Genomic DNA, 124,787 nt, shown 5'->3' with positions numbered 1-124,787 from the left:
AATGTATATTCACTTTTACTACCAACCAATCTTTACCATTCAGTGATAACAAACACTTTATTTTACATTTTAATATTTTATGATGTATTTAAAAGAGTAGTTATTGTTGCAAACTCCATTAGAAATTTGAATTAATATCAGTTTTGGAAAAAGGGAAGCGGCGATGTGAAAAAAAAGGGGGGGGGGTTTAAATTTTTCTCATTTCAGATTTCATAAATAAAAAGAAAATTTCTTCAAACATTTTTTTGAGAGGATTAATATTCAACAGCATAGTGAATTGCTCAAAGGCAAAAAAAAAACTTTTTTAAGTTCATTAGACCACATTCATTCTGTGTCAGAAACCTATGCTGTGTCAACTATTTAATTTTAGATTTAAAAAGTTTGAAGAAGAAATCTTTAATTGATTTGTAAAATCTTGACATTTGTTTTGTTTAAAAAAAAAGCATGTAATGTCAAAAATTTGATCACAATCCAAATTCAGAGCTGTATCACGCTTGAATGTTTTGTCCATACTTGCCCCAACTGTTCAGGGTTCGACCTCTGCGGTCGTATAAAGCTGTGCCCCTGCGGAGCACCTGGTTTCAGTATGCGATAAGTTTGGAATCATAAAGTTATATAAGTGTTACTGTGTATCCATATGAACTTGATCTTAAAAAATATTTATATATATAAAATGTAGTTATTTTGATTTTATTGGTTATGGTTTTACATATTTGCCAATATAAAAAGATGTGGTATGGTTGCCAATGAGACAACTTACTGCAATAGACAAAATGACACAGAAATCAAAAACTATAGGTCAATGTACAGCCTTAAACAATGAGCAAAGCCCTTACAGCATAGTCAGCTATGTAAGATCCTGAAATGACAAATGTAAAACACTTCAAATGTGGAAACTAATGACCTAATTTATGTAGAAAATATTCAACAAAAGTTCATCAATAAATTAGTACAGTGTATAATCAATCATAGAATCTAAAATTTAAAGTATTGCTACATCATTTGTACATTGTATCATGTAACCTTTACATGCATTCTCTCTGTCCTAGTAGTTCAATGAGTATACTACAGGTTAGAATTGACAGTTAAATGGTTAATGCCAAACAAATACTCTGTTTGAATTTTCTATTTTCACCAAATAAGATGAGTTATCTCCCATGTTTGTGATGAGTTGTCCTTTTTGGTAGGTACATGTATTTACAGTGGAAATCATGTATTTTGTAGTTTTATGACAAATGTTTGTTTAAATTCCATGTTTTGGGACACTATTATATATACTGTAGTACTATCAGTTGACAATTTCTGGAAAACTTTCAACACATGTATACCATTTATGAGTTGTGCTCCTTTATAACTTACTTGCATTTACAACAGTACACAGATGATGACAAAAGAAACAGAAAATTCACAATGATAAAGCTAAAATCAACTTTTGCTATTAATTTAAATCTCAACCAACGATCAGTGGTGGATCCAGAAATTTTCATAACTGGGGGCCCACTGACTGCCTTAGAGGGAGCCCACTCCGGACATGCTTCAGTGATTCCCTATATTATCAACCAAATTTTACCCAGAAAGGGGGTGGGGTGTTAGGCCTCCCTCTAAATACGCCTCTGACCATCATGGCCATTTTCTAGAATGAGTCAGAAATGAAGCCGACTCCAGTTTAATGGGATACATTGGCTAAACAAAGTTACAAAACTTGGTATAAGTAAGATGATGATCTATTTATAGGTGAACATTAAGTTGAAGGATTATACAAGCTTCATTTCGTTCTTTTTAGGAAACTTTTATATAAAGTCTGTCTCATTAGGGTAGAGGAACATGACTGCAAGAGGAGGGCACAATAGTTCCTATTGAAAGCAGATTTTCTGTTTAAAAAGCATGTACTCTAGAAGTCACAAAAGAATTGGCGAAAAATTATTTTTGCATTTTCATAACTTCAGTTTCTGAGAACATTTTGTTGAATCTTAGGTCTGTTTTTGTAGCCTGCGACTTTTGACACAGAAAGATCGACATAGGCGTAGTGATCCAGCGGTTGCGGCAGCATTAGCTTATGTCTTAAAAGCTTTATATTTTAGAAGATGGAAGACCTGGATGATTCATACTTTGTATATAGATGCTTTATGTTACAAAATTTCCATCTGTCACATGTCCATTGTCCTTGACCTCATTTTCATGGTTCATTGACTACTTGAAGAAAAAGATTTTTTGTAACGTAAATTTCTCTCTTATGCGTAATAGGAAAACTATATTTGGTATGTGTGTATACCTTGCAAAGTCCATATGCTAATCAGACAGTTTCACTTGACTTCGACCTCATTTCATGGATCAGAGAACAAGGTTAAGTTTTGGTGTTCAACCTTAAAAAATATGTATAGATTTTTATACGACCGCAAAAATTGAAAATTTTTTGGTCGTATATTGGTATCACGTTGGCGTCGTCGTCTGCATCGTCGTCGTCGTCGTCGTCCGAATACTTTTAGTTTTCGCACTCTAACTTTAGTAAAAGTGAATAGAAATCTATGAAATTTATAACAAGGTTTATGACCACAAAAGGAAGGTTGGGATTGATTTTGGGAGTTTTGGTCCCAACATTTTAGGAATTAGGGGCCAAAAAGGGCCCAACTAAGCATTTTCTTGGTTTTCGCACTATAACTTTAGTTTAAGTAAATAGAAATCTATGAAATTTTGACACAAGGTTTATGACCACAAAAGGAAGGTTGGGATTGATTTTGGGAGTTTTGGTTCCAACAGTTTAGGAAAAAGGGGCCAAAAAAGGGCCTAAATCAGCATTATTCTTGGTTTTCGCACAATAACTTTAGTATAAGTAAATAGAAATCAATGAAATTTAAACACAAGGTTTATGACCACAAAAGGAAGGTTGGGATTGATGTTGGGAGTTGAGGTCCCAACAGTTTAGGAATTAGGGGGCAAAAAGGGGCCCAAATAAGCATTATTCTTGGATTTCGCACCATAACTTTAGTATAAGTAAATAGAAATTTATGAAATTTAAACACAAGGTTTATGACCATAAAAGAAAGGTTGGGTGTGATTTTGGGAGTTTTGGTCCCAACAGTTTAGGAATAAGGGGCCCAAAGTGTCCAAAATTAAACTTTGTTTGATTTCATCAAAAATTGAATAATTGGGGTTCTTTGATATGCCAAATCTAACTGTATATGTAGATTCTTAATTTTTGGTCCCGTTTTCAAATTGGTCTACATTAAGGTCCAAAGGGTCCAAAATTAAACTTAGTTTGATTTTAACAAAAATTGAATCCTTGGGGTTCTTTGATATGCTGAATCTAAAAATGTATTTAGATTTTTGATTATTGGCCCAGTTTTCAAGTTGGTCCAAATCGGGGTCCAAAATTAAACTTTGTTTGATTTCATCAAAAATTGAATAATTGGGGTTCTTTGATATGCCAAATCTAACTGTGTACGTAGATTCTTAATTTTTGGTCCCGTTTTCAAATTGGTCTACATTAAAGTCCAAAGGGTCCAAAATTAAACTAAGTTTGATTTTAACAAAAAATGAATTATTGGGCTTTTTTGATATGCTGAATCTAAACATGTACTTAGATTTTTGATTATGGGCCCAGTTTTCAAGTTGGTTCAAATCAGGATCCAAAATTATTATATTAAGTATTGTGCAATAGCAAGAAATTTTCAATTGCACAGTATTCAGCAATTGCAAAAAATCTTCAATTGCACAGGATTGTGCAATAGCAAATATTTTCAATTGCGCAGTATTGCGCAATAGCAAGAAATATCTAATTGCACAATATTGTGCAATAGCAAGAAATTTTCAATTGGAGTTATCTTTCTTTGTCCAGAATAGTAGTTGAATCAACTTAAATCATTGTTTTATACAATATACAATGTATATTCACTTTTACTACCAACTGATAAATTAAAACAATCTTTACCATTCAGTGATAACAAGCACTTTATTTACATTTTAATATTTTATGATGTATTTAAATGAGTAGTTATTGTTGCAAACTTCATTAGAAATTTGAATTGAGATCAGTTTTGGAAAAAGGGAAAAGGGGATGTGAAAAAAAAATTGGGGGGGGGGGGTTAAAATTTTCTCATTTCAGATTTCATAAATAAAAAGAAAATTTCTTCAAACATTTTTTTGAGAGGATTAATATTCAACAGCATAGTGAATTGTTCAAAGGCAAAAAAAATATTTTAAGTTCATTAGACCACATTCAATCTGTGTCAGAAACCTATGCTGTGTCAACTATTTAATCATAATCAAAATTTAGAGCTGAATCCAGCTTGAATGTTGTGTCCATACTTGCCCCAACCGTTCAGGGTTCAACTTTTGCGGTCATTTAAAGCTGCGCCCTGCGGAGCATCTGGTTAATTTTGGGCCCTGTTGGTCCAAAAGTAAAGTTTGTTTTATTTCAACAAGGAGGTCATTATAACCTCCTGGATTTCAACAACAATAATTTTATACCGTGACTTGGTTCAGTTTGATATGCTGAATCGAATCTAACTGAATTTAGAGAATGAATTTTGGACCATTTTTCATCAATTTGGTCCACATTCAGGTCCAAAAGATGGAAATTAAGTTTTTTTTTAATCATAAAAATTTAAATTATTAGAGATCTTTGATATGCTGAATTTTACTATATATTAAAAGTTTTAATATTATAACATAAAAGCTGGTAAAAGACGAATTTCCAAGTTTTTCACCATTCGTTCTGTGTCAGAAACCTAGCTATTTTGTTTCAAATATTCAAGCACAATCCAAATTCAGATCTTTATCAAGCTCGAATGTAGTGTCCAAATATGACGGTGCAGGGTTTGATCTCTGCGGTCATATCAAGCTGTGCCCTACGGAGCATTTTATCTTTATAGGAATCACGAGCACACAACATAATAATATCTTCCGTAGTAATAGCCGGTACTTTATATAGAGTGTGAAGATCTTATATGATATTATTTACTTCCAACAGACAGACATTGTATAGCATAAAAATTGTGATATTTCTTTAAAAAACGTTGAAATAAAAAAAATAAAAACACATAATATTTATAAAAACTGCGATTTCAAAAAGACACACTGCAGAGATAAACTGAAAAAAAACCATTGAAAATTGAAAGACTGATAAGAATGGTGTGCAGTCTTCACGATAAACTGTTAAATCTACAGGTCCAGAGCTCAATTTTTTAATTTATTTAGTTAGATTCTGTTGGCCTGTAGATATGATTTTTACAGGCCCGAGAGCATTTTTACAAGCCTGGGCTGCCTGGGCTGCCACTCAGCGTGAAGACTGGGTGTGTATACTTACTTACTTGCTTAATAGTCCTTGCTATGCCTTATCAGTGGCGGATCCAGGGGGGGGGGGGGTTCCGGGGGTGCGCACCCCCCTTTATTTTTGCCGATCAATGCATTTGTATCGGGACATATGTTTTGCACCCTCCCTTTGCCCTGGGTGCCCTTGGTTAGCACCCCCCTTTCGAAAATTCCTGCATCCGCCCCTGCTTATGGCATACAGGAAAATTATTTGAGAAAAGTTTCTGTGTAATATACAATAAATCTTAATGGTTCTAAGAAAATCTACACTTTGGGTGCGTTCAAGCATCATTGGTCGATACAGTAAAAATATTATTGCAAAAAATCGAGTTAACGCTCTTTTAATGTTAATACACCATCAACTTGCCACTATACATCATGTACTGCACGTGTACCAAGCCTAGATTAAGCCGGCGAGGAAGGATATTTTCATGATGTAGCCGTGTTGGTCGAGTGGTCCAGGGCGGTGGCCGAGTGTTGTTCCAATGTCACGGAAGTAAAGGTTCCAGTCCCGCTGAGAGAAGAACAAAGCAAATTTGAAGATCTTAGTACATTGATGATCTAAATTAGAGACGAATTATAGAATATATGATGCTGTTAGCCTCCTGCAGAGGCGGATTTAAGGGGTTGTGGTTGATTATATATAGTATTATCAGGATTATGGCTTCTAGGTCTCCCCCTTTAAACTAGTAAAAATATGATGAATTTGAATTTGGGGCACTGTGGCAAATATTACATGGATATCAGGACGCGAACATGTTGATTTACTGACATAAATATGAGCCTTGATTTTAACTAGGCCACATCTTAGCCGAATTTTTTAACGTGAAAATTTGCAAGATACTATTCCCCCGAAAGACATTTCACCGTACTTGGACACACTGATGATTTGCTGACTCCAACCTATATTGCTCCTAATGGCCGCCTGTTGAGCTGATCGAGAAGAAGCAAAATGTTATTTTTCAAGTCTGGCTTCACCCCTGGCCATGGTTAATGGAATCGAGCAAGTTATTTTCGATATATTATTGTATTTCTAATTTCATACAACAAGGAAAATAATGGAAAAAGTATTGGCCAATCGAAAACAAAAATATTGTATTGGAATAAACATATGATAATGTCCATGCAACATTGAACTATCGCTATAACAAAATGCATGCGGAATATTTTTTATATAGAGTCTATGTACATTTAAATGGAACGAAATGATAAAAACAACAATACGACATTGAACAGCCTAATTATCATCAATATATGATAATATAGTCAGGCTTCAAATTACATTAGCAAGATCTAGGTATAGGGGGAGGGTTGATATCTTAAAAAAAACATCACACCCGCCATACTTTTGCGCCTGTCCCAAGTCAGGAGCCTAGTCGTTGTAAGTCTTGTATGATTTTTAATTTTATAGTTCATTTATACATTTCAGAGTTAAGTATGGCGTCCATTATTACTGAACTAGTATACACATTTTTGTTAAGGGGCCAGCTGAAGCACGCCCACTCTGGGTGCGGGATTATCACGCTGTATTGGAGATCCATTGGTGACCTTCGGTTATTTGTCTCTTTGACACATTCCCCATTTCCATTCTTTATTCTATTAAAAAAACGTTTATTTTTTTTTTTATTTTAGTGCGGTTACTTTAAGACTCAATAAACATTCTAAAATTGACAGACAGAGCCATTTTGATGTTGTTGTGGTTTTTTTTTTTTTTTGTGGGAGGGGGTTCTGATTTAATTCAATGCCATACCCCAACAGATATTTTAAATAACAGTAATATACAATGTATCTATATCATAGTGCTTTTTGTCGAGCCTGCAACTTTTGTTGCACGGGCGGAAAGCTCGACATATGGATAGTGATCCGGCGTCGGCGGCGGCGGCGTTAGCTAACTTCTTAGAAGCTTCATATTTTAGAAGATGGAAGACCTGGATGCTTCATACTTTGTATATAGATGCCTCATGTTACGAACTTTCCGTCAGTCACATTTCAAATGCCCTTGACCTCATTTTCATGGTTCAGTGACTACTTGAAGATAAAGATTTTTTGTCATGTTAAATTCTCTCTTATTATAAGTAATAGGATAACTATATTTGGTATGTGTGTACCTTGCAAGGTCCTCATGCATGCCCGTCAGACAGTTTTCACTTAATCTCGACCTCATGACCAGTGAACAAGGTTAAGTTTTGGTGGTCAAGTCCATATCTCAAATACTATAAGCAATAGGTCTTGTATATTGGTGTATGGAAGGACCGTAAGGTGTACATGTCCAACTGGCAGGAGTCATCTGACCTTGACCTCATTTTCATGGTTCAGTGGTTATAGTTCAGTTTTTGTGTTTTGGTCTGGGTTTTTTTAATACTATATGCAATAGGTCTACTATAATTGATGTATGGAATGATTGTAAGGTGTACATATCTAGCTGGCAGGTGTCATCTGACCTTGACCTCATTTTCATGGTTCATTGGTCAAAGTTAAAGTTTTGGTCCATTTTTTTCTAATACTATAATATGCAATAGATCAACTATATTTGGTGTATGGAAATATTTTATGATCTATATGTAAGTCGCGCAGGTTTTATTTGACCTTGACCTCATTTTCACCGTGCATTGCTAAGTGTTAAGTATTTGTGTTTTGGTCTGTTTTTCTTAATCTATAAGCAATAGGTCAACTATATTTGTTGTATGGAATAGTTGTTAGCTGTACCTGTCTGCCTGGCATGGTTCATCTGACCTTGACCTCATTTTCATGGTTCATTGATCAATGTTTAGTCTTCTTGGTTAATGTTGAGTTTATGTGACAGTTGTAATAAATTAAAGCTTTATATTTAGGACTATCAACATAATATCAATGATTAGTAAAGAAGGCGAGACAATTCAGCGTGTGCACTCTTGTTGAGTAAATATGTTATTTTGCATAAATTTAAATGCCATCCGTTAAAAGCCCTAAAGCAATATGGATGGATAACACAATTCCATTGTAAAAATATTGATTTCTAACAAATATGTTTTAAACATCGTATGGTTATCTTCTTTTTTATATGGTTGTTATTTGCAGTGGCGTAGCCAGGGTTTTTATGATGTGGATGCGAAACTGTCGCCGAGCGGAGGGAGGCGAACAAATTTTGGGACCATTTTATGCAGAAAATGATATTTTTTTTACATTTTCCCTGTATGCGTGTGTACGCCCCTACAATCCGACACTGGGTAGATTTTTGTTTAATTTCAAAATACCCACCAATAAATATGTTTCTCGAAGGATCCGAATTGACTCCCGTTTGTTGGAATTTGAGCCTCCAAATGAGGTTTTTGATTACTTTTCTTAACGCGTTGCAGGGGACATGGAAATATCGGACGTACAATTCTTGCCATATTTTTGTGATATTTATATCATCAGCAATATTTTTGACTCTTGCGATAATAAGTCCTGATCGATTATTTTTAACCAATTAATACCTTTGAAATATAAATTATAACGGAAATCCCACTCATTTGGCCTGAAGCTTTTATTTCTCTCAAGAAAAAAAGTTCTTTTTTTGTTATTTCACTTGTATCTTTGATAGATAAAATATGAACAATGCGGAAAATTAATATTTGTACCTAGATGGAAAAGGGAATGTATAAGTCCAGGAATTATCAAACTCCGTTATCAAATACTAGTCGTGTTTCATGTCCCAGGAAACGATATCAGGATATGATTGATTATTTGTTATGTCATCGCTCTGCTTGGCTCAATTTCAGACCAAACATGTCGGCAGATCTGCGTATCATCATCTTCTGCGCTTGCCGTAGCCGACGATGCGCTACGATGTAGACTTTTTACGAAAAAGTCGAGAGCACTTTTCAGTGATTTATCCATAAACTACATGAGCCTAAAGGAAAGACCACGCTTCGGAAAAAGTTGAACGCTATTCTCATATCCTCACTATTGTTACGTTTAGATACTATAGTACATCTGTGTGTTTCTGCTACGAACACATGCAATTATACATTTATCTATTTTTTTATTTATTTTTTTGGGTCAAAATGATGTGGATGCTTGAGCATCTGAGCATACATGCAAGCTACGCCACTGATTTGATATACATTTATTAATATTATATACTGTGATATATTCGAATTTAATTGACTAAAATGGGGCTCTCTCTTTCCTTCTACCATACTTCGTACATATTGCACCGTTGATGTATCCAGAGTTCCCAAACCATAAAGTCGGAAAGATAACACAGGACTACCGAAAGCTGAATTTTTAGTACCGTCTATATATATATAGGTGGTCTAAAGAGCTGGACACAGTGCAGGCGGTGATGTCATGATATCCCAATAACACAAGTTCGAATAACGGCGATGGACGAATAAGAATAAAACTTAAACACGCTAATTGATACATTAAAAGTTCTATTAGATTTTAAATAGATATACGCAATATTTCGCTAGACAAACTAGCTTCATCAGGCGTTTGCGTCTATCAAGGTGAAAACGGATGCATGCCAAAAATATGTTTGTATCTTAAACTACACACAGTTGATATACATGTTTTACATATTTATTGATGTTTTTTTTTTTAAATTGTATGAATTTCAAGACTATTGTTTTTGGTTTGTTTTTAAATCTGTTCTTTTCTTAAGACGCCATGCGGTTTTTGTGGGCAATAAATTAAATATTTGTCAGACAGGTCAGGATGAAAGCTGACAACAAACGGAATGTTGTTTGTTTCAAACTCATGGTTCAGCGACTGTTGGAAAACAAATTTTAGTTTTTTTCCATATGTAAATTTTCCAATTATTAGGAGTATACTATATATAACTTTATTTGGTACAAGGTTTCCGTGTAAGATCTTTACGTCCGTCAAACAAGGTTCATATGACCTCGACCTTCTGGAATTCCATGGATTCACCATGGTTAAGTTTTCGTTGTCAAGTCTGTTTCTAGGATAATTTAAGCAAAAGGCCAGCTTTATTTGGTGGATGGAATAATTGTAAGGTGTACCTGTCCAACTGGCAAGTTTCACCTTTTTGATTTCATTTTCCTATGCATGATGTATAAAAAAGAAGATGTGGTATGATTGCCAATGAGACAACTATCCACAAAAGACCAAAATGACACAGACATTAACAACTATAGGTCACCGTACGGCCTTCAACAATGAGCAAAGCCCATACCGCATAGTCAGCTATAACAGGCCCCGATAAGACAATGTAAAACAATTCAAACGAGAAAACTAACGGCCTTATTTATGTAAAAAAATGAACGAAAAACAAATATGTAACACATAAACAAACGACAACCACTGAATTACAGGCTCCTGACTTGGGACAGGCACATACATAAATAATGTGGCGGGGTTAAACATGTTAACGGGATCCCAACCCTCCCCCTAACCTTGGACAGTGGTATAACAGTACAACATAAGAACGAACTATAAAAATAAGTTGAAAAAGGCTTAACTCATCAGATAGACAAAAATACAAGTGGACGTGGCCCGGTACTTATACATCCCGACACAAAAAGACGCAATGAACAGATCTGAGAGTACTCGCAGTTATCTGACAGCTAGTTCAAAGCCACTAACAACTAATAAAAAAGTCATGCTTCTAAGACTAAACTATCAATCCGTACTCATCCAACATCCCGAATGGATCATTTAGTGTAAAGACGTCATAAACAGCCAGAGAAATACATGACCTTGTGCAATGCCAAGTTACAGGTATCGCGGACAGATTGTAGATCCATGGATATGTATATGCATATAACATACTAGTAATATTTAGTTAGCTTTTTATTTACTGATAACAAAATCAATATTTATACCAATAAAAACAATATTGGTTCATTGGAAAAACTTTATTTTTTGTTTTTAGTTCAAAGTTATATACTATGAGTAATCGGGCACCTGTATTTGGTATATAAAGAATTACTGCATGTCTGCTGCATGTAAGGTGTCCATGTCTGTCTGGCAGGTTTCATACGACCTTGGTCTCATTTTCATGTTTCGTTGGTCAATGTATAGTTTTTGTAGTATGTTCTGTTTCTCTCATGCAAGTTCTGCTAAGAAATAGGAACACATGATATTTGGTGTATGGAATAATTGTAAGATGTAAATGCCTGTCAGGTATGATTCATTTAATTTCAGGGTTCATTAATATAAAAAAAATTATTTCAGTGACTAGTTTGTAATACTTGTGATTATATATAATTAAATTGAGAATGAAAATGGGGAATGTGTCGGAGAGACAACAACCCAACAATAGAGCAGACAACAGCAGAAGGTCACCAACATGTCTTCAATGCAGCGAGAAATTATAGCACCCGGAGGCCGGCGTCCTTCAGCTGGCCCCTAAACAAATATATCTATATACTAGTTCAGTGATAAATTAATAAACCGGCCGTACTAAACTCCAAATTGTACACAAGAAACTAAAATTAAATCAAAATAATACAAGAGTAACAAAGGCCTTTATTTACAGTCTTTCAATATAAATTAAATGAAGATAAACAAAACAGGCAAGACATATCAGCGTGTGCACTCCCGCGTCTTAAGATAAGATATTATTTAAGATATTTTCCAATTAAAGGGCCAATGATGGTGACAATTAAAGTAATTTATTACAATGATTTAAATAAATAATTGACACACTAATTTTGATAATATAGATATGACGTCTCTTATGTAGAATACAAGAACATTTATTTATAGTATTTGAGAACAATAGTTACCGTTAACCTTGCATAATCCATCCGCATTTCATGAATTTATTGCAACCGTATTTTCGTCATTTCATTTCCGTCATCGACTTCTTGATTACACAGTGATGCAAAACTTTCCTGCGATGGCTACTCGAGGACTGTCTTTGGTTGTCAGGCGAGTTTTTCTGCACCACAAGAAACTAGTAAAATCATCATCATTGCACAGAATTGTACAGGTATATCCTCAATTTTTACATTTTGCCACGCGCATTACAAAAGCTCCATTCAGGTGCCATTTTAGCCTTGTTTCTTGATCCGGTCTATTTCCTCTCTGCACTAAACTATGTGGAAGGAAAAGTTATGATAAAAGTTTCTTTTATCTATCGTTGACTCGATCATTGTTGTGTATGCATCAGTAAATGTTGCATTTAAGCACCCTGTTAGTAGTTGTTGAATTGTCATAACTTGCAAAACAGCAAATAGGCATAGTTGAAGTTCTTGTCTTGTTCATGTTATTTTTATGAGGTTGAAATCTGTATCTCTTGAAATACCATGTGAATACATATAATTGCAACTGTGTGTCCAACTCCCTAGCAACTATTAGTGTAAGAATCATTCTCTCAACGTGAGGGAACATGAATTAACTTTTTTTTAATTTCAAAAGAATAATGTTGTTTCTTTATTATTTAAAACAGAACTACTACACCTTAAAATACCACAGTTGTACACCATTACTTGAAGTCACTAAAGTTTCTGTAAAATTTTGACATCATATAAATAGAAAATATCAGACACCACAACCATGACAATGGGAAATAGCGTTAAGGTGTGTTATATGCAATATATATATTACGTACACCTTATGATATCCCTATTTGTCCGCCATTACTGGACATCTCAAAGGTTCCTGTAAAATTTGAAGCTGGGTTGTTATCTTGTTTTCTTGTATTTAAAGTACCTTCATTCAATATTATTTTAGTGAAATGGACCAAAAACAAATGTTCTTAGGTTACGTGTACAAATTAAACAGGTTGGCAAATTGCTAAAATTTAATCCCAGCTCACATTGTGTACATAAATTAGTTAAAAAAATCCACCAAATTATCTTCCTTTTATATTTTCTGGACATACTGCAAAATATTTTAAGGGACTACATGTACGAGGGGGGGGGGGGGGTAGGACCTTTATCGGGACTCCGGGATCCAGTGTTTTTAAGCTCTGGATTTCGGGATTGACCCTTTCCAGATCCGGAAATTCTTTTTTTCAGATTTCGGGATGTCAGGATTTACTTTATTTAAATTTGGGACCTCAGGATTTCGTGTTTTTAAGCCCGGGATTTTGGGATCAGGACCCATCCTATCCCCCCCCTCATGTACAAATTAAACAGGTTGGCAATTTTTTTAAATTTAATCCCAGCTCACATTGTGTACATATATATACATGACTTGGTTGAAAATAAACACCAAATTATCTCCCTTTACATTTTTAAGAAGAAAAGCACATCATCATACATGTCATAATTAAATTTCTTCATTTATATTTGAAAGGGCAGTATGAAATTTTCCAGGCATAAGAAAGAACGATAAATCTATAGCTGAATTTTTCTGGGTATTTTTTAAACCTTTTGATTTATTATGATTTATTCTGGTAGTTCTCACAGTAAAACTAAAACATGTAAAAGTAAGAAAAAAAAATTGCTTTAAAAACATTTCGCAGTACGTCATAAAGTAATTCATTTCCAAATAATAAGAAACAGAAATTTCATTGAAAATTGCACAAGTAATTTTGTTTAACTGATTGAGCACATGAGGCCAAATTAATCTATAAACATGTAAGTTAAAATTTGCTGAATAAAGCTGAAACCTGATAAAAAAAAAAAAATGACAAAATTTGGTCAAAACTTTATCAAAATAAATTTGATGAATTTTCTACAAATCTCTTTTACATAATTAAAACAATTTAGAAATTTGTATTAAAAGTCATGTGTTTAATCTGCTTATTTTAAGAAAAAAAAATGTGTTGCCTAATATTGTGCAGCTTAATCAAGAATTTCAAGATATCCTTTTGAAAGGCAATAACTGTGATAATGAAGAATGTACCATGGCAAAATAAAAAAAAATTCTCAACAAAAAACTACAATTTCATTTCCAATATATTGCTATATCCAAGTATTCATTTCCAATTTCCAAAAACCTTTTTCCTGTCAGATTTTATGTGTATTACAAAATTGAGAAAAGGAAATGGGGAATGTGTCAAAGCGACAACAATCCGACCATAAAGCAGACAACATCCGAAGGCCACCAATGGGTCTTCAATGTAGCGAGAAACTCCCGCACCCGTATGCATGTTTATATATCATGTTTATATAAAAAAAAATCTTTATCATGTTAAATGTAATTACAACAAAGAAAACTTAAAACAGTAGGACATTGAATGTTTGTACATATACAGTAATCTACCTTGAAACTTCTTTGCAATAATCCATTGACCCAGCATTGTTTCGTAGACTTTCATAAATATTTTTAATATTTTGAGTATTACATGTACTATGTTACAAGAGAAAACATTGGTGAAGAATTTGACAATTTTCCATATTTGTAATTAGAGATTTGGAACTTCAGTAACTCAAGTTTATCGTGTTTACATGTACCTTAACGGATCTACTTAAAAAATATTTGATTTATGAGGACAAGGTCTCTTTTGAGTATGCTGATTTAAGATTTATTGATGTTTTAGTGTAACACAGGTTTATGTGTACTGTAAGCATGATTTTGAATCCTGCAACAAAAATTGGAGTGTTTCACTGGGGTCTTAAGGGTTTCTTTACCATCTCTTAATTGAGCTCCAGTACTGGCTCAAGGGTTTTTTAAGATTTCTTCTAAAACGATTTATCAACATATATCAGTTGTTGTTATTTATTCCCTTAATTTAAACTTAATATAAAAATATGTGACGTAATTTATGAAATTTATGGAGACCTTGTTTAACAATCTCATTTTGTTGTTGACGATTTGAAATGATGTACTCCAGGAAATGCTAAAATTATAATAATATGTACATAAAAAATGTACATGTTAATATGTTTGTATACATGTTCATGTACATGTGCATAAAAGCAGGACCTACATGTTATGTAAGTCCAAATTTTTTAGCTACATAAATGTACATGTACAACATCTTACAACCCTATCATTTGAGGTAAAAAAAACCTGAAGTTGTGCTTAACAACATGAACAAGGCTAGAATAGTATGAACAAGGAGAGATTATTTTTAACTACAAGATCAGTCTATAAATATAACAAGTATACATGTACAATTAAAAAAAATAAGAAAACAATGAATTGAGAGTTGGGGAGGCAGTCATACGTGTATCACTCATTTTGCAAAATAATTATGTCTGCCTCTCTCAAAATTATTTCATGAAAGACATTATACATTCATGACAAGGTTACTTGTTTTTTTGTCATGTAAAAAAATGACAAATTATTGTCAAGCATTGTTTATACAATAATGAATGCAAAAGTAACATGATATATATATTGTTTAAGCTATGTAGTTAATTGCTTGTAATTGATTAAAATAGTCCATTTAGACCATTAATTGGAATCATTTAAATATTGATTCTAAATTTGTATTAAATATGTTTTGATAATTAATTGAACTGGAAATATTAAATTTGAGTATTAAATTTATTATTGAACATGTTGAACACCATTTGAAATACAAACATGTATGATGTAGGTCCTTACAACAAATTTCCCTCTAGGCTTGATGTCCATGAAATACATGCAAATATAGATATTGCACAAGGGTACTAAATTACTACTAATATAAGATGTTAATATATATGAAGATATTGTTTAAATCGTGATTAACACGATTAAATAACAACATGTTTGTTGTGCAAATTTTTAGACTTATATAATTTTGCAAATCATTTTTATACGACCGCAAAATTTGAAAAATTTTTCGTCGTATATTGCTATCACGTTGGCGTCGTCGTCGTCGTCGTCGTCGTCCGGCGTCCGAATACTTTTAGTTTTCGCACTCTAACTTTAGTAAAAGTGAATGGAAATCTATGAAATTTTAACACAAGGTTTATGACCACAAAAGGAAGGTTGGTATTGATTTTGGGAGTTTTGGTCCCAACATTTTAGGAATTAGGGGCCAAAAAGGGCCCAAATAAGCATTTTCTTGGTTTTCGCACTATAACTTTAGTTTAAGTGAATAGAAATCTATGAAATTTTGACACAAGGTTTATGACCACAAAAGGAAGGTTGGGATTGATTTTGGGGGTTTTGGTTCCAACAGTTTAGGAATTAAGGGCCAAAAAAGGGCCCAAATAAGCATTATTCTTGGTTTTCGCACAATAACTTTAGTATAAGTAAATAGAAATCAATGAAATTTTAGCACAAGGTTTATGACCACAAAAGGAAGGTTGGGATTGATTTTTGGAGTTGAGGTCACAACAGTTTATGAATTAGGGGCCAAAAAGGGGCCCTATTAAGCATTATTTTTGGTTTTTGCACCATAACTTTAGTATAAGTAAATAGAAATCTATGAAATTTAAACACAAGGTTTATGACCATAAAAGGAAGGTTGGGTTTGATTTTGGGAGTTTTGGTCCTAACAGTTTAGGAATAAGGGGCCCAAAGGGTCCAAAATTGAACTTTGTGTGATTTCATCAAAAATTGAATAATTGGGGTTCTTTGATATGCCGAATCTAACTATGTATGTAGATTCTTAATTTTTGGTCCCGTTTTCAAATTGGTCTACATTAAGGTCCAAAGGGTCCAAAATTAAACTTAGTTTGATTTTAACAAAAATTGAATCCTTGGGGTCCTTTGATATGCTGAATTTAAAAATGTACTTAGATTTTTAATTATTGGCCTAGTTTTCAAGTTGGTCCAAATGGGGGTCCAAAATTAAACTTTGTTTGATTTCTTCAAAAATTGAATAAATGGGTTCTTTGATATGCCAAATCTAACTGTGTATGTAGATTCTTAATTTTTGGTCCAGTTTTCAAATTGGTCTACATTAAGGTCCAAAGGGTCCAAATTAAACTAAGTTTGATTTTAACAAAAATTAAATTCTTGGGCTTATTTGATATGCTTTATCTAAATATGTACTTTGATTTTTGATTATGGGCCCAGTTTTCAAGTTGGTCCAAATCAGGATTCCATATCAAGTATTGTGCAATAGCAAGAAATTTTCAATTGCACAGTATTGCACAATAGCAAGAAATATCTAATTGCACAATATTGTGCAATAGCAATTAATTTTCAATTGGAGTTATCTTTCTTTGTATAGAATAGTAGTTGATAATATATGTTGGAAATTTGCCAGACATGACTATGATGTCATTTTCTATTTTTATTTGCCAATAACTTTATGTAAATAACTTCATTGGAAATTTGCCAATATAAAATGTTGCTGATGAAGTTTTTTTTATTGTTTTATACAATAAACAATGTATATTCACTTTTACTACCAACCAATCTTTACCATTCAGTGATAACAAGCACTTTATTTTACATTTTAATATTTTATGATGTATTTAAAAGAGTAGTTATTGTTGCAAACTCCATTAGAAATTTGAATTGATATCAGTTTTGGAAAAAGGGAAACGGGGATGTGAAAAAAGGGGGGGGGGGTTAAATTTTTCTCATTTCAGATTTCATAAATAAAAAGAAAATTTCTTCAAACATTTTTTTGAGAGGATTAATATTCAACAGCATAGTGAATTGCTCAAAGGCAAAAAAAAACTTTTAAGTTCATTAGACCACATTCATTCTGTGTCAGAAACCTATGCTGTGTCAACTATTTAATTTTAGATTTAAATAAAAAGAAATCTTTAATTGATTTGTAAAATCTTGACATTTGTTTTGTGTAAAAAAACCCATGTAATGTCAAAAATTTGATCACAATCCAAATTCAGAGCTGTATCACGCTTGAATGTTTTGTCCATACTTGTCCCAACTGTTCAGGGTTCGACCTCTGCGGTCGTATAAAGCTGCGCCCTGCGGAGCACCTGGTTTGCACCTATTTCATAGTCCATTGCATTACACCTTGTTTCCCTGACACTATCATCTTAGTAGAATCGGACTCATCCCACAGAGGAAATTGTACTTGAGTCAAAATAAATGGTCCTATCAGATCTGTTGAGCACTATGTGTAAAATGGAGTACACAATTATTTTTATACGACCGCAAAAATTTTAATTTTTCGTCGTATATTGCTATCACGTTGTCGTCGTCGTCCGAATACTTTTAGTTTTCGCACTCTAACTTTAGTAAAAGTGAATAGAAATCGATGAAATTTTGACACAAGGTTTATGACCACAAAAGGAAGGTTGGGATTGATTTTGGGAGTTTTGGTCCCAACATTTTAGGAATTAGGGGCCAAAAAGGGCCCAAATAAGCATTTTCTTGGTTTTCGCACTATAACTTTAGTTTAAGTGAATAGAAATCTATGAAATTTTGACACAAGTTTTATGACCACAAAAGGAAGGTTGGGATTGATTTTGGGAGTTTTGGTTCCAACAGTTTAGGAATTAGGGGCCAAAAAAGGGCCCAAATAAGCATTATTCTTGGTTTTCGCACCATAACTTTAGTATAAGTAAATAGAAATCAGTGAAATTTAAACACAAGGTTTATGACCACAAAAGGAAGGTTGGGATTGATTTTGGGAGTTGAGGTCCCAACAGTTTAGGAATTAGGGGCCAAAAAGGGGCCCAAATAAGCATTATTCTTGGTTTTTGCACCATAACTTAAGTATAAGTAAATAGAAATCTATGAAATTTAAACACAAGGTTTATGACCATAAAAGGAAGGTTGGGTTTGATTTTGGGAGTTTTGGTCCCAACAGTTTAGGAATAAGGGGCCCAAAGGGTCCAAAATTGAACTTTGTTTGATTTCATCAAAAATTGAATAATTGGGGTTCTTTGATATGCTAAATCTAACTGTGTATGTAGATTCTTAATTTTTGGTCCTGTTTTCAAATTGGTCTACATTAAGGTCCAAAGGGTCCAAAATTAAACTTAGTTTGATTTTAACAAAAATTGAATTCTTGGGGTTCTTTAATATGTTGAATCTAAAAATGTACTTAGATTTTTGATTATTGGCCCAGTTTTCAAGTTGGTCCAAATCGGGGTCCAAAATTAAACTGTGTTTGATTTCATCAAAAATTGAATAATTGGGGTTCTTTGATATATGCCAAATCTAACTGTGTATGTAGATTCTTAATTTTTGGTCCCGTTTTCAAATTGGTTTACATTTTAAAGTCCAAAGGGTCCAAAATTAAACTAAATTTGATTTTAGCAAAAATTGAATTCTTGGGCTTTTTTGATATGCTGAATCTAAACATGTACTTAGATTTTTGTTTATGGGCCCAGTTTTCAAGTTGGTTCAAATCAGGATCTTAAATTATTATATGAAGTATTGTGCAATAGCAAGAAATTTTCAATTGCACAGTATTCAGCAATAGCAAGAAATCTTCAATTGCACAGTATTGTGCAATAGCAAGAAATTTTCAATTGCTCAGTATTGCGCAATAGCAAGAAATCTTCAATTGCACAGTATTGTGCAATAGCAAATATTTTCAATTGCACAGTATTGCGCAATAGCCAGAAATATCTAATTGCACAATACTGTGCAATAGCAAGAAATTTTCAATTGATTGGAGTTATCTTTCTTTGTCCAGAATAGTAGTTGAGTCAACTTAAATCATTGTTTTATACAATATACAATGTATATTCACTTTTACTACCAACTGATAAATTAAAACAATCTTTACCATTCAGTGATAACAAGCACCTTTTGTTACATTTTAATATTTTATGATGTATTTAAATGAGTAGTTATTGTTGCAAACTCAATTAGAAATTTGAATTGAGATCAGTTTTGGAAAAAGGGAAAGGGGGATGTGAAAAAAAAATGGGGGGGGGGGGGGGTTAAATTTTTCTCATTTCAGATTTCATAAATAAAAAAAAAATTTCTTCAAACATTTTTTTGAGAGGATTAATATTCAACAGCATAGTGAATTGCTCAAAGGCAAAAAAAAAAATTTTAAGTTCATTAGACCACATTCATTCTGTGTCAGAAACCTATGCTGTGTCAACTATTTAATCACAATCCAAATTTAGAGCTGTATCCAGCTTGAATGTTGTGTCCATACTTGCCCCAACCGTTCAGGGTTCAACTTCTGCGGTCGTATAAAGCTGCGCCCTGCGGAGCATCTGGTTTTTTATTATTGCAAAGAGCTGCAAATCATAAAGGTCTAAATTTTTTGATAAAATTAGCAAATTTGATGCAAACATGAAATTCAATTGTTGACTTTTCTTCAAAATGGAATAAAATGTCATCAATGTTTCTTATGGCAACATCTTTTTTTACCTAAGAAGAAAAGTAAATGCTTACACCATGTTCACTTCTTCAACATTTACAGTGGCGGATCCAGAACTTTACCTAAGGGGGGGCCCGCTGACTGACCTAAGGGGGGGCCCGCTCAAGTCATGCTTCAGTGATTCCCTATATAATCAACCAAATTTTTCCCATGAAAGGGGGGGGCCCGGGCCCCCCAGGGCCCCCCTGGATCCGCCTATGATTTAGAGAGAAAAAAAGATTGATATGTCAAGGGAGATAACTGAAACAAAATATTTTCTCTAAGGTAATGTTGGTAAATTTATTAATTTTGTTACATACATGCACATGAAACAAGAATTGAAATATGGTGAAAAGAGGGGGGCAAGACCCCTTTCGGGACGTCGGGATAGGGTGTTTTTAAGCTCTGGATTTCTGAATTGATCCTTTAGGGATCCAGAAATTATTTTTTTCGAATTTCAGCATGTCAGGTTTTTAATTTCTTTAAATTCGTGACCTCTGAGATTTTGGGATCAGGACCCCTCCAACCCCCCGCTGAAAAACTTACTGTCAAATGACTGTATAACATACTTTTTTTTAGTGGTGTATACTTTTTTCAAGTATTTTGCAATGGGTCCCCCCCCATATATCTTCACTCAAATAACATACATGTATGTATATAAAACCATTGAATTAATTTCACCAACATGTAAAACTGGTTACTGCACACGTATGTTCACCTTTTTTACCTTGCATAACCTCTTGATTGAACTGTTAAACTGTGAAACAACTACAGAAAACTAATTAAGAATATAAGGACAAAAAGGTAATGAATAATGCCACAAGCCAAAATGCTTTATTGTGTAACTAACGACTTAATCGACTTAATCGACTTAATCACGTAATTACATCAATCTAACAGACCACTGATCTGATAATTAAATAATCTTTGTTTATTTTGTTTCATATTGTTTAACAATAAAGACCTACTTAATAAACATTTAAATATTTTTATAAGTCTGTTTTTTTTACGCTTTGGTAAATTTCGGAAATACTCTTGATACTAAATACACTAAAATTCAGAATCTTTATATAAAACAAGAACTTAAGAAAAAATATATTTCTTCTTATGCCGGCTGTAGCACAGGGGGTTTAAGTTTTGGTCTTAACCTTCTGTAAATTTGTCTATCTGTATATCCTAAAATTGGTTTCCTTTCTCTTACTTAAGGTTGCCTTAACCAAATGCTATGAATCATATAAATAATGCTTCTAGCCAAAATACATCTAGATAAATTGTGAATTTTGATGGCATAACTTTTACCTTATGCCCATTTCCAGTCTCTAACTTTAGCTTGCCTCAACAAAATGTTATAAAACTTACACTTAAGGCTTATTAACACAAACACATGATCAAGTTTGAATTTGGGTGGTGTCACTTAAAACTACAGTTACTCACTTTAATGTTCTAGAGTTAACGTCCCTAAACTAATGGAAAAATTGCAGAATTTTTTGTTTCAGTTCTATCTTGTACTCAAGTTTGCCTCAACACAATTTAATGAAACTTGTACACAATGCTTATTATCACAAAACTCAGATCAGGTACAAATTTAGGTAGCACCACTTTTAGTTTTACTGTTCTTGAGTTATGTCCCTTTATAATGTTATATGCAAGCGGTGGTATAATTTGTGTCCACAGGACATATTCCCCATTTACTATTTTTTGAAAGCATATTTTGCACAACTTGTAGCTTAAAACTAAATTATCATTTTATCTTTAACTTTTTATTGTATTTCGAAAAAATAGCATGATCATTGATGTCCAAACTACAAAATTGTAGTTGCTTCACTGTGACTGATCATGAAATATCTGTGTGAACGAATACAGGATATCTGAGATAATCTGTTTTCCTGGGTAGGATCTCATTTTACACTGGTACCTGTCATAGGATTATGCCAGAAATTAATTTAGGCATGTTTAGGGATCAACAACACCAGAAGTTCTGCATGAAACATCAACTGATGGCTAATGTTACTTGATAATTTTACATTACGAAGGATGAGAGGTGTCAAATTTAAAGTGAAAATCTTTAAAACTTCGATCCAGGCACTTGATTGATTTTATCTGTCATAAGACAAAGATTGGTTTTGGAACATTAAAAAAAAACGATATAAAAGATGAATTCTGATCTTTTTAATAAAAAGGTTTTTATATCAACTAAATTTCTAAACAGTTACAGACTTTGCATGCAGATTTTTTTTCAACCCTAAATAAGTTAACAGTTGCAGTTGAGTTATTTCTTAAATTTATTATCAAGAGCAGAGTGTAAATAAAACTTTAGCTGAATACTTTTTTGCAATGATGGAATATAACTGGTGATCAACCAAAAAACAAAATGGAGCGTATGGAATATTATATATATGCCATACATTTTATAATTGTTATTTGGATGGAGAGTTGTCTCATTGACACTCACACCACATCTTCCTATATCTATGTATTTCAAAACTTTTGATCTGGTCTCAGGATGACTATTTTGTCTAGACAGGACTTGTATCTTAAAAGACATGGTACATACATACATATAGATTTCTAATATCTTGAGTTTAAATTTTACAGCATGCCATTTATTTTTTATTTACCTTACTATTTAACGGTGACCTTTGTGTAGGAGTATATATAAATAAGGACATACTTCAATATACATTCTAAATAACTGTATGTCAATAGAACACGTCACAACAAAACTTCAAATTGTGATGTAATTTTGAAAAAATAAATCATTGATCTTTAACTGCATGAACAATAATTTAAATTAGGACAGAAATTTTACTAAGTAAATTGTACTTCGGTATTTACATTGTAACACATTACTTATTTCTGTCATGTTGGCTATAATAAACTTCATAAACTTTATTAGTGATAATCTGCAGAAGGAAGAAAACTAAAAATGGATTCCTTGAAATGAAAATAAGAAGTTTATAAATGGTTGATAATGTTAACTTTTATAGTTCACTTTTCTTTTGGTGGAAAGAATAAATTTACATACATTTACTTTATATACAAGTACATGTTATATGAAGCTAAAGGACTTTTTTGAAAAAAAATATATTAACATGTTGAACATGATAAGACATGTAAGATAAGGACTAAATAAGCTGTTGACACAGAGATATGTCTCATCTGCAAGATATTTTGATATTAAAATGCAAATGTAAACATTAAAATGTTAATACTTTTACATGTATATATGCAGGTCCAAATAATCTCTGAAAATGAGTACTTCCACTATCAATACCACTCCTTACAAATGCAAATGACATACATATATATATATGATTAGCAGTTTACCTTTAACTGACATAAACACACTTTAACATGTAAACTAAAAATAATCTTCATGGAATTGAGAAGCGCCAATGCCCAATAGAAATAAAGTGAGAATGCCAATACCACTGCAAACCGAATTTCATTGACCTACCACTAGTGGTTCCCCATAAAATGACCTTATCATGACCTTATATTATCACAAACTCAAACATTTTTAAGTTGCTGCTAAGCAGCAACTGATAAGCAGCATGCCTGATTCTGGATTCCAAGACTCAGTTCAGACAAAAGTTACAGAGTAATAAGTCAACTGTACTTGCATGTTTACTGTAAGTTCATAAATTCATTCTAAAATTGAAATTTATATTCAGGCCCGTAGCCAGGAATTTGAAAGGGGGGATTCGTTGGACTCATGAACTCGACTTTAACAGTCACAATTTGAACAAAACGTTGACTTTAACAGTGCTTATTTGATTTCAAGGGGGGGTTTGTCCGAACCCCCCGAACCCCCCTGGCTATGGGTATGATATTATATAATAGTTTTTGGGGAAAGACGGCTTCAAGCCGTCAATTCCCTAATGGGGTTGGCCAGAGTATCATTCCCTCACGTCAATCATTTTGTTTTGATAGTTTGGAAACCCCCTCAAAATGTCATACTGAAATTGATGACAAGGAGAACAGATTGACTTTAAATACATTGTTTACACATTTCCCTTCTGTTTCTCGTGAAATTATCGTAAATTGATTTTTCCCTTACACTATATACGTTTCTTTTACAGTCCGGAAAAATCAGTATTACGAAGTATTCTAAATATATCTAACCTAGTGACGTCATTGTTGGAATGCCACACTACACAGGGATATCCTTTATTCATTATAAAAATCATTCACAGTATTTGTTGAATGTAAACCTAATGATGTTTGCTGTAGTGTAGATGATTCACACACCAACATGCAATGCTTTAATCTGAGGCTATAATCAGATAATTTGTAGGTCAACTTTCGCGGTAAACAATGTCAATGGGGATACATGAGATGGGGGAGAGAAACGGCAGTTTTCATTGTTTCTGTAAAGTTCTGTTTTTAGAATCTTCCTCCAATTCAGGAGCACCTCAATTGATGAGTAATTATACACTAAAATCAAAGTAAATGTTTCTGAACACTTAAAATGTGACATTTAGTATATGATAAGTAGTCTTCTATATAAAAAAAATTTTGTGTACCAACATAATTATTGAAATGTTTTAAAAAAATTAAAAAAATAAAAAAATGTTGCTTTTTGTAGTTTATACCTATTGAGATTGGAGAGAGCAACTGCAGTTTTCATTTTTTCTGTAAAGTTATGTTTTTAGAATCTTTCTCCAATTAAGGAGCATCTCAATTGATGAGTAATTACCCACTAAAATGAAAGTTAATTTATCTGAACACTAAAAATGTCACATTAAGTAAATATATGACAAGAAGTCATCAATAAAAAAATAATTTTGCGTACCAAACATAATTATTGTAGTGGTCATTTTTTTTTCTCATTTTTTTTTAAATATTGCTTTTTGTAGTTTAAAGCTATTTATTCATGAATTTTACAGATATATCAAAATGTGGGATCTGGAAACAAACTTCACACAGCTTATATCAATCATATTTGATTTTATAAGTACATGTATCCCTGTGATGAGAGTTGTAACTGGGAACTTTATCAATGGAAAATTAAAACTGAATAGATTTTTCAGTCCTCACTTTCTTGAGAATACTGTCACAAAAAATTGAGAATGGTCTTAGCCTGCCCTTCAGTTGTACATAATCAAAATTCTAAAATATATTGTAGTAGTTCAATTCAATTGAATTTTAGACAATTAACTCCCAACTTTAATCAAATGTTTTGATTTAGAAGGTGCAGATCTCATTGGTCCAAATTGTCTCTATGATGAATTCTTGACTAAGGAAATGAAATACAATAAACAACAATTAGTTTCATAATTGTCAGCCTTTCTATATGTTCTAGCTGTTCTTTTGCTCATTCTTTGTATGTAGACTATCAAAAGATACCCCCCTAAAAATTGAAACAATGGCCGTCTTTTCCCTCAGAGCTCTTCAGCTCTTTGATTTAGTTATAAAATCATAATTATCAATCTTGCATATTTATTTGTTGTTCAATAAAAGCAATATTATAAAATGAAGCAACCAGTTCTTAATTTACAACTTTGTAGAAATGTAGTCTGCACTGCCCTAAAACATGAATATATCACTCTTGAGATCATGCATTCATCATGACCCAAATGATTACCAGTATGTGTGTTTTAGATATTATGGTCAATGCTTAGGCCAGATAAAAACATATGTGTGGTTCCAGTAACCCATTAGCTACCTACCTTACTTTTTAGTCTTAATAAAAGCCTACCCTAAAGATTTTTTTTTCATTTTTTATTAAGCACCGTTATTACAGGTCTGAATGTTGCTCGCATAGACTCAATGTAAATAAACAAAAATCCCTCTCTACCTTCCCTAACTTTTTTTATTAGAAACTGGAACCACACATACTATTTTATTTGGCTTTAATATTAGGGTTCAACAATTAAGGGAAGGCAGGGCATCTATCATCAATTTGATCTTTTTTTATTGGTAAAGCATAATAAATGCAAGATATCAAATTACATTTAATGAGCTCTTTGTGCTAATATATTCATATATTGATATGAATAGATGTTAGAGGTCTTATTGCACTGTGACCATGTGTAAATATTAGTATAGATAAATGTATGTTAGACCATGTGGTATGTTTACAAACAAATCAATATCATGTCTGTTTCTGTCATTAAATTATCAATGGAATGCCAACAGCTAAACTTATATCAAATAATGAGTATTGTACATCATTTTATAGGGCACCAAATAAAAATACTTGAGGTATCTTTATTAGATATATACAGATATATATATCAATGTATATTCATTTTTTGCTTGCCATAAAGTTGCAGATCTAGAATTCTTTTATGATTATTTGTTTGAATACTGTGGATTTATTTATCATGTTTATATTACTACCTACCTACATTTGTACCTAGTCCTTAATTATTATGCCCAGAGGCACATAGGGCAAGGATCTTTCCACCTATTTCTGTTCTGTGCTTTCTTTTCTATTACACCCCAGCTGATTCCATGTTCTTTCATTTCAGCTTCAACTGTTCCAAGTTGTTTTGGGGCATCCTTTCTTCCTTTTCCCCTCAAGTGTCCATCTTAGGGCTACTCTGGTCAAGTCCTCTGCTGGTCTTCTAAGAACATGGCCAATCCATCTCCATCTTTTCTGCTTCAATAAAGTCTCCATGTTGTTGGATACTGTTGTTTCATGGAGGTCTTAATGTTGGTGATCTTACATGGCCAGAATATCCTTAAGGGAAGACATCAAAAGATCAATGTAAGATAAAAAACTTAATTCAAATAGTTTGGGGGTGGGGGGGGGGGGGGGGGGAGGGGTTGAACTGCTGCAAGATTTGGTTATCCGACATTGATTTTTACATATATCCTTATGGGTCAATCAATTTTTCCCAAACTAAGTTAATAGGGGGGTAGGGGGGTCAGTGAAAAAACTATTTGAATTAAGTTTTTTATCCTTCATAGAACTTTTGATGTCATCCCTAAGATCTTTCTAAGGCAACCGTTGTGAAAACTGTTTATTTTACTGGATGTAGTTATATTGTAACTTGGTGGATACTTGATTTCAGGGTTTGACAAAGTCTGCAAACATGTCAAGCCTGCAGGAAATTAGCACTCCATTGCAAACTTTTTATAAGTGGTTCATGGGCCTATACACCCAGGATGTACTGCACATGAAAATACAAACAATAATATTGCTATCAAAATATTAGAATAAAAAAATCATTTATTTTAGTTTTGCAACAGTTTTCCTGTTGCAAATTTCAATGTAGTAAGACTGTCGCAAAAATTTCTTAATTTACAGTTATTTTTTACCTACACATTTTTTGTTTTAAAAATCCAATAAATGTTTTGTATTGGATTAACAGAGGCGGATTTAGGAGGCTCCCTTTCATGGGGAAAAAATATGGTTGATTATATAATAGGGAATGACTGACAATCAAAGCATGACTGACACTGGCCCCCTCTTAGACAGTCAATGGCCCTCTTATGAAAATTTCTGGATCTGCGTCTGCAAAATGATGCACAATTTGTTAAAACCACAGAAAAACTTTTTTCCTACATCCAAAGAAATAAATAAAACCACAGTATGTTAACATAATTTAGTACTTTGCATTTCTTGTTTATTTAATTTTCAAAATCTTAGTACTTATCTTTAAATAAGTAATTTGTATATATATATGTGTGAAAGTTATTATTTTAAACCGTAATTCTTGGAACTGAAAATAATAAATATTTCTTTGTAAAGTTTCATAAGGAAGACAATATATAATTGGCCAAGCAAGTAAAAAGAGTGGATTTAATATATAATTGTACAATTAAATTTTGTCTAAATTTTTAGAATTGCTTGCAAGCTTTAGGCTTAAATACAAAAAGTGATATTGTATAGTCATAAATTTTGTTTGCATCAATAATTGCCATTTTTGAAGAATTGGGAGAAATACAAGATTATTGTTTATGATTTCAGGAATTTCTGAATACAAATATTATGCTACATGAATCACAAAATTTCAAATGTGAGTTTCTATTTTTGCAAAATCCCCCTGTTGCCTTTTTTGTCAAAATCGCTATAAAAAAACATTTCAATTGATTAATTTATCAAAATGCCACTTAAAATGATAACACCTTAAGGGCGTCAAGAAGTTCATTCAGACAGTTACACTACTGATAATCTTTATATAAATATTTTAAAATTGTAACCATTTGTATACCTGTTTTGAAATTTGTAATCGACCGTAAATTTAATATAATTTAACTCTCAAGAGTAATGAGTTTTGACAAAGTTGATGTTAAATTAATACTCTGGCTTTAAATATAGTGTTTTTATGCCCCCATTGTAGCGGAGGAGGCATTAAGTTTTACCCTTGACGTCTTGTCTGTGTGTATGTACGTCCTAAATTGGTTTCCATTCTCTAAACATTAGTTTGCCTCACCCTAATAGTGTGAAACTTATACACAATGCTTACTACCACAAAACATAGATCAAGTTAGAATTTGGGTAGCATCACTTTTACCATTCTAGAGTTATGCCCCTCTACAAATGGAAAATCTCTGTTCTCTAACTTTAGTTTGCCTCAAGCAAATGTAATGAAACTTGTACACAATTCCTCTTACTTCAAAACACGGATAAAGTATACAAACTTGGGAAGTTTCAATTTTACAGTTTTTCAGTTACATCTCTTTATAATCTTATATGCATTGAAAGCAGGGGCATCATCTGTGTCTCATGGACACATTCCCCATTTATTTTGTAAGTGATTAAACAGATTCTACGATATATAAATACCACGACAAATTGTAGTCTACAGTTGACATGACTATACATCTGGTCAATACCAACCTAGATGGTATTTAGCAAGTCCTTTATCTACAATTGTTATGACTGTACAAAAAGGAGATGTGGTATGTTTGTCAAAGAGTCAGCTAGATCCACCATAGACCATGGCATAGGATCATGAGGATTTAGTGAAACAATTACAGGTTATCAATCAGCTGATCCCATCAATGGTAGGAAAAGAAATATAAAAGAAATACAATATTATGTATAATTCAAGAATACAGAAATGGAAGACCCAGCATCTTAAGTAAGGGATGAAAGCTAGATCTCAACATGAACCTGTTATTTCCTGAACAAAAGACTTTGATTAGTCTAGAACTATGGCAGACGTGCCATGACAGACACTATACATGCTATATTTTTCACTCACTGTCTTGATATAGGTGAGATATAAGTAATCTGACAAGCTTATCTCTCTCTTTAATATTAATCAGTAAATAGGTATTTTCTGCACCGATAAGAAAGCTTATTGTTTCACCTTTAATCAGGAAAGACTGTAGTTGAATTATTAATTACCTTGATGTCTGCTATAATTGTCATGTTAATTGTTACTTCATAAAGCTTTGATTGAGTATGATTAGTTACAAGGTTATAAATTAATGATGATCTTTTCATGCTTATGAAGTGTTATATATAACAGATGTGCTATTAACTTCATTATTTAACTGGCTGGATTTAATGAGAGAAATTGGTATTAGCTGATAGTAGCTGGAGCAATAGCCATCTGCAAAATAGGCACAGCCATAAAGGAAACACATATTTAAAACTCATTCTTACTTTGAATGGTTTTACACTAGTCATTTTTGGGGCCCTTAACAGGTGGCTGTTCTGTGTGTGACTCAGCAAAGGCTCTGTGTTGAGGCGTACTTTGACCTATAATGGTTTACTTTTACAGTTTGTGACTTTGATGGCGAGTTGTCTCATTGGCACTCATACCACATCTTCTTATATCTATACTAACAATAACTAGCACATAATAGATTTGGAGAAAAAAAAAACATGTAAAATCTAGATTTTATAATTGCGGTTAAATTATTTCTGAAATCAGATACATCAATCATGTCAATACAATTTCAAAATTTTCTTCGTCAATATCAAATTTGAAGAAGTAAAATGAAAATGCTTCAAACAAACTAGATATTACTGATGATTTATTTTCAAGACTTTTCAGTGTAGAAAAATAAGTTAATTTAAGTAAATCTTTGCAAACATATGAAACTTTGTTGTTCAAATCTCCACTTGTTATGTTGTGTGAATTTTTAGAGCGTAATATACAACAATATCCCTTCCGGAGCACCTCAGACATCACCCCTAGTTTTTGGTGTGGTTAGTGTTACTCAGTCATTTGTTTTCTATGTTGTGTTATATGTATTCTGTGTTTTGTCTTTTTGTCTTTAAGTGTTTTGCCATGCATGATGTTGTCAGTTTATTTCAACTAATGAGTTTGAATGCCCCTTAGGTATCCTTTACAGGGGCGGATCTGGGGACAGCCATTTGAAAAAGGGGGTGTTCCAACTATATGCTCCCATTCAAATGCATTGATCGACAAAAAAAAAGGGGGGGTTCCAACCTCCAGAACCCCCCCCCTGGATCCGCCAATGCTTGACCTGTCTTGAAGTAGACAAAACATAACAACATGTGAACCAACTGACCACTAAACCCTCTATTTTGTGACATTAGAAAAGATATAATAATTCTGTCCTCTATTTCAGTTTGAACCTGCATGTCCATGTAGCTATTACTGTACGACAGCATTGTTTAAAGATGGTAAGTATATATATTAACTATTATGGAAAATAAGAAGATGTGGTATGATTGCCAATGCGACATCTTAGCACAAGTCACAAGAGAGAGAAAGAAATGACACAGAAATGAACAACTACTAAGGTCATGGCCTTCAAGTTCATAATGAATCATAATGAGCAACACATATACAAAATTAAAAAAAATATGTATTAATTCTGTGATTCTGTTATGGTCCCCTTTAATATCTTTCGTCAAACTCAGATATATGTGATTTATACACTATTTGGTTAATTACAGGGTTCTTGCTTTAGAATTAGTCTGGCATCTATTTCATGTTGATATGAATTTTTTCCAAATGGACTTGAATTGTAATGACCAATAATGAGGAGTCATGTGATGAAAAACATATCTTGTTGATCTATAAGTATTTATATATACAAATGTATTTATGTATCACGTATTGTACATTCTAATGCAGCAATGTTTGTAACATTCATTTTGATTGGATAACGTCACTTATTTACATGGCATCAATTCACAATTGATGCTATGGGACTTACGCGCAAGTGCAGACGGCATATGACAGATTTTAAATACATGTTATGACGTTGTTTTCTGTCAGTTTCATTAGAATGGAGATAATAATATTGTATTTTAAGCTCAGACAGCATCAATTGGGGATTTGATGTTCGCAAATACCCGTTTACTGTCTCTGCTAACGCGTTGCCAGTAAACTTAATTTGCGACCATCAAATCCCCAATTGATTCCGTCGGAGCTTAAAATACAATACAGTTATCTCCTAATTTTACATGATACATGATTTATTATAAATTCAGAACTTTTGCATGCATTTATTATTGTTATTTTTATGAATTGACAAAAATGTAAGATTCATTGTTGCCATTTCAGCAAGTGGTGCATTCAAACTTTAGATAAAAGTATTTATTTTTGTGAAACAATCCATTCACAATTTTTGTACAATAAATGTACCATTTAATACACGAAGCTGCATTTTATAAATTTTCATTCAATTTAAGGTCAGAAAGAAGGTAAGCGTTTGAAACTTGTGCAGAACATTTGTGTTAATACTGAAGCTTTCACTCTCTAATTCCTAACAGAATTTATCCCTTTTCTAAATAATGCACCATTATTTCTAAACATATGTTGAATAGGGAAAAAAAATGTCTTTGCACTTAATGTTATTTGAAGAATTACATGTATAATGGTAGCAACATCAGATTCTATAATCCTTTTGAAATTTTGCATATCAATGCAAAGTCATTTTCTTTGAAAGATAAAAAACATGTTATTACAATATTTAATGGCCAAAATAAAATACATATGCTCTCTATTACATGTTTACATTCCTCACTGATGACACTTTGTAGTTACTTATAAATTATCGATGGTCTTACAAATAAGAGCATGTTTCTCAGCTACAATTGTGTCTTAAGCCAAGTTAAGGCAAGAGCATCCTTAAGTTTGACAGACAATTGATAATCAATTAATTACGATACACTCTCGTTGACTGAGAAAAAGTCATTTCACTCAAGTACATGAAGTAGAGTGATATAAAAAATGATCACACAAAAAAAACCAAAGCAAATTGGGAGAAAATAGCAATGATAAGTATCTTAACTAAAATAAAATAACTCATTTTGTGGTACCTCAATTTTAGGCCAAAAGAAGCCCTCAGCTTCTGCTTTCTCACCTACAAATCATACTTATTCCATTAAATTGAGTGCAAAACCCTTTCTGTCAACTTAACACAATGCTTATAACCACCAAACACAGATCAAATTCTAATTTGGGTGACATGCGTCACAACACAGTTCTCAGTTTATGCTTTATAAATGGGAAAAAATAGCAGATTTAATTGTTTTTGCTGCAACTAAATGTTGTGAAACTTTTACAAATGCTTATTACCACCAAACACAGATCCAGTTAGAATTAGGGTTTTGTCATTTTCATAGCTCTTGAGTTATGTCCCATTTTTTATGGAATTATTGCTGAATTTGTGGAATATACCGTTAAGCAAGGGACTTCTGTAAAGAGACCACCATGGCAGTTAACATTATTTGAAGCAGCCTAACAAACGTGTGTTTTCAATGTTATTAGCTAATGTACTGTTAGAATGATTTCACTTTATCATAACTTTCTAAAGCATTAATTACGGTTGCCTTATCTAATAGAGATGCTGCAGATTTGTTTGAAGCATCAAATAAACAAATTGTGGAGTGAACATTAACTTTTAACGAAGAATTATGAGCTAACTTTACAAACTAATCTTCATGGCTTTCTTTCTTAACTATTTTTGCTGAATTACGGCTTTATATGGGATTAAAAGAGTGGGAGGGAAGCTCAGAAAGCCATTACAAGAGATATGTTTTAATAATGATGTAATAGAAATATTTCTGGTATTACATAACCTGATATTGTCTGGTATTGAATCCATACAAACAGCATTATTACCATGTTATTGAACTTTATCGATTTCAACTTAACTTTGATAAATGATCAGGGATAAAAAACGAAAAGGAAATATGATAAGTTTGTTAAGTACTTTGTACGATAAGGATTTCAGTTCTGATGGCTTGTAATTGGATTCAAGTGGAATCAGGTATTGATGGCAGATCATTTGTATTTATATTCTCAACTTCTTTCCATTCAGAGTGATCTAGAATTTGGCTTAAATTAAACTATGTTATGGAAAAAGATAAGCTGGGTTCTAGCTGGCCCATTTTGGACAGATATGGTCAGTTAATTTTAGATGGAAATGTCTGTTCTATTATTCCAATCTTTAATACTGTTGCAGTTTGTTTTACATATATAGGAACTTGTCTTGAAAACTATTGCTGATTAATCTCTTAAGGTAGATAGGGTGTCTTCCTCCATTTTGGATTTTGAAATACCAGAAAACAAGGTCTAGATTTTTGATAAAATGTGCAAATTTTGAGATTAGTAGGTAATTCATGTGTAACATTTTTCATTATAATATAGAAAATGCCATGTTTTATCATATTTAGGGTTGTATTTTACCAAAAAACAAATACTTTTGTTTGATTCATTTTTTTCAAACTTTGCCAAATAAGGGGAGACAACTCAAATGCAAGGGCAGATAATTCAGATAGTGTTGCATTTACAATAGAATGTGTTAGGAATTTACCCATTTTATTATGTAGCAAGAAAACGAGTCCTGTGACCCCATTTTTTCTTCTTCTTATCTGAAAGAATATTATTGGAGCTATCTTCTCATATTTTATCTCAAAATTCTATGGTGTAGTTTTCGTTTATGATCGAAAATTGGGTTTTCCATGCATAATCTATACAAAATCTGACAATTTTGCACAACCTGTAGTGTGAAAATAAGTCCGGTGACCCATTCTTTTTATTAATGTTCTTAAACAAGCAGGATATAAACTACATTTTGGCAAATTATTAAGAAATTCTATGGATTATTATTTAGACACCCCATCTACCTTAAATGTTCTTTTGTTTCATTGAGTAGTAAAGTTGATACCTGAATAATGTAAAATTTGTCCTGTACATTTCACATACCAAGAAATTTGCTAATAATCAGGTTATTTTTTTTTTAATGTGGAAAAACGTTATGTAGAAATGATAGAGAAATGAATTGTGGTCTTGCCAGATATTGTCTGTCCATTTCCTTTTGGTAATGTTGCAGGTTATATGTATATATTAAGGTTGATGCCTTTGAGTAAAAAAAAAACACAAATATTTTGCATATCTTTGTAGTCTTTGCGCCGTGTTTGGAAATTTTAAAATTGTTCCAGCGTTCGCTCAAATCGTATAAATTTCAAGATTTTGATAGAGTCTTAATTTGAATTGACATACATGTAATTCATTTGTCATCGTGCAATTACCAAGGAAGGATATCTGTTATCCGAAATATCTAACATCTTGTTCGTTTTATTGTGTTTTTGGTGATGTTGTTCCCTTTTAGACTTGTTATATATTATATTTTGTAGTGTACTGAATCATGTTTATATGATCCATCGCCCCGTAAGATTTATCGTTGACTATTTATTCAGTCATTTAATTTAAATTTTATGGTATACACTCATTAATATTCAAATTCCAGTCCAATCTAACAAGTCTTTGACCTTGTAAATGAAACAAAGACCTGGAGAGAAATTGTCTTTATTAAATTAGCTTCACGCACTATTAATTATACTGAAACCATTTCTATATGTTTTATTTGAAAATAATAACCTGCAAGTTATTGATTATTGTAGATGAATTATTAATTACTCAGTCAATTATATAAAATAATTGTTTGTTTTAGCCTTGAGGTATAATGACTCTGCTCAATCATAATGGTTTCCATTGAGATGATTCAATTTTCCAACAATTTTTTTTCAAGAAAAGTGAGATGTTTATATATAAAAACCAGTAGTTTTTATTGGCTGATCAATCAGTGGTTTTGAAATATTCCCAGTTACTTAGTACGGATCGAATTTTCAATTGAATTTTTTATAAATTTTGTTTGCAAGTCCGGCAGTATATATATGCAAAATTGTCCAATATTTAAGCTTGAATAGTCTTGTATTACTAATTTCCAATTAGAAGTATAAAAAGATAAAATAAGAATGGATATGGGAAATATGTCAATGAGACAACAACCCAACCAAAGAGCAGATAACAGCTGGACTGCAACCAATTAGGTCTTCAATGCTGCCAGAAAATCTGGCACTTAAAGGTGGGCCTCAGCTAGCCCTTAAATAAAAATGTGGACTAGTACAGTGATAAAAGACGTCATGCTATACTCAAAAACATATAAATGAACTAAAATTAAAAAAATTACAAGTTTAACAAAGGCCAGAGGCTCCTGACTTGGGACAGGCACAAACAATATGGCGTATATAAGCATGCAACAGCTATCATTGAATCAAAAAGGTCAATGACAATGAAAACAGGTGGGCCCAGCAGTCATAAATCAGTAAATAATATATTCCCAAATAACTCACAAATGTGTTCAGTCATGAAGGGGTTGCATTTTGGAAGTTTTCACTTTAAAAACTTTAAGACTCCTTCAGGTGTTGTCTGCTCTATGGTCTGGTTGTTCTTGCTTTGACTCATTCCCCATTTCCATTCTCAATTTTATAATATCAATAAAGCGCAAACATTTCTGACCACACCACATTCTTGTTTGTCTTTAGTCAGGATTTGTAATTCAGTGTTTACACTATCTTTCATATTTTTTTCCATGAATTTTAATGTCATAAGTAATTGTTTTTCTGGTTTCACATTTTTCATGTAATATTTTTTAGATAAGTTGTAGTGTGATTAAAATGATTAAACATGAAAAAAGGAGATCTGCATATAGGACATTTATCAAAAGACTTCTCTAATATAAGTTTCAGGATTCTGATAGTCGCAGTGTGTTTACAGGATTTAGGGGGAGGGTGAGGGGTACAGGTACAGGGGAATCACTAAAGCATGACTGGAGCTGGCCCCCTCTTAGGCAGTCAGTGGGCCCCACACTTATGAAAATTTCTGGTTTAGATATACCATCATGTACCAAAGACATAGAACTTTACTAAGAGGCATTTTAGTTCACATTTATCATAATTGCAATAATGAGCTGGCAATATAAACATTGGCAGGGATACAGCTCAATATTGTTTACATAAAATGCCAATTTGTGAATGAACCCTGCAATGCATGATGATTAAAGGATAGATTTCATCATGTTGCATAACTTGATAAACATAAAGGAAAGATTCTCTGTATTTGTCATCATAAAGTGCATGCAGCAAGATTGATTCTTTGATGAAAAACAAACAGGTTCTTGATTACTTCACATAAATTTAACATAACAACCTACACTGATTAAGTTTTCCCTAAGAATGATGACTTTGACATTTTAAGTTTCTGCAGTTTTCGACAATTACATTTTCAAAAGGAAAAATTATAAATAGATGCTACATTCTGTAGATGAAAAATAAATGAATAGATTTAAAAAGATGTGGTATGAGTGCCAATGAGACAATTCAAATGTTACTCTCTCATCCAAGTCACAATTTGTAAAAGAAAAACCATTATTAGTCAAAGTACAGTCTTCAACACAGAGCCTCAGCTTACACAGAAACAGCAAGCTTATAAAGGGCCCCAGAAATGACATGTCAAATCATTCAAACAGGAAAACCAACAGTCTAAACTACATAAAAAAACAAGAAACTAGAAATACTTATGAACTACATCAACAAAGGGCAACTACTGAACATCAGATTCCTGACTTAGGACAGGTGCAAACAAATGCAGCGGGTTTCAACGTTTTAATAGGAACCAACCTTCACCCTTATCTAAAACAATAGTGTAACATCACAACATAGAAAGACACACTATATAATATCAACTGAAGGAATGAATTTGATCTTTGATACAATATAAATACAAAATCAATGAAATAAGGGGTGAATAAATAAGTTCATTTTTAAAAGGGAAAGTTATTAATCGATACTACATTCTGTAGATAAAAAATAAATGAATAGTAAGGCACACTTAAAGCAAATAATAAACTGAAATCTGACATTTACATCAGACTGATCAATTTAAAAAAAAGGTCACAAATTAACAAACCACAGGTAGACCTGTCTTATAGCTCTAGATGTCATCTGCACATGTTTGTTACATGGTTATATACTACTGTGGATCCATTTATTTTCGTGGGTACCAATTTTCGTGGTTTGACAAAAAATTGTATATTTGTGGATATTTAACTTCGTGGTTTTGGCAAAGTCAGCATACATTCCTTTCGAAAATTTGTAATTTTTGAACATTTAAATTCGTGGTTCTCCTGTACTCACGAAATCCACGAAAATTGGTATCCAACGAATATTAATGAAACCACAGTATGTCTTGTTTAATTTTGTCACAAATCATGTTACAGTTACTTGATTTAAACACATAGGCGGATCCAGGGGTCCCTTGGTGGGGGGCTGGGGGCCGGGCCCCCACTTTTGTGGGAAAAATTTGGTTGATTATATAGGGAATCACTGAAGCATGACTGGAGGGGGCCCCCTTAGGTCAGTCAGCAGGCCCCCTTTATGAAAAGTTCTGGATCTGCCACTGAAACATGCAGTCCATATAGTTTTGATCACAATGGTAGACAATGTACCAGTTTAAACTCTTTTTTTGGGATATCTAGATACTATACTTTTCCTGTATCACACAACATTATCGGCAGAAATGTACAATAGGATTTGTCAATATTGCTTCCCATTATTTCCTATTACAGTAGTAAATGTGGATATAAATAGACATTGTGTTGTCATTGTTTGATGTATGTTGTTATACTCATTAAGAAATAATTGGGAAAGTTCAATAGACCTTTAAAAGTCAGTGTAAGGTAGGGATAATGTGAGCTGGATAGTAGAAGAGTAAGAAAGATTAGTGCAAGTGGGATATTGGAGTCAAAAGAGCAGTTCGAATAGTGGAGTAAAAAAAAAGAAGTGCTAGTGGGATAGTGGAGTGAAAAGGGGCATTGAATGTCATTTGGAAAAGGGTATTTGAGGAAAGAATTTAATGATATATTTGGTATTGGGTAGGCATCCTTGATAGTCGACTCATTGAGTTTCCTGTAATCTATACAGTTGCATTTAATAACTCAATAGAATACACCTGTATTCTGTAGTCCTCTGCTCTTCAAATCAGCACATATGACTAAGCTCAGTTACTTATGGTGCAAAATTGAATCATGTCCTAGTAACAAGACTGCTTTGAATATTTTGTTAACCTTATTTTTGAGCTCCTCAGTTTCAGAACCAGCCATCTTATATGTAGTTAAAGGTCACCATACAGACTTCAATAAGACTAGTGTAATATTACAGTACAAAATATCAAGTTCTAAACCTACACCATAGATAGTTGTGATTGAACTGAGGGTAGAAGCAAATTGAATATCTGCAGTACAAAGTTTTCTAAATTACTCTAAAATATTTTTTACAGACGCTACAGTTGTATATAGAGATGGATTGCCGGTGTTTTCAGTGCCTTTACCGTCCAGACGACAAAGTTGTGAATTTACCATGAAACCAGTGACACATACAGTTGGTAAATTCCTGTCATTTCTGAAAGAAGAGGATGGTGGGATTGATAGAGCAGCTATATTTACAGAGGGTAAGGGGATGATCTGTAGTTTTGGTTGAGCCTGCGACTTTTGTCACAGAAAGCTCGACATAGGGATAGTGATCTGGCGGCAGAGGCTATGGCGGCGGCGTTAGCTAACTTCTTAAAAGCTTTATATTTTAGAAGGTGGAAGGCCTGGATGCTTCATACTTTGTATATGGATGCCTCATGTTACGAAGTTTCCGTCAGTCACATGTCCAATGTCCTTGACCTAATTTTCATGGTTTGAAAAAAAAGTTAAGATTTTTTGTAATGTTAAATTCTCTCTTATAAATAGTAGGATAACTATATTTGGTATGTGTGTACCTTGCAAGGTCCTTGTGCCCGTCAGACAGTTTTCACTTGACCTTGACCTCATTTTATGGATAAGTGAACAAGGTTAAGTTTTGGTGGGCAAGTCCATATCTCGGATACTATAAGCAATAGGTATAGTATATTCGGTGTATGGAAGTACTGTAAGGTGTACATGTCAAACTGGCAGGTGTCATCTGACCTTGATCTCATTTTCATGGTTGAGTGGTTATAGTTAAGTTTTTGTGTTTTGGTCTGTTTTTCTTATACTGTATGCACCACTATATTTGGTGTATGGAATGATTGTAAGGTGTACATGTCTAGCTGGCTGGTGTCATCTTACCTTGACCTCATTTTCATTGTTCAGTGGTCAAAGTTAAGTTTTTGAGTTTTGGTCTTTTTTTCTAATACTATATGCAATAGGTCAACTATATTTGGTGTATGGAAATATTGTATGATCTATATGTCAGTCGTGCAGTTTTTATTTGACCATGACCTCATTTTCACGGTTCATTGCTCAGTGTTTAGTTTTTGTGTTTTTGGTCTGTTTTTCTTAAACTATAAGCAATAGGTCAACTATATTTGTTGTATGGAAAGATTGTTAGCTGTACATGCTTTCCTGGCTTGGTTCAACTGACCTTGACCTCATTTTCTTGGTTCATTGGTCAATATTTAGTTTTCTTAGATAATGTTAAGTTTATGTGACAGTTGTAATAAAGCTTTATGTTTATGACTATCAACATAATATCAATGATTAGTAAAGAAGGCGAGACATTTCAGCGTGTGCACTCTTGTATAAAATTGTGCAGGAATTGGTGAATATTTTATATAAGAGTTTCTTACCATGATATATTTTTTTTCTAAATAAAAAATGTAATTAACTGATAATAAAAATAGAGTTACTGCCCCTTAATAGTGCAATGTTAGTAATAGATTAAATTTCAGATGAAAACAAGACGGGATATATTACAAATTTACGATGTTGATAATATTCATCAATCAATATTGATGAATATTTACTGGACAGTGATTAAGAAGAAATGAGAAAATATATAGGTACAGAAATGGAGTTATTGCCCCTTAATTGTACACTGTTTAGTAGATTTATTGTCGGATGGAAACGGAACAGGATGTATTACAATTTTGATATAATGATTAACATTTTTAGATAAATATTTTCAAGCTATTGATTGAGAAGAAATGAGACAATATATGATTTGAGAAAAGTTACTGCCCCTTAAATGATTTATTGAGTTTCAGATGAAAACATCTCAGGATATATTACAATATAGATATAATGCAATCTAGATTGATGAATATTTGCTTGACCCAGAATGAGAAGAAATGAGAAATAGAGTTACTGCCCCTTAATTGTGCACTGTTTAGTAGAATTATTGTCAGTCGGAAACACAACAGGACATATTACAATGTTGGTATAATGATCAATGAAGATTGATGAATATTTTCTTGCATGTTATAGAGAAGAAAGACAATATATAGTTGCAGCAATGGAGTTACTGCCCCTTAATTGTACAGTGTTTAGTAGATTTATTGTCAGATGGAAACAAAACAGGATGTATTACAATAGGGATATATTGACGATTATAGATAGATTTTAAAGCTGGTTATTAAGAGGGAAATGAGATGTCATTATGGGAATGTATTACATTTGATAGTTTCATCCATCAGGCCTGTCTTGTCACATGGCTTACATAAATAGTTTATTCCGTAACTATAGTATTAATGAATTCTTTGCTGGAAATGCTAGTCAAATGCAACATAAATCCCATGAGATTGGGGAAAAAACAATACATGTTTTTATAACAACCATGTTTCTAAATTAAAATTGTAGGGTTGGGAAGGTGTAATATTAAGAGACTTTGGATCAATATTGAACCCTTATTGAAAGTCTCTTGTGAATAATAAAAAGAATAACATATCAAATTGTAATTGGAGGGCAAATTTGACATGTAATTCCGATCAGAAATACCTATTTTATACTTTCAAACTTTAGTGCAATCTAATATGCAATTGAAAGTATGTTAAATTTTTCAGAGAAACATAGAAAGCAATGGGGCCATCAATAAGTGATTTTATTCCTAAAGGAAAAGTATGTGAAAAGGACAACAATCAAAGGGAGACAATTTTGATAAAGTTTTTGAAAAGAGATTAACTTATACTGAACAATAAAAGATTCATCAATTCATCAATGTGCTGGTTTTTGAAGCTCTAAAAGCAAAGAATATGGTTTAAAAGATTCATCAGTATACTACACTAACAAATCTAAGGATACCTGAAAACATTCTATAATCCTTACAAATTGAAATGAAAGTCATTTTGATAAATCTAATTTGAAATTACTTGAATTTAATTACATTGAAAGTGTACAATTTCTTACAGGGAAATTGAAGTTTGATCGAGAATAGTATAGAAACCTTATTTAGTAAAATAAAAATCCAATTACATGGCAGATATTTGGTTGAAAGGAGAAATTTCAGTAGTAATTTACAAAATGTAGTTTGTTAGGAGAAAATTTAAGCAGTCAGGTTTGAAATTCTGTTTGTTTAAACCATTTCTGTATAACATGCAACTCTTTACACTGAATTTATGAAAAAGTATATATGGTTTAAAAAGCTATTTTTTCCCTCTAGATAGAGTGAAACTAAATTAAATAACCTTGATATGAAATAATGGAGAGGTTGATTATTGAAGAGACAACTATCCACATAAAAATCATAATACTCTGATAATGAAAGTTAAACTATGGTTTAAAATTCAGCAAAAACTCCCTCCAAACAGATTCTTAGTTGTTTTGAAGTTAAAGGGATTGATTAATTGATTGATTAATTTTTTGTTGTTCTGGAAACCCATTTTCAGCACTATTGTGTTTTTTTGTTGCGATAAGTTTATATTGATGGAGGAAGCCAAATGCACAGAAAGAGCCATGACCTTCGGCTGGAAAGCTGACAATCCTAGGCCATTAGGATTGAAGTTGTGGGCACCTGTCATTTGGGGGTGAAGCTATAGGGAGTTGTGTGCTTAATATGATCAAGGATGAAGGTCCTATTTTGACTTCCAGCTAAAGAGCCACTTAGTTTATCAATGAGATCAAATGTTTCATGCAAATATAGATTTAGCAAATCTTATACTATAAAGTTAAATTTGAAATTTTACTGGAGAAGAAATGAGCCAATTTTGTTGAATTACATTTTAAATTGAACCAATGTTACAGTCTTTTAGCTAGTAGTTTATCATACATAATCTTCATCATCGTTCCTAATACTAAAAAACCCGTAAATCAAATTGATCCAGGCTTTATCATCTTTTCTTCATCTTAACAATTCTACTGATTTCTTCTGAGATGGTGATAGATGGCTTTAACAATAGAAGATAAAAACTTCTTTGTAAACCTATAACTGGGAGTGTGACAAGCTTACAAAAACAGTAATCAAATTCTGGTCTCTTACCTAAAGTAGCCAATCTTGATTGCGCTATGGAACCTTTCTCATTAGGGCAGAAGTGTTTATAAGGGGAGAACAGCAGCAATGATCTATTTCTATTCAGGAGAAATCGTAACATAAAGTTAATTTGATTTCCAGGGTAGATGTTGGTATTTATTTATGTATGAAGAAACTAAGGGTTTATATGTAGTCAGTTTCTTTGCACACTTATTATAATGCCACCTTTTAGACTAAAGATATCTTTGGCAATTATCACAATGTGGTTGCAATATATGGGAAATATTTTATACAAAAACTATAAACATATATGTAATAAAGATCTGGTATGGAAATAAATGACATAAAGCAAGGGATGGCAAAAATGAGGGGCATATATAATAATAATTAGGGGAAGTATAGATTTACATCTTTGGGAGCAGAAATGTAATCCCTCATTTATAAAAGTTACAATAGATGTATGTTTCATTATAATACGTTATTCTGATTGGCTACATTGCAGTCTCGCATTATTCCTTAATCAACATCATTACACAATAAAATTTATCATTCATGATGACACGAGGTCCCACAATAAAGTGCACAGGTAAATTTTAAAAAAATCGTGTTTTCATTATCCTAGCTAAAAAATGTAACTTCATAGGGTAATGTTAAAGCGTTGACCATGCACACATTTTCAGAATGAAGCGCTCACCCACTTCATACAAAATGTACTTCTGTCAACGCTTTTACACCCCAATGACAATGAATGAAGTTACAAAAAGAAGCATTCAATTCTTAAATGATAAATGTCATCTTTTGGACCTACAATATCTTTGACAATATTGACAGTCATACATGATATAGATGTTTGGAGAATTTGTATGAAAACAGCATAATAAAATGGAGAATGTGTGACACAGTGTCAAAGAGACAACAACCTGACCAAAGCAGAAAACAGCCATACATGTAAATGGAGTATTGAAATTTATTTTGTTTAAACCCATCTTGAACCTCATATAACGTAAGTTCAAGATGGTTGTGCCCTTCATTTTTGTTTGATTGTGGGGTTTTGATCCTGCACTCAGGCTTCCTCCACCAATAAAAACTGGCCGCCATGAAACAGCCTAAATGTGGTGCTTAAAAGTGACGTTAATTAAACACCAAAAAAGCAAAATCAAATCAGTTTTGGTCGTGCCAAATGACATCTCATGAAAGATAAAAAGGTGAACAAGTTTTTGTCTTTAAAATTTTTGATCAACAAATGCAACCAAATTAACAAAATGAAACAAAAATTGACATTAACAATAAATAATCTTAAATCTTGATGTATGAACATTTTGACATTGTTTTACATATTCTTACAACAAACCAATGAAATTGTCCTTTTTCAAACTTGTAAATTTTGTTAACAAGCGTTGTGATATGAGAATAAATGTTTCGTTGTATTGACCTCTGTAATATTTGTAATACTGCATTCTTCATTAGTCCTGTCATGTGTAAATTCCTGTGAAAAATCAGCTGTATAATTCACAATCTACTTAATTTCCATTTCTGCTGATTAAGCACATTTTGCAGCTTTTACAATCCCTGTTCAATGTGTTATATGTGTTATATAGAGCCTTCATGTAGAAAATCATGGAGAGTTTTTTTCAGTGAGATATTAAGATCAAATTAACGTAATTGAAGATGTTTTTGTCTAATTGAGAAATCAACGTGAGAGATACTTTCAACTACTCATTAGTTTTATTTATGAATCTTGGAGAAGTGCTGCTCTAATATAAAATGTCAGCAGGGGGTTAAGATAAATTGTTTAAAAAGAAATTTATAGAAAATCAAATATGAAACATAAAATTGTCATCACTATCTCTAATTGCTTAAGGTAGAACACTACTCAATTCTATATACTTCCAAAAAAGAGCCTCTTATAAAAAAAAAAAGTTGAACAAAGGCATTGATAATCTAAAGAGCTCACATCTAGAAGTCCAAATAGTATAAACATATAGTCTCTTTTATAGCAATGCCAATAAAAGTGAAAACCTATATATTATAATGACTTTTTGGTAAAAGTAAAATTATGTTGGAGAAAATACAAGGGAACCAAAACCAAAATTGGAAGTACAAATAAACAACGCAATCACAAAAAGAAATAGGAGAGACAACATTAACCATAGAATACTTAAAAGATTAAATTAGATATGAATCCCACTAAAACAGAAGCGAAATCAGTCCTGTGAAAGGGTTCAGCAGTATCGGCCCCACTTAAGTGATACTGTAATACACTGAACTTTAATAATTAGCTGGGTCCTCCACCGTGTAATATTATTTGACAATTTTGCAATCTTCACTATGAATCACTAGCCAAACATGTCTTAAAATGCTTAAGCCAATGAAATTTTCTGTTGTCTTAGGCCTCACAAGTCATACATATTTAAAGAAACTTTTTTAAAGATTGATTTTTTTTTTAGGTGGGGGGGGGGGGTAGGAAGTTAAATGAAAATGAAATAAAAACCTGTTCAATTTAATCCTTTACAACAGCTGCACTTGTACAAACAGAAACAAAAACAAACAAAAAAACATCAATTACAACCTGGGATCTTTAATAAGTTTTTTACAGACATAGAAATAAAAAAATTCCATGAAACCTTTAAGAAAAGTTGTGCTTCAATCGTTCATTCCTCATTGTCATGAATATGACTAGCTTAGTGAATCATTAACATAATTAATGCAGCATGTTTAATTATCTCATTACCTCAGGTTTTCTCATTAAGACTTTACCTATAATTAACCCATAGTTTGATGAGCTGTACAGTACATCACTAATTAGATATAGTAATTATTACATAAACTATAAGTTTTTTGTACCACAAGAATCTATATGTATTATTTCAAAGTTGTCAAGCAGTACATGCAGCAGTGGCGGATCCAGCCATTTTAAAAAGGGGGGGTTCCCAACACAGAGTAAAGAGGGGGGGGGGGTTTCCAACTACATGTATATGCTCCCATTCAAATGCATTGCTCGGCCAAAAAAAGGGGGTTCCAACCCCCGGAACCCCCCTGGATCCGCCACTGATGCAGTCATGTTAGCATCCCTATTTTTGGTCTGTTTAGGATAACCTAGTTCCATCATTGGCAATTGTAAAAGGGGTTCAAATTAGTGTGGGTGGGGTAGATTTTTAATTTACAAAATTCAAGATCCTATCACTCTTTACCCTGCGATGCTTTATACACAACCATTGATTTCTTATGGAAAACATTTAAACTCAAATTTCAAATTGTCCTGGCCCTTATATTTTGGCCACGAGCATCACTGAAGAGACATGTATTGTTGAAATGCGCATCTGGTGCAAGAAATTGGTACCGTTAATTTTATTAATTGTTTTAAAGAAAATTTGAACTACTGTTGTACCAAATCTGTTTATTCTTATATTATGGATTTTTTTTAACCATTCCTCATGTTATATATGATAAAAGGATTCATCCCTAATGAAAATTACTGTTAATTCAGAAGTTATTGCTTACATTTATTAGTTTGTCTTTTGAGGAATGGACATCAATACATGTTAACTATTGTGATTTCAGGAAAATCTGCATACAGATAAAAAATATCGGACATCAGAATGAGAGTTCTTATTATTTCTATACTAACCCAGTAACATTACTGATTTATAATAAAATATGAATTTTTTATTTGACATTCTTTTGTATATATTAATTAGTAGCCTGAGCTACAATTTATAAAAAATGCAAAGCACATAGAGTATTAAAGTTAAAAGAGTTAGACTGAAGACGTTAGATTTATCACTAGTCTTTGAATAGTTTGCAGCTTTGTGGTTTGCATTTAATTATTAAATTAGGGGTTAGAACCCCCCTTTTATTTGGCCGATCAATGCATTTGAGTGGGAGCATATAGCTGGAACCCCCCCTTTACTCTGGGTTGGGAACCCCCCTTTTTAAAATGGCTGGATCCGCCCCTGAATTTATTGACCTTTGATTATTTTCATAGTTGTGATTTAATTGTACGTGCTTTTGGCGTATGCCATATTTAAACTACTAAATGTTGTGTTTAATTTTCTTATTGATTCTTTAATGATTTTTTGTACAACATTTTCACATGTTTAAGTAGAAAACATATTAAAGGGTCTTAATGAAACAAATTTATAACCAAGGTCTCTGATGTTCCTTCATTAGTTTCGAGGTAATTGAAATTCCCATATCAACATATATATAAATGTATAACTCATATACCATGAGAATTTAAGGATGCTTTGTACTAACTAGAAAACAGAATTCCATTATTGTATGATATAAAATTAAGGAGATATGGTGTGATTACTAATTAGAGATGTATTCTCCAGAGTTCAAATGACACGGATATAAGCAGGCCAGCTGAAGGACATCTACGGGTGCGGGAATTCTCGCTACATTGAAGACCCATTGGTTGCCTTCGGCTGTTGTTTGCTCTATGGTCGGGTGGTTGTCGCTTTGACATATTCACCATTTCCTTTCTCAATTTTATTCTAAGGTCACTGAGAATGGCTAGTACAAATGCACTGTATAAATCATCAATAAAAGGCATATCATGAAAAATGTAAAAGGATGCAAACACACAATCTTAGTCTAATTTATAGTAAATCAATTTACTAAAAAAAATTGTAAAATGCAGAAATGACCAAACATGTACCCTCTAATGAAAATAACTGATGTGGAAAAAAAGCAAGTTTACAGCTTATTACATGAAGAATTCAGATTATACATACTCAGTGTTTCTCTCCCACCATAATTCAATGCAAACATAAAGAAAGAGATGAAGTTCTGTGTCATTATGTCCTGTCAAAGAAATGTAAATGTTTAGTTGATAATTTTGTTATAATTTATTTAATTTAAAATTTTGAGAGAATGCTTGAATCATTTGCCCCTTTTGATATTTAAAGTCAGAAATTTTGCGATGTTTTCATTATTGGTGAAAAATTGGGACATTGGTATGTAAAGGTGTTAAAAAAGTAAAAAAATACCAGTATTTTATTTGGATGCTACATTTCCTAAAATTATTATCATGAATCTCAAATTTTTGTCAATTTTTCAACCATGTCAATAATAAATGCACTTTTAAATTTCTGAATTTTACAGATTATAATTCAACTTCAATAGAAAAAGCATGCATCTCTAAGCTTTTGAGTGTATCCTTAGTGAGTCTAATAGTTATATAGTAGTATGAAAGAACTTTATCAGACAAATTTCTCATTTGTTCCACATATAAATCCTCGTTTTTCATCAATAGCTGAAAGTTATCCATGAAATATTTAATGAAGTGTAAATTTCGTTTTCATTTTCACCCTATGTTTGTCGTTTAACTGCAGTCTTGATGAGAAATCTATATACTTTAATAGAATTTTGTCAATCTATATTATAGTGAGTTATTTAAGTTACTAGAGCTGTTAAATTGATGATTTTGAATTTGTTTTGGTGAAATGAAGCCTTTTATGACTTCATATAGGAGATTCATGATCGTCTGGCGATAAAATCATTATTTTTTACGCCACGTTAAGGAAATGATATTTGACAAGAGAATTATTTTTTGTCAGATAACTTGTTATACTTATTGTTTTTGTCTGATTCATATTTCTTTGTCTGTAATGTTTAATTCATATTCTAACACAATTGATTATTAGGCAGGACTACAAGTAATTTTAGACTGTGCAGTATGTAGCAATCCTAACAAATAAAATCACTATAAACATTTTTTTTCCCATTTTCATTTTTGAAAGACAAAAGATAGCTTAAATTTACTATCATAATGACTCTCATTTGACCTTGACCTCATTTTCATGGTTCATTGGTCAATGTTAATTAAGTTTTCAGAGTCTGATTTGATTCTTTGATATTATAAGCAAAACTTGTCAACTCTATTTAATTTGGTCCATGGGAATGATTGTAAGGTGTGTTTTGCTGTCTGGCAGGATTCATCTGACGTTGACCTTATTTTCATGGTGCATTGGTCAATGTTACATTTTCATGGTTCATTGGTCAATGTTACATTTTCATGGTTCATTGGTCAATGTTACATTTTCATGGTTCATTGGTCATTGTTACATTTTCACGGTTCATTGGTCAATGTTACATTTTCACGGTTCATTGGTCAATGTTACATTTTCACGGTTCATTGGTCAGTGTTACATTTTCACGGTTCATTGGTCAGTGTTACATTTTCACGGTTCATTGGTCAGTGTTACATTTTCACGGTTCATTGGTCAATGTTACATTTTCACGGCTCATTGGTCAATGTTACATTTTCACGGCTCATTGGTCAATGTTACATTTTCACGGTTCATTGGTCAATGTTACATTTTCATGGTTTGATTATGTATGTTTGTTTGATACTGTAAGCAAAAGGTCAACTCTAGTTGGTACATGGAATGGTTGTAAGTTGTAAATGTCTGGCTGGAAGGATTATCTGACCTTGACCTTATTTTGGTTGTCCCCTGAACAGTATTCATTTATTCAAAACTTCTTATATATGCTTACTTATAATTCCAGCTCAGAAAGGTAGTTTCGTCATCTGAAAGTATTTTCGTCGCATTTTATAAAACTTTTCAATGAAATCTTTTGATAATTTTATTAGAATTGAGAATGAAAACAGGGAAATTGTTTTGAGGTAACTGGTCTGTTTCTCTGATAGGATATTTTGGGTATGCACAGAATGATAATAACGTGAACATGTCCACTGACAGTGACCTAATTTTTCATGGTTCATTGAAAAAGTTATTTTGTTTATTTTAACTTCTTAGTTAGGTTTTGATTGGCCAGCCTATTCCAATTATTATGTGTATTAGTAAATCTTTTCTTGATAAAAAAAAATGCAATATTGACAATGATAGTCTTTCTTTTATTGTAATATGAATAAACTCTTCAGTATAAACAAGCTGCAAATTATCTCGGAACAGAACATTGCTTGTCAATATAAAAGCTTTTTAGAAGGTCTATGAGTATATATATCAACTTAGAAGTAACTTTATTATTATGGCACAAATCTCGGCAAGAAAACAATTGATGAAATGCATTATGGGAATTATTACTTTGGTGACAACTTGCAAAATCAAAGAATATGATTAAGGATGCATTAGTGCTGACTCGGCAAACGATATAAAAATCATCAAATGGGTTGTTTTCCATCTACGTAATCATGCATCCTGAGTAGATTGAATATTGCTTCATTAGGGAATTCTGTTTTTATTGATAACTTGTGTTGTGGAAAAAAGGTAGCTTGTATACAAAATTGATATGAATATAAATAGAGAGAGGCATTTTTAGAACTCTTTTTTAAAATGAGGTACTCTGAGGTCAATTGTCATTAAAAAATGGCATAATGAAATTGAGAATGGAAATTTGGAATGTGTCAATAGACAACAACCCGACCAAAGAGTTAGGAAATAGCCAAAGGCCACCAATGGGTTTTCAACACAGTAAAAACATCCCACACCTAAAGGCTTCAGCTGGCCTAGCTCTAAACAAAAATGTGTACTATAGTTCAGTGATAATGGATGTCATAATAAAGTCCAAAATATATAAATGAACTAAAATTCTCAACCCTCTAGCCAAAGAAGAAAAAATAAACACACGGCAATATAAAACTCAGTTTAAAGGGGCACTAGCTTAGGCTTTTAACAGTCAGTATGGTTCATTTTTTTCAAATTAAGCTAAGAAACATTGATGATGAACATTTTTTTCAAATTAAGCTAAGAAACATTGATGATGAATTATTCACTTGCAAGTGGATAATTTCGACCTCAATCAATTCATATTCATCTGAACTTCAATTTAACCCCTCACCTAGAGATGGATAATACATGAATAGTGCGTGTTTGGTTATTAAGGAAAAGAATGTGTTTATAAACATTGGAAGTGAATCAAAGGTAAATCATATGAACGACTAATTCGATCCACAAAAAAAATCATTATTATACAGGTGAAAATGATGATTTACATATATTTTTAATCTATAGTATGAAATCAAATATACCTAGAAAAAAAGAGTTGCACTCTAAGTTAACTTTCTATTTATATCTTTATTTATGTTTATATCACTTATATGACCATTCAAGGTTTTCAGAGGTCGCTGGATGGCATCAAGACTGAAATACACACGAAATGAAGCTACATATTATCAAGCCATAATGCCCTGTAAATTGTTTATTTTAGACTTTTTATAATTTGGATAAATGTTTTGCATAGTTATAAATCAAATATAGGAATTTGAGTCAATTTTTTTAACCTGAATTTGACAGCTCATTTAGTGCCCCGTTAAAAAAAGTCAAGAGTCTGATTTTCAGACACAGTAACAAAAGAAATTAAGCAAAATAAAAATGATACATAAAAAAGAAAAAGAACTACTAGCAATTACTGACATGCCTGCAGCTCTAGATCTCAATTTAACTGATTGAAAGGTTATGTCTTCATCATATGAAAATCAAGGACAATGCCTCCCAATAGGGAATTAGTATTATACCATCATAAAATATGTGAGAAGAATAATTAACCTGTATCATCAGAACAACTGGTTTTAGAATAAATGTGGTTATTTACGATGCAAAGACCCTATATAGCATATATAAGCCATTTGGCATATGTACTGTACTTAAAAATGTCTGAGTCGATCTTTTCCCCCCATTTTTAACAAATTAAATATCTCAAGAAGGAGATTGGCCTTAAATAACCTATGAATATTTTGTAGCTCATGCTTTCAAACACAATTGATTTTCAGATGTATTGCTGAAAAATTTGATTACAGTGCAATACACATGCTAATTAAAGCCAAATTTAACCTTTCCATATCCAGATACAAACTGGATGAAGCAAAGTTTAATTAATTTTGTACTCTGGTTGTATTTTAAGTTTTCTTCTTGATGATGTAATTTCAAGAAATCTTATTATAATTTGTGAATTGCCATGTCAAAACTATGAGGCTTGTTTCGATGTAAATGCCTAAAATGGACTACATATTTAATAAAAGCCAAACTTAACATTGGTAAAATTTTCAATCCCAAATTTAAATTGTTAGAAGCAGATTTGAATTAGTTTGGTATTGTTGTTGCAGTAAGTTTTCTTCTGGATGATGTAATTTTCAGAAATCTTATTATAACCTTGTCAATTTCCATGTCACAACTATGAGGCTTGTTTCTATCATGTCAATTTCATTTGTTGGTTCCTTGCTTCCATTGGGATTGTAAACAAAGTAATGGTTGGTCATTGGGTTAGATATTTAATCAAACATCCTTAAATAGTTCTGTCTGACATAACATGATGATAAGAATTGAATATATATATAAAAATTACTTTGAGTTTTACTTTTTCGGGGTGAAAATGTTTAATTTGGATAAATGTTTTGCATGGTTATAAATCAAATATAAGTTCTATCAATATGGAATAATTCAATTTATTTAATAAAAGCCTAGCACCTCTGTAAAATTGTTCAATCACATTTAAATACAAACTAGTAGAAGCAGATTTAAATTAGTTTGGTACATTTGTTGCAGTTAGTTTTCTTCGGATGATGTAATTTTCGTAAACTTTGATATTATCACGTCAATTTCCATGTCACATCTCTAAGGGCTTGTTTGATGTCAGTTTCATTTGTTAGTTTCAAATGCTTATATACCATTGGGATCAAACAAAGTAATGGTTAGGTTAGAAAATAAATCAAACAAGATAAATAGTTCTGTCTGACATATTAGTGATGATAAGAACTTAAACATTGTGGGTTTTCTTGCCTTTGGGTTGTACTTTTGTCTAATGTTTAATTAAGTGATGAAACAATTGATTTCAGATAATCTCTGAACTACTGTGTTAAGCTGTGTTAAGATAACATTTAATTATGCAAAAGTGGACAAATGTTGAAGTATTTTCTCTTGAGGATATATTTTTATGTAGGGGCTTTAAACTTATTATTTTAAGGTTGATTTGATTTCAATTTGGCTAGATTGATGGAAATTATATTTTGGGTAATGATCAATTTCATTATTGTAGGGAGGGAACCCTGAAGAAGGAAATTAGTTCCCCCTAAAAGGTTGGATGATTGGGGAGGTACTCATTTCCCAAATGTTTCTCTTTTAAATTATTTTCCCTTCTTCCCATTTATTTTCTTTACCCCCTCCCCCTTATATCCTTAATCCACACTTTTTATGCCCTATATGCCACATTTAAAATTCATGTCATCCCCTAACTAAAAAATAATACTGACAGCAAACAATGAAAAATTTTAATTTCCTCAAATAAACCACATCTACTTGTATATTTGTCCATCTGATGAGTTAATTAAGCCCTTTTCAACTGATTTTTATAGTTCTTTCTTATGTTGTACTGTTATACCACTGTCCCAGGTTAGGGGGAGGGTTGGGATCCTGCTAACATGTTTAACCCAGCCACATTATTTATGTATGTGCCTGTCCCAAGTCAGGAGCCTGTCATTCAGTGGTTGTCGTTTGTTTATGTGTTACATATTTGTTTTTCGTTCATTTTTTTTACATAAATTATTAAAGGCCGTTAGTTTTCTCATTTGAATTGTTTTACATTGTCTTATTGGGGCCTTTTATAGCTGACTATGTGGTATGGGCTTTGCTCATTGTTGAAGGCCATACGGTGACCTATAGTTGTTAATGTCTGTGTCATTTTGGTCTTTTGTGGATAGTTGTCTCATTGGCAATCATACCACATCTTCTTTTTGTCAAGCCTGCAACTTTTGTTGCAGAAAGCTCGACATAGGGATAGTGATCCGGCGGCGTTCAAATTTTTTGCAATGTTGAATTCTCTCTTATTATAAGTAATAGGATAACTATATTTGATATGTTCGTACCTTGCAAGGTCCTCATGTCTGTCAGACAGTTTTCACTTGACCTCGACCTCACTTCATGGATCAGTGAACAAGGTTAAGTTTTGGTGGTCAAGTCCATATCTCAGATACTATAAGCAATAGGGCTAGTATATTCGGTGTATGGAAGGACTGTAAGATGTACATGTCCAACTGGCAGATGTTATCTGACCTTGACCTCATTTTCATGGTTCAGTGGTTATAGTTAAATTTTTGTGTTTTGGTCTGTTTTTCTCATACTATATGCAATATGTCTACTATATTTGTTGTATGGAATGATTGTAAGGTGTACATGTCTAGGGGGCAGATGTCATGTGACCTTGACCTAATTTTCATGGTTCAGTGGTCAAAGTTAAGTTTTTGAGTTTTGGTCTTTTTATCTAATACTATATGACATAGGTCAACTTCATGATCTTCATGTCAGTCGCATAGGTTTTATTTGAACGTGACCTCATTTTCACGGTTCATTGCACAGTGTTAAGTTTTTGCGTTTTGGTCTATTTTTCTTAAACTATAAGTAATATGTCAACTATATACATGTAATATGTTGTATAGAAGCATTGTCAGCTGTACATGTCTGTCCGGCATGGTTCATCTGACCTTGACCTCATTTTCAAGGTTCATTGGTCTTTGTTTAGTTATCTTGGTTAATGTTAATTATGTGACAGTTGTAATAAAGCTAAGCTTTATACTTAGGACTATCAACATAATATCAATGATAAGTTTAGAAGGCGAGACATTTCAGTGTGTGCACTCTTGTTTATATTAATCATGGATTTATGTTTTACAGCTTGCTGAATTTTAAAAATAGAAGAGTTTGTTTAGCCTAAGGGTATATGGGCAGGAATTCGCTAATGCTACTTTAGTGTGACATTGTAAGAAAAAAATAAAAATCATTATAAGCTTCTAAATTTTTTACAAATTATTGCTACAAATGGTGTCCTTCTATTTGTAACCAAAAACATCATTTTTAAACTTGCGTCAGTTTGGAACCAAAGCAAATAATGAATTTGGAGCATGTAACATGGACACTTTTTCCAAATTGAGATTAATGATTCCTTAACTTATTCAACATTCAACATCATATATATTGATCACAAAACATTGTCTATCATCAAAACTCTAAAATGTATAATTTCATTTCTTTCAGAAATTTTGTGAAAACAAGTTTCCTCTACTTTTCTGTCAATGTTACATGCAATGTTTAAGAGATAAATACAGTAAGAATCATTTTCTTTCTGAACACGTAAAGGCTCTTTTTCATTGTGTTACCCTCACATTAAAAAATTGTATTAATATTTTTGCAATTATCTCATTTCTGTCATAAAATAGTGACTTAAATGTTGCATGTAACGTGGACACAAAAAATTAGAAAAATGAACCATGCCAGAATTGACCTTAAAAGATATAAAAAGCCTCCAAACAACCATCTGAATGTAAATTATACAATTATACTGCCACATTTCTCATATATGATATTATTTAAATAGTGGTTAATACCAAAACCATTCACCTAAATTTCAGACAGCAGACATATTTTTTTAACTATACCAGTAGTTATGCTTGTTCATGGTGGTACACTATGGAAGGCTAAATTAAAAGATATGCAAATGTCAAAATAACCAGAAAAATAAAATTAAGACCAAAGATCGATCAATTGATGAAGGAGTCATCCAAAATTTCCACAACATGAAACATTTTTATATCAGTAAGTAAGCAACCCGTTTGTTTATGCACAGGGATGAGATTGATAAAGAGACAACCATACAACCATCAGCATCCACAAAGTTTCTCACTCAATAACTAATACTGACAAAGTAAGGGTACAAAATGATTACATGTATCCCTCATTCATGTGACACAGTTACACTTAAAATAATAGTATGAAAAACCAAGACAAAATATGGAACAAATCTACGAGAGGTTGATACAGCCGCATTTATTGAGAATCTTATTTTCAATTGTTTACATAACTTCTATAAAGAACAATTTGGGTTTCATCTTTGAGGTTGTTATCTGATAGACATATTACCCTATATCTTGTTTTATTTCTGCTGGTTAATCTTACATTTATGATAACTTTTTAAGGTTTAAACAATAAATTTTATTTCAAACATTCAAAACAAGTTTCTTGTTTCTTGTTTTCTGTCTCCAACATCTTCAACTATCTATCTGAAAAAAGAAAAAAACAAAACAACAATTAATCTACCCTCAATCAGAACCAAAATCCATACATCATGTACATAGATTATACAATTTACAATAATATAGAAACTCTCAAATATCTTGTTTCGATTTTTCAATGCCATTTCATCTTGAAAACTTGTTATATTACCTAAACTACAGGAAGCCACAATTAAAAGGGCCCCATAATGACCAGTGTAAAACAATTCAGAAGAGAAAACCAACACCCATTAGACCATAGTCCTGTTTTCAACTTTATTTGGCCTTCTTTTACTTTTTTGTTTCATTAGCGTCACTGAATAGTCTTTTGTAAACGAAAAGCGTTTCTGGCCTACAAAATTTCAATTCTGGTATCCATGATGAGTTTATTATTATTATTTTGAAATCAGGAGCCTGAACCTCTTATAATGCAAAAGATATTCTGGAATGTCAATTATTGGCATAACCATTAAAAAAAAATGTTACAAATTGAATTCCTCATGATTTCTATAATGAGCATCAGTAAATACACATGACACATGTGTTTACTGGTGAATGAAAAGGGATAAATAAACAAGATTTTGAAATAACTATCTTCTACACTGCTGTAGAATGGTCAAATTGGAGATCACTAGTATGTCTGCATACACAGTCACCATCATCTGGTTTTCAGACACAGAACTACTATCTGACTGGCTGAAAGCACCGTCACCACCCGACTCACTAATAGGGACCTTATCAGACTGGCTAACACAGACATCATAATCTGCCAGGCTGATAGGGTTATCACCATCTGACAGGCTGAAAGGGATATCACCATCTGACTGCCTGACAGGGACATCACCATCTGACTGGCTGACAGGGACATCACCATCTGACTGGCTGACAGGAACATCACCATATGACTAAATGACAGGAACATCACCAACCGACAGACTAATATGAACATCACCATCTGCCAGGCTGACTAGGACATCACCATCTGTTGGCTGACAGGGACATTACCCTCTGACTGGCTTACAAGAACATCACAGACTGACTGTCTGACAGGAACATCACCAACTAACTGATTGACTGATATGTACATCCCCATCTTCCAGGCTGACAGGGACATCACCATCTGTCTGACTGCCAGGGACATCACCATCTGTCTGACTGCCAGGGACATCACCATCTGACTGGTTGACAGGGACAGTATCTTTTTGCAGCATCTTCCTGAGAGTTTTCTTCATCACATTTATTGCTGATCATCTTTTTCTTTCTTAGGTTTATATTGCCTGTAGATTTTTTTAATTAAAAATTGCATGTAAATTTTCAAGACTGACACCAATTTTGTTGTCAATGAAGAAAATACACTTCTAAAAAGAACATCTATATTTAGAAATAAAGATGAAGTTTGATGGTGGTAAAACAAGTTAAATTATCAATAATCTCTTTATAGAGCAAAGGAGTAAGTAAATGTTATCAGTTCTGTTCATGCGTGTAACATTGACAGAAAAGTAAAAGGTTGTATGTCAATGTTACATACATGAAGACCAGAAAATGAAAGTGGTGTGCTTAATAGTCAATTTTGGAGAAATAATATAATTGCTGCCCAGTAATATCTAATTAATCATTTAGGTTATAAAATGTTATATAAATGTCTGACTTTAAGGAAGTAATACCTTTGCATGTAACATAAAAAAATCTTGACACAAAATATTGTTGTCAATGTTACTAACTAGTGTTAAAAGACAAATTAAACAGGAAAACATGAAAACGCTTTAATTTTGTAAAATAAAAATAAGATAATAGCTCCATATGGCAGTAAGTTTTGTTTACGCATTTAACACTGGCCTGAACATGTAAAAGTCTAAATAATAGACTCTGTCAATGTTACATACACAATTTCTTAATGAAAAAAAAGTTTAATTTGTGTTTACTTTATACATTATTTTTTAAAATAGGTATCATAATAATAACTTTGAATATTAAAAATTAGATTAACTGTTGATTTCAACACAGTAAAATCTTCTCATGTAACACAAAAAAGACCTGATACAAAAATCGTAGTCCATGTTACTGATAAAGATATCATAGGAGCATCAAAGAAATTGTGTGATGACAATATTTCAGATGTTAGTCATTTATAAACTCATATAAACTCATTTTAAAGCTCATAACACAGGTTTGGAAATCAATGCTTTTAAAACATTATAATTCTGGGTTATGTATGTAACATTGACATGAACACCAACAAATGTTGAGGAAAAATTGCTAGTCAATCAGGAAAAAAATAAACACAAATATTTAAAACTCATTTATTTCTTTAATATCATTTTAATGAAGCAAATTTAAATTTCAACAAGATTTTATTGATTAAATAATTGTATGCACATTTATTAGGTTGTAGCATGTAACCTGGACGCAGAAGATGTGTCAATGTTACATGCCTTTAAACGATAAGAATTACAAGTATATATTGTAAAGTCTAGAAATCAAGAAAGATCAACAACTTCTCTGTTAAGAATTCAGCATAAATTTACATTTGATTTAATATTATGCACTGGCCAATTATGCTTTAAGTGTAATAAAGTAATATTGTTTTTATTCTGGTGTCAATGTTACATTTTATCTTTTCAAATTAAGTGGCCAGTTATCTTTATAATGCTGAGAATGAATACAAGTACTGGTTAATCAAATTGGCAATTAATCTGTGGTATTTCATGTAAAAAATGAGATTGATAAGGCAAACCGTACAAAAAAAAGCTTTTGCATGTATCATAGACACCTTTCCTTGGTAAATATTTTCGTGTCAATGTTATGTACAGAAATCTCTCCAGCAATAAAATGAATATCGTAAGGGTCAAACCTGTTTAAATACAAGATAAACTTATATTTTTGGACAAAATTGCAAAGCAAGTCACACATCATTATCAAAGAACCTAATTTACACAGAAAGTGCATGTAACACTTCATTGTGAGGTTAAATTTACCTGGTTCCACTCTCTTATCATCTACTTGATCACTGGTAGATGCCTAGTGTGAAAGATGACAAAGCCACATTTTAATGTAATTGTCAGTGGGTTGAAATGAGAACAAAATAATTATGGTAATGCTTACTATAAAAAGTATACAACTGTTATAAAAAGATGAGTATTATTGGGCAGTATTGACACGAAAATGAAATAAATTTTCTTACCTTCTATATTTTTCAAACTTCAGTTGATTGATAAAAATCATGAAATCCAATTGTACCCATTGTTGACACCTTTCAAAATTTGCCATGCTGGACCAATAACTTGTTTCCAAAGTTAATCAGCTAATGAAAAGGTGCATGTAACATTTGTTGACGGGAAAAGTTACATGCACTTGTCCATTTTCAAACGTATTTTATTTGCAGCAATAATCGGATTCTGTACAAAATGGGGTTTCTAAATGATAGACGGATCATTTTGCAGTTGATTTTCAACTATTATAGTAGAACAATTCTTCAGGCATATTCTAAATATGACTAGGGGTTTTGCCACTGCAGAAATGTCACACTTTTTGTCTACAGTTTTCAACTACCAGCACATAACAAGTGCTGATTTTTTTTTGAATTTTTGAATTGGATCCATTTTTTTTGCATTTGGCAATAAAGACTAACCCACTTTGATATTTAAACAATGTTTATTCTCCATATTTGCATGATTTCTTTATTTTTTAATTGGATAAACATTATTGACCCTAAAATTTCACTAGCGAATTCCTGCCCATATACAAATAAAACTATTCCCTCTTGGGTAAGGTTTCCATAATGATGTTTATAGTCTGAAGTGAGGTGGATTCTGTTAATAAATCAATAAAAGTATGAAATTGAAAAAGAGTTAGCAGTATGGAATGACTGCATCATGTCAACAACAAAAAAGACAGACAGGTGTATTTTATAAATAAGTGTGGACACTGAATAATGTAATTGGACATGTCTGCAGTAAACTTTTTCACATGTAAAAAAAAAAAAAATGTCACCACAATATTTATTTATAAAATCCAATAGTGTGGCATTTAACACCAACAATCTTTCAAACAACAGTCCCAGTTATTTCCTTGCTAATATTTGTAAATAGTTTGTAATCCTGATAATAGGTGGCTAAATGAATGGCACCTGTCCCAAGTCATGAACATCTGTCCTTTGTTGGTCTTGTATGAATTTAAATTTTATTTGTTCATTTTCACTTTACTAAGACACATTTTTTTAAGTGGCCAGCTGAAGTCAACCCTGGGTCAGTGGGTGACACATTTTGCTTGCCCATTGGTGGCCTTTTGCTGCTTTATGCTTTATTCTTTATCCATGTCCATCAGAGCTTCCTTGAATTATGATTTCAAGATTCATGAGATACTGTGTTTTCACATTTATTGCATGCTTATAACCATTTCCTCATTATGAAAAACTTGTACATGATGGCCATTCTTTCAAAGGATTAATGGCACAAAATGGCCTAAAATATCAACTTTATCATAAAACACCAAAAAGGTCTCAATTTGGTTCGTAAATGGGCCTATTTCAAAAGTATAAATGCTAAGCATATCAGTTCTTTTCAAAAGACTACAAGATATTCACCAAAGTAAGCCCATTTTGGACATTTTGTCAAAATATGATGATTTGGTACATTTTTCAGACCTAAAAGCTTTTGAAACAACTTGGCCGCCACCTATGATCCAGAATGTGTTGTAACCAAAAGATTTCAATTTTGATATAGATTTCATCAATATAAAAACTTTTTGGATCGTAGATGGAGGCCAAGGTTAATTATGCCAAAAACAATTAAAATTATGGACAAAAAGTACCAAAATTGACCTTTTAATACAAATTATGCTAATTTAAGGGGTCATTGCTCCATAAATAGTAAAGGAAAGTGCCAGAAAAAATGTTATTGTCTTAGTAGTATTATCACAGGTATTTCTATGTGACATTTGTAATTTTTTGGCCCAATTCAAAAAACATAAAAAAATCAGGGCCAATTTTAACCCTTCGTGAACCTTCTCCTTTTCATCATATTTTCTCAAGGACTACAGATCAAAGCTATATATATCTATAGATTATAAATAGTATTAAATAAATGTGTGTATATAGTATGAAACCACATGTTAGGATTCTAAACTGTGTGATACATATGATATCTGAGAAAGACTTATACTCATGACTATTAAAATTATAAGATAATGATGTATGATTTATAGCTTGACAGTTATTTATTTCACTATAGTTGTTACAGAGTATGTCAGTCAGTCATACTATAAGCCTTGTCATCTTTTCTATTTTAAGAAGGAGCAAGAGTGGCCCAATCAACCACCATAGATACACTGCTGAGATATAACAGTTTCCAGCTGGTCCTCAACGATCAAAAGTACCAGGTAGTGCCACCTAGTGTAGGTTAGTATCACTATAATATAGCTCCATCAGGTCCTCAACGATCAAAAGTACCAGGTAGTGCCACCTAGTGTAGGTTAGTATCACTATAATATAGCTCCATCAGGTCCTCAATGATCAAAAGTACCAGGTAGTGCCACCTAGTGTAGGTTAGTATCACTATAATATAGCTCCATCAGGTCCTCAACAATCAAAAGTACCAGGTAGTGCCACCTAGTGTAGGTTAGTATCACTATAATATAGCTCCATCAGGTCCTCAACAATCAAAAGTACCAGGTAGTGCCACCTAGTGTAGGTTAGAATTACTATAATATAGAGCTTCATCAACGATCAAAAGTACCAGGTAGTGCCACCTAGTGTAGGTTAGTATCACTATAATATAGCTCCATCAGGTCTTCAATGATCAAAAGTACCAGGTAGTGCCACCTTGTGTAGGTTAGTATCACTATAATATAGCTCCATCAGGTCCTCAACGATCAAAAGTACCAGGTAGTGCCACCTAGTGTAGGTTAGTGTTACTATAATATAGACAACAAATGGAAGTTTTAAACAACCTTGACTGGCTATACAGCCCTTGCACAGCCGGTTATTAAATATCTCAAACTAGTGGTGGTATTAAATCTGTGCGATAGTGCCTGCACTCAGTGGTGGTAAGTCTTTATGTTTTTATGAACTGTTTTTGTGGACTTCTGTCGACAATCTTTTGTTTTTTTGGCCATGGGCTGTCTTCCTCTTAAGAGTTTTTAATGTTCCTTGGTATATTCTGGGCTGTCTTCCTCTTAAGAGTTTTGAATGTTCCCTTGGTATATTCTGGGCTGTCTTCCTCTTAAGAGTTTTGAATGTTCCCTTGGTATATTCTGGGCCTTATTTTATCTCCTCTTAAGAGTTTTGAATGTTCCCTTGGTATATTCTGGGCCTTATTTTATCTCCTCTTAAGAGTTTTGAATGTTCCCTTGGTATATTCTGGGCCTTATTTTATCTTTTCAAATGGCCTCATCAGCACATTAGTTAACCTAGGAATATCATTTGTGTAAATAAGTATTATTAGTAAAAATGAGTTCATCTTCTGTGCCAGTAGAAAATTAAATAAAAGGAAGACCAAAATTATGTAATATTATTGAATTTTTTAAATAAATTCACAAGATTATATAATCTTAAAAACTGATAACCAGAGATTCTTTTGTGTCCTTCAAATAATAAGGCAGATATTTTTTTCATATAAATTTATGGATAAGGAAAGGGATGTAAGTGATAACAATTTCCATGAAAACAACTGTAATTAGAGTTCATTCTATTAGAACAAAGAAAACATTACATGTCATGTGGCCTGAATATTCAATAAACTGAATTTAATAAAGTTTCCCTGCTGAACAGTTTAAGTTTTACATAGTTATACATCACTAATCACAATGCACAGAATTTGATATGACATTAAAATGAAAAACAACATACAGGCTCATACTGATTCGCAGCATGATATAGAATAAAATATTTATAAAGCTTCCATTAGATTATCAATATTTCTAGCATATTTTTAAGATTCAATATAAAAGTGTTTTATTGTTACCATTATGGGGTACTGAAAAGGTATATTTTGCTGTTTTAGATGCTTAAAAGCAATTAATGTTCATGTTCAATGTTTATGCGTTTTATTGTTACCATAATGGGGTACCAAATAGGTGTATTTCGCTGTTTTAGATTCTCTAAAGCAATGTTTGTGTTCTAATATATGATAACTGATAATTTGTTTGACAACAGACAAAAATGTCTGTAATGTGACTACTACATGCCATATGTCTAGAGATGACATAAGTCTTAATAAATACACCACTGTCTAGGCAGTATGTCATAAAATTGAGAATGGAAATATGGAATGTGCCAAAGAGACAACAACCCGACCATAGAGCAGACAAAAGCAGAAACTCACAAACTGGCCATGCTCTTATTAAACTTTTCAGTCTAGAAAAGAAGAGGCAGAAGAAATTGATCAGACAATAAAAAATCATAAGTTGAAGAAAAACTGAGCTTAAATTTTTTTTTTAAATGTTAAAGACATGAAAAGTACATTTACAAGTTATAAGTTGTAGAAAATTTACAATACCATGTTAAAATATGAAAAAGAGGAAGAACTGACATCAACTGAACAATAAAAAAAACAAATAAACACAGGCAATTACATGACCAAATATGAAATACAGGCAGGAGACATTGCAGGAATGATCGAAAGTCATAAGTGAATGAAAAACCAAGAGCATTTCAAAATATGAAAATGACAAAGAGACATGTAAAAAGTTTATTAAAGAGTCGATTTTTCAGAACTTAATTTGAAATACATTGAATTTATTTTCTCTTTCCAGAAACAATGACAAATGAAGACCTAGCTACATTATCTGATGTGAAAACATTGATAGGTCAGCTTTACTCTCAGCTTAATGTCGACCAGCATCAGTTTGAACAAGAGAAAGTACTTGTCCAGAGACTAGAGGAGCTTAAACTTCAAGTGCAGCCTTATGAAAAAGTAGGCAGACATCTTGTTTCTATACCAGGAGTGCATAGAACATTTATTATTGGTCAAATTGCAATTTAGTCATTTCTAAAATTATTAAAAAATTAGATTTCAATATTTTTCTAATTTTGTACATGGAACGTCAAACACAAGAATTGTTTCTGTTTTTTGTAAAGATAAAGGGGGAGGGGGAAGGGGGATTAGAGATATTACCTATTGATGTTTTTAAGAATATTTAAAGCAATTGATTAGTGCTTTAATTTCAAAACATGACACATTAGTTATTGTTGCTTAAATGGAATTATCTTTTTCATCATGAATGTTTTCATATTTTTTGAAAATTTTAAAATCTTAAAATAATACATATGTTGCCAAAAAAAGTACAATTTTAAGTTTTCTTTTCATATGGCAATACATTTGTTTGGAAACATTCAAAGAGTTTTTACCCAATATAAGTTTTAAAATTTGTGAAAAAGTCTCTGATGGGGAAAATAGGTAACTTTTATCAGGAGAAAGAGGATTTTCAAACATTTCAAATATTCACATTTTTTTTTATGTGATATATATACATTTTGTACCATCAAAATTAATTTCATTGCAAAGAAACTATAAGAATAATCTTTTTTTTTTTTCCTTTTCCTTTTTTTTTTTGAACACTTACTATTCTTACTTGGTTTTTTTTTTGCTGTCTACTCTATGTTATTTCTAAAGGCTAAGGGTGACAACTCTATTTTACATTTAGAAAATATGTAGTTGTTGGATTCTATACAAAAACAGAAAATTCATTTCCCTTAGGAATTCCTTTTATGTCTTGGACTGTGCCATTTAAAAATTCAACACTTGAATGAAAGTATAATGTACATTATATATGTTTCTAATGATGATGGACAAAAACATGAAATTAAAGTCATAAGAAACCTCAAATCAAAAAAGATAATGCATATGTTTTTTTATAACTCAATGGATAGTTTACATTATAAAACCTTTGTACATATACTTTTTTCTGAAGAAAATTCTTTAATTTATTCATAAGAAGTTTATTTTAATAGCTTCCTTCCTGGAAGCAATTCCCTCGACATATTTTCCGTATGCAAAGTGACCTCAGTGTGACCTATCTCGTAAAAATCCGGTGATCGCAATACGCATGGATGTCCTTAAAATAAACTATTATCTGAATTTACATGTTAAACAAGTGCTCAATTTCCATGCTTTTTTGTTGATTGTTGACAAACAGGTGACAATTGTTACACTTCGGCTTCAAAACACGAACTTTAATTACCTGCCATATTTTCACAACACTGACCGATTGAAAAAAAAATTGACGATTATACGAAATTTATGCGAAAAAAATGAAAAATTCGTGAACAGCAGACTAAGTTTATGATGTTTGTATGCATTGGTTCAAGAATTGGAAGAACATTATTTTTCACCGGTCACTCTTTCTTATGACTTTAAATATTGCAATTTCAGGAAAATCTAGGCAGATATGTGTATCAGATATCAGAATGGTAGTTATTATTATTTCGATACTTACCCAGTCCAATAATTCACATTAATAAACGCCTTGCAAAAATTTCTGAATTTACAGAAGTTTCTTTGAAGTTAAAAAAAAAACTTTTGTCTTCAAAATAATAAATGAAATTTTATTTCTTTCAGGTGAAAGTAGATATAGAAGGAAAAGCTTTGAAAAGGACAACTGGTTTGGCATGGGTAGGACTGGGTTTGATGAGTCTACAGTTTGGTGTGCTGGCTCGCCTGACTTGGTGGGAGTACTCCTGGGATATCATGGAACCAGTGACCTATTTCATCACCTATGGTACCTCAGTAGCCATGTTTGCCTACTTTGTCCTCACCAGACAGGTATTTTATGAAACCTTTATAAGATTTTGAAAAAATTCAGAAATTCTATGAATCAAAAATAATTGTAGACTTAACCCTTTCAACGCTATACACGGCATTTGCCTCAATGACATACGCCGTCCGCCACTGCTATTTTGGGCATATGCCGCGATGACATCTGATTTTTAATAAGGACTCTGAAACCATTCGGTTTTCATTCAGGTCCTCTCTAATTTTTCCTTGTATGAATCCATGATATACAAGGTCTCATTTGCGCTTGAAATCCCGGCAATTGTTATTGTTAAATCATGCAGTAGAAGGAAAATTGAAGGAAAATAAAAACAAATATATTTTGGCAAATGCAAATGACAGAAATAGGAAACGAAGCTATAAATATGGAAATATTTCAGCATTTCTATGGCGAAACTGACAGCGAGGAATAGTTAAAAGGTTTCTTGTTATCTCAATGTGTTTATTACATTCAATTCGTGTGGGAATTATGATTTGATCGATCATTACGAGACGTAGAAAAAGGGGGGAAAACAGAGGTTGACTGAAAATTCTGAGGACGGAGCCACTGATTTGTGCCATGATTACATAATACGTTGTGTATGGTGCAATACGCTACGGAATCGAGCAATTGGTGTCTTCTTTATTATATGGCAGATAAAATAACAAAATAGATGAAAACTAAAAGTAGTTTTTTATGCAAAATTCAACACAAATGTAATAAATTACACCTTTTACCTGTTAATTACCTGAAATGCAGGTAACCTGATAAAAATTTTACTGAAATAACTGCCTAACATTACAGTTCATACTCTCCTGAGCATTTTTCATGCAATAACTTTCTCTGTATCTCTTATAATAAAAAAAAAATACAGCAGTCTGAAAAGGAATATACTGTTCTAATGAATGAACACAAAAAAAATGAAGCAGCAGCAGCCATTTTTCTATTTTTTTGTGTAAGGTTGAAAGGTTAATATTCTTGTTATCTGTGTTTGTCTATTGTTGGTCAGTAATCTCCTCATGCATTCCTCTTTGGTCTTCAAATTTTTAATCTTTAGTTTTCCTGATAAAGGTATTTTCAGATAGGTCCTATAAGTGAAAGTGGTTTTTTTTCTGAATTTCCTTTGATTCTGACACTCAATCATGAAGAATTGAAAGCAGGTATTCAATATATAAAACCTGAATACATAATGGCTATATATCTAAAAGAAACCTAAGAACATCAGCAAAATCAATATAGTCAACTTTGCCTGAGGGAGTTCGAAAATTAAAGGTTTTTATGCCCCTATGTGATAAAGAGGCATTAATTGTTGTCCTCATATGGCCGAAAATTAAGTTTCATTTCTCTAACTTTAGTTTGCCTACACCAAATAATATGAAACTTATACAAATGCTTATTAATATACAGATTGACTTTGAATATGGTTTGTGTCAATTTTACCATTCTAGAGTTTTGCCGACTTTCAATTGGAAAAAATGCTAAAAATTTTGTGTCTGTTGTCTTGCTTTATTTGCCTCAACCAAATTTCAGGACACTTATACACAATGCTCATTACCATAAAACACAGATCTAGTTTGAATTTGGGTGGTAATCCTCTAACAGTTCTGTTTAATGTCCCTTTTAAATTTTTTTTTTTTTTCTTATTTAATCAACTGAGAATTTAAGAACAAGAATTGTCATCGTTATAAATCTTGAAGTCAAATTTAAAAGAAAAATCTGAATTTTAAATTTCTTTTTTGTTTCATTTCAGGAATACAACTACGAAACATTACGTGATAGACAATATTTAATTGGACTTCATAAAAACGCAAAGAAGTCAAAGATGAGCGTAGAAACATACAACAAGCTAAAGGAAGAAATTGCTAAAGTAGAATATGATATCAAACGATTACGAGACCCCCTACAGCTTAGAGTCCCATTGAGAGAAGTTGAATACAAACCCGAGCAATGAAGATGATTATATTAGAAATATGTTTTATTATAGTTTATAAAATTTATAGCACAATGTAGAGGTATATTAAGCTACAGATCTTCTGTACAGATCTTCTGTTGGTGGGTGTAAAAGGTTTATGTATTCTTTTATTTGTTTTCTGCTTGAAGGTACTTTTCGTCATCAGTGCGTATAGCCATAAACCATCTTTATTTGAAATACATACAAAAATTGGTGAAAATATAGCATTGAATACTTGTTTCCATTGGTTTGTGGTTATATATCAAATATTGAATTGAAGTCCTCCACCATTTACGAATGTAAAGGAACTTAAATGTTAAAGATAAAATATATTTAGTTTTCTCAGATAAAAAAAATGTTTGTAAAGACATTAAATAAGAAATACTGGGAAGCATGTATTTTGTAGTGTTCATCTGTCATTAAAAAAATATTATAATTACAAATATTTTGCTTGAATCCCTTACCATAAAAAAAGGTTCATTAATATATCATAAGAATTAACAACATAAATAAAGCACCAAATCTAACTACAGCATGAGTGATCAAAAAGTTTCGCACCAGTTCTTCATATTGAAAGAATAAACATGTACATTCATCAATAAAAAAAGTCCATTTAATTAGGATCAATAAAAGAATACATATGACTAAGATGACATAGACTTTTCTTCATATTTATAGTCAACCATATCATTATTGTTATTTTTTCCACTTTTTTTAGCTCACCTGGCCCAAAGGGCCAAGTGAGCTTTTCTCATCACTTGGCGTCCGGCGTCCGTCGTCGTCCGTCGTCGTCGTCGTCGTCGTCCTGCGTTAACTTTAACAAAAATCTTCTCCTCTGAAACTACTGGGCCAAATTTAACCAAACTTGGCCACAATCATCATTGGGGTATTTAGTTTAAAAAATGTGTCCGGTGACCTGGCCAACCAACCAAGATGGCCGCCATGGCTAAAAATAGAACATAGGGGTAAAATGCAGTTTTTAACTTATAACTCAAAAACCAAAGCATTTAGAGCAAATCTGACAGGGGTAATATTGTTCAACGGGTCAAGATCTATCTGCCCTGAAATTTTCAGATGAATCGGACATTCTGTTGTTGGGTTGCTGCCCCTGAAATGGTAATTTTAAGGAAATTTTGCTGTTTTTGGTTATTATCTTGAATATTATTATAGATAGAGATAAACTGTAAACAGCAATAATGTTCAGCAAAGTAAGATCTACAAATAAGTCAACATGATCAAAATGGTCAGTTGACCACTTTAGGAGTTATTGCCCTTTATAGTCAGTTTTTAACCATTTTTCGTAAATCTTAGTAATCTTTTAGAAAAATCTTCTCCTCTGAAACTACTGGGTCAAATTTAACCAAACTTGGCCATAATCATCATTGGGGTATCTAGTTTAAAAAATGTGTCCGGTGCCCCGCCCAACCAACCAAGATGGCCGCCATGGCTAAAAATAGAACATAGGGGTAAAATGCAGTTTTTGGCTTATAACTCAAAAACCAAAGCATTTAGAGCAAATCTGACACACAGTAAAATTGTTCATCAGGTCAAGATCTATCTGCCCTGAAATTTTCAGATGAATCGGACATTTCGTTGTTGGGTTGCTGCCCCTGAAATGGTAATTTTAAGGAAATTTTGCTGTTTTTGGTTATTATCTTGAATATTATTATAGATAGAGATAAACTGTAAACAGCAATAATGTTCAGCAAAGTAAGATCTACAAATAAGTCAACATGATCAAAATGGTCAGTTGACCACTTTAGGAGTTATATCCCTTTATAGTCAATTTTACCATTTTTTTCTTAATTTTTGTAATCTTTTACAAAACATCTTCTCCTCTGAAAAGACTTCGACAAAATGTAACCAAACTTGGCCACAATCATCATAAGAGTATCTAGTTTAAAAAATGTGTCCGATGACCCTGCCCACGAACCAAGATGGCAGACATGGCTAAAAATAGTACATAGGGTAAAATGCAGTTATTGGTTTATATCTCTGAATCTGCAGCATTTAGAGCAAATCTTACAGGTGGCAAAAATGTTCATCAGATATAGATATATCTGCTCTGAAATTTTCAGACAAATCCGACAACCAGTTGTTGGGTTGCTGCCCCTCAGCTAGTAATTTTATGGAAATTTTGCAGTTTTTTGCTATTATCTTAAATATTATTATAGTATCTAATGATATCTTATACTATCAATTATGATGTTAACCTTATTTTACATAATTTCCAACGCATCAGTGAATACAGGTGAGCGACACAGGCTCTTTAGAGCCTCTAGTTATTTATATCTTTAGTTTCCTTGGTTACAGTATTGTTTTCCTTTATGTTATTTGAAGGTTTGTAATTTATTATAGAAAAAATTTGATAAAGTGCTTTTTGTTCTCCCTTTTCTTTTGTAATAGTAGAAAGTGCAAAGAGTGTGAGAACAAAACTATAGAAAAACTACTTGCAGTATTCAAATATGCACTTAAGGTGGTACCCAACACTTACACTAAAATTAATTTGGCTTGTTTAATTTTCATAAAATTTTGACAAAGTATTTGCTTTGACCCTTTAACAAAAATATAAAAATTTCAAAAATTTTGAACCAACCATTTTATCAGAAAAATTACACTGGTTATATAGCAGTTTGACAAACACCAATTTTGATCACTGAGAAGCTTAATATTCCCTTTACTACACAACGTAATTAAAACGTTTAGCTGACTTTACAGAGTTATCTCCCTCTAGTGTTAGGTACCCCCTTAAGAACAAATAAATGGACTGTATGCCCTACAAAAAGTTGTGTTTTATACTGAAATAACTGATTTTTCTCAATTTGTCTTTGAATTATGGCTATTGTAATCACTATCCATAACTGGGTTGTATTAATGAATAAATTGATGATAGCTCTTGAAGGTGAAGATCGACATTCTATGTTTTGAAATGTCAGGTTTTGGTCATGGTGATAAAAAGTATACAAAAAAGCAACATATATATTGAGAAATGTGTGTATCCTTGTGATTTAGTAATAATTTATTATTATCATTTTCAAATTTCTTTAGATAATTGCTTTGGATTCATTTATTATTTGTGGATTGAAGAAGAATTGTATTTTCTTGGTTAGGAATTAATTTTGTGTAATGAGGAAAAATTATAATTTCGTGGGTACCAATTTTTGTTGATTTAAAAATATATATATATTCATGGATATATAACAAGTCAAAAAGGGTACAACATCATCATTTTTGACTTGTTATATATTATATTTTGTAGTGTACAGAATCATATTACATAATCCATCGCCCTGTAAGATTGATCGTTGACTATTTATTCAGTCATTTTATATTCATGGATACATGTACCAATTTTAATGGATTGAGTAAACATTGTCTTTTGTGTTTTCATAGTATTGTTGGTTTGCATGCAAAGCATATTTGTATTTTGTTAAAAGTTTAAACTAGTAGTTCACCTATACCCATACGATCCACAATAAAATTGGAAACCCATGAATAAAAATGAATCACAGCACTTTGTTTATTTTATTGTATTCACAGTGAAATTTGAGTTTTATTTTCATTCACTTTTATTTTCTGGTAATTTAATGTTGATGATGCTCATTACTATCAATGATAAAGAATGAAATCCATCCTGCTTAAAATCACACCACTGAAATTTTGTAATGAAATGTATACAAGGGTATTTTTTGTCTGTACAAGGGTATAAATCTAAATTATTTAAGGAATGACTGTAAATATTTTTTCTGTCTATGAAGAAATAACATAAAAAATTTGGTGCACACTGAATAACGTGCGTAGCGGGTTATTTAACAGTGTGCACAACATTTTTTTTATGTTATTTAGATTAGACAGAAAAAATATTACAGTCATTTCTTATAATATAATTCTAAATTCCATTTTAAACCGTAAAAAAACATGAAAAAACGTTGATGACGTCACAGTTACATGACTAAATTATGTCTATGGGCTGATAACAAAATAACGTCAGCCAATCAGAAGACGTGTTACATCCAAAATTAAATTATATGTTTATTTGACATTAAGAATAAAGTTTTAGAATAACATAATGAGATGTGGTTTGATTGCTAATGGGACAACCATCCAACAGAGTCACGATAACATACTTACAACTCCCGTTAGCGCCATGTGTCGCATAGGGCGCGAATGAGTCCAAATAACATAGATTCAAGCAATTATAGGTCAATTTACAACCTTCAACTGTAGGCAAAAACCATACAGTAAAGTTTGCAAAATATGAAACTATTCAAACAAACAAAAACACAGATTTTAATAGACAGATCTTGTATTGGCAAATTGCTAAGGAATAAATATATTCCAAATTGTTGGCATTTATCATGAATTTGTTTATTAACCCTTACATATATTTAATACAGCAAATACGTACTCTCAATATCTTTTGAATCTCATTTAAAAGTATCTGTTTGCTGGGCTTTATATTTGTTCGACCTAGCAAGTATTTTCTAAGATGTAAGGTTTATAAGTGAAAATATCTATATTTGAGATTAAGAGTAATCTTTTATTGTTTTTTACTTTTTGTAAATTTATCTTTATGATTGTTCAAAGATGATTGTATCTAAAACATGTATGTGTTAAAAGTTTCATGTTCCTTTCTGGAATTGAAATCACCAACAATTCATTGCTATAAACTTATACAAGCTTATTCAAAATTTGTTCTCACCACGATATAGCCTTTTTGTGCTAATGCGGCGTAAAACAACCAACAATCAATCAATCAAAACTTGTTCAAATCATCATAAATGCTGCCAAGTTTTATTCTAATGATTCATAATCATTTCATCGCCTACCAAGCTTTTTAAGACACGTCATAAAGTCTATCCAGCATGTTGCTTAATTCCCCCATATAGTCCCTCCTTTTATTGTCCCTTGCTTTCGGTTATTTGTACAAATTTAAAGGAGGGGGAACGATCCTGGGTCAAATCAACCATAAGATTAAGGGGGTAAATTGGAAAAAATGAAGGACGTGAAATTGGGCGAAATTGATAAATAATAGAGACAAAAATTACATGTATATACGAAGTACGGTTACATATATTTCTGCCTTTTCACTAAAAGAAGTGATCAGTTATTTGGTGGCAGACTTTTTGAGAAATCTGAATACGTCCAAAACATATAAATATTCTTGATTGACAGATATGAAGAATCAGTTTTTTTTCCAATTTTATTCAAAACAGTGATTAAAGAGTAAATGTTTATTTTGGATTATGTGATGAACAAATAATGAAAAAATCTAAGTTTGTGATGACCCTTACGAAATGCCTTGTAAGGGTGAATTATTGTTAGTAAACCACAAAACTGTGTAAGAATGCTTATTTTGTTTTGTTGTTTGGTGTTCTTGTTTTAATTGTATTGATGTCTAAATTTTGAATCTGTTCTTAACTCCCCATCTCACCAAAGAAAGTATTGTAAATGTACTTAATTTACCAAAAGCCAGGCTACCTCGTATTTGCTTACTATCATTGCCTTATTCAAATGTCACGCTATGTTTATGATCAGATATTTGTATCCATGAAAGTAAAAAACATTTTGAAGAAGATATCAAAAAAGGTCACAATATTTGGTAAAATCAGTCTTGTTTCTTTCTATTGGTACATAAGAAGGGAAGTAACTGTGTATTTACTGTGAAGCTCCAACTCACAGGCTTCTAATGATTTATTTCTACAAGTTGTCTTCCTTGCATACTTGTAAGATTTGTTTTCTTTTATTTAAAGAGAAAGGTTAAACTGATGAAATAAAGAATTTTAAAATAAGAATAATTTGAAAATCAATAAATTAACTGTAATGAAAATTTCAGTAAAACTTAATGGCTAAAACTTATCTACCAAAATACTAGCCATCAAGGAAAAGAACTCTTGCTTTACATGAACTAAGGGAAACAATTAATACTGCTTTTTCGTGATGATTAACTAGTGCTTCTTGTTGTGCAATTGCTTTTAAATAGAAAAAGATCAGAAAATATGAAGTAAATAAATGTAGATTTGTTGTCCAAAACATATCAGACAAGTTATGTTAATGGATTATAAGCACCAATTTGTTTATTTACCATAAGTTTGCTCAAGTTGTATAAAAGGTTTCTGACTAGTCTTTTCAAAGTTATTTTTTTTGAAACATCTAAACAATTAAAATAAACATTATAATTTATTATGTGTATCATACATATGAACAGTTCTTAGTTTGTCCCTGTACTTTTTGTAAATCCTAGGAAAAAGTTTTTTGTGAAGTTAAACAAAAGTTACCCACATAGTTTCACTAAATGTTTTTCAGGGATCACATTATTGTATAAAGGCCTCATTGGTTAAAGAGGTATAAGTAGTTTATCTACAGAATCACTTGACACTACCTTCTCAACACTGAGGTTGTGGGTTTAAACACTGCACATTGCACTAGGTGTTCAACTAACATCTAAATTAGCCAGTTTGTTGGTATGTTGTTATAAAAAAACAATGTGAAATTCACATTTCTGTAGTATTGATTTTAAAATACTTGTAAATTTTTTTTCTTTAAAGAATAGGCTTACACATGTATACTTGCTTTGTAATAGAAAACTCATATCAAGTTTGTTATATGTTGAAAATAAGTTTTCATTTTAGAGTGCTTATAGAAATGGATTTATAGAGAGCTTAAATCACTTGGATTGGTGATGCTTTTTTCTAAAGAACATTCTTAAAATGGAAATGTTCAATTTAAATGTAATGCATGTTTCAGACCCTCCCCATACATCCTTACCCCACTCTCTATCCCATTCACCACCATTCACCATTCTTCTTTGTTTTTTTTAATATAAATAATGTAAAAGCTTTTATTACACTTTATTTAGAAATACATGTAGTCTTTTTTTAAGGACAAAGCAACATTGATCGACTTCATTTCAAGCTTTATTTCCCAATATCTCCTGTCAAAGAAAAACTGACAGAATACAATGTATTTACAAAAACCCTCTTTCCAAATTGACACTATAACTTTTATATCCTCTATTTGTTTAAAGGATACAATTTATATTTTAAAAAGCTACGGGTTTGGTGTATGAAATTATATTATAATAGCAATTTTATTTATTTAACTGATATATGATTTAGTGGAATCTACTGTGAATTCATTTATTTTCGTGGGTACCAGTTTCGTGGTTTGACGGAAAATTGTATTTTTGTGGATATTTGATTTCGTGGTTTTCCAAAAGACTGCGTAGAAGCCAATAGAAATCTGTACCTTGTTTAACATTTGAATTCGTGGTTCACATGTAATCTCGAAATCCACAAAAATTGGTATCCCACGAATAATAATGACGCCACAGTATGTAGTACATATAGATTTACATAGGACGCTTATAAGGAAGTCATTGTTTTTTATTTGGTCGGGTTGTAATTGTCTCTTTGACACATTCCCCATTTCCATTCTCAATTTTATTACTAATGATGATATGTTATATTCCTGTAAATGCTGCCCTGCTAATTTTTATATTGCTGTAAATGCTGCCCTGCTTATTTTCATAAGTTATAAAAACTACCACCGCTATCACACAGATGTTTATCAGTTCACCAGTTCAAAATATAAGACTCCATGGTAATGCATTTTTAAAGGGTACACCAAATTGTGATTTGATAAAAATGTCCTAAACAATGAATAAGACTATTGGCATACAGTGTAGATTCTGATACTTGTAATTGAGCCACATGTTGGGTAAACATCCATCTACAACACAGAAAAGTATAGGTAAAAACAAAAATATTTCTAGTTAGAAACTAACCTGAGAATAGTAAGCAAGTTCTTTTTGACTCTTAAATTGTTTTTTTTTTAATAAGTAAAATATAATTCATATATAAGTATTTAATTTAAAGTTTGTATTTCTGCATGAATTTCTGTTTTAAGAATAATTTAAGGAATGTTTTCCATACTATATTTGAAGTTAAATGGTTAAGAAAAGCCTAGCATTGTTATGTGAATATATGTTAAAGTTGGCTTATTTTTGTGTAACAGTTTTTGGATTTTTTTGGTGTAATTAAGACAATTATTTTCCAATTTTATTTTGATGAACATTGTTACCTGTTTATCTCAGGTCTTTAAATATATAGTTCTTATTTAAAAAATCGTAATTTTAAAAGAATTAGTCATGGTTTAAAATTTTCTGTATTTTTTCTTTGGATAATTCAATTGTAAAATTAAAATATTTTTGCTCACTGTTGATTGAAATTGACAAATTTGTTCACTGTTACTTCATTATTTATATCTGTTACGTTCTGTTAGTAATCTTTATTCTGTGTGATTTAAACAAATCTATCATTAAATAATATTTTGTAATATTCTGTTTATAATTAAAATACCATACCTCATGATTACTTGCAGCACAGAATAGAGACACAAGAAAACGCAAAAAAAAAAACGACTTCTGAAGCATTTGAATGATTTTAATTTGCATATAGCATTACAAATCAGATACAGATATACATGAAAACATAACAACAATCAAGTAATTGGTCATTTTTGTTCTCCTCCTGACTACCTTGTCTCTTGGTCAAATTCGGACCTAAAACAAGAGTCAAAAGAACTAAGAACTAATATGGTGCTACTAACCCCCTTTTCAAAAATCTATCCCAGGGTAATTGCACACAGTTCACACCAAAAGATGATGTATTGCGATCTGTAGTCATAATTGGACATTTGCAAATATGGACTGCACTACTTAAGACTTTACCTAATAGAATTGGTTCTCGTTAAATGTAAGCATGCTTTCATACTCTCTTGGACTGTGAGGTGTATCTAAGTTATATGATTGAATTAGAGTTTTTGTAAAGTACACTTACCAAGATAAAACATCGGATATAGAAGGTTAATTTTCAAGGTGAAGTGTAACTTAGGACATCCTGAATTGTCTTTGAACATGATGTGTTTGGTTCCTGGTGGTACCATCCAATTATAATTTTCTTGGAGAAAAGTTATGCTTTATCCCCAATTAACGAAGAATTGTGTATGCAGGGATCTGAGACAAATAAAACACTAAATTTATTTAAACTTTTTGCGACAACATACAAATGTATATTATCAAACTTTATGTATTCCCCTGTATATAATAGTCATTAGCATTGGTCAAGCACCAAAGAATTGTACACACTAACAGTTATCATAAACCATAAAAAAATGGATAGTTCTGGTCACCTGCCTGATGACTTGATGATGATATATGATTTCTGATTAAGCAATCTCCAACTATTTTTTATACGACCGCAAAAATATTTTTGTGGTCGTACATAGGTATGACGTTGGCGTCGTCGTCCGAAGACATTTGGTTTTCGCACTATAAATTTATTATAAGTTGATAGAAATCTATGAAATTAAACACAAGGTTTATGACCACAAAAGGAAGCTTGGGATTGATTTTGGGAGTTTTGGTCCCAACAGTTTAGGAATTAGGGGGCACAATAACTTTAGTATAAGAAAATAGAAATCTATGAAATTTAAAAAAAAATTGAATTATTGGGGATCTTTGATATGACAAATCTAACCGTGTATTTAGATTCTTAATTTTTGGTCCCGTTTTCAAATCGGTCTACATTAAGGTCCAAAGGGTCCAAAATTAAACTTAGTTTGATTTTAACAAAAATTGAATTGTTGGGGTTCTTTGACATGCTGAATCTAAACATGTACTTAGATTTTTGATTATGGGCCCAGTTTTCAAGTTGGTCCAAATTGAGGTCCAAAATTAAACTTTGTTTGATTTCAACACTAATTGAATATATGGGGTTCTTCGATATGCTGAATCTAACCATGTATTTAGATTTTTGATATTTGGGCCCGGTTATCAAATGGTCCACATTGAGGTCTAAAGGGTTTCATTTAGATTCATCAAAAAATGAATTCTTGGGGTTCTTTGATATGCTGAATCTAACCAAGTATTTGGATTTTGGATATTGGACCATAATAGGTAAATGCCAAATTTAAAATTTTTAAGTTTTTACGTTTTAGTTCTTAGACCACATTCATTATGTGTCAGAAACCTATGTTGTGTCAACTATTAAATCACAATCCAATGTCAGAGCTGTATCAAGCTTGAATTGTGTCTATACTTGTCCCAAATGTTCAGGGTTCGACCTCTGCGGTCGTATAAAGCTGCGCCCTGCGGAGCATCTGGTTTAAAATTAGAACCAAAAGAAAAAACGATCTCCAAGGAAATTAAAATTCAAAAAGAGGAAGTCAATGGAAACTGAGCAAATCAAACTCTTTCAATAGAAGGAGGAAGTGATGAAGCAGCTGCAATGCATATTCCTGACTTGATACAGGTATTATACTTTCCATATAAATGACTTTCCATAGGCATTTAACTATACCTTAATTTAGGTACTGGTTTTTTTTTCCTTAAGTTACCACATAGCAATAAATGTACATTTAGGATACGATCCGATGAAAAAACAACCGAACGACACCAAAAATAACAAACAATTACTTCGCGAGTGTTGTGCCATGTTTCATTTGGTTATTCCCGTTTCGTTTACAAAAGTACTAAATGGCCGAAAAGCTCTTATCTATTATGCTTATGTAACTTGTACGTACATTTAATCTTGAAATTAGGTCTTTATTGGATTGAATTTGAAATACACAAGCATGAATTTAGGTTTGTATTTTCAACATGTTCAATAACCACCTCGGTGGTCGTGGTTTCTAATCGCGGCCAGGTCTAAGCAAAAACTTTAAATTTAAAATATTGTGTTCGGATGAGTTGACATGTTTTCCTGCAAACTGTAACCTTGTTCAAAGTGTGTGAATAGTGACAAAGCATATTATTATTATATATTAAATTTACATGTTGTCGTCCTGTGTATGCATAATTGTGTGCTGCTGGACATTAAGCAATAATTCATCATAATCGTCATCAAGTGTTCAAACATATCCGATTCATGTGATTTTTGTTCTTTTTTATTGAAAAGCTATTACGACAAACTGTCGCTAGGTTTTTTCATGAAAATATGATCGTGGTTTCCTTTCAGATGAACAAATCTGACGATGGGTTTTAAAGAAAAATAACAGGCCTCAGAAATATAAAATACTATTAAAGTATTAAAGCAAATCAAAGGTAAAATCAAGAAATGTAATTTGACAGCCAATGTGGCATGCTGCTGCAGAGTTAATTTTGTACCGTTTCCGTAATGATCATAAAATATAAAATAATGTTACACGCACGTTTTAAGATTTGTTCAAGTTCTACACAAATTCGATAGCCTGATTAAATATTGATTCCAGCATAGACAATTTTTACCAGTGTTTTTATAACGCTACATTTTGTAGCTAGCTGTTGTGACAGTTACCATCATCATTACGATCAGATGTCGAATTAGTTAACTAGGACGAAAAAGGTTATCTATCTGGTGGTTGTTTTTTTTTTTTTTTTTTTTTTTTTTTGCACCCGTTTATGTCAGTATCTCATCAAATGTTAAATGATGTAATACAAGGACGTTTTAAAGTTGAATTGTGTACAAGTTCGATAGCCTGAGTAGAATCATAGATTTCCTCATAAACCAGCTAACTGATGTGACATAAATCGTTCCTTTTTAGACCTGTTGGTTTTCATCTGATTGACGCTTTTTCATGTCGGTATTTACTCTTTTTGTAATTACAGTTGATAAGATAGAAACTGAAGATTGGACCATTAAAGCGACCAGTCTGGTCTAAGACGTGATTTGATTTGATTTGTATCATTTTTATTGTTTCCATCGCTATTCCATTGTCCTTCTTTTCAAAAAGTTACAGTTGCAGAATTGCTAATGATTATTCTTGTTCTCAGCTGATTAACTTTTGATACGGGATTTAAACAAATCTGTTTGATTGCTACTAGTAGTCAATATATTATCGTCCTCCACCGCTTCTTTCTAATATGTTTAAACAAGAGCATTGTAAAATGGTAGAGAAGAGCAGATTGATAGGCAAAATTGGCATTAGAAGGATTTGACCATTACTATTTTAGGTAATTTTTTATCGAGCCTTCGACTTTTGTCAAAAACGCAAGTCATAGCGATCCTACATTCCGTCGTCTGTGTCGTTGGCGGCGGCCACAACTATACATTCCGTGGTTAAATTTTTAATAACTTTCTTAAACTATCCTGGATTTCTACCAAACTTGAACAGAAGCTTGTTTATGGTCATAAGATAGTATACAGAAATAAATTTGTTAAAAAAAACCTATTTTTCCGTATTTTACTTTTAAATCTTAGTTTTTCTGCCAGTTAACATTACATTTACTCTGTGCTTAATGTTTTTATAATTTTAATAACTTTCTTTAACTATCCTGGATTTCTACCAAACTTGGACAGAAGCTTGTTAATGATCAACAGCTAGTATTTAGAAGGAAACTTTGTGAAAATTGTATACCATTTTTTTTTTAATTTTACTTATAAATCGACTTAGTTGTCTTCAAGTTAACATTACGTACAGTTTGCATTTAAAGTTTTTATAGCATTTTTTAGATTCATAAACTATCCTGAATTTTTACCAAACTTGAATAGAAGCTCCCTTCAATCAAAAGATAGTATTGAGAGGAATATTTTTAATTATTGTTTGCGATTAAAAACTATTTAGATTCTTAATTTTTGGTCCCGTTTTCAAATCGGTCTACATTAAGGTCCAAAGGGTCCAAAATTAAACTTAGTTTGATTTTAACAAAAATTGAATTCTTGGGGTTCTTTGACATGCTGAATCTAAACATGTACTTAGATTTTTGATTATGGTCCCAGTTTTCAAGTTGGTCTAAATTGAGGTCCAAAATTAAACTTTGTTTGATTTCAACACTAATTGAATATATGGGGTTCTTCGATATGCTGAATCTAACCATGTATTTAGATTTTTGATATTTGGGCCCGGTTATCAAATTGGTCCACATTGAGGTCTAAAGGGTCCAAAATTGAACTTTGTTTGATTCATCAAAAAATATATTCTTGGGGTTCTTTGATATGCCGAATCTAACCATGTATTTAGATTTTGGATATTGGACCATAAAAGGTAAATGCCCAATTTAAAATTTTTAAGTTTTTAAGTTTTAGTTCTTAGACCACATTCATTATGTGTCAGAAACCTATGTTGTGTCAACTATTAAATTACAATCCAATGTCAGAGCTGTATCAAGCTTGAATTGTGTCCATACTTGTCCCAAATGTTCAGGGTTCGACCTCTGCGGTCGTATAAAGCTGCACCCTGCGGAGCATTTGGTTAAAAATTAGAACCAAAAGAAAAAACGATCTCCAAGGAAATTAAAATTCAAAAAGAGGAAGTTAATGGAAACTGAGCAAGTCAAACTCTTCCAATAGAAGGAGGAAGTGATGAAGCAGCTGCAATGCATATTCCTGACTTGATACAGGTATTATACTTTCCATATAAATGACTTTCCATAGGCATTTAACTATACCTTAATTTAGGTACTGTTTTTTTTCCTTAAGTTACCACATAGCAATAAATGTAGATTTAGGATACGATCCGATGAAAAAACAACCGAACGACACCAAAAATAACAAACAATTACTTCGCGAGTGTTATGCCATATTTCATTTGGTTATTCCCGTTTCGTTTACAAAAGTACTAAATGGCCGAAAAGCTCTTATCTATTATGCTTATGTAACTTGTACGTACATTTAATCTTGAATTTAGGTCTTTATTGGATTGAATTTGAAATACACAAGCATGAATTTAGGTTTGTATTTTCAACATGTTCAATAACCACCTCGGTGGTCGTGGTTTCAAATCGCGGCCAGGTCTAAGCAAAAACTTTAAATTTAAAATATTGTGTTCGGATGAGTTTACATGTTTTCCTGCAAACTGTTACCTTGTTCAGAGTGTGTGAATAGTGACAAAGCATATAATTATTATATATTAAATTTACATGTTGTCGTCCTGTATATGCATAATTGTGTGCTGCTGGACATTTAGCAATAATTCATCATAATCGTCATCAAGTGTTCAAACCTATCCGATTCATGTGATTTTTGATCTTCATTGAAAAGCTATTTCGACAAACTGTCGCTAGGTTTTTTCATGTAAATATGATCGTGGTTTCCTTTCAGATGAACAAATCTGACGATGGGTTTTAAAGAAAAATTACAGGCCTCAGAAATGTAAAATACTATTAAAGCAAATCAAAGGTAAAATCAAGAAATGTAATTTGACAGCCAATGTGGCATGCTGCTGCAGAGTTAATTTTGTACCGTTTCCGTAATGATCATAAAATATAAAATAATGTTAAACGCACGTTTTCAGATTTGTTCAAGTTCTACACAAATTCGATAGCCTGATTAAATATTGATTCCAGCATAGACAATTTTTGCCAGTGTTTTTATAACGCTACATTTTGTAGCTAGCTGTTGAGACAGTTATCATCATCATTACGATCAGATGTCGAATTAGTTAACTAGGACGAAGGTTTGCTATCTTATTGTTTTTTTGTTGTTTTTTTTTTGCTCCCGTTTATGTCAGTATCTCATCAAATGTCAAATGATGTAATACAAGGACGTTTTAAAATTGAATTGTGTACACGTTCGATAGCCTGAGTAGAATCATAGATTTCCTCATAAACTGATGTGACATAAATCGTTCCTTTTTAGACCTGTTGGTTTTCATCTGATTGACGCTTTGTCATTTCGGTATTTACTCTTTTTGTAATTACAGTTGATAAGATAGAAACTGAAGATTGGACCATTAAAGCGACCAGTCTGGTCTAAGACGTGATTTTATTTGATTTGTATCATTTTTATTGTTTCCATCGCTATTCCATTGTCCTTCTTTTCAAAAAGTTACAGTTGCAGAATTGCTACCGATTATTCTTGTTCTCAGCTGATTAACTTTTGATACGGGATTTAAACAAATCTGTTTGATTGCTACTAGTAGTCAATATATTCTCGTCCTCCACCGCTTCTTCTAATATGTTTAAACAAGAGCATTGTAAAATGGTAGAGAAGAGCAGATTGATAGGCAAAATTGGCATTAGAAGGATTTGACCATTACTATTTTAGGTAATTTTTTATCGAGCCTTCGACTTTTGTCAAAAACGCAAGTCATAGCGATCCTACATTCCGTCGTCTGTGTCGTTGGCGGCGGCCACAAATATACATTCCGTGGTTAAATTTTTGAATTTTTAATAACTTTCTTAAACTATCCTGGATTTCTACCAAACTTGAACAGAAGCTTGTTTATGGTCATAAGATAGTATCCAGAAATAATTTTGTTAAAAAAAACCTATTTTTCCGTATTTTACTTTTAAATCTTAGTTTTTCTGCCAGTTAACATTACATTTACTCTGTGCTTAATGTTTTTATAATTTTAATGACTTTCTTTAACTATCCTGGATTTCTACCAAACTTGGACAGAAGCTTGTTAATGATCAACAGCTAGTATTTAGAAGGAAACTTTGTGAAAATTGTATACCTGTTTTTTGAATTTTACTTATAAATCGACTTAGTTGTCTTCAAGTTAACATTACGTACAGTTTGCATTTAAAGTTTTTATAGCATTTTTTAGATTCATAAACTATCCTGAATTTTTACCAAACTTGAATAGAAGCTCCCTTCAATCAAAAGATAGTATTGAGAGGAATATTTTTAATAATGTTTGCGATTAAAAACTATTTAGATTCTTAATTTTTGGTATTGTTTTCAAATCGGTCTACATTAAGGTCCAAAGGGTCCAAAATTAAACTTAGTTTGATTTTAACAAAAATTGAATTCTTGGGGTTCTTTGACATGCTGAATCTAAACATGTACTTAGATTTTTGATTATGGTCCCAGTTTTCAAGTTGGTCTAAATTGAGGTCCAAAATTAAACTTTGTTTGATTTCAACACTAATTGAATATATGGGGTTCTTCGATATGCTGAATCTAACCATGTATTTAGAGTTTTGATATTTGGGCCCGGTTATCAAATTGGTCCACATTGAGGTCTAAAGGGTCCAAAATTGAACTTTGTTTGATTCATCAAAAAATATATTCTTGGGGTTCTTTGATATGCCGAATCTAACCATGTATTTAGATTTTGGATATTGGACCATAAAAGGTAAATGCCCAATTTAAAATTTTTAAGTTTTTAAGTTTTAGTTCTTAGACCACATTCATTATGTGTCAGAAACCTATGTTGTGTCAACTATTAAATCACAATCCAATGTCAGAGCTGTATCAAGCTTGAATTGTGTCCATACTTGTCCCAAATGTTCAGGGTTCGACCTCTGCGGTCGTATAAAGCTGCACCCTGCGGAGCATTTGGTTAAAAATTAGAACCAAAAGAAAAAACGATCTCCAAGGAAATTAAAATTCAAAAAGAGGAAGTCAATGGAAACTGAGCAAGTCAAACTCTTCCAATAGAAGGAGGAAGTGATGAAGTAGCTGCAATGCATATTCCTGAGTTGATACAGGTATTATACTTTCCATATAAATGACTTTCCATAGGCCTTTAACTATACCTTAATTTAGGTACTGTTTTTTTTTTTCCCTTAAGTTACCACATAGCAATAAATGTAGATTTAGGATACGATCCGATGAAAAAACAACCGAACGACACCAAAAATAACAAACAATTACTTCGCGAGTGTTATGCCATGTTTCATTTGGTTATTCCCGTTTCGTTTACAAAAGTACTAAATGGCCGAAAAGCTCTTATCTATTATGCTTATGTAACTTGTACGTACATTTAATCTTGAATTTAGGTCTTTATTGGATTGAATTTGAAATACACAAGCATGAATTTAGGTTTGTATTTTCAACATGTTCAATAACCACCTCGGTGGTCGTGGTTTCAAATCGCGGCCAGGTCTAAGCAAAAACTTTAAATTTAAAATATTGTGTTCGGATGAGTTTACATGTTTTCCTGCAAACTGTTACCTTGTTCAGAGTGTGTGAATAGTGACAAAGCATATTATTATTATATATTAAATTTACATGTTGTCGTCCTGTATATGCATACTTGTGTGCTGCTGGACATTAAGCAATAATTCATCATAATCGTCATCACGTGTTCAAACATATCCTATTCATGTGATTTTTGTTCTTTATTGAAAAGCTATTACGACAAACTGTCGCTAGGTTTTTTGATGTAAATATGATCGTGGTTTCCTTTCAGATGAACAAATCTGACGATGGGTTTTAAAGAAAAATTACAGGCCTCAGAAATGTAAAATACTATTAAAGCAAATCAAAGGTAAAATCAAGAAATGTAATTTGACAGCCAATGTGGCATGCTACTGCAGAGTTAATTTTGTACCGTTTCCGTAATGATCATAAAATATAAAATAATGTTACACGCACGTTTTAAGATTTGTTCAAGTTCTACACAAATTCGATAGCCTGATTAAATATTGATTCCAGCATAGACAATTTTTGCCAGTGTTTTTATAACGCTACATTTTGTAGCTAGCTGTTGTGACAGTTATCATCATCATTACGATCAGATGTCGAATTAGTTAACTTGGACAAAGGTTTGCTATCTTGTGGTTGTTTTTGTTTTTTGGTTTTTTTTTGCTCCCGTTTATGTCAGTATCTCATCAAATGTCAAATGATGTAATACAAGGACGTTTTAAAATTGAATTGTGTACACGTTCGATAGCCTGAGAAGAATCATAGATTTCCTCATAAACTGATGTGACATAAATCGTTCCTTTTTAGACCTGTTGGTTTTCATCTGATTGACGCTTTTTCATGTCGGTTTTTACTCTTTTTTTAATTACAGTTAGAAACTGAAGATTGGACCATTAAAGCGACCAGTCTGGTCTAAGACGTGATTTGATTTGATTTGTATTATTTTTATTGTTTCCATCGCTATTCCATTTTCCTTCTTTTCAAAAAGTTACAGTTGCAGAATTGCTACCGATTATTCTTGTTCTCAGCTGATTAACTTTTGATACGGGATTTAAACAAATCTGTTTGCTTGCTACTAGTAGTCAATATATTCTCGTCCTCCACCCCTCCTTCTAATATGTATAAACACGAGCATTGTAAAATGGTAGAGAAGAGCAGATTGATAGGCAAAATTGGCATTAGAAGGATTTGGCAATTACTATTATAGGTCATTTTTTATCGAGCGTTCGACTTTTGTCAAAAACGCGAGTCATAGCGATCTTACATTCCGTCGTCTGTGTCGTTGGCGGCGGCGACGTCCACAAATATACACTCCGTGGTTAAATTTTTGAAATTCTAATAACTTTCTTAAACTATCCTTGATTTCTACCAAACTTGAACAGAAGCTTGTTTATTGTCATAAGATAGTATCCAGAAATAAATTTGTTAAAAAAAAACCTGTTTTTCCGTATTTGACTTTTAAATAGACTTAGTTTTTCTGCCAGTTAACATTACCCTCACTCTGTGGTTAACGTTTTTATAATTTTAATAACTTTCTTAAACTATCCTCGATTTCTACCAAACTTGGACAGAAGCTTGTTAATGATTAAAAGCTAGTATTTAGAAGGAAACTTTGTAAAAATTGTATACCTGGTTTTTGTATTTTACTTATAAATCGACCTAGTTGTCTTCCAGTTAACATTACGTACAGTTTGCATTTAAAGTTTTTATAGCATTTTTTAGCTTCATAAACTATACTGGATTTTTACCAAACTTGAATAGATGCTCCCTTCAATCAAAAGATAGTATTGAGAGGAATATTTTTAATTATTGCCTGCGATTAACAGCAAAAGTAGGCGAGACATTGGGTTTCACGGAACCCTTACATTTTTTTCTATTACATAGCTCTTCAACTGTAATTATGGTTTTATACTTGGCTTTCAAATATTCGGCTTTGAGCGTTCCTGATGAAGGTTAATCTAGAAAAGCGCTTCGGACGCATTAATTTTATACGTGTCATTGTGTAATTATGCTATCGTAAATTTTTGTATTGTAATCTTTCATTTTTGCTGTTATGCTTTGTCTACATGCCTTTTTGTGCTACTCAGTTAAATATTTGTTTTTATAGAAATTAAGACTATAAAACAATTTTGACAGCTATACCCATTTTTTTTTTTACATTTTTGCCTATCATGTCTGTTTCACACATCGTTGTCACTATCATGGAATTTTAATGCGACTATAATACAAGTTAGAGGTTCAGCTAGCTATAAAACCAGATTTAATCCACCATTTCTACATACAAAAAAATGCCTGTGCCGAGTCAGAAATATGACAGTTGTTATCCATTCGTTTGCTTTTGGTTTTTCTATTTGATAAGAGACTTTCAGTTTCAGTTCAGTATTTTTGTGATTATTTTTTTTACATATTAAGGTCTAAAAATCTATGTTCAAAGATAACTTTTGATTTTAATCTTCTTTTTTTTCAGTTTACCTTTTATTAGTTGTTCTTCTTAATGTGAAACCAACTCAAAGTTTAGTTACTTCCCAGGTTTGTCTGAAGTGTGACAATGTTGCAAGTGTCAGCATGTGTGCTGTTACTGAAATCTGTAACAAAGATGAGGTAATTTATAAAAGTTATTTTCCCTTGTATAAGAAGGAATAATAATGCTTCAAAATATACTAATTGTTTGAATGTTGCTGTGTCTGAAATTTGACAATGTGCAAGTGTCGGCATATGTTATATGGCTGAAATCTGTCTTAAAGATGTGATAATTTATAAAATAAATCATTTGCCTTTGTATAAGAGGGAATACTAATGCGTCATAATATAATAACTCATTGAATGTTGGTGGCATATGCAAGGTTCCGTTATCTTAACTATGTCAAGCTGGCTAGTTTCCAAAAGAGATGATTTCAGCTTTCCAATTGTGAACTTTCCATTTTTAAGTAGCAACATTCAAGCAGCACTTGCATACGGTGTATATATCTCCTAATTGATACGATATTCCCGTGCTTGCATTTCCTATCACGATTTTCTTGATAGAGGGTTGTTGCTCACAAGGAAGCTATTACATCAAGAGTTCCAAATGGCGAAGTTGAAATCATCTCTTCATAAATTTTACGGACGCCATCACGAGTTGGTTGACCTTTATGGAATAACCGTTTCACAAATGATATCGGATATGTTCCTTACGTCGTAACTACAATCCCCTTTCCTTTCATTGACCTACCGAGTTAGACTATTTTATACACGGATTTGTTATCTCATAAGCAACACGACGTGTGCCACATGTGGAGCAGGATCTGCTTACTCTTCCGGAGCATCTGAGATCACCCCCAGTTTTTGGTGGGGTTCGTGTTGTTTATTCTTTAGTTTTCTATATTGTGTCATGTGTACTATTGTTTGTCTGTTTGTCGTTTTTATTATTAGCCATGGCGTTGTCAGTTTATTTTAGATTTATGAGTTTGACTGTCCCTCTGGTATCTTTTGTCCCTCTATCCATTGATGAAGAAAGCCATAGTACTCAGAGATGAATTTATTTGATAATCTGGGACTGGATATTTGATTACTTGATTATCTTGTTTTAAAAAATAATTATTGATTATGTGATTACATTTCCAAACAAATATGATTGTGGGATTATTTGGACATCCCCATTGAGGGCCTCACTAAACTGGAGAATTAAATGATAATTGAAATTAATTTTCACTCTATAATGTACAATATATAGACTTGAAGACGCATCCCCATTCCATCAACTTACTTGCACCTTGATTTATATATACATTGAACGACAAATATATGTGACGTATAAAATTTTCTGACGTCAGACACGCGAATCAATGCATATATTTGTAGATAGATCTTATTGTGTTCTTTTAAATTGTTCCTTTTAAAATTGTTACACGATGATGACTGATGTACCCATATATTGACTATTTAATTTATTATGCCTGTTTAGTTCACGCATCATTGTAAATATAACGGAATTTGATAAGACTGTCACCAAAGGGAGAGGTTAAGCGCTATAAAACTAGGTTTAATCCACAATTTTCTACATTTGAAAATGCCTGTACCAAGTCAGGAATATGACAGTTCTTGACCCTTCGTTTTTTATATGTTTTGTCATTTGATTTTGCCATGAGTTTAATGACTTTCCGATTAGATTTTCCTCTGAGTTCAGTATTTTTGTGATTTTACTATTTGTTCACTGGGATAGATTAGTATGCATTTTTATGGTATTGACGAACTTCTTACGGAGCACTTATAATGTTTGTGCGTAAGTCAGGGGTATATAAAAAAAACCGCATGTGTTTATAATGTCCTTTCGGGGCAAAGTAACCAATAAAACATAAACCATGAATTTGCACATTCTTGATATAAAGGGGTGATCATTAGTTTTTTTTTTTGTTGTTTTTTTTATTATCGGGGGCGTACAGTTGTAGTCGGGGTATTTGTTTTCAAATGTTGCTATACCAGCATATGTATCGCGACTAAGCCTAACAATATTTGCAATCGTCAAATTAAGAGACTGAACTATCAATCAATGACCAAAGGACGTATAGATATATTTTCAACAAAATTATATTGCGTTTTATGAGACAGAATGTTCGTTTACCCATGCCTTGGGCAACTTTTTCATTTATCATCAGGTTAGCACATTCTGCCCTACCCCATGGAAATCAAAGGGTCATCCCCTTATTGTTTAGTTATTCCATAACTAAATCTTTGTTCTTTTTACAGGTCTGCTACATGCATCATTACATCGATGATATGTTTCAAGAACGTTTTGACTTAGGATGTGTGCACCCTTCGGTAGGTAAATATATGTTCGAGAGTAACATTTATGTTATGGTGTTTCAAAATTAAGTCATCGTTTAAGTTAGTTCCATATTATTTCCCTTAGCCGCCATGTCAATTGTCACATAGATCGCTATGTATGCCCCGTCGCAGGGTAGAGGGCATTACGTGTAAACATTGTATGTCTTTGTGAACGAACGTCTCGAAATGATTTCGATTCTCTAACTGTAGTTTTGCAACCAATGATCAATTAATCAATCAAACTTTGTCACAACCAAAAATTACACACAATATTTATTACCTCAAAACACAGATAAAGTTTATATTAAGACGGGTCGCTTTTACCGTTCGAGGATTATGACCTTTGGCTATACAAATGGAAAATTGCTGAATTTCTCGATTCCGTTTTCATGGTTTTTGCACTTACGTTTTCCTGAACAAAGTTTTATGAAACATTTCTACAATGATTATTACCACAAAAACTATGATCAAGATCAAATTTTGGTGGCGTCACTTTATCGTTTCTGAGTTATGTTCCTTTAAAACGTTATATTGAAGCGGGGACATCATGTGTGTCCCTTTAACACATTTTCCAATTATTTGTTTTTGCCTTGACTATTTGACGCAAGTCTGATAATATACAATTACTGTTTTTGATGAGGTAAATGTGAGGTTTTATTGACTTTTGAAAAACTGATAATCACCGAGGCCGACATGCCGAAGTGAATATCAGTCTTTCAAAAGTCAATAAAACAACATATTTACCGAAACAAAAGACAGTAATTGTTTTATTCCATATTCCGAGAGAAATGTATGTAATGGAAACTATTTATTAAAATCAATTGTACACCAAACGTTTTTATTGCCAAAATTATACACGTAAAAACACGCGACGTTTTACGCGGTTAATTTTCTTTTCCGCAGCTAGGTGAATATGCTTATTTATTCAAAATCCCATTCATATAGAAAATCCTATCAAATTTTTAGCAATATTGATTAATATAAGTTATATGGTTTGCTACTGACCCCCTACGGATTCATAGAGGGTCAGAAAAATCCATAGGGGGTGAGGCCGTAGGCCGAGTCCCCTACGGTTTTTTATTCACCCTCTTTGGATTTGTAGGGGGTCAGTAGTGAACCGTTTAACTAATTTATCACACGCAGGATATTTCCAACTGTGTTTTGTACAAAATTAAACAATGAAATACAGCAACATCAATAGACGACGTCACCATTAACAGTAAAAAGTAAAAACACAAAAATACTGAACTCCGAGGAAAATTCAAAAAGGAAAATCAAAAATCAAAAGGCAAAATCAAAAGTCCAAACACATCAAACGAATGGATAACAACTGTCATATTCCTGACTTGGTACAGGCATTTTCTAATGTAGAATGTGACGTCCCTCATGAACCCTCTATGAAATTTACTTACCACAACCCTGGATGCATAGGGGGTCACCACATGACGGCGCTAAACCAATCACAATATCAGCGGTGCGATAAAAGATCACAGTCAGTCAGTCATCGTTTAAAAAACATTAACATGCAATATCACTTTAGATTCAAAGGATATAGCTTTGATTCTGAAAACATTTTGATAACATGTATCCTTTACTAATACAACAAAAATGAACTAGAGTTAAATGGAAGATACTTCTATATATATACAAGTTTGGAACGTAAACTCGTGTTGTCTGGTCGGCTTATCTTGTTGATAACGTGTAAATTCCACTCAATGCTGATGTATTTTCTATTTGGGTAATGATGTAAACATTGTTTCGTTATCGAATAGTCTGTTTCTATGTATGTTGGTGTTTATTTTTGTAGCGGTTCTGTGTTTCTGTTATTCAGTTGTTTTCCTCTTGTAGTTGATGTTTTTCTCTCCATTCTGGTTTGTTACCTGGATTTGTTTTTGCTTAATCAATTTATACAATAACTGTTGAACAGTGGTATACAACTTTTATTAATAATAATGTAATAGTTGTTCTTGTACAGATATATGTGGTGCTCTAGGAGCACGAGGAAGTCACATAACACTTTAAATGAAATAAAATACGAGGAAAACACTTGAAATTACCATGACTGTTGTGACTCAGTCTTTTTCAATGCTTAGACTCCCAAAACCAAATTAAAATGTTCTGGATTAAGATAAAAATAAATTTGATCGAGAATTCCTTCAACTTCGTATTTGATTTTTTCTTCCGATATTTATCAGCCGAGCGCCACATGCAAGTCGAATGTACACAACATTAAGCCTCTATGTATCTTTGACTTGTTTTGACACCCCTGTCTTACGAATCCTCATAATAATACTGTAAAAGAACTTGTAAGACCGTACAGTGCATGAACTGTTTTATATTTCAGATGTGTTCTCATTTAAATAACCTCACTACGCACCTTATTGGTAAAAGAACAAATTATGATACTGATTCAATATCAATATGTGAGTCATGCTGTAACGGAAGTTCTCAATGCAATCGTCATTTAGACTGTAAACATCAAAGTTTGTCGTGAGTTTACCATTAATATTCATTTGTGTACATTGAGTTTAATTTTTAGTAAAAACATTAACAATAAAATAGGGTTGAAAGATACCAGAGGGAAATTCCAACTCATATATCGAAAATAAACAGATAACGCCATGGCTAAAAAGTAAAACGACCAATAGGCAAACATTAGTACACAAAACACAACAAAGAAAACTAAAGGCAGCAATGCAAACAAATAAAAAAAACCTAGGGGAGTGATATAAGGTGAAATAATCTACTGAACTGTTAGCCATTCATTCTCGTAGTGATTTCTTGAAAAGAGGGACAAAGGATACCAAAGGGAGAGTCAAACTCATGGATAGAAAATAAACTGACAACGCCATGGCTAACAAAATAAAAGACAAACCGACAAATAATAGTGCAGAAGACAGAACATAGATAACTAAAGACTAAGCAACACGAACTCCATCCGAAACTGAGGGTGATCTCAGGTGCTCTGGAAGGGTCAGCAGATCTTGCTCCACATGTGGCACCCGTCGTGTTGCTCATGTTATAACAAGTCCGGTAAATATTCTAATTCGTTATTTTAAGTTCATGAAAAGGGAAGGGTATAGTAGTTACGACAAAAGGAACATATCCGATATCATCTGTGAAACGGTTATTCCATAACGGTCAACCAACTCGTGATTAATGATTTGTATTATCCATTTTCTATACAAATAACGAGTAATTCCTTTTCCGACTTGTCTACAGTTTTGATTCTTTTTCGTTTTATCAACTGTCCAACATTTTTTATTAGATTCAGGATTTCCAATTGAATATATGTTAGTATTGATTGGAAGACTTAATATTATGTTTTGTTTTTTATTCTATACTTTACACATCAAGTATCTTTTTACCCATGTTGACCAGATGGCAATGTCAAAGTAAGCATTAGCGTCACAGTCTTTTTTGTGCTTCATAGTTTAGCTATGCCAATGAGAACGGAACCAGGCATAACCAAGACGAGTATGATGAGTTGCAGGGTTAAACATATATTATATGTATGATGTTACGTCTATCATATGTCCATTGTCCTTGATCTGTACAAATATTAAAATTTTTTGTAATGTTAATTTGAAATTTATTTCTTATCATAAATAATAAGATAACTATATTTAGTATGTGCGTACCTCACATTGTCCTCATGTCCACCAGACAGTTTTCATTTGACCTCGACCTCAATTCATGGATCAGTGAACAAGGTTAAGTTTTGGTGGCCAGGTTCATATGCCAGATACTATAACCAATAGGTTTTCTATATTTGGTGTATGGGATGATTGTGATTTGTTAATGTCCTACTGGTAGGTGTCATCTGACTTTGACCTGATTTTCATGGTTCAGTGGTCAAAGTTTTTGAGTTTTGGTCTTTTATTTTAATACTATATGTAAAAGGTCAACTATATTTGGTGTATGGAAATATTTTATGATGCACATGCCAGTCTCGCAGGATTTATTTGACCTTGACTACTTTTTCAGGATACATTGTTCAGTGTTAAATGTTTGTGATTTGGGCTGGTTTTTTTTCTTAAACTATAAGCCAAATGTCAACTATATTTGTTGGATTGAATGATTGTAAGGTGTACATGTCTGTCTATTAAGGTTCATCTGACCTGAACCTCATTTTTATGGTTCATTGGTCTATGTACAGTGTTCTTGGTTAAGTCTATTCCTTAGTAACTATAAGTAATAGGTCAACTATATTTGATATATTGAGTGATTGTAACATGTGGAAGGTGTACATGTATTTTTTATTTCGTTTATCAAATCTTGGCCTCATTTTCTTCAATCATGATAAGTTAATGGGATACTTGTAGTACAGCTTTATATTTAGGACTATCAACATTAAACCAATGACTAGTAAAGTAGTGAAGCCAACTCAAAGTTTAGTAACTTCCCAGATTTGTAAGAAGTGTGACAATGTTGCAAGTGTCAGCCTGTGTGATGTTGTTGAAATCTGCAACAAAGATGAGGTAAATATGCCATTTGCCATTGTATAAGAAGGAATAATAATGTGTTATAACATACTAATTGATTGAATGTTGGTGTTAGTGAGCAATCATTTATCTCAAAAGGGGTGGGGGGTATGGTTTTTTTCTCTCAGAAAAAAATTATTCAACGCTATCAATAAAATTATTTTTCTATAGGTATGGGGAAAATCTGGACTCCGAAAAAACAGATTGTCATCTGCTTGACCAGAATATACCAATTTTTCATCAAATGGGGGATCATAATATTTTTTTAGAAACAAATCTAATCCCCCCTTTTTTATTCTAAATGTAATTCCCTTATTTGCAATGTTTGGCAATCTTAACTTTTTTCATGATAGCTAGTTTCTATTGGTGGAGAACAGCCAGTTTCTATTTGTGGAGAACAGTAACAAGAGAGAACAGCCGACCAGGAAATCAAGCAATTCTATCGAATTAATGTAGTAGAATGAGGGTCTACAAGGGGTTACAGTATAGAGTATCATGGAAGAAAACGGACAAAGATAAAGGAAAAAAAAAGGGGATAGAGGAAAATGGGCAAAACAATAAAGTATAGCGAATAATGGATTAATAAAATATAAAGAATTGAGTATTATTGGCCAAGTTGTAAATCATAAAGAAAATTGCTTAGAACATTATCATGATTATAGAATACAGGATCGAGGGACCCTATTGATAATTAAATTATATCTTGTATTTTATGGGACAGAATGTTAGTATACTCATGCCTTGTACTATATTATTTGTTCATTTATCACTTAGTTAGAATATTCTCCCCTACTGTATGGAAATTAATAGGTCAGCCCTCAATTTTAAAGATAATCTATGACTATAAATCATTTTTTATTTTAACAGGTATGCTACATGCGAAAATACATCAACGACATGTTTAATGAACGTGTTGACCTAGGATGTGTAGACGCTTCGGTAGGTAATTATGTAATGTTGCGTAACATTTATGTTATTTTTTTCACAATTAAGTATAATTTTGTTGGGATTCAATTACCTTAGTCACCTTTACAAAGATCACAGCGATCGATTGATATGGCCTCGCCGCAGCGTATGAGGCATTAAAAGTGTAAACATTGTACCTCTTTACGTCCAGAAAACTATTTCCGTTCTCTAACTTTAGTTTGCCTCGACCAAATGTTATAAAACGTATACATTAGAACATACTTTTTTTGTACATGTATATTACAATTTTAGACGCAGCCTCATGTTGACAACTCGGCTAATATTGATAATGACGTGTGCATTGGCGAATTCTAGTGGGTGCCACCAGGTCATATCCCACTAAAAAATGTTATATTCTGTTGTATTTTTTATTGGGTGAATGTTGTGAACAGTGTTTTATACTAATGTAATAGTAATTTTATACAGATACATGTTGTGATTCAGGAAGTCACAAAACACTTAAAATGAAGGGAAACTCTGAGGAGAAACACATTAAAGAGGGGTAAACCATACCATAGGGACAGCCAAACTCATAGATCGAAAATAAACTGACAACGCTCAAAAAGAAAAAGACAACAAACAAACAACAAGAACACTGAAGTGCAACAAAAACTAACACTTATGAATACCCAGAAACGAACTATTTGACAATCTGACAACTAATAGTACACGAGACATAACATAGAAAACTAAAGACTAAGCAACACGAACCCCTTCCAAAACTGGGGGTGATCTCAGGTGCTCTAGAAGGGTAAGCAGATCCTGCTCCACATGTGGTACCCGTCGTGTTGCTGATGTAAGTTAAAACCCGGTAAATAGTCTAATTCGGCAGGTCACATTCGTGAAAAAGGAATAGGATTGTAGTTATGACATAAAGAAAATATCCGATATCATCTGTGAAACGGATATACCATAACGGGCAACCAACTCGTGAAGCCCTTCGACACTAAAATTAACGAAGGGATCAATGATTTCAACCATTTGAAACTCTTGGTTTAATAGCTTCCTTGTGAGCTGCAACCCTTTATCAAGGAAATCATGATAGGAAATACAAGCCCGGGTATATTGAATAAATTGGGTAATATATACTCCGTATGCAGGCGCTGCTGATATGTTGCTACATAGAAATGAAAGTTCACAATTGGGAAGCTGAAATATCTCTTTTGTTGTAAAGCTTTGGAATTTTGGGTCAGCAATGTTTCTCAAAATAATACTGTAAAAGCGCTTTAACTGTTTAATATTTCAGATGTGTTCTCACTCAAACACCCTCACTTCGCACCTAATTGGTAAAAGAACAAATTCTAATATAGATACATTCATATTATGTGAGGCATGCTGTAATGGAAGTTCTCAATGCAATAGTCATCTAGACTGTAAACATCAAAGTTTGTCGTGAGTTTACAATTGATATTCATTTGTGTACATTGAGTTTAATTTCTAGTAAAAACATTAACAATAAAATAGGGTTGAAAGATACCAGAGGGAAATGGCTAAAAAGTAAAACGACCAATAGACAAACATTAGAAAACAAAACACAACAAAGAAACTAAAGGCAGCAATGCAAACAAATAAAAAAAACCTAGGGAGAGTGATATCAGGTGAAATAATCTACTGAACTGTTAGCCATTCATTCTCGTAGTATGATTTCTTGAAAAGAGCGATGAAGGATACCAAAGGGAGAGTCAAACAAATAGATAGAAAATAAACTGACCACGCCATGGCTAAAAAAATTAAAGACAATAATAGTGCAAAAGACAGAACATAGATAACTAAAGACTAAGCAACACGAACCCCATCCAAAACTGGGGTTGATTTCATGTGCTCTGAAAATGTAAGAATATCCTGCTCCACATGTGGCACCCGTCGTGTTGCTTATGTTATTACAAGTCCGGAAAATATTCTAATTCGTTATGTCAAATTCGTGAAAAGGGAAGGGTATTGTAGTTTAGACAAAAGTAACATATCCGATATCATTTGTGAAATGGTTATTCCATAACGGTCAACCAACTTGTGGTTAATGATTTGTAATATCCATTTTTTATACAAATAACGAGTAATTCCTTTTCCGACTTGTCTACAGTTTTGTTTGTTTCTTTCGTTTTATCAACTGTCCAACATTTTTATTAGATTCAGGATTTCCAATTGAATATATGTTAGTATCGATTGGAAGACTTAATATTATGTTTTTTTTTTATTCTATACTTTACACATCAAATATCTTTTTACCCATACTGACCAGATAGCAATGCCAAAGTAAACATAGCGTCACAGCCTTTTTCGTGGTTAATAGTTTAGCTATGCCAATGAGAACGGAACTAAGACGTTATGAGGAGTTGCAGGGTTAAACATATATTATATGTACAATGTTACGTCTATCATATATCCATTGTCCTTGACCTCTACAAATAGCTAAGTTTTTTGTAATATTAATTTCTTTTTCAACATAAATAATTGGAAATTTCTTTCTTATCAAAAATAATAGGATAACCATATTTAGTATGTGCGTACCTCACATTGTCCTCATGCCCACCAGACAGTTTTCATTTGACCTAGACCTTAATTCATGGATCAGTGAACAAGGTTAAGTGTTGGTGGCCAGGTTCATATGCCAGATACTGTAACCAATAGGTCTTCTATATTTGGTGTATGGGACGATTGTGATGTGTTCATGTCCTACTGGTAGGTGTCATCTGACTTAGACGTGATTTTCATGGTTCAGTGGTCAAACTTAAGTTTTTGAGTTTGGTCTTTTATTTTAATACTATATGTAATAGGGCAACTATATTTGGTGTATGGAAATATTTTATAATGTACATGCCATTCTCGCAGGTTTTATTTGGCCTTGACTTTATTTTTAGGATACATTGTTCAGTGTTAAATATTTTTGATTTGGTCTGTTTTTTTCTTAAACTATAAGCAAAATGTCAACTATATTTGTTGGATTGAATGATTGTAAAGTGTACATGTCTGTCTGGTAAGGTTCATCTGACCTGAACCTCATTTTTATGGTTCATTGGTCTATGTACAGTGTTCTTGGTTAAATCTTTTTCTATAAAGCAAACTATAAGCAATATGTCAACTATATTTGATATATTGAATGATTGTAACATGTGGAAGGTGTACATGTATTTTTGTTTGGTTTTTCAAACCTTGGCCTCATTTTCTTCAATCATGTTAAGTTAATGAGATACTTGTAGTAAAGCTTTATATTTAGGACTATCAACATTAAACCAATGACTAGTAAAGTAGTGAAGCCAACTCAAAGTTTAGTAACTTCCCAGATTTGTAAGAAGTGTGACGATGTTGCAAGTGTCAGCATGTGTGATGTTGTTGAAATTTGCAACAAAGATGAGGTAAATATGTCATTTGCCATTGTATAAGAAGGAATAATAATGTGGTATAACATACTAATTGATTGAATGTATGCTGTTAGTGAGCAACCATTAATCTCACGGGGGTCGGGGTGGTGGTGGTCTGGGGGGTGGGGGGATGGTTTTTTTTTTCTCTCTGCTTCACCAAAATATACCAATTTTTCATCAAATGGGAGATGATAATATTTTTTTAAGGAAAAAATCTAATCCCCCTTTCTTATTCCAAATGTCGTTCCTTAATTGCAACGTTTGGCAATCTTAACTTTTTCATGCTAGCCAGTTTCTATTGGTTGAGAAAGCCACAATAACAAGAGAGAACAATCGACCAGGAAATCAAGCAATTCTATCAAATTAAGAACGTAGTAGAATGAGGGTCTGCAAGGTGTTACAGAATAGAATATTATGGAGATAAAGGACAAAGATAAAGGACAAAAAATAAAGAAATAGAGGAAAATGGGCAAAACAATAAAGTATAGCGAATAATGGATTAATAAAATATAAAGAATTGAGTATGATTGGCCAAGTTGTAAATCATAAAGAAAAATTGCTTAAAACATTATGGAATACAAAATCGAAGGACCCTATTAATAATTCAATTATATCTTGTATTTAATGGGACAGAATGTTAGTATACTCATGCCTTGCGCTATATTATTTGCTCATTTATCTCGAAATTAGAATATTCTCTACTGTATGGAAATTATTAGGTCATCTCCTAATAAGAAAGTTATTCTATGACTAAATCATTTTTATTTTAACAGGTATGCTACATGCGAAAATACATCAATAACATGTTTAATGAACGTTTTGAGCTAGGATGTGTAGAAGCTTCGGTAGGTAATTTTGTAATGTTGAGTAACATTTATGTTATTTTTTTACAATTAAGTATAATTTTGTTGGGATTCAATTCCCTTAGTCACCATTACAAAGATCACAGCGATCGATTGTTATGGCCCCGCCGCAGCGTATGAGGCATTAAAAGTGTAAACATTGTACCTCTTTACGTCCAGAAAACTATTTCCGTTCTCTAACTTTAGTTTGCCTCGACCAAATGTTATGAAACTTATACATTAGAACACACTTTTTTTGTACATGTGTATATTACAATTTTAGACGCAGCCTCATGTTAACAACTCGGCTAATATTGATAATGACGTGTGCATTGGCGAATTCTAGTGGGTGCCACCAGGTCATATCCCACTAAAAAATGTTATATTATGTTGTATTTTTTATTGGGTGAATGTTGTGAACAGTGTTTTATAATGTATACTAATGTAATAATATTTTATACAGATACATGTTGTGCTCCAGGAAGTCACAAAACACTTAAAATGAAGGGACACTCTGGGGAGAAACACATAAAAGAGGGGTAAAAGATACCATAGGGACAGCCAAACTCATAGATTGAAAATAAACTGACAACGCCATTGCTCAAAATGAAAAAGACAATCTGACAAATAATAGTACACGAGACACAACATAGAAAACTAAAGACTAAGCAACACGAACCCCTTCCAAAACTGGGGGTGATCTCATGTGTTCCAGAAGGGTTAGCAGATCCTGCTCCACATGTGGTACCCGTCGGGTTGCTGATGTATGTACAAACCCGGTAAATAGTCTAATTCGGCAGGTCACATTCGTGAAAAAGGAATAGAATTGTAGTTATGATATAAAGAAAATATCCGATATCATCTGTGAAGCGGATATACCATAACGGGCAACCAACTCGTTAAGCCCTTCGACAGTAAAATTTACAAAGGGATCAATGATTTCAACCATTTGAAACTCTTGGTTTGATAGCTTCCTTGTGAGCTGCAACCCTCTATCAAGGAAATCATGATAGGAAATACAAGCCCGGGTATATTGAATAAATTGGGTAATATATACTCCGTATGCAGGCGCTGCTGATAGTTCACAATTGGGAAGCTGAAATATCTCTTTTGTCGTAAAGGTTTGGAATTTTGGGTCAGCAATGCTCCTCAAAATAATACTGTAAAAGCGCTTTAACTGTTTAATATTTCAGATGTGTTCTCACTCAAACACCCTCACTTCGCACCTAATTGGTAAAAGAACAAATTCTAATTTTGATAAATTCCTATTATGTGAAGCATGCTGTAATGGAAGTTCTCAATGCAATAGTCATCTAGACTGTAAACATCAAAGTTCGTCGTGAGTTAACCACTAATATTTATTTGTGTACATTGAGTTTAATGTTCTTGTAATAACATCAACAAAACACAACATAAAAGACAGAAGATAACATCACAAAAAAAGTCGGGTTGGGGGGGGGGGATAATCGATTGAACGGTAATCACTCGATCTGTACTATTTCTAGAACATGTTCCATTAATGATGCGTGCCATTATTTGTTCTGTATTATTCAATTTTTATACTAAAAATAAAGTCTGTATTCATATTCTGCAGGTCAACGCATATATCAAATGTTAACAGTATGTTCAAAATATAAGACATTAACATTTAGTGCTAACCTATAGACTGCTATAAAGCTAATGTATATTTTCGCACACCTAGCATAATAGTTATCACATGTACCAGGATTATAATTTAATACGCCAGACGAGCGATTAGTCTACATAAGACTCTTCAGTGACGCTCAGATCAAAATAGTTATAAAGCCAAACAATCACAAAGTTGAAGAGCATAAATAAATAAGCAACTAGTATTTTAGGCATGGAACAGTGAAGATGAACACATCCGTCTTAATCGCAACTTCACTGTAATGTATGAATGTAAATAACAACACAGTATTTGTTCAGCACGCCTTTACCGTTACCGCTATATATGTTGCATAGATTGTTGGATTAGTGGCACGATCCTTTGGGTGTTAATATGAGTATAATGGGTGTGGGTGTATAATTGTATATATCGCATTAGCCATCCTACAATGTAGGAGTGCGCCGATCTAGAACGCCGATTCATACCAGTCCTGTAGAATAAAAGAGTTCAAATAAATATATGTTGGTTTCGATTGCACATGGCAGACTTGATGTTTATATACAACCAAACAAATTTATTCTGTATATAGATATAAAAAGATGTGGTATGAGCGTCAATGATATAACTCTCCGTTTAGGTCACAATTTGTAAAAGAAAACCCATTTATATATGTATACTTTACAAATTAAGTATCTTTTCACCCTGCTTCAATGTAGACCAAATGGAAATGCCAAAGTAAAGGTTGGTGTCACAGTCGTCTTCGCTGTCAATGTTTTGGCCATGCAGACTTCTATAAAACTATGATCAACGAGAACGTAAAAATGCATTACCAAAAACTAGGAGGTCGAATTGCAGGCCGGTAAAAAATATACTACAATGTCTGATATTACAAAATAATTTTTTGTATTGGCTACAAAACAAGTGGAAAGATCTGTCAGCTTCGCGTTTAAATCTGATTCTTAATATCTTATCGACTGTTTAACATAATGTTGGTGCCCGGGCAGTTTGTTGAATATGTGATAACTAGATAGGATATGAGTCGAGTACTACTAGTAGTTACAATTTGAGACAACTGGTGAGGTTCTGAGATAACAAGTTGGAATCCTAGATCACTAGTTACGATCTGAGATAACCGGTTATGATCTGAGATAACTAGTTAAGATCTGGTATAACTGCTTAGAGTTTAACTAGTTACGTTCTGGGGTAACTGCTTAATGGTTTAACGGTTTAACTAGTTAGGATCTGGGATAACTGCTTAGAGTTTGGGAAAACTGATTAGTGGTTATGATATAAAAACACAGGTTAGCATATGAGATAACTGGCTAGGATCTGTGAAAATGTAGGAAACATAGATAACAACTTGTGTGGGTGGGGGGATTTGTGATTGCACTAATGATTGAATAACACTTGGGTCTGTTTTGAATAGTTTTGACTTATTTTTTTTTCACTTTCAGGAGTAATTGAAATGACGAAACGCCGACTTGATATAAGATATTATTTTGGAAAATTCAACAACTAAGCATGTAAAAAGGATGTCTGAATAAAGTTACATTTTATGCTGGTTTACTTTAATATATAGAGAATACATGCAAGCCAAATATATATATTTTTTCAAGTAATATCGATCCGTTTTAGATTTGACTAAGTACCAATTTTACGATATCATAAGGTAAAAATAATAGATATCAGAATATAATAAAATGTTGGATTTTTATTTTAAATTAATTCCACGTCTTAGCTGTCGGATTAAGACAAAAAGACATAATTATGTTAAACATTACATTTGTTTTGAAACATCGTCTTATTTCAATAGCTTCTTTGCAATTCGGTTTTTCATCATCCATAGAATTTGGGTGTTTGTGGTAAGTAGACGAACCCTTTATCATTACAACTTCTTTTTTATCTACTGAGAGACCATTATCATTTAAATGGATCTACTTAGTTTAAGCATTTTTTTTTAAAGTGTACAAGTTACAATTATGCAATAGAAGTACAGGGATTCGGAAAAAAAAGAACTTATATGAAAATCAATTTCCCTACTTCGTCTTATATATAAAAATGACTATTATCCAGTTTTGTGGAGACATGTTACATATATTAGCTGTCATCAGTTTGTTGATATATTTGTGGAAATATGAATCCCTTATTGGTAAGTCTCTAATTGCACCCGGCTTTTTTAAAATGTATTTTCAAACAAAATAATCCATATCTTACATTGCACTTGAGTCCTGTTTACCGCCGGTGTAAGATAATTATTGTTGTTATAATATAGTCACTTCATATCTCTAACTTTTTTGTGAATCTTTCTGATGTAGATGAACAGTGATGGATAGAAACATCGGTTAGCTATTATCTATCCCAAGCAAACAAACCCCACACAAATGATTGTACACCTTTATTTATCAAAAGGGGGCTCTTATTTGTGATAAGTGGTAGGGATGAGCAGCTGGAACCATGGAAGTAATATTATGCTGGAACATATCACAATTTTAGGTTTGTTAGGTCAACAAATTGAAATGAAATATATGACTGAATTATGAGCCTTTTCATGTTTGTTTTTTTATTATGTGATAATATCACCGTTGATTGCGATTACCAGACAAAATATTCCATGATTATTTGATTATTTGATAATCTATGACTGTATTTTTGATTACTAGTATTTTATGATCTTGTTTAAAAAATAGTTAATGTTTAATTGATATTACTGGCAAGCAATTTGTGGTTATGTGATAATTTTGACAACCTCACACGGGTCTCCAATTATGGTAGTATCCTTGTCACTGTCCCATGGGAGACTTTAAGTGGAATAAACAAATATTCTGCAGGGGAATCGTCAATAACATCTCATAAATAGTCGTTTCACTTTTCATTTATTACAGTTACCTTTTATTTATAGTAGGTTTATGTACGTCTCAGTCATTTAAAAATTCTTATCTAAATATCAATAAGGTATTAAACATCGAATCAGGGTGTTATGCAGTGTTATTTTGATTGGTCGAAACGAAGTTGACAGGTATAGTTTATTTCATTTACTCTTTGGTGACAACCTTTTTATGAGACTTTTAAGATCGGATAAACTCAGATGAAAACAAAAACACAGAAAGATGGAAAAAATCAATTTTCTATAAATTAACCATGTAAAAATAACGTGTGGTGCCATTAATGATGATTAAAATTTCCACAAGGGACACATATGATGCAGGAGTCAGCAAGTATGACGGATTGTGTTAGTAAAGACCCATAAAACAATAAACAAAACCAAAACCTCATAGCATGCTATAAGAAACCCAAACATGATGAATGTAAAACAGTTAAAACGAGAAAACTAACAACCGTATTTATCTAAAAGAAACAACAAACGGAAAACAAATGTTATAAGCCACAAGTAACATCCACTGAATTACAAGTCCCTGACTAGGGACATGTAAATAGAGAATTTAACGAGGATCAATGTGTTTGTAGACGCTCAACCCATCCTATAACCTGAGACGGTGATGTAACAAAACAACATAAGAACAGACTATAAAAATCCGTTAACAAAAGACTTGATACATCAGATCAACACAAATGACACATAAAAAACTAAAGATTTAAGACACAAAGTATCGAACTTAGAGTACTCTCATTTACTAAAACAGGTTCAAAGCCAATAACAACTAATGAAAAGATCATGGATCGAAGACAAAAAAAATGAACCAAAACACATTCAATGGATCGGGAGTAAAGACATCATAAACAGTCAGAGAAAAACGTAATCGCATACAATGTCAAATTATAAGTAGTATCAACAGAATATAGGACCTTAATGTTTATAGGTGTAGCTGATAATATTAATTTGGATTTATATTCATTGATATCAAAATCAATATTTAAACCGATAACAACAATTTTAAAAAATATATAGTTTAGAAATGTCCTGACGATAACGGACATTGATACCGTATTGATACCACCGGTAACAACATAAACAGCTTCGCGAGAACACGATTTTTTTTATGTCTATTAGTATTATGAATCTTTTTATTAACATATAAACTGATTACTGAAATTAAGGCGACAGAGATTTACAGTTGTTCAAATCTCGTAAATCGATTTGGAAGAGATAAAATAAAGTCAGAAAACAAAAACTTGACAAGTGGAAAGGTGCTATCATCATGTTTGTCATAAATATTGACAATAAAAGTTTGAAGTCGTCCATCTGTGTCAATATCTAGGAAAAAATCAAATGTTTGTCTGTTTGTTCGTCAGTCTTTTTCTTTTTTACTCATGGCGGCATTTTCGTTTTTTTCGACTTATGAGTTTGAATGTCCCTCTGGCATATGACGCCTCTCTTTGATAGTATGATCGTCACACACACACACACACACACACACACACACACACACGTGTAGTAGTTTCTGTGTTTTCATAAGCTTATTATACATGCATTAACGATTTTGATATTGAAAGTGTATTTTCTTAGGAATGTGATATGTATCCGTTATTTTATATCATTTACATTATACATGCATTAACGATTTTGATATTGAAAGTGTATTTTCTTAGGAATGTGATATGTATCCGTTATTTTATATCATTTACATTTTGGTAGTCTACGCAAGACTTTTCTAAATAACAAAATTACTTTATAATACATGTATATTCCATTGCAGAAAAAGATAAACAAAGAATTAACATTTTGTGCACAATATTTTATAACAATCAATTAACCAAAAAATTAAACGAAAGATGTAAAAAAAAAAAAAACTATGACAATAACATTCCAAAAAAGGAATAACAAATTTATTTGTTTTGCTATAATTTGGCGAATGACTGATAATAAGATATTTGTATGTTTCTTAAAATGTTGATAAATTCTGATATTCTCATACCTTAAGTATTTTTTTCCAGGTATTTCTGGTAAAAGTCAGATTATGTATGCCTTAGTTTTCACTACAAGATACATGGATCTGTTCATCTGGCCTACCGTCTACCGAACAATCGTGAATGTAACTTTCATCATTTCTTCATATTTAACCGTATATTTGATTTACGTCAAGTTCAAACATACCAACGATAATACTAATGACACATTTCGTGTAAAGCTGTTAGTCATACCCGCTTGTGTACTAGCTTTCTTTGTTAATAATCAGTTTTCTATCATTGAGGTGAGTTTATAAATGCATAGGAATATATCTGACCATTATCTTGAATTATGTTGTGCTTGCCTCATTTATTTGTTTACCAAGGTTTTTAAAGGCATAGCTCAAGGAAAATCAAGTCTAACACAAGAATAAAATAAAAAATAAACAGCAGTCTACAAAACACAAAAACTGAAAATAAACAAACGTCCAAACAAACACTTGAGGTGACCTCAAATCTACTTTGGTCAAAGGTTATTGATCGGTATCGTCTGTATATGTGGAAAAACTTCAATAGCGGGTGCTCCTCTGTTTAAAAATAACAAAAAAAATTTAAAACAACTGTTAGAAGTTGATAGTATATAAATAGTAGAATTAAAAAAGCTTCAATTGTTTTTGAGATATAAACCATTAACAATTCTGCTTGAAATGATTCTTGCTTAAATTTTCCTACATTTACATTTGCACCTTTTTTCAAAAATATTCGAAAAAGTATACCCAGTCATTTATAAAATTTTCAAAAAATGGTTTTAAAAACTCGATGTAATAATATTATCAAAAGAAAGTAGATGTGAGATGAAAATGTGTTTTAATGGCACTAAAAAGTCCAGAGGATTCCGAATATATGACAAATATCAGCGGACTTAGTAAGATGCGACTTTAAGTTTTACTAAACGAAAACTTATATGAAGTTTGGACTTAACACTAAACCGCACTTATAACATGGGTGAACTTCAGATATACACAAACATGTAGTATATATCTCGAAAACAGGAAATATATGCCCCCTCCCACACCTTTTTTAGATTTCATTTATAAATACATTTTTATTATTATTCCAAATTATCAGTCAAAATGTGTTCTACAAGGATAGCCAGTCCTTAATCTTTCATTTGATACCTAAATCATTAATATATGTTATACATTATTTGATATTTACACCTATTCGTAAGAACTATTTTGTATTAAATATGTACTATTGTGTTCATTTTGACTGGGCCAGAGTTGAAGGGGGTACATCTTACAAAGAATCCTACCTGACTTATTTGATCCAATCAGACAGAGCCGTCTTGAACTTGCAGTGAGATTAGTGTTTACTCCGTGTTATACGCCTTACTGTGAATTTGAGACGAAGAGCATCAATTAAGCGTTGTTCCTTTGCTTTCTGGGTATTTTATGTTGTACATGTAATGATTTCGTGTCATAGGTGGATACCCCAAATCCTTACTTTTCTATTATGAATACCAAGGATGCATAGCGGCTTGAATACGTGAGGAAATGTTTGACCGAAAAAGGTTACTGAGGTTCTAGATGGTGTTCTTTTATTTCTGTATTCTTTTTTTATGGAATTCATCTCTTTTGTTTATACTTTTTGCCCATTATTCTCTATTCCTTATATTTAAGCACCTCATTATTTTTCATTCTTTACTTTTCTGTCTATTTTTCTCTATTATTCTCTCATTAATCTCTATTTGGTAAACCTCCATCCGAACTATGGAGCTGGAATATTAGTTTCTTAATAATGGTTGAATTAAGAATTGCTTAAACAAATCAGTACCAAAGCACTGCCTATTGTAATTATTGTAATTATACTGCACAATCATGTGGTTATATTTTTTCCAGTTATATTAGCAGAGAATTCCGCTAAAAACCGGAGCTAGGGGCCGTCTTACACTTGATGTGAGTTGAGATGAAGACCAGCAATAAAAGCGCTGTTCCTTTGCTTTTTGTGTGTGTTTAGTAGGTAGCACTTTTTGTGATTGATATGGTTATATTTAAAAATTGACTGTTTACAAATTTTTGATTTTTTCGAAATACTAAGGCTTTTCTACCTCAGGCATAGATTACCTTAGCTGTATTTGACAAAACTTTTCGGAATTTTGGTTCTCAATGCTCTTCAACTTCGTACTTTATTTGACCTTTTTATCTTTTTTGGATTCGAGCGTCACTGATGAGTCTTTTGTAGACGAAACGCGCGTCTGGCGTATATACTTAATTTAGTCCTGGTATCTATGATGAATTTATTTGTCTTTTGCTTTGCATGAGCTAATTTTGTGTCATGGATGGATGCCAGATATTCTCTTTTTTCTATGGTTAAATGATCCTGTTTCTACTTACATCTTTATTTTTTCAGATTCTATGGACATTTTCTATATACTTGGAGTGCGTGGCAATGACAATTTTGGATGATGATCTGGAACGGTGAAGCAGGAAGATTTGTCTGTTTTTACCTTTGTGCAATGGGATCTTACCGTGTTTTTTATATTATACACTGGATCTACAAAGAAGACTCAAACGGGGGAAATTTGAACTTAATTTCGTTTTTCTCTGGAAACTTACAGAGTTGCTTATACTTGGTATTTTTGACAGTGTATATAAATAAACTGCGTGATTCAAGGTACGTATATAAAAGAGTGAATCAGTAAATGTCACTGGTATACTTGTGGCTAATTACTAAAAATACCAACACATGTGGCTGTTATCCATTGGTGATGGTGATTTTTCGTCTCATTTTTTTTCAATGAATAGTTTAAAACAGAAGTTAACAGAAATATTTAGATTATCCCAAAATCAGATTATGGAGGTCCTCATTGATGGGTATCCTAAATTTAAATATTGGTGTGTCTGAAATATTTCTGGACCTCCTTAATTTTGACTTGATTGCCTTATATATATAGTAACCGTAAAATAAAAATATAGCAAGGGAAAGGCTGAAAATACCCATGAATGAATGAACCTAAGGTTCTCATAGTCCAGTCGATTTGTGAAAAAAATGCTCAGATTGTGGTAAAAGCATCAAACTTTGCAGAGTATTAGTTGAGGTCATAACAAACATTTATAGCTATGGACCCAATTTAGAAAATCAAAATGGCGGCTCTTGACGGCCATTTTGAAATAATCTAAAAAAAAAAAACAATAAAAATTATAAAAAAAATATGAAAAAAATATATATTACTTTACCAATTTTGATAACCTTTTGTATATTCTAATGACAAAGACCAACTGAGGACAATTGAAGTATTAGTGGCCATCTTGAATGGTGGCCATTTTGAAAACGTAAATTTCCAATATATCATTAATCGCTATCCTAAATTGTTATTTGAATTTCATGAATTTATACTAAGTTTTTTTATGCATTTACCACTAGTTTTGATAGTCATTTATTTATGACTGTTGCTATTCATGCATATAGAATGAATTCACTTAGTGGACAAATTAAGGCATGCATATGTTGACAAAATATATGTATCTAAAGAAAGACATAAATTATTTTACTTGCAGTTTAAATAGCATGTAAGGCTTAGTTACTTTTACTACAAAAAAATGCGTATAAACAATAGAGTTATGACCACTTTATATCGAAAAGGAAAAATAGGTATGTATTGAAATCAATGGAGCTGAAAAAACTTATAAAAAATAGACTGGAAAGAATTCCGAAACGCTAAGAGAGGTCACGCGAGGTTTTACAATGCCAAGCAAATACAAAAAAGAGGAGACGTAGACATTTGAGCTGGTAATCAGTCATTTGTTTGTAAGAATACAACTGTTCCAAGTTGATGAAGGCCATGTGATAGGAGAAACACTCCAGATTCACAAGGCAAAAGGTATTAATCCTGTTAACAATGGTTAAGGCAAATCTTCAGATCGAAATATATTTTGTCAGGAAAAAAACGAAAAAAGTCTAAGATGAGTCACTAATTGAAAATACCAGTAAAATAACCAGACACAGATATGATGAATCAACAAGAACAATGATTGCAGGGAGTTTTTTTTTCTTTTTTTTGTTGTGATGAGGTATCTGACTATCATCATGAAGCATCGACAATTATGATCGACAATAAAGTGACTGTCACTTGAACTACTAACCATTGTTCGTTTAGCCAGACTAAGTGCTGGAGATTAATATTTCAGGAGTAGATAACATGCTAAATGTTTGTTAAAACTGCACGACAAGGCAATAAAACAGAATTCAAAGACACAGTAGGAAAATCAGGAATCTGTTATCCATGAAATGGGTCTTGTCAAATTGATAGAAAATAGTCATAGCTCACAGTCTGGAACAGATATTGTTTTAATATTTGAAATTACTGATACCGGTAAATTGTACAGTAAACGTTTTTAGTAAATATGAGTTGTCATGGAAGGGATGATTAATACAACACTTCTGAATATTAGCTGCCATAGATGATATGCAAGCACATATGAAAGGTTGCGTCTTTCTCCTGATTTTCAAAGAATATGTTGGGGAAGTTTTGAAACATGTCTTATAGGTTTGATGGTAAAGGCCTTATCATAGACAAAGTAACTAGAATAGTTGAAAAGTTAGGTTTGCTTCTATAAAAAGGTTTTAAGGGACATTCAATGTAGGCTTTCAAAATGAATCAGATCCACAAACATTGAGACATGTTACTCTATCTGAGGATTGATAAGTTGCAGTTGCATCCTCTCGATGACGAGTTGCACAATTGAACTATTGCTGAGAAATGATAAGTGTTGTCTGCCAATCAACGATAATACTGGACTGTCTTGATGTTTGGCCACCCTGTATCATTCTTACTAAGGAAACTTATGTCTGTTGAACTGATTTATGTTAACAGCTGTTTTTGAGTGTCCCTTAAAGCTATGCTTAGTATCAAGCATAAATATTTTGCCTGCTATGGCTATGCCGATGCCTTCATTTTCACCCTTTTATAATGAGGTCTGTTTAAGAGCTTCACGAATACCTTCGTTGAAAATCAAGAGAACTAATTTACCTTGCTTGTATGCTTGCAGATACGGTATAGCGGGTTATTTTCGCGGATGTAAAATTTCGCGATTTTCTTTAGATAAGGTACGCGAAATATTTTGGCGGTTTTTATTTTGACGGATTCAAACCTTTTATCAATACCTTTGCATGTTCACTTTTAATCTAGCGGGAATTTATTTTGGCGATTTCGTTCTATCCGCGAAAATTAGCGAAAATGTACACCCCGCGAAAATAACCTGCTGTACCGTACTAGTTGTTTAAGGCGTTTACTGTACAATTTTGCGTGACCTGCAAGCTTGGAGATTGGTACAACATCTCTTCCAGACCGTGTGCCGTCAATGTATTTTATTATTTTGGAAAGCACAATTACAATAATAAAAGATTCCTTGCTTTCTTTCTGAACTTTTATCCTGCCTATTTGCTATGTTGCCAAGTTTTATCACTCATTAAGTAAGATACTAGTGTTTTGACTTATCCAGCACTTACTTTGGCTAAGAGAACATTGTCTTGTAGTACAGGTGCACAGTCATGCCTGTCCTACATAATAATGTCGATGCATCATGGTGATCTTCAGATACATCACCACAGAAAAAATACACTGCAGTTATTGTTTTATTTGATCCAGTGCCACTTTACAGTGTCGTGTTGCTTATTGTTTTCTTTCAATTGGCAACTTATCTTCAACATCAGAAGTATGTTTTTACTTTTACTGATGAAATATTTTAAGATCTGAAAATTTGTTTGACAGGAGTTGTGCCATTTTGCCCTGTGATTCTGAAGTGCTTCTGATGTTCCATAGCCTTCATTCATCTGTCTCAAATTTAGCGAAAGGATGACCAATGCAAGCCCCAACATCTTCGTATGCTTGCATCAAAGGAGTGATTGCCAGTTCAAATGTCTATGGCTGTTCTGTTTGTATCTGCTTGGCCTTGCAAACCCTCACATGTTCTCTCTTGACGTTTCACACATTCCTTCAAGTCTATTTTTCTATTATGTTCTTCTGATATATAGCTCTAGTGTTTTCAAAATCTATCATTTTTGTCCTTTCCAACAACAACTTTGGGTCATAAATTAAATCATATATACGTAATTTCTGTTTAAAAAAGTTACTTAGGCAAACGAGTAAGTACATGTAACAGAAATTCTGATACTGATTTCTTAATTTGGTAAACATGTGCATGCCTTATCTGATCACTTTATGATATCCAATTTGAATTAGCAAAAAAAGTATAGATGCAAACAGTGAATTAATAAAAATACCGAATAATGATATATTGGAAATTCATATTTTCAAAATGGTCATCATTCAAGATGGCTACCAAAAAAAATCAATATCTGAAGTCCTCAGATGACTGTCCTTGTCATCTGTGATGAATATACCATATGACTATATAATACCTTCCTACAGCAAGCGCTTAACTAATCAGTCAAAGTAAACACGGTTTCCAAGGAAATGCAAATGTGTAAAGGCATTATTAAGTTGTACTTCTATGTGTAAATGAGATCATTTGAGCAGTTGATTTTCTTATAACATTACTTGTATTATATGAAACACATTATGTCTGCAATCAAGGTTTTTGAAAGTTGTTTCAAATGAACAATATCAACAAAACGAATTATCATGTAATCAGCCAAATATTATAAATGACAGGTATACAAACATTTTTTTTGCTTTATTTGTACTTTAAAATTAAATCCTCCTGTTATTCTTTGTTGAACAAGCGGTAGTATGAATATTGCTTTTAGCATAATAGTTCATTTTAGGATCCTTTTCGTGGTCCGCGTTTTAACTATGTCGATAACTTTTGACCATTAGAGACAATGATTCAGATTTTAACAACTAAAGTTTCAAGTGTTGGCTGTGAACTTTTAGATAAAAACAATAATGTATATGTCGGAAAATATAAAGTAGTTTGTACCCGCTACGACACAAGAGAAACATCTCGGAGAAAAGGGATGGGGGGTCTCGCTTTTTGTCCTGTTTTCATAGCTCAGCTCATACAAATACATTTGTATATTTACAAGAATGTACCTGTAATGTATATTTATCTTTATCGAATTATGACTATAGGTTACAATACACCATTAGATTTTATGGGCGCAGCCATTTTATGAGCATGGTATTCAGAATTAAAAGTATGGCGAATCCTGATTGGTCGATATGTGCGCCCGTTATTTTTTATTATTAGAGACTTCGTGCACTCTGCTTTATACAAAAGGCAAAATAAAAATTATTCCGTAGCCCTAAAGGCACTGAGATGACTTTTCAACGCTAGGACAAGACACGTATTTTTAAGGGCAAAATTGATAGGCATGGGAGATAAGTACAAAATACGCTAAGAAAAGCAACGCGAACCTATATTTTTTGGACCAAAAAATACTGTCCTAATAACTTTTCTTTGATTCTAGCAAGGTTTCGTTAAAAAAATCAACTTCCTAAAGTCTGTGTCTCGAAAAAGGCTACCATTGTCGCCTATGGGGAAATTAATTGTTTATTTCAATCTATAGAGCTCTACCTATTTTATCATAAAAATTTCAAGATTTTTCAAGATGGCCGCCATTCAATATGGGTAACATTTTAAAAGTGTTGTTCAACAAGGCAATTGGAATTAGCACTGTTATTCTATTGACCAGGTTTCATGTCAATATCTTCTGTAATAAAATTTTTATGATTTTTTTTATAAATACATAGAGATCAAACGTCCGCCATTTTAAAAATGGCCGCCATTTCCGCCAATTTTGACTTTCAGAGCGGGTCCATAGCTTAAAATGTTGTCAATGACATATACTACTACTATGCCAAATTTCATGCTTTTACCACAATCTGAACAATTTTGTCAAAAATTTGCACAAATCGACTGGACTATCAGAAGAGATATCAAAGGTACCAACTAGTATACTATATCATTCACTTCATTTGAATTCTGGTAAATAGTAAGCATTGTTGGTTTGGGGAAGGGAATTTATAAATAAAAAATGTACAATGAAAATTGCATGTTTGGAAAAAGCGTACATAGTACTTGAATACTTTCATTTTTCAAATTCTAAAAACCGTATATGTTTGTATATGCAATATGCAGTTAACTTTACTAGCAACTTAAGTTCATTTGATAATTTGTTTTGAAATACTTTTTAGGAAACAGAAAATAAAACCTTCGTCAACACTTAAAGATGGGCTTATAATGACGTCATCACCACGATGGCCAGGATTTGGAGTTCAGAGAGATTTGTAAAAAGTTACTTGTTACACATACATGAATAATATGGTTCGAAACTTTTCAGCTAATCCGGTGTAATTTTACATAGAACAGTATTTAGTTATGAAGGATCAAATCATCATGTTCATGAACACAACAAGCATTGTAGTCCAAGAGCTGTTGTAGACTTTCTATAGCGCTCCAGATGTCTTGTGTGTACCGTTTGATTTAAAGACGCCATACCGCAATTTTTGATACAATAACTAAATATTCTATTATGACGACCTATATATGACATATATCATCTGCAACCAGAATAATCACAGTATATCTACTTTTTAGTGTAAGCGCAAAAATACTCAAAACTGGCTGTTCCACGTAACTTATAAATACGGCCGGTTATCTCAAATTCCATATTTTACGTAGGCCAAGTTACAGATACAATATACCTATTTCTATTCTAAAGCAAAATAAGCAATTTAGTACATTTCAATTTATTTTTTGGTGTAAAATTCCATAAAACAAAAATTCCGCGAAATGATGTAATCGTCTTTGCATGGCAACTATAAACCAGGTGACGTTAAATGCATCCATACTTCTGATCTTCCTCATCAAAATTAACAAACAATGTAAACACCGGGGGTTGTAAGGCTAGCTTCTTGTATGCCATATAATGCAATTAGATTACATAAAAAGTGCATTTATATAATTAGTTGAATATGTAATTATTTTTTTTAAATTTATTATTGAATAATCTAATAGTACTAATATTATCAATAGGGTAAAAACGTCATAGCAGTATCGTTTGTATAGGGCTTTCACAGTTAACAAACTTGCCGAATTTGTCCTTTAAGGTTCGAAATAATTCATGGCAGAGTTATTTTCGTTTAACCATGTGTTGTGCATTAAAATTCGTATTTTACCCCTTGCTGTCGCTCGGAATAAAATTAAATCTTACAAAATGTCACACCCATGCTTAAATTAAAACAAGTCTACGGCTGCCATGAATTATTTCTAGAATAGTCTTAGATATTTGGATAATATTTTGACTCTCAATAATGACGACTTCGGTTTTGTACACTGCAAGCTTTATATATATGTACTCTGTTGAACTTACCTTAAATAAAGCTAATATTAAAATTTTTGTATCTTAATATTTATAACGGGAAGCTTTAGTCTTACATTTTACAATAAAACAGATTTTTTTTTTCATTTCATTAAATGAAATATTTGTTTCAATCTAATTAAAATATAGATCTCAGATTACGCTATACTTCATATGTACTCACCATCTAAAAGCCAATACAATTTAATAAAAATATAGATCTCCGATTACGTTATACTACATATGTACTCACCATCTAAAAACGAATATAATCTAAATAAAATATAGATCTCTGATTACGTTATACTACATGTGTAGATTTTATTCGTTTTTAAATGTTGAGGTTCCCTTGGCATCATAGTATGGGGTTTATATATCTCAATGTGTACGATTCGCTTTGCTCGTGTATATGTAAATAAAGGCAATAGTGGTAAACCGCCGTTCAACGTATTTGATTTTAACGAAAGAAATGTCTGTTTTACTGATAAATTATTACAACAGGGTTACATTGATATCACAAACTTTTCAAAACTGTTTGACTAAATTGTATCGTCGGCAAAAGTACATCATTTGTAAATATGAATTAAGATGCAGACATCACATATGCGTTTTTCACATCCTATCTTTTGTGGTTGTATTCTATACAAAGCACATAAAAGTAGTCATTCACATCAAAAGCAAACCAAACCTTTAAACAGACTTATTTGCAAGTGATAAAGTTACGATAAAGTTATCAAGTCATTAAAGATGGCAATCTTTATTAATTAAAATTGATTCACTTATAAGGTCTTTACATCGGAAATTAGCACATATATTTTAATAACCAGTTGTTGGCATGGTTAAGCCTATGTTCTTATTGTAAAATTTATAATGACATGATATCATAACCCTAACGGGAGGAATTATGGTTGATATGATTTTTCTCGCTGCTTTGAAGACCCATCTGTGGTCTTTGGTTAGGTTGTTGTCTTTTACAAATTCACCTTTTCCATTCCCTAGCATACTCAGTATCTATGCTATATGAACTTTCCCTTTGAAAATAAGAGCACCTCTTAAATTATTTCTTAATATTTTTGATAAATAAATGTATTGCATTTCGCAGGTTGACACTATGTTTTGCTCTATTTATTTTTAATTTGAAAGAAATAATGTAAAATAAAAATCAGGGAATCAGAGCTGCGTGTCCCTTCAGTGAAGTCACTACATGAAGAACAGTTGAATTTTAATTCTGTTTTTTTTTACAACTGTTTCGAAACATTAACTTATCATATTTTTTTTTTAAAGAATTAAGTTAGTGGCTGTATTTTGTTTGTTGTGGACTCTGTTTTGTTTATTTTTATGCATTATATTTCCCATAAAAACGTTGTAATCTGTTTTTATGCCCCACCTACGATAGTAGAGGGGCATTATGTTTTCTGGTCTGTGCGTCCGTTCGTCCGTTTGTTCGTCCGTCCGTTCGTCTGTCCCGCTTCAGGTTAAAGTTTTTGGTCAAGGTAGTTTTTGATGAAGTTGATGTCCAATCGACTTCAAACTTAGTATACATGTTCCCTATGATATGATCTTTTTAATTTTAATGCCAAATTAGAGGGTTTACCCCAATTTCACGGTCCACTGAACATAGAAAATGATAGTACGAGTGGGGGCATTCGTGTACTGGGGACACATTCTTGTTGTTTTTAATTTGCTTGGTTTTTTTTCTACAACCTTATGTTGTTTCTGTACATTGTTTGGCATATATATGTTTGGAGATCTTTGGATGTATAATTGATTTTAGTTATAAAGGTTTAAGCACATGCTCGGAACTGTCTGAAGGGCAGTGAATACCGTATCCGGCACATTCTACATGTTTTGCCAAGCAGAGTACAAAAATAAATACTTTCATCTTCAAATCTATGAACTCAATTTTAACACACAAATGGGAAACCACATTACATAATACCATTTAGTAGTTTTTGAAGATTTGCGGCTTATTGAACCAATTTCTACCGTCATGGTAATATATAAGGCTTATAGCAAACCTTAGCACTTTTTTGTCAAGCCTTTTTTTTATCACTAATGGTTTTTTACACCGAGTGCTGTTTATATCTATATATCATATATATCAACAAATTTTAAGCAGGATGTTGACTACAAAATTTAACACGGTATCACTGCAGTATTCTACACATTAATTCGTGTACATTCTGTTTTTGGTCGTGGGTAGATTTTATTCCGACTCTCGGTATGTGCCTTTTTTTTCCTTGTTCGTTTTTTTTATCATTACTAGAACACACCCGTGATATCGCTGGTCCGTGACTGAATTAAAGTATATAACTATGCGCAAGCCTTATTTTAGTATTAGTATTGTCATCTGATAAAGTCATGCCGATTATAAGATACACAGTTTTCTCTGCTTTCAAATCTTTCTGTTTGAACCCGTCGAACTGGAACTTATCAATTATTGGTAATATTAATTATTTGGAAAACAAAAGGTCCTGGAATGGAGTATTTTTTAATCCTATATTAGTTATAAATAAAGTTGAATTCTTTGATTCGCTGTTTTACGTCATGCCCGCTAACAAATTGAAAACTGTACCTATACGCCTTATTTTTAGTCCAGATTTTTAGTATTCGTATTGTTATCTTAGAAAGTCTTACTGATTAAAATACTACAATAGGTAACAATTTGACAATTTATTAGTGTTAACCCTGTGATTATGACCCGTGTATATAGCATATTAATCCTGAATACACCGTTTGTTGGTGCGCCTGTCAGATGCGGAACGTACAGATAAGGTAATAGGTAACAGGTGAATATACTATTGGTATCGGTATCGGACTCGACCCGGAACTTCTGAATTCTTGGCAATATTAATTACGTAGAAAACAAAAGGGCCTGGAGTGGTGTAATTTTTAATCTACACCTTTGTACTATATTAGTTATATATAAAGTTGAATTCTTTGATTCGTCGTTTTTACGTGATGACGGCTGACAAATTGGACCTCGTAATTTTAGTATTATAGATTGTTTGTTTTCTTTTACGGCATATAATTATTGCGAACCCAATGATAGTTTTCCACACAGTTATCTCCTCTTCGTCAATCAATTTTACCTTTTGTAAGTTCACCTGTTCTATTGAATGAATACAATAGCTATTGTTCTCTGTGTAGTTGATTCACTGGAACCTTTAAATTTCTTACAAGAGAAATCTATCCCTCTCTGGTTAATTTACCTGAATAAAAAAATTCTCTTTCAAATAAATGATATTCACACTTGCACTTATTCAATATACCCTGGTTGTTGTTTTTTATTCTTCATTCAAAACGGAGCTCTTTTTGTTTTCATGACATGATGTCAATGGTGTATTTATTAGGACAGAAATCATTATAATAGATGCCCAAGGTGTATGAATGTGTGTTTTTGTTTAACTTTTCAAATTCTGTAAACCAACTTCTTTTCACAGATAGTTATTCATGTTATCTTATTCCTTTTATGTTGATTTTAAGAAGATACATAGCTCAGAAATCAACATAATATTGTGATTTAAAGATAGATGTTTAATGTTCTTGCTGTTTTTTATAAGGGAAGACCAACAATTAACATTTGTACAATGATTTATTTGTACTCTTATAATAAAACACAACAACACAAAATTGCTTGTAAAAAATAGTAGGTTTACATATTTGCCTAATTTTTTTCTATCTGTATTTCTTTCAGCTGGATAGCATTAAATAAATAGGGGTAAATGCAGTGTAAAATTAGGAATCTTTTAAGTGATTTCAAATCTTCAAACACTTTATGGAAGTTTTGCCATCATAATAATGAATTTTGTATTTCTTATGAAGTTATGAATTGTAGAAGCAGTTTGGCCATAATTCAGCAGAGTTATGTTGTTTTTTTTTCCAGTTTTGTTGAATTGGATATTGTCTCGTGTGTTTTTGTTCCATATGCTTTCATTTACATTCACCTCTTATTAATAGTTTAATCAAAGAAAATATATGAATATAAAACCAATAGAGCAAACCAATTTATTAACTTTATAATAACTGTTTCTGTGTCATTGAGTTTTGAATGCATGTCACTAAGACTACTGTGGTATACGGTTTATACATCAAACTTTTTACTTGTTCACTTAAACTTCCTAATTATTTTCCATTGAAATTTTCATCAGAATCACTGAAGCTAAATATGTAGGGTCTCAAGTTACTATACTCCAGAGGTATCTACGATTTTTTTAGTATATCCACTAAGTGCAAATCAGCAATTAATCTGAATATGTGTACATCTACACCATCTAAACCTTACAAACTAATGAATATATCTTCGTTTGTTGCCAGCTAACAAGTACTAGTTTAACAAAATGACTTAAGAGTTATCTCCACTTTGAAATTATCACTAACATTTTTAACATCAAACTTCTATTGAAAAATGTCAAACTTTTTATAAAACAAATAAAAGTTACATAGGTGGTGATCCTTTTGGTAGTGGTGGATTGGTTGATGGTGGTGGAGTTGGCATTGGAGGTTGTTGCGGCTGTTGAGGCTGTTGGGGATACTGATTATGATAATGAAGATTGTAGTAGTACATTTGAGGATATCCGTATGGCATAAATGGGTACATATAATTTGGTTGATATAAACTTGACTGTGCAGACATTGCTTGACCAGATGAAACTGGACGGGTTATGGTACAAGTGGTAACTAGAAGTTTTAAAGCAGTTGTTGTTTTCCTGGGACTTGCACATCTGGTTTTAGCAGATTCAGGTGTGACATTACTGTTATCATCAAAAATGTTTAATGACGACTTTCTTTTAACTGTGCTGACAATTCCAAGTGCTTGAGGGAGTTCCACATTATCCTGTTTTTGGGTCATGTTGTGGGATCTTGCAGTTGTAGAATTCCTTAAGTGTTATCAAATCTCTCATCAATAAGTTTGTGCACAATGAATATTCATTGGATTGATTGGTATTGGATTGATTGCTTTCAATCTAAGTTTCATTAGGCTCATGAATGAGGACTGCAACCTCTCTGCAAATGTATCCATTTGTTCTTTTTCACTTTTGACCGCTGTTATGTCACGGTTCAAATCTCTGATTTCTTTTCCGTCTCCTTTTTCTTTCTACTAACCTCTGGTTTGTGTTTGTCTCTCCTACCAAAATATATCCATGAGGTACATATTTCTTTCATACAATGGGATCTTTCCTAATTTCCATCCGACTTATGGCCTCGAACATGAAAAATTGAACATGTCTGGGTTTTATAAGGCCCTTCAGGCTCGGGTAAGGGAATGAACTTTTCAAAATCTTTCTGAGCTGCAAGAGCTTTCCCAAATTTGTCATTTGATTCTTTCAGTTTATCTGCCTGTTTCTCTTGGATCTTTGGTAGACTTCCTTTTTCTTCATCTCCTCTGCTTGGTTCTTTGTTGTAACTATAGCTAATCACAGGGTTTTGTGCTGGTAGCAGTTTTCAAATTTTTAACTGCAGCTTCAATCTTTGTCCTATGACCTAGGGGCATACTCTCATGTGGGAACATGGTTAACAGGTCTTCTTTTGTCTCCAGTGTGCAGATAGTTTCAACATGTGTAAATCCATGTTCATTAAATGTGGCAGAGTACTTCTTACAGTCTGGACCAAGTTGTAAGAAAACGTCTTCAGATGTCATTTCAAAACTCATTATTGCCAAAAATGGGTCTTACTTTCCAAGAGAACAAATTTTCTAATGCCAATTTTTTTTTAGACTTGGTATATTAGAAATTAACAGGACGAATCAAATTTAAGATGGAGTGTTTTCATAGTATGTGTATGTATAGATTCTTCACCTGTAAAATGGAACAAACACTAGAACAGGTGGACAATACCATCATCAGTTAAAATAAATGCTAGTTGCATGAATTTTAAGAATGGATTTTAAGGAAAAACAAGACAGGCCATATGTAGGTTAAAAAATACCTCAAATCGAAATAACTATATATATATTATTAAAAACAATTGTGGTGTTGAAAATGACTATAAAGTAAAGCAGCCTAAAAGGGACGTCATGACCGATGAAGTGTTAACAAGTGTGGAATTATTTTTATTAAAAGTCATCCAAACCATCTTTAATTTATCCTGAAATAAGGACAAAACTTGTTGTAAATGGTGTTTGCCATCAACAGAATGTTCCATCTGCCATCAACAGAATGTTTCATCTGACATCAACAGAATGTTCAATCTGCCATCAACAGAATGTTCAATCTGCCATCAACAGAATGTTCCATCTGCCATCAACAGAATGTTCCATCTTCCAAATATCTCATATTCTTGTGTATGTGAACTAGGATACTCATATAAAAAATGGTGATTTATTATCACCATAATTTCTATTGCCAGATGTTTTTATTACAACACTTTCATAAAAAAAATGAATAGTACTTGGATTTTTCACTCAAAGGTTCTAGAGCATTTGAATAACAAAGATATCTTCAAATGCAAAGTATACAATTAATCTGTTGCATTCAAGATTTGGTGTGGACCATCTTATAGTTTGGAACTGATTGGGTTTTTTTTTGCTGAGGCTATTGATATCCATAACGATAATCTAGCCAATGAACATCAGCCCATTTTTGTATCTGGAGACACAATCATTATGGAATATGAACAACAATGACAACATTTTTTATGAAAATTAAACTACTGTAACATTGTGTAAGAAAGTCATTCACGTATAGTCAACACTAACTTACCTCATCTGCTAAGACCTTCTGAAATTACCTTGAAATATCAATCCCCTTATCACTCTCAACTTAATGCTTGTGAATTTTGCTTTCACATAATAAAGCAAATATTAAGATCAAATAGTGATTTCAGTTTTGACCATACAAGAGCTGCAATATGCGATGCAGTTATAGATGGAATAACGCTTGAAAAATCTGAGAACATTTTTAAACTCTGTTGATATATTCATAAAGATTATCTCCCCTGGTTATTGTTGAGTCTGTTCATTTGTTATGTAGTTCTTTTTAATCAAACATTAAAGATTCATACAAAGAGCAAATTTTGCATTGGATACATTATTTACAAATTACTTCAATTTAGATAAGGAAAATATTTTAGGAATTATATTATTAATTTGATTAAAAAAACACTTTAATTTTGAATCTTGAATAATTTTTGAATCTTGAAAAATACTTTGAAATTCATTTTGTAAACTAACCCAACTAAATACGGTTAGCCATGCAAACTTGACTGAGGTTCATTTTACTATCATGAATACTAAAGTATGAACTAACTTATCCCCCCTTAGCCAAGCTAACCCTCCTAAATTAGGTTAGTTTCCATCAAGTATTTCTTATCTATTTTCGAGAATTCAAAATTATTCCAGTTTTTCAAGATTACTTGTTTTTATAGGATTTTATTTGTATTTCCTGACTTATAATAATAGGGTAAATTTAAAACAACTGTTACGCCAGGAAGATTTCCATTTTTAACGCTCGGGAATTCGGGATTTTTATCTATCGAGATTTTTTTTTAAGACAACAACAAAAAATAGCATGCGTGTATTGATAAAAGTTTGATCGGGTATGTAGTCTTTGCAAGAATGATCAAGTATCTTTAACATTTATATGCACAAAACAAATTACATTCAATATGAAAATAAGATAAAGTATGAACAACAATGACAACATTTTTTATGAAAATTAAACTACTGTAACATTGTGTAAGAAAATCAGTGTTAAAAAGGATATCGGACTTGACTGTTTTCATAATATCTAATACTGGTTTCTGGTTGACTTTATTGAAAATCACAACGGGTGCCGATAAAAGAGCAGGGACTGCTTATCCTTCTAGTTAGAGAAACTGCATTAATTCCTGGTTATATAAGATAGGTGTTTGTGTTCTTCAAGGGTTTTGGTTTGCAGTTTCCTTTGTTGTGTTCAAGTTGTTTGTTTATCATGAACCCAGGTTTTTATGCGGAGCAAACACTACTTACCCTTCCGCAGCACATTGGTTGACTCCTGTTATAATCTGTTTTAAACTAAAATCACAAGATTGTATTAATCAAATACAAGGAACAACAGAATGACTAATTGCACTAAACAGTTTACAATTATTAATTAATGTACCATATCTTCTTTTTTATATTAACCAAAGAAACATCTTTTATTTTATCGGGATAATTTATGATATTGTGAAATAAAGGACGGGAAATCGGGATTAAAGTCAGGAGAAACGAGTGACAGGTAAAAAATAATGTTTATCCAATTCTTAAACCAATGCATGTACTTATCATAAAACTTAGTCTTCTGTGCACGATTTTATCATTTCTTACGCAAAAATATCGTATAATCGTCATTTTTTTGTGTTTCTCTGTCTGATTTAACACAGTTCATTAATTGCCGTGTTTTGAAGTTTACCGATTGTCACCTCATAGTAAATAATCAACAAAGAAGCATGGATATTTAGCACGTGTATAACATGTACAATCAGAAATAAGGTTATTTAAATGACAGATCCATGCGTAATGCGATCACCGGATTTTTACGGGAAAGGTCACGCTAAGGTCACTTGCATACGGAAAATATTTCTGCGAATTGCTTCCTGGAAGCAAGGAAGCAAGCAATTAAAAAAAAGTAAACTTCTTCTAAATGTGGACAAATTATAAAGAATATTCTTCAAAAAAAGTATATGAACATAATTTTTATAATGAAAACTATCCATTTAGTTATAAAAAACACATGCATCAATTTTATTTAATTTGGGGTTTCATATGACTTTAAATAATTGAAATTAAAAACACTTAAAAAGTACTTGGGTTCACGTATTGCATTTTTTACACCTCTGTTTACATTCTACCTGGATAATTATTATTATCTAAAAATAACTTTCAAAACATTTAAAATGGAGCTTCTTCCTTAATTCGAAACATGGTAGCTTTAATCGGAAATGTGAATATTTTCCGGTTTTGTGGGGACATGCTGCACGTAGTAGCTATCATCATTTTGTTGAGCTATATATGGAAATCTCAATCCGTTTTCGGTAAGTCAAACCTTTGCCCCCTCAATGTCCTCATTGTGTATCTTTTCGTTTACTCATTTTCTTATGTTTATCGTTAATGTACAGTAAAATAATTAGATATCAATATAATTTAATATATGTTCAAGAAATCTGAGCAGGAAATAGCTGAACAAATTGAATCAAATTATAGCAGGCTATATAAAACATACGAAATTTACAATGACGTGTACAATATAAATTTATATATATATGTAATATTATAATCTGTTTATATTCTAAAATCGACTTATCAATGCATGGTCAACGTTACTCAAGAGCAAGGACCTTGCTTCACTTAATAAAATGCAGACAATACATTTTATACGATATATCACGTTAGAAAAGCCACTCTTACATCGAGAAAAACGAAAGTCTATAAATTAAAATCAAGGGAACTAACTCAACTTATATAGAATTCAGTATAGAAAATCAATTATTAATTTAGTAATACTGACTCAACATTTCCTTGCAATGTAATTTGAGGTATTGACGCAGAGCAAGATACAGTACTACATGCTCCCTCTTCTGTTCATTATGTTTTGTGGTTAAATGTCCCATGAACTATATCTTGACATTCCCTTTTATTCATACTATAACGATAGCATATATATAGATATAAACCAGAATTTAAAATGGTGAAGCTTTTCGTTACTGAATTTTTTCAAAATTTTGAACTTAAAAAATATAGTCTTCATTTGTTCAACACACACAAGACAATCATGCATGATTTAAAACACAAATTTAAAGTTCAATGAAACTGAAATTATTTTAAAAACTTGTCTATGTTAGCCTTAGCAATACGTTTTTAGAAACATTTTAGAAATTTTGAAGTGGTCTCAATTGAAATGGTTTGGTAACTCGTTTCATATTTAACATTCGCATATCTAAATGAATTTAATCCATGCATTGTAGTTCTTATCGAGGATATAGCTCCAAATTCTGATATCTTAAACAATAGTTAGATCTCACACTTTTAGTCAGTCATGTTACTGAAGTATTCTAAGTTTAATGTGAAGTTTTTGTGGACTGATGTATTTCTTTTCTAGCTTTTACCAATGGCTTTGTCCATATTCTGCAGCTTGTGATTTTTTTTTTTTGTGTCCTCTTGGTATCTTATTACATTTTGGTTAAAATTTGCTATCAAACTTTA

At 32.3% G+C, this 124,787-nt stretch overlaps 3 protein-coding genes and 1 long non-coding RNA gene across 4 annotated transcripts in view; all 4 read left to right on the top strand.

Moving 5' to 3' along the window:
- The first annotated feature begins 12,098 nt into the window (after window positions 1-12,098).
- LOC143044507 (calcium uniporter protein, mitochondrial-like) lies at window positions 12,099-67,653 on the top strand. Its single transcript, XM_076216559.1, has 7 exons — window positions 12,099-12,232; window positions 30,881-30,935; window positions 38,887-39,057; window positions 61,109-61,216; window positions 63,571-63,731; window positions 65,376-65,579; window positions 67,319-67,653. The coding sequence occupies exons 1-7, from the start codon at window positions 12,122-12,124 to the stop codon at window positions 67,517-67,519; spliced, it is 1,011 nt and encodes a 336-aa protein (XP_076072674.1). The 5' UTR covers window positions 12,099-12,121; the 3' UTR covers window positions 67,520-67,653.
- Window positions 67,654-84,169: 16,516 nt separating this feature from the next.
- On the top strand, window positions 84,170-102,009 carry LOC143044506 (uncharacterized). The gene is made up of 11 exons (XM_076216558.1): window positions 84,170-84,267; window positions 86,840-86,973; window positions 89,098-89,169; window positions 91,520-91,665; window positions 93,518-93,656; window positions 94,527-94,598; window positions 95,872-96,017; window positions 97,840-97,978; window positions 98,758-98,829; window positions 100,020-100,165; window positions 101,908-102,009. The coding sequence occupies exons 1-11, from the start codon at window positions 84,258-84,260 to the stop codon at window positions 101,915-101,917; spliced, it is 1,086 nt and encodes a 361-aa protein (XP_076072673.1). The 5' UTR covers window positions 84,170-84,257; the 3' UTR covers window positions 101,918-102,009.
- A 358-nt stretch (window positions 102,010-102,367) lies between these two features.
- LOC143044505 (uncharacterized) lies at window positions 102,368-114,660 on the top strand. Its single transcript, XR_012968694.1, has 4 exons — window positions 102,368-102,602; window positions 105,347-105,603; window positions 107,711-107,974; window positions 113,460-114,660. It is a non-coding gene; the product is annotated as an uncharacterized LOC143044505 (long non-coding RNA).
- Window positions 114,661-123,445: 8,785 nt separating this feature from the next.
- Window positions 123,446-124,787, top strand: part of LOC143044504 (ER lumen protein-retaining receptor 1-like) — a 4,235-nt gene continuing 2,893 nt past the window's right edge. Inside the window, exon 1 of the mRNA XM_076216557.1 lies at window positions 123,446-123,619. Coding sequence (XP_076072672.1) covers window positions 123,508-123,619 — 112 coding nt within the window. The 5' untranslated portion in view covers window positions 123,446-123,507. The remainder of the gene's footprint in view (window positions 123,620-124,787) is intronic.

Source organism: Mytilus galloprovincialis, chromosome 9 (assembly GCF_965363235.1).
Source record: "Mytilus galloprovincialis chromosome 9, xbMytGall1.hap1.1, whole genome shotgun sequence".
NCBI lineage: Eukaryota > Metazoa > Mollusca > Bivalvia > Mytilida > Mytilidae > Mytilus > Mytilus galloprovincialis.
The sequence above is the reverse complement of the archived record's forward strand: the minus strand, read 5'-3'. Positions and strand labels throughout refer to the sequence as shown.

What these genes read in the sequence shown, in the direction of transcription:
- LOC143044507 (XM_076216559.1), top strand. Translation starts at nt 12,122, where the DNA reads ATGCAAAACTTTCCTGCGATGGCTACTCGAGGACTGTCTTTGGTTGTC. An exon ending in GACAGCATTGTTTAAAGATG is followed by an intron (nt 30,936 to 38,886) that starts GTAAGTATATAT and finishes TATTTTTTACAG; the next exon opens with ACGCTACAGTTGTATATAGA. An exon ending in AAGTGCAGCCTTATGAAAAA is followed by an intron (nt 63,732 to 65,375) that starts GTAGGCAGACAT and finishes TATTTCTTTCAG; the next exon opens with GTGAAAGTAGATATAGAAGG.
- LOC143044506 (XM_076216558.1), top strand. An exon ending in TGTAAACATCAAAGTTTGTC is followed by an intron (nt 91,666 to 93,517) that starts GTGAGTTTACCA and finishes CTTTATATTTAG; the next exon opens with GACTATCAACATTAAACCAA. An exon ending in TAGGATGTGTAGACGCTTCG is followed by an intron (nt 94,599 to 95,871) that starts GTAGGTAATTAT and finishes TTAATATTTCAG; the next exon opens with ATGTGTTCTCACTCAAACAC.